A 103,418-nucleotide genomic window follows, 5' to 3' on the forward strand; every position below is an offset into this window, starting at 1 on the left:
CATGAGATAATTTTTCTCATAGTAACTCTACAACTGATTCAGCATAATAGATTCAAACACTTTGGCAAATATTGTAATTTAGCTATTAGGCCTATAGCTGGATGATTACTCTCTATGTTCACTTTGGAACATAGAAACAGTCCTTGTAGTCTTTAGTATGTCTGGAAAACTCCCGACATCAGATAACAGTTGATTAGATGGTCCAAAACGGGGGGTATAGTACCGATTACAACTTGTAATAAATTGATGGACATATAAAAATGTCCTCGCTTGCTGATGGCTAAAACTTACTTATTATATTTACAACATCAGAACTATTTACAAAGCACCATTCAAAAGAATAGTTTGTTGCGGAAGGTACCATAAAATATAATTCTGCGGAGACATTACTATCACGTATGCCAGAGACAATGTTATCGGTAGAACTTATAAACTAGTCACTGAAATCATCGGCATTAGCAGTCATTTAGTAATTATTTGGTGACTCCGCTTAAGTCTATTGCGATTTATTAAATCCCAGGCAGCCATACAGGGATTATTTGAACAATCCACAAAACAAGCTTAGGCTATCTGTTTGGTTTCTTTAATTTTAAACTTATATTCTCTACGCATATTTCGAAGCAGAATAATGAATTGTTGGTGAGATTTTACATAGTCTTATAAAAACAAGATGACAGATCTCATGTTAGCTAATTTATGTGTAAAAAAGTTTTTGCCATAATCCTAGAACTGACGGGTAATGCTTTATTAGGTCACTTTCTAACAATTCTTAGCTTTCCTGGAAAATACTTATCAAAGAATTGCTTAAAATAATTGAAGAAAAATGTAAACACCATGAGGCAGTTGGCACAGTGCTAAATAGCCATAAAAACTCTGGCACTTATCCTCATTAATTGGCCTGACATATACCTTTTGGAAATTACAGTTGCACTCATAAACGGTTCAGTAATCTCAGTTTCAAATAAGATTATGCTTGCTGTAACCTCATAGTTTCAACTATCCATATTAGTCAAAAAGGAATCCAAGAAGGAATGACCCCCTTGTAGGATTTGTCACTGAGTAATATAAATTAAAACTCTTTAGCAGATTGGTAAAGTCTGTGGTGTGCTTATTTTAGTTCAACAGATTTGAATTGTGATCAGATCCAATTACAGCCGTCATACCCAATGTAATGAGGTAAGTAAGGCAAAACTCGAGCAAATAAAACGATCTTTCCAAACAACCATTAGGAGATCTATACATAGATACTACGACTAATGAATGTGTCTTGCTCACAACACCCGCAAACTCCGCACGATGCTCTTCACTGAATTGGCGTAAGTTCAAGGGTTCGCAATCGTAAGAGCTATTTATGTATACTGCCACCCCTCCTCTGGAACTGTTTCGGTAAGAAAAACTTGCACGTTTAAGGTGAGATAAAAAGTTGAAGTACAAAATTTCATCTTCAACTAACAATTGTTCAAATTTGCAGATTGCATCTATTTTGTTATGAACTAGTATCCATTGTTTAGGGCATCTATCCACAATGATAAAGGCCCACATATTGTAAATATCGTGATACGTAAGTGATTATTCTCCGTCAAAAACGTTTTGCTCACGAAGCTACATATTTAATTTTCTTTATATAATCTGTCACTTGCATCGGTCCTTTCAGAACTACTAACTCTACTTCTTTCATTGACTGTGATAGTTTGGGTTTTAAGATGTTGCATTTTATTGATATAGTTTACTAGTATGTTGCAAGATATGGTAGGAAGGATAGCCTGTCCGTTCTTAATTTTCCTCATACAGCTCTAACTTTTACATGGTCTAGAAGAAAGAACAACCAGAACATAGTATTTGACGTAAATGCATCGCCTTTTCGTCGAAACAATAAATGTTTTTATAACTATGTTTTAGAGTGAAGATTTTTGTTATAAATTTGTGTTTCACAACTGATAAGATGAATAGCTGCCACTATAACAGTAGCTAGTCATCTGCTTGCCGCGCGCTTGAGGCCTTGCTCTTAAGGTGGGGTTAAAGGTTAAAAGGTGGGGCGGGTGGACGACGCGAACTGTTTTGGAGTCCTCAGTTATCGAGTGCCCAACTTCAACAGCAGGAAAAAATGTTTGTTTCATTTGCCCTATTCACGCACTGCGACGCGTGCATTCTTTCCTCTGTTGAGGATGATGAGGTCTTATAATACAATACTCTTGGGTGGGTCCGACATTGACATTCACCATGACAGCTTGAATGTTTTAAAAAAAAAAAAGATTAAGCCATTGTTGTCATGAGATCCGTAGGTCAACGTTCCCCATAGGTTTCACCCCGGGCTGTTTTGTTCTCTATGTGGGTTGGTGTTTAGTTATTTATTTATTACTATTATATTTTATTTATTGCATAGTTATTATATTATATTTATTACATTGTTATTATAGTATATTTATGATATTACACTAGTTACTGTAAGAGAAGTAAAGTAAAGCCAAAAGTGAAGAATTGTGCTATGGACTTGAGCTATAACTCAAGCCACTGATGTCTGTTTTGTAATTTTTCGTGAACTGCTATAATATTATTAGGGTAAATCCTGTTTTATAGCATGTAAATAAAATAAAACTGTCTTATAAAAAGAGACGTCTCAAATCCATAAATGTTTCACTTCAGAAAACTAGTTTTAAATTTTAGCCACATTTTAAAATCGTAGCATTAGGTGCGCGGCCGGCAGCTGAATAGTGTTGCTCTCTAAAAGGGAATCGCTATTTTCTGGAGAAATTGAATGAGTAATTTCTGAATACTGTGTGTATCACGTAATAAGTAATTTAATGGAAATACTAGGTTTGAAAAGATAGCATAGATCCATTTAATAATTTGAATATTTAAGAATAGTTGGTCAAATGGTGTGACTAATTTTAATAAGAATTGTAGTGATGTATTTGATTCCATCTACCGGACTAACCGGTTGGTTTTAGAGCACATTAATGTTTTGATATTAGAATGTAATGACGTTCAGGTTCAGCTGAAGTTTCTTTACTTTCCACTTTCTAGCCTTGTCACTGCCTGTATCATTTCCAAGCCTAGTACCAATTACCAATATTGTCTAGATGAAGTGTTAAAGATTTGACGTTTAAAGTGTAGTGTCAAGACTGTGAGGAATTTATACAAAATTTTATGTATTAACATTATTATCACCTAAACATTGGATTACAGTCGTTTGATAGTAATGTCACTTTCCAGAAATCTATTTCTATATACATTATATGCTTGTTACTGGATTACGTTTTAGTCAAGGTAAAATATATTCATTGTTAACAAAGCAGTATTTTAATGAAATATTAAAAGTGATTGATGTCTGTGAAATGTAGACATACATCAATAAAATTTCAGTGCAAATAGAATAGATATTTATTAATTTTGTTTTAATAATTGACCTCAAGTGCCTTTCTTATAGGTTATGTTGATGATTCAGGCTATAAACTTTAACCCTTGATTCGTCTTATCAGAAATTCTAAAGTTTGTGTTATATTTTTAGGTTTTGTAGTCCCGCTTTGTAAATTTGAAAACATTGGGTTCAGGCGTAATTGATGTTATACATTGAAATATATTGTTTTTTGTGCTTATAATCATTGGAGCAAAATACTAGTCAATGTTGGAAAACATTGATTTATAACACATTTTGATCTAGACATATTATTTGAATAAAAATTGGTGTTACTTATAAAAGTATACACCTTCTTGTTTTTGAAATATTTAAATGCTTTTATTAAAAACAATAAGATGCCTAGACTAATTTTGAGAAATTTTGTGAAAACTAAAATATTTGGAATTGTGTGATTTTTATGACATCTCTAATAATTTGTAGGCTATTTCTGATAATGTTTACATTAGCCAAGTTAGCTATAAAGATAAAAAAAAAACTTATCAAATTCTTAAAATAGTATGATTTCATTTCCAGAAAGAATTATTAGGCGGTTGTATATTAGCATAATAATAGATAATTGTTTAAAATTTCTGTAATATCCCAAATAGTCCATCAATCTAGGGGACTGAGGAGAATCAGGGTTTCTGGGTGGGAGGGATAACAAGCTAAGGAGGTATTGGTAGAGGGAATAATTGGGATACACAAATACAAGTAATTTTAGGGGTCAGAGTAGAGCTACTAAGTTCATATAAGGATAATTTAAGACTCTTCCCTCTTTTTCGTCATTTTCCCTACAGTTTCTAGCACTACATGGTGAAGTTTGATTGTCATTTTGGGCTCTCAGTCTTGTTTACCGATATCTTATGTGTGCATATTGTTATTAATGATTTTTTTCCCATTTTGTGATCAGTCTGATTTTGCTGATTATTGCATTTCATGATAAAGAAGTTGTTCTTTGTGTTTTGCCATTGCCATAAGTCATTTTGTATTCGAGTTGTGTACTGTGTGTTTGATAGTAAGCTAGAACAATGGATTTGTAAAATACCTATGGACAATATGTGTTGTGGGTGCTCTATTAAAGTTTCTGTATTGTGTTTTTAATTTGAAATGTTACCAGGGTTTTAAGCTGAGATGAATATTCTCATAGAAAAAATGCGGTAATTCTAAGCAATATATGGGTCAACCTCGATTTTTCTCATATTACAATATAATGTTCCAATAGTCAATTAGAAAAGGAAATGACTAGAATTTCTTGCCGGAAAGCAGTTATAGGGAGCAGGCAACTCATATTACAATATAATGTTCCAATAGTCAATTAGAAAAGGAAATGACTAGAATTTCTTGCTGGAAAGCAGTTATAGAGAGCAGGCAACCGCGAGAATTACCTATTAGTGATCAGGGGCACTGACGTGATCTGGGCTTCAAATTTGAAACTACTCGAGTTAATTTTTTTTCTAAAAGAGCAAGCAGCGCGAAGCGCTGCGCAGCGGGCAAGCATCGTGCGTGATCTTCTTCTATACTGAATTGATTCAGGCCAAAGGAATTACACAGATTCCTTTACCAGATTTTTACGGAGATTTTGTATTGGGAGGATTATATTGGTTTACTTTGCTTTCCAGCATGTAATTATGTGTTTTAAAATTGTTTTACATACATTACCTACATTATATTGTAATATGTAATAACAATTTATCAGACATTTTTAATAAAAAAAAGATCACGCACGATGCCTGCCCGCTGCGCAGCGCTTCGCGCTGCTTGCTCTTTTAGAAAAAAAATTAACTCGAGTAGTTCCAAATTTGAAGCCCATATCACGTCAGTGCCCCTGATCACTAATAGGTAACTCTAAGCAATATATGACCGTCTGGCGGTTGCCTGCTCCCTATAACTGCTTTCCGGCAAGAAATTCTAGTCATTTCCTTTTCTAATTGACTATTGGAACATTATATTGTAATATGAGAAAAATCGAGGTTGACCCATATATTGCTTAGAATTACCAAAAATGCTACAAGCTCTTCAGACTTTTTAGCAAAAATTTGTGTCTTGTAGCACTTATTAATAGTATTGATATTCCGCGAACCTTACAATAATACGTATCAAAAAACAGTCTGCAGTTTTAATTTACTGTAAAAATATACAAAAAACCAATTTTTCTCAGTTTAAAATACAAAATAAAATTAAGTAGGCCTAGTATGATTATTTTTTATGAAACAAGTCACTTTTAACATCAGTTTATCTTTACAAAACTAATTAGGGGCCCTGCTAACATCATTCAAACTGTAACCTTCTTCTTTTTTTTTTTGTAAACACCAATGTTTAATCCTCATTGAAACGGACCTTTTTATTAGTGCCTTCAACAGACATCATTAACAAATTGCTTAGATTGGTTACGCTTAACCTATCACAAATGTCTGACATTTCAAAATAAAATCTGACTATAACATAATCTCAAATCTCCAATGATAGTTACAGAAGCCAAGACAAAATGTTTAGAAGTGTCAGCCACGGCGCTGTAGTATCAGTATCAGAACCGCTGTTGTAGCAAGAAGCATGGGCATTTGTTGGATACTCCTTTCCCATAAAAAAGTACAGATAACCTTTTTGAACGTTGACCACAAACTAACTAGTTGATCGAAAATCATGGGAGTTAAATCAAAATGTTGCTTGTTTTTTTCTGTGTGTAGAAATAAATCAAATAGTTTACAAACATTAAATTTAGGTTTTATGTCAGTAAGAACCAAAAATGGTACCTGTTTTGGCCCTTTTCAATTAGACTACAATTTTGAACATTTATAACGAGGAAAACTTGTAATCCTGTTTAAGAGCAAAGTTTTAAACAAGATATGTATAATAGTACTAACTTAGAGATTGTAATTTATAATTTTTGAATTGTATGGATAAAAGTTGGTGTCGAACTAGTTGTTTTTAAATCATTTTAACTTTTATTCCCAGCCGGGTTCAGTTAAAAAGATCGGCATTGTTTACATTATTGAGTGTATAGTAATTATTTTTTTTTAAAGACAATTTAAGTTTGTAAACAAAATTAAAACTATATTTTTTAATACCACTTTAACTTAATTAAACAGATTTTGTTCATTTACCCCGGCTGGCGCCTGCTGTAATGCTGGGTTTACCAACCAGACAGTTTGTCGACCGGGCGCGACAGTGCCTGTCTTCTTCTTCTTCGATAGGTGGCCTACTGCCATGCACTTAAGCCTCAAGGGCCTTTTGCGCACCCCGGAAGAACACCATGAGGCCTACCAGTGCCTGTCTAATCTAAATACTTATACAGCCGCATGTGAAACTGACTCACTCACTGATATATAGATACAAATTCTAACATACTTCTAGAAGTGCTGGAAACTTGAAATTTGGCATGCAGGTACCTTTTGCAATATGACCCGGAGGAAAAGTCTGAAAACCGGACTTTTTTACTTCTAAACCCCTCAAAAAAATTCGAGAAAATTTGCACATTTTTCACCCTTGCAGGCCTTTTTTGTAAGCCCGATAGCGGGCGAACCGTTGGAGCTAGCTCGGATCTGACGAAAAATCGTTAGTCAGGAATGAAGTGAACTACAAGAAAGGTCCAGTGACTTTTTGCTCTATCTTCCATGGTTAAGCGACAAAACGCGGGAATGTTTGACATTCCAGAGATTTTTTCGCTTAAAATAATTTTTCGAGCCCGATAGCAAGGGAACGGTAGGTCGTAGCTCAAATCTGATTGACCCATCAAATTAGCAAATTGCGCGATCTACAGAAAAGGTCTAGCAACTTTTTGCTCTACCTCCAGTGGTTCGGCCGAAAATCGTGATTATGTGCAATTTTTTTGTTATTTTTACGTGAAACTTTTGTTTTTGGGGTCGATAGCGGCGAAACCATTGGTCTGAGGTCAAAATAAGACGAACGTTTGATTTAGGAAATGAGATGATCTACAAAAAAGGTCCAGTTATTTTTTACTCTATCTCCATTGGTTTGGCTTCAAAACGCAATTAAGTGAAATTATTTTGAAATTTTCGCCTAAAAATTTACCTTTCGGGCTCGATAGCGGTTAAACTATTGGTCGTAGCTCAAAACAAATTTTCAACGTGATTTAGCAAATGACGTGATCTACAAAAAAGGTTCAGTAACATTTTGCCCTATCCTCAACGGTTTGGCCGCATAACGCGTTTCAAAGTATTGATTTTTTAAGTTTTACGTGATATTTTATTTTATGGCCTTTATTGTGGACGAACCCTTAACTATAGTACATAATAAAAATTTGATTTTAATACAAAATCAGGCATTCTACAAAAAAGGTCCAGTGAGCTTTTGCGTTATCTCCATCGGTTTGGCTAATAAATGTCAATACTTTGTAATTTTGATGTGAAAATTTTGTTACTGGAGTCTATAGCGGTTGACTTGATTGTGCTAGCTTAAATATAAAAACACTTTTTAATAGCTATTAGTAGGATCTACAAAAAAGGTTCAGTAGCCTTTTGTTCTATATCTTACCGTGAGCCTGTTATATACTCTCAAAGGCAAAATATTTCTTGTGAATTGGCTATTTCAGGGGGTTTTGATTTTTCTGACTAAAATTTGTGCAATTCGTTATGAGTTTCAGATTGACTTTGTATTACTAAGTAAACGAGTGACTACTAAACGCGTACTAGAGTACATCATTAATTTGCAGAGCGTTAGCAAAGTTCAGTAGTAATTAGGGACAGAGTGAATTTTATTTATGCTCACCCAAATTTATAAGACCCTCCAAAATAGGCCCACGTGTGTCTTAACCCCCGGTAACATTACCGCCCCACCCCTCGATTTTAATTATGTTCACAGACACAACACACTCAAAAAGAGGCCTACATGTGTCTTATCACCCGATAACATTAACCTCCTCCCTGGAATTTCCTGGTATGACTAGATGAATGAATGAATGAATGAATGAATGAATGAAATCGTTTTTTTATTCCCAACCACAAGTATATACATGGTGCATACCTAAAGAAAGAAAAGAAAAAAAAAAAAAAATAGCATATTGTTGATTAATTTTTTAAATTAATAATCTTAAAATAAGTGTAACTAATTATAACTAAAAACACCTTGATATAATAAAAAAAAAGGAAATAGTCTACATGGGCAAGAGCCTGTGCGTAGACTAAGTTGCAGTGTGAGCTAAGGTAATAATATGGGAAATGATAATGAAGAAGTTAAAAGAAAGTTTAACTAACATATTACGATTAAAAAAAAGAAAGAAACAATAAAAAAATAAATAAAATAACAATGATAAACATAGTTTATTATAATTTAGAAAAATTAAGTCTGGTTTCAGCTTGGAACTATCTAATATGTAATATATAACTATCTCATTCTAATTATGTCTGAAAGAACTTGTGCCTATTAATAGTATTTGATTGGTGGTGGTATGTGGGGGAGGGTACAGTAAGTGAGTCGGTGAAGTGTATTGTATTGTGTTATGTTATGTTGTGAGGTCAACGGTCAGGCCGGCCCAGAGAGATAACAGCCTCGGTGTCCTCCGAACTCAGCCCAATAAGCCACTCTGTCACTTGCTTTTTGAAAATAAAGAGAGAGGGTAAATTGAGCAAATCAACGTTCTGGTATTTTTGACACATATTACGATAAATAATTTGAGATAAGTAAAAGCAGTTTGTTTTTGGAAAAGGTTTTTTAACATATTGCGGAACAACTATACCAACATTCTCAGAGAAGCGGGTGTTATGAGGATGTGATACTCTTTCGAAAATGTTTTCTGAGTGTTTATACATATAAAACTAAAATACATTTTACAAACAACTGACGAATTGTTAGGACACACCAATTTCTGAGAAAAGATTATCAGTTGGATATCTCCGATGTTTTTTAAAGGCTACTTTAAGAATAGATTTTTGAATTACACAAAGCGGTTGTAAAATTGTTTTATAAGCTCCTCCAAATGCAATAATACCAAACGATAACAAAGACTGAATATAAGCATGATAGGCCATTTTAATTTCTTTTTCTTCTAATATTGCACTAAGCTGATTAAAAGCAAAGATATATTTCCGTAATTTATTTTTTAAGAATTGTACATGGTTCAGTCCACTTCATATTTGAATCAAATAAAATACCTAGGTATTTATACGAATACACTTTGTTTATTTCATTGCAAAAGCACGCGTTATTAAAGGGACTTCCACAGACATGAATTTTTAAATTATCGAGTTGGTAATCAGTTGTTTTACGTAACGAGATAGGCATGAATTTGGTTTTTGATATATTTAAGGATAAATATTTTGGTCAAGCCAATTTTTTAGTAAGAAAAGGTCTGATTCTGCCTTGTTTTTTACCTCCTTCCACGTTGAACCAGTAATGAAAATAAGAGTGTCGTCTGCAAATAAAGTTAATTTACCATTGGTTTGAAGCTTTGAAATATTATTAAAATAAATTAAGAAAAGAACAGGGCCAAGATTCGAACCCTGGACTACGCCGTAGTCCACTGGCAGAACATCGCTTGACACCTCGCCTAGCGAGACAATCTGTAGCCTATCTGTGAGATAGCTACGGAACCACGCGAGGGCGCCACCCCGCACCCCGATGAACTCAAGCTTTCGTAACAAAACAGTTCCTGTCAACTGAATCAAAAAGCTTTTTTTTTTAAATCTAAAAAAATTAGCATACTACGTTTATTATTCGATATTGCCTCATTTATACCTTTTGTTAATGTGAAATAAAGCATCAGATATGTCTTTGTCATTTCTAAACCCCCATATTGAGAATTGCAAATAATTTGAAACTGTTGGAGATAGAAAACCAGTTGGTCTTTGACAATTGTTTTTCTATGATCTTAGCTACAACACTTAACAAAGAAATTGGACGGTAATTATTCATGTCTGTGAAGTCATTGGATTTATGCAGTGGAATAATTTTTGCTAATTTTAAATTATCCGGAAAAACACCCGAAGTCAAGCTCAGGTTTACAATGTGCAAGAGAGGTGCGCAGATTAAATGTATGTTATCCTTAAGAACGAAGGTCGAGATACCATCATGACCAGGTGCCGACCCTCCGCGAAGACCCATTGCGTAACGTACTATGTCGAGTTGAGTGACAGTATTGAAAGTAAAGTTAGAGTCAAGTGAATAGTCTGCGTCATCGATGACCGGAGCCCCTCCAGAGTTGAGTGAGGCCTGCTAAACCTAGAGCCCACAGACGTGAAAAAGGAATTAAAATCATTAGAAATTTGCAATTTTTAAATTCAAGTCCTGTTTGAGGAGCCAGGTAGGTATTTCTCGAAAGGGAACGATTCTTTGTGGTTATGTCTACCAGACAGCTCGTTAATAATTTCCCAAAACGATTTTGGATTTCTGCTCGACTCATTTAATTTCCCCCTATAATAATCTTTTTTGCTTTTTTTGACGTCTTGGTTCAATGTATGTCGCAAGGATCGAAATGTATTTATCAGTAATAAATTGAATGGTTGTTTTTTTTAGTTTTTTTTACTTAATTTGTCTCTCTTACGAATGATGAGTTTAATTAATTCCGAATTTATCCAAGGCTTTATTTTTTTTAATCTTGACGAAACAATGATTGCTTGTTTTTCTAGAGGCTTCAATACAGCTGCTCAATGTAGTAGTAAAATAAGCTGAAGACTGATTAACATCATAATTATCAAGAATCGGGCTCCAGTCGGTTTGTGAGATATGTCTAGTTAAAAGTGCGTGGTCAATGTAGGTGCGACTACGGTTCTCTGTAATAGTGTCAGTATTTATGTTATCAGTAGTAGAGATAGTCAGTGCAGTACTGTAGTGGTCCGTGACATATGAATGAACAACAGCGGCTTTAACACCTCTCATATCGTGAAAACGAACAAAAATGTGGTCAATTGCAGATAAACTCCTGATCAAATTAAACCCCCTAAACAAGTTAAAAATACTAACTTAGTGTTGGTTTCTTATTATATTTACACTCAACAATTCACACTAGCTACCCAGTGCAGACTTTTCTCCCAAGCTCCATATCGAGAAAACCAGAAATCATAGCTAAAATCCGAGGCCAGAACCGAAAGATAAAATTAAATTTCCGACAAGAAAGGTCTAGTCACTTTTTCTCGTATCTGTAATGGACTTAACCTGTCTCAGAATTCCGCTTATCCCCGCATTTAGCCAACTGCCCAATTAGCCCCAGCGAGCCGAAGGCGAGTATTTTATATATATATATATATATATGTAATTAAATGTGATGAGAAAATGGTAATTCTGAGCAATTACTTGGTCAACCCCAAACTTTTTCATATTTTACTACGATAATCTAGAGATGTATGTGAAATTAAAAAAACATAATTTAGGCCCCGGGAAAGTTAACGTAAATGAAAAATAATACTGAAATGAGCAGAATTTTGATCCAAATGAACAATGTTTTTCTTAAATTTCGAGCTACAAATTATAATTAGTTGTTATCAAGTTGAGACGAGTGCCTCCGGCCATCAGCGCGGGCTTCGGCAATGAAAGAAAAAATCCATCGAGATAGTACCTATCAGTAAAATATCAAATTCTAGAGGGCAAACTTTGGCGCGTTGCAAAACGCCGTGTTCGTACAAAAAACGTTTCAACTTTTCCTGATCTTCATTTGCAACCGTGAAACTAAGTAACGTGTTCTCACACCCGTCACATAAAAAAGGATTATCGGAGGAACCACTAGCCATAACGGTACTGTCACAACTGGCCTTCCACGTGTCTCCCGCAAGCCACTGTTTTCGCGTGGACTTTGAACCTTCTTATCGCTCGGCAACCTGTAGGACGGCCTTGCGGGGCTTCAATTATATGTTTCTTGCTTTCTGAGAACATCCTTATGACCGTAGTAAAATATAAAAAAGTTTGGCGTTGACCAAGTAATTGCTCAGAATTACCGAGAAAATATATGATCTTAGTATTATTGAAAAACAATCTTTGTATCGAAAACTGTATCAAAATTCTATATACTTTTCGCGGTTTGTTGCTTTTTCCTGATTTTCGGCGCAAATGCACGAGAGCTTTTCTCAACAGCCTCAAATTTTTTCGGCTTGTTTTGGAAAATGTGAAAAATGCGTTTGCAGATTAAATCCTGAATATTACATTCCTTGTCTTTGTGGAACAAATGAGGCGGCTATTGTTTTCTAACTTAGGATACACTGTTTTTTTGTTTTAATATGACAGGTTTAATATGGTTAAATTAGTTTGTAATATTTAGTGAACATTAGTGATCAGCCTTGTTTTATATTTTATATTTTACTGATCAGTACTATCTTGAGGGATGTTTTCATTCATTACTATCAGCATGGGGCAGCACCAAAGGCGGTGCCGTAGCCTGTGCTGATGGCCAGAGGTATTACTGTGTCATTTACGAGATTTATTACTATACCAGTTTCAGTCTTTCCGAAAAGTAATTGTTATCTGTTGTATTTTTAATTTAATTTTTAAGCATTTTTAATTTTAAAAATAAATACTGAGAAGTATCTAAAGTAAACAATTATTGAGTAGTCTATAAGGCTTGTAGTTATTGCTTGTATTTAAGAAAGTAGAATCATCTGCATATAGACTTGAACCAAAACCATAAGATGAAAACTTCAGTATACGATTATTGATGTGTACACATTCAAAAGCCCTGCTCAAGTCACAAAAGTGACCCAAGCAAAGGCCTTATTCTCCAGTGTTTGTATGACATCTCATACTAATTGATCTAAAGCTGGAAAAGTAGATTTGTTTGTTCTAAAACCAAATTACATTGGCTTCAAGAGATTGGTTGTTTCAATATAGTTATAAATTTGCTCATAAACTAGTCTTTAAGTAATTGTCCTATAACTGGAACTATAGACATTGAACGGTAACTCTCAGGCATATTTATGGAGCCCCTCTTAAACACTAGACAAGCTCTTGAGGTTTTAAGTTCATTAAGGAAATAACCATTCTTTAAACAGTGGTTAAAGCAAAAGGCGAGAGGGACAACAATGCCAGGAACTATTTTCTTTAGCATATTATTTGACGTACTATATATGTCACTGCTGTCTGAGTTATTTAGGGTTTTAGCTGATTTATCAGAAATCAGAAACTCTTTATTACTACATCTTTGAGAAATGTATAGCGTCAATTTACAATAATTTTATGTCTGTAATATTTACAACAATAATGTATGCACAAGAGTACATATAGATGTTTATAAAGTTAAAATGCAAGGTTTCTTTCTTTTTAAATCTTCCTAGTGCAGGTATTCTTTCAGTGTGTAGAAGGGTCTTGAAATCAGCCATTCAGTCAGTGATTTCTTTAGTTTCTTTCCTGTGAGAACCTTCATTTCTGCCGGTAGTAGGTTGAACAGCTTCTGGCCTGCATATGATGGTTTCTTTTGGTACAGCGTGAGATGGTGTGCCGGTAGATGGTAGTCTGCAGCATGTCTGGTGCGGTAGTCATGGAGGTCGGCTGCTCGAGGTAAGTTTTTCCCATCAACATGTAATATAACTTCCTGGATATAGAGGGATATCACGGTCATAATTCTGGCCTATAAAAGATCCTCTGCAGGTGTCTCTTGGGCCCAGACAATTTAGTATCCTCATCGTTTGCTTCTGAAGACGCAGAATTCTTTGTAGGTTCCCTTGAGATATTCCTCCCCAGATAGTTATGCCATATCGTATTTGTGTGATTCAAATACGGCAAAGTATGTTGATTTTGTTGTTGCAGTGATGCTGATGGCTTTTATTCGTTTTAAGATGTAAAGGCTTGTATTCAATTTCTTACACAGGACGTCAACATGATATGTCCATGACATATTTTCGTCAATAGTCACTCCTAGAAATTTGGTCTGTGGTTTTACTTCACCTTCTGGAATAGTTGGGACGGTTTCGTTTTCTGCCAAGTGCTAACTGGTTTGTCTTTGATGTATTTAACTACTAGTCATTTGTGTGGTAGTATTGGTAAGCCATAATCAGTTATAAATATGAGCTCACTGCCAATTGACCAGCAGAATTCCCTGAAGACAGAAGGGTGGTGTCATCTGCATACATAAGTGTATTACAGAGTCCATTCAGGTGTTTTGGCATGTTGTTTGTGAACAAGATAAACATCACAGAGCCAAGGATAGATCCTTGAGGTACACCTTTGGTTATAGCAAGCAAGTGGCTTGGATCCTATAGTATGAGTTAGTCCTCTTTCTGTATGTTTGACTTCGATCAATTGGCTGCATTCTTCAAGGTAGCTCCTAAACCAGTTTAGAGCAGGAACTCTGATACCCAGATTGTCAAGTTTGTGTAAAATTAAGTTATGGCCAAGGCAATCAAATGCCTTACTAAAATCAAGCATAATGCCTGTAGTAGGCATTCTCCTTTCTCAAGGTGGTCAATTATAAACTTGGCAAGTTAAATTATTGCAGTAATAGTTGATCGTCCTTTTAAGAAGCCATGTTGTCTTGTCATCAGTAACTTATGTTGTTCACAATGGTCCATCAATCTCTTAAGTACAACTCGTTCAATAACTTTGGAGAAGGTTGAGATGAGCGAGATTGGTCTGTAGTTACTGGCTTGCTTTGGACTTCCGCTTTTGAACTTAGGATATACTTTGGCTAGTTTTAAGGCCATTGGGAATTTTCCTGATTTTAGTGACATATTGGTTATGAAAATCAGGTGTGATATAAGAGTTTCACAGCATTGTTGTAATAACTTGGATGAGACTACTCCTGATGAGGTTTTGGGCTTGAAGCTCTTGATTATACTTTGAATTTCTTCTGTGTCAGAGTCTGGCAGATGTGTGAGAAGGCTTTTCATAGGCTGTACTTGTATGTTGTTGGCTATTTTTATGTGATATGTGTTGTTGGCAAGTGTCTTGTCTGCTATGTTGGTGAAGAAATGGTTGAAGTGTTCTGCCACTTTTCATGGGTTGCTTATTTCCCTGTTATTCACTTCCACATTTAGCTGAGTTTTCTGCTTGTATATTGTTTTGTCTTTCAGAATTTATTATCTGTCACACAACCTTACATTTATTATTAGATTTGTTGATGTAATATGCTGACGCCTGTTGCCTTAGCATTTTCAGTCGGAGATCATAGTCCTTTTTGGCTTTGACTGTGTTTGCCTCATCTTGATCAGTGCCTGTAAGCTGATGTTTATTCATACATTTAAGATATTCTGCCTTAAGATCAAGTGTTCCTTAGTCTATAAATGTCTTTTGTTTTGACTTTGGCTTTGATTTTGTCCTCACCATGGGACAAGTAGCATCTGTGCCCATTGTCAGTGTTGCTAAGAAGGTATTATATGCATCATCAACATTTTGGGATTCATAAAAGTCGTTCCAATCTTCATTGTCAAGTAGTGCCTTCAATGTATTAATGTTTTCTTTCTTGAATTGTTGTTGAATAGAACTCGTAGAGGGAATGTCATGAATTTTAAACTGTGCTGTGGTCAATTGGGCTGTGTGATCTGATATGCCTGCTTCAATTACTAATGTTTTTAAATTGACATTTTTTTAAATTTGTGCATACACAATTAATGGAAGTACTGGACTGGGGATTTACCCTTGTGGGAGGAAGAGTCAGTCTGGACAGGTTGTGTGGCTCCTTAATGTTTCATTTAGAATACGGTTGTTCCGGTCATGTTGTTTTAAAATATCCACATTTACATCGCCCATCATAATTAGGGATGATTTTCTGCTCTTGTATCTTCCAGTACATTGTATATTATATCCAGAGCATCAATAAGATTTTCACTAAGTGGTCTGTAGATGCCTACAACATAAAGGTCTTCTTTACCTTGAGAAATTTTTACCATTGCCATTTCGCAGGTTAGTTCCATGCAGTGGTACGCGATGTCTATTTTCTCAATTTTCCCTCCATATTCTTCTGTCACTTAATGGCCACTCCTCCTTTTCTGTGTACCGTCCAGCTAAAATCAGTCTTAAGTACATATCCTGGGATTCTTGTGTTTAGTAATAATTCATGCTGTAGGCCATGTTCTGTCGGCATGACTATGTTTTGCTGTATATCCTCAAGAAGATGGATAATGCGGTTTTTCTTGTTTTGCATCTCCTGGAAATTTTGTTGAAGAATTTTACTACTTTTTTAGGTTTTTGTCCCAATTTATTGCTGTTTGTTGGAATATTCTTGATTTGTAGCACTTCTTTGTGTACTGGGTTTGCTCTAAAAAATTACTGCTTGGAGGGGTTAGAGTAGAAATTTCTAAGTCAGCCCTGATTTCAGCCATATTTAGTGGTAAGTTCAATTGTGGAATTTCCTGTTGTGCATTTACCAGGGAGCTAGAAGCAGCTGTGTTTTTTCAGTGTTGTTAATATGTTTGTAGAAGAAGTTTTTAGGGTTAAAAAATGTTGTTTTAGCTCAACGTTATTTTTTTATATCTTACGGAAATGTAATAGATATTTCCTTTATTTTAACCAAGTCCTGGTTATACCACTTATTTATTATTTTCTTTAGTTTACTGGAGGTAACCCTTTGTCGAATATTGAAATATTATTATATTATAATAAAGCATTGTCAATGACAGACGGAAATTTACTGAAAAGGTAATAGATCACTATTAAGGATCTCATTTTTTGATAGTATATGGCATCCCAGTCATATGATGCCAATGTCATACTAAGATTGTTAAGGGAATGTTTAGGAAATACTATTTTTAAACCACTAGCATTATTGAACTGAGTATGTTAGACATTGTAATTTGAAATTTTCTACAGATCCACCAGGATGCCATTGTGATCTGAGAAAGGGTAATCAAAAATTGGGCAAGAGGGATATCTCTAACAACTTTTAACAACAATTTAAATTCCCACCTATCAATATCATATATTTGCACCACTTATGAAGGTGATTAATAGATTGTCGAGAGATTGGAGGAAATTTTAGGATCACCTGAAGGTGAGTGGAGTGGTATATCGAAATGACTGTAATATTCAACTCATCTATGAAGGGTTTTTTTTTATTTGTTCTCTATGAAAAGAAGTTTATAAACTGCACTTAGTCCTGTAAGGACCTTAGCGCTGCTTCCAGAGTGACAGGATATTCAATAAGTCATGTCCTCCCGGAAGAAGGAGAGGCCAGCTCTGAACCAGTCTCTAGTCAAAGCAAGCAGGGGCTGGCACACCCTTGTTGAGGCTAGCAACAACCTCTGGTACTTAGGGAACGAACCCCACCAACTCCAACAGTCATCTCCTGCAGAAGACTAGACCTATCGAATTACCCTTGAACCCCAGAATCTCAATATTTGTGGTTAGTGATGTGCCGCTCCTGGACATCCATAAGGTTGCCCAGATTTAAGTGACACATCAGTTTTTGCTGTGCCCAATGGTAGGTTCAACTGAAAGGTGTAAACCAGTCAGAAGTGATCCCAGCTGGGTTATCTATGAAGGTTGCAGATGCTTCAAAGTGAAACTCATAGCAGAAACGGGTTATATCACAGGTTCCTGAGTCAAGCTAGTTGTGAACAAGCAGGAGTGAGCCCCCCTGATGTGATCGTTTCTGCTAAACACACCAGCACAATGATAACCTGACGGAAAGGACAGAGATGCCCCCCCCCCCCCCCGTAATTAAGCCAGTGTTCTGTGATAAAAACTACTTTAGTGCTATTTAAAGTCATGCAGAAGACTTTTCAAAATAGTTATTTCATTCATATTTTTACTTATAAGGCCTTGTATATTAATAAAAAGCATTTTCAAGTTGTTATTATTCTCTAGATTTTTTGTTTTTGGACTTTTCTTTTGAGGAGATAAAGACATATTTCAACATATGCTTGCAAAACTCCTAAAAACGTGTAGGACTAGAGGTAAATAGTTACTACTGTAAAAAAGTAGATGTTAAATACATTAATTTCTAATGAGAAATACAAATATTATGTAGTTGCTAATAGCTAATAGCCTTACTGCTAATCTATACATAATGTAACTTACACATAAATTGTCATTACGGTTCTTCACTACATTAGTAGCAGTGGACAGGTAAAAGGTAGGCCTGGTAACTTTAAATTTGTTTCATTTTGCTAATAAATAAATTTATTTTATGACTATGTATGTAAACATGTTATATAACAGTGTTCAATAGATAATTCTCTACAATCACTGTATCAACTTAATTTTGTTGTCATTGGCTTTCCCAAATGCGCTTCATCAGCAACACTGCTCATTCTTAGGAACTTATTCATCAAATCTTTAATAGCTTGTCTGGATGGATTTGACCTAAAATTTCTGAAAAAAAACCATTTGGACTAGTCCGTAATCTTTCACCACAGTAGACTTGACAGTGGCTGTTTTTTCAGTACTTTGGTATTATCTGGAAATTTTGGAAGAGACTTTTTTACTAGGGACTTAAAAAACTACATTATTAAAACAACAGACTTTATTTGGCTTAATATGAAAATTACATGGCGGTTCTTGTTTTTTTGCCTCCCAAAAGGAAGTGATGTCAGCGAAAAGGAGGCTACTCTGTCTCTACCTACTATTTGTTATTAGGCTAACATTTAAGCCCACACTGATGGCTAGAGGCATTCCGATTGGTACTCTCCCGACCTCAGATTACGTCCCGGATACTCCAACTTATCCAACGTCAGATGACGTTGAACGATCTGAAAAAAAGAAAAACATCCCTTGAGATAGTACCTGAATTCAAGCTCAGATCACATGAGCGCTTGTAAACTTTTTATATTTATAATACATACATGCATGTATTTACCAACTTATATAACATAATAATAAATAGTAGATATGTTTTTCTTGCCGATATCACTTCCTTATGGGAGGCAGAAACAAGAACCGTGCATTATAATGACATGTAATTTTCACAGTAAGTTGAATAAAGTCTGTTCTTTCTAATAATGTAGTTTTTTAGGTTCCCAGTGAGAAAAACTCTTTCAAAAATAGTGGCCTCCGGATAATCCCAAAGCACTGTTTTTTCTTCTTTAATACTATCTAAAAATAATACATATTCATTAGCAATTTCAAGGACACATCAAGAAACTTTTGATTTCCCCTTTATAATAATTAATAATCATCTATATCTTTAATAGTAGATAAATATTTTTCAAACATAGAATAACTGCAAATCACCAATCATCTATATAGACAAATATTTGAGAAACATGCATAAATTCAATAAATAGGCACATAACAGTTATATATATAAGCCAACACATGATCATTCGTCTTTATTTGCCCTAACTTGTAAAGATTTACCTAAGCCTGCATCTTGATTTTATCTTTATTTATTACAGAATGGTATATGCTTTTGAGTAGTACAATCAGTGAAATGCTGCCATGGATTCACCACCTCCTAGTGAGTATAGAATTATTTTTTCTGGAAATTATTTTTAACTTAACTGTTAACTTTGATTCTCTTTTCACATAAAATTTGTCTTTAAAAAATTGTTAGTTTTGTGCATTAATATACTTCATGTACTAGTAGTTTCTTTTTGTTATAATACTGAAAAAATATTTATCTCTGTTTTGACAGTAAGCTTTATAAGTTTTGACAATAAGAAAACTTGGTTGATTTTGTATTACTGACCATTACATGTTGCATTGCATACAACCAATGCCTCTCAACTGACTACTTTGTTTTGCTCCCAGCTTGTGCAAGCATACATTTAAAGTGGTCATGCTCGTTTATTTGTTGACATATTGCGTTGAAAAAGTATTGGAATTGTAATAAAAATTATAAAATAGTTGGTATCTCAAGACACATACACACAGGGTCAACCAACAATTAATTATGTCAAGCAAAAACCCAGAGATAGAGCACTCCTTAAGTACTCAAATAACTTAAAACATGTTATCTGATTTTTTTAGTGGTTCGAGTTTTTTTACTACACTCTTGATTGTAGCTATGTTCTTGCCTATTGCCACAAAAAAAAAAATAGATAAGATAATATCTTGAATCAGGGGTGCCCAGCCCCCCCAAGGGCAATGGCGCATGCCCCCCCCAATCCAAGTGTAATGCCCCCCCCCCCCAAAGTACCCCAATACCCAACCCTTTAGTTTTTACATTAGTCAGTGTATGACAATAAAATTCACATCTTACATTCTAATCTTCCAAAGGACATCATTTACCTTTGGTCTTGTGAGGAATTCTTTCTGTTTTCATTATTGTAAAAAATATATACCACTGTTTATTATCTTTTTTAGAATAGAAATAAAGTATCTTTTTGAATTTTGATATAATTTTTGACACTAGCAGTGCACCCGTTCTTTGTACGGGAGGACTAAAAAGTAGTAAACAATTATTATAGTTTTTAATATTTATATGTTTATCAAAGTACTAGATTACATCAGGAATAGCTACATGACAAATATTTTAATAGGATATTAAAAGGTCAGTAAGGGAGGCTTTGCCTTTTAAATGTTAAGGTTACTTATAAAAAGTTGAATAATAATATCATTGATAATTCTTTATTGCAAAAGAATATTGCATAGCAACTTTGGTAAACATTCATACAATTTTGGAACGTTTATAAAAAGTTAGATTCCAGCCAAAAAACCAAAAAAGGATTGAAAAAGAATTGAAGAACTGAAGGTTAAGGTTATCAAAGGTTAAGGCAATGAAATAATAGCACTTCAATCTTCAATGTATATGTCATTTTAAACACTTTTATTTATAAGTAATTATACTGTAGTTCCAATAGCAATTATAGTCACTAATCTAGTATGTTGCTGTCATGAAAACAATGAGATACAATTTACAGCTGATCATACAATACAATCCAAATAGTACAACATATTATAATCCAAATAGTGTTGTAAATTTTATTTCATAAAACGGCATGTATTAAAAAGTTTAATAAATGTATTAATTTAATTTTGTTTCTATTATGGTGGAGGCATCATGTTTAACAATAACCAGAGTTTTCACAAGTGAATGGAATAAACATAGCTGTATTATTACAGCTAACACAAAAAAAAAATATTAATTAGCTGTAAATTAATATATAATGTTGGCAAGTTTAGGTATTCTAAATTATTATAAATTGGAACAGGTTGTTACTGATGTTGTGTTGTAGGTTGTATTTACTTTTACATTACAAGAGTAAATAACAAAAATCTAACAAAATGTATCATTAAATGGTTTGATTTTTGGAATAAAGATATCATCTGAACAAGTACATTTTGTAAATTCTATCTACTAATACCAATAACAATAACAACTTTTACAAAAAAGAAAAAAGTAATAAAACATTACAATAGTTACTTGATTACTGTGTGGTAAATAGGGTGTAAATTTGAAAGGTTGAAATTGGCTTCATTTGATACTTTTCTTAAATTTTTGACAAAAGAAGTTTTTTTCTTTGCACACTTGAAAGTGCAAACCTGTTGATGATTTCTTCATTTGAGATCTGTTTTAGAATTTCTTTCTCGCAAGAAAGAATGAGCAAGCTTGAAAGCCAACTATCCCCCATGGTGCTTCTTAGACGATTCTTAACTATCTTCAACCGACTCATAGTTCTCTCAGCAGAACAACTTGTGACTGGCAGAGACAACAGTATCCTATAAAGTATACTGAGATGAGGGAATCCTGATAGATTCAATAGGCACCTGTATGGTCTAATAAATCCTCTTTTCACCCAGTCGTCAACATTTTTCTTTTTCTTGAACTTGTCAGTCACTGTAACGTCCTCCTGTTCTTCATCTTCATCATGGTCAGAACTTAAACTATCCTCGGGGTTAGCAGTACTGGTTCTCTCTGATTTCTTCTTCTCAGACATGACATCAGAAATATCTATGTCCAAGTGAGTAGCTTTGTAAACATCAATGAAGATGTCTAGTTCATCTACAATTAATTCCTTGTCTAGATTGTAGTATTCACAAAGATTCTCAATTGAAGATGGATTACATTTTAGGCCTTTTTTCTTATCATCTACCATCTTCAAAATTCCATCATGAGAAAAATATCCCATCTGCGACACCATAGCCAGAGAACTTTCTGGAAATCTGTCATTTAGCTGGTTGTAGAGAGAGTCTAGAACGTTGAAATAAATATCAACCTTTACTTTCTTAATAGGGTCTTCTATGCATTCCTCAATTGCCAACTCGTCCATGAATCTTTTCCTTTTTCTGATTCGTTGTCTGGTGGGTAAAGAAATGTTGTGTTCTTCAGCAAAGGAAGTAATGCCACTTTCAATCTTTTCCCACGCCGAATCTTGGCGCATGAACGCCAGTTTTTCCTGTGTTTCTTTAATAACTTTTGGGACTATACTGTAATCAATGGTAGGTGACTGAAAACAAATTGTTATGGGAGACAATATTTTGAACAAAGAAGATGCTATGTATATTGTGCTTATATTTTCAAAATCTGTCATTTGCTTTAGGAGGCCTATTGCTTTGGCTTTGGTGTTGTTGTCAGAATTCTTGTCAGTCGACAAATCTTGCAATGTATCTCTTATTGTTTCAAAACAACTCACAATGGTTTGAAGGGCGTCAGTTTTACTCGACCAACGAGTAGTCTGTACTCTTTTTAAGCGTCTCTTGCTTCTTTTTTCCCCCTTTTCTAGATTTTCGAGCAAAAGGTGGTGTCTCCTGTGGCCTGACATGAAAACATACAAATCTTCCAAGAATGAAAACAAATTCCTCATTTGACAGCATATATCAAGGGACTGCTCTACAACAAGGGCGAACCTGTGAGAGCAGCACCATACATAAAAAGCTTTAGGGTTTTCTTTTGTGACTAGTGATTTGAGACCTTTGAACTGCCCTCTCATGTTCCCTGCACCGTCCATACTCTGGCCCACTATACCTTTGGGATCAAGGTTTAGGGCTGTTAAGCATTTCTTTAGCTCTCTAAACAACATTTCCCCGGATGTATCCCCACTTGTAAAAACCTTGACCAAGCGCTCTTTTGGTTTTACGTTTGATATTGTAGTTTGTTGTGTATCATCCATGTGCTCAATGTAGCGAACTATGATAGTGGTACATTCTTTTTTACTCACATCCTGGGTAGAGTCTAGTATAATCGAATAAATGTTGGTTAAATTCACACTTGTTACAATTTTATTAACTACCACGTCACTCATTGTATTGATAAGATCAAAAATATTCCTGTAACTCAAGAAATTAGATCCCAGTCTTACATTCTCAGCCCTTGCTCTATCAATTTTTTCAAGGTAAACTCTCGCATCTGGGCTATATTTTCCTATAAGTCTAAATAACCCTAACAGCTTTCCTTCTAAAACATCGTTTTTGCGAAAGGCAATCATTTCCTCACTCAAGTAACTACAACAATCAATGACAACTGACAGGACTTCTCGGTTTTGGTCAACTGCTCTGTTACATTGTTGAGCAAGGCTCGAATCTATTCTCTTTTGTGAGATCCATTGAATTCTGGCAACCTCTGCAGATATATGATTTTTGGAAGTCTCGTGGAGTAAAAAATCTCTTTCTCCTCTATGCTCTGTCCACCCTCTGTAGCCGGTTGTTCCCCATACAGACCGTTCAGTTGGAAGTGCAAATAGTGTGCAAGGCAAACAAAATACAGCGTCCTTTTTTTTACTGTACACTAGCCACTTCCTAGGTTTCACACTGTTATTGGGCAATATACAATTTTTCCACAGAGGATTAAATTTTCTTCCACCCGTTGAAGGAAATTCTATTGATGATAAGTCTTGATTTTCCAAATTTAGAGCCACATTTATGTCTTCAGGAGAGAGCTTGAGGTTAGCATATGAAGCTGGATCACTGTGATCTTCATTAGATGAAATATCCGAGTCTGGTTCATCTACATCACTTGTTCCAAAATTGTCAGGTTCCTGTTCTTCCAGTTCTTGGTTTGATCTACAAATATATACAAAATTTGTTTAGTCTGTGAGAAGTTATTAAGCCCTAAGCTAATAGGTTTTAAAATTCTCAAAATCAAATCAAATCAAAACATCCTTTAATAACATGTTCATTGAGAACAGAAATGGTGTCAATTATACATAGTCATAATTCAAATCACATAGAGATACAAATTATACATTTGTAAATGAGTCAGTGAAATGTTTTAACAGATAAAGCGTTCTTTGGAATCGTTTTAGTCATGTTGAAGGAACTCGTTGATGGAGTAAAATGGACGTTCGGCCAACCAGCTGTGAAGTCTTGATTTCAGCTTGCTTCCACTTCCTGTTCTTATGTCCCTTGGTAGACGGTTGAAGAATTTAGCACCTTTATATGTGGTTTTTTTCTCATATTGAGTGAGGCGATGTGCTGGGAGGTTGTAGAGGTTGGCATTACGTGTGCAGTAGGTGTGTAGATCCGATCCTCTCAAGAGATCTTCTCCATCCACGTACATCACAACTTCTTTGATGTAGAGTCCAACAATCGTTAAGATATTTAATGATTTAAATGCTTCCCTGCAGCTGTCAAGTCGTTGCAGTCCGGCTAAAGTTCTGACTGCCTTTTTTTGAATGACCAGGATTTTCTCGATGTTTTCTGCAGAAGCTGCACCCCAGACGGCAAGGCCATACCTTAAGTGTGTTTCGAAGAGTGCAAAATATGCAGTTCTTGCTGTTGCTAGGTCACTAATGGCCTTAATTTGTTTAATTGCATAGACACTAGTGTTTAATTTTTTACAAAGATTTTCTATGTGTGGGGTCCAGCATAACATGTTGTCTAGAGTTATGCCTAGAAATTTCACTTGGCTTTCCAAGGTGACGCCTGGTATCTGTGGTACATCTTCGTTTCGGTGCCCATTGGTAGGCCTATTGCCTATAACTTCCAACATATGCCTGAAGAAAATTAACCCTTCTATGCACGCCAATTCTATGCTCTACCCGTCGATAGATAAACAACCAAGAAGCTTCTGAACTCTAACGGGACTTTGGCGAACTACAACAATATTTAGACAGTGAAGAACGTCAAGAATGTTGTACACGGTTATATTTGTATTCAGTATTTGGGTCAAACTATTTGGGTACATAACTATTAGGCCTATGTTATAACCTAACCTAACTCCACAGAGTGCTGAACAGTACCAAAATACCTATAACAGTGAATACGGCAGAACCAAATCAGACTTTGGTTTGACTCCTCAGAATACAAGCTTGGGTAAGTTAGGCTATACCATACATTTTACAAGATATTATGTTTTTAGGTAGGTTGGATACATAAAGGCTTAGTATTCGTGTTAATCGTGTTTGCCTCTATAAAACAATATAACAGCCTGCGCCCTGCGCCTAGGCCTAGACATATTAAAATTTTGACTAAGTAAAAACAGTTTTTGCCCCTTAGGTTTACATTAGTTAGTTATTACAAAGTTAGGCCTACCTTTGTGTTTCTAGTTCAGAGTCTGTGACTTCTAGTAGTGGTAGAGTAATTGCATCAGTCTCGATCTCGCTGGTAGATTTATCTTGGAAACTTTCTGATGTTGGCTCAAAAACTTCTTCATCTTGGTCTTGAGTAGGCCTACTCGTCAAAGTATGAGGGATGTCATCCAGGGATGTAGATTGGCTTGGGCTTGGGTCTGGAACGTATTTTTGCCATGGGCCGTTGTCGACTTTTATTTCAACCACTTTATAATTGATTTTTAAATTGTTCTTAAACTTGTAACTATGTTTCTTCTTACAGTGATCCAACCATTTGTCTTTGCGATGGATCGTGTTGCACATCACTTCTAGGCATTTAAATTTGTACAACGTTTTTGCTCTCTTAGGCATCTTTAGTTTTAGTTATGAACAAATCACAAATCTACAACATAACATAAGACATACCATACGCATAACAAATACACGCACATTCAACCTTCATTAACGTCCGTATCCGAGCTTCTTCAAACGAGACAGTTTTGTTCTGTTGCAATAGGTACTCAAACTCAAAACTCACGACTCACATTCACATCAGTACATCACTAACGGCTGTGATGTGACTGTGACAGACAGCAGACGGCAGACAAGACAGTGTTGCCAGTTGAGCCACTGCCAACCTAATCGCCCTAAACAAATAAAATATTTCTCTTAAGGATTTACACGGAGATCCTGGAGTTAGTTTAAACGGCGGAATAATATTTAGCTATGGCAATTTCGATCTTGAATCTTGATGATATGGTTAAATGATTAATCAGTACTTTTAACTTAACTGTTGAGTATAATTCTCATTTCTCTGGTTATCGTCATGGTTTAAAATGTTAACATAAAAAAAAATCATGCCCCCCCAAAAAATTTTGATGGCGCAAATTGCGCCATGCCCCCCCCTTCTGGGCACCCCTGTCTTGAATTGTTTCTTGAAACTACCTGACTGGAAAATATATGTGACAGATATAAATTTGTCACCATACATCTATCTATGGTGTTTTGAAAAATCATTCAATGTACATTTTTGTCAGCTATTTACCCAAAAATATTGCAGTGCTATCGTAATCACATCATACCTCAAATTCCTCTCAAAAGGCATAGAGCCAAAAATCAAGTTTTATTGTAAGAAAATCAGTTAAAATGTAAGCAATGATTCATGTGCTTTAGGTGTCAATTAAAAGTATTAGTTCTGTGTGATAACACAGTATAATAGATGTGAACTATAAAAAATAAAAGTAAACTAATTTAACTATAATAATACAGATTTTGTTTGAACAATACTATGAACGTTAACATTTAAAACCCTGGTGTTACAGTCAATACTACAAATAGTTGGAAAAGAAATACTCATACAATGGTAAAACTCTTTAGTTTTAGCAGTGTGTTTTTTATCTGGTAGTCTGACTAACTACAGTATTACCAAACTGTGTCTACAGGATAGCACTGCAATATTTTTTTGTTACATAGCTGACAAAATGTACATGTAGTTTAAATTGTGACTGAGAAAAATAATAAAATTTTATTTTTAATTTGGTTTAAAAGATTTTAAAATTATTGAAGATTTTACGTTTTCTTACACTCAGTGATTTTCAAAACTCTATGGATAGTCGTATGGTGATAGATGGTAGTCAGATACATTTACCTGATGGATATAAATTTGAAAAAATTCAAGATATTATCTTATATATCTACATGGCTATATTCAAGAATGTGGCTACAGTCAAGAGTTTGGAAAAAAAGCTCAAACAAATTAAAAACTTAAAAAAATATGATGTTTTAAGCTATGCCCTTAGGGGTGCTCTATCTCTGGGCTTTTGCTTGACACTAATTTTTGGGGACCCTGTATATATCAGTGAGACTAGATTAATCTACTAAGTAATCTAGTATTTTTGGCTAGGTAATGATTTATCAGAGATTATGTTTAAAAACAGTATTAAATACCTGTATTCTGTCTACTTTATTATTGTATCCTCTACACAGTACTATGATTACCTAAAAAGTATCTTAAGCTTTACAGTAGCCCAACTGTAATGAAACGGTGAATTAGAAATTAACTGATGTACAAATTATTCACCTTTGATTGCAAGCTCTTTTATCACTCAAAGTAATATCTGTTGAGATAAGCTTTAGAAGAGCTGAAAGATCCATACAAAGAAATTTTGTTTACTATTTCATGATTTAATCATTTTAAGTGATTAAAAGTTTTATTGGACATATCCTGAATATCTGGTTCTCAGATACGACTTTATGTAACTGATGTCTATCTATATGGTCTTTGTATATTTTTGAAGTAGGTAAGATGTACCATAAGGATCAACATAGCTGATTTTATTAGACTTAATGAAACAACATTTCTAATACTTATTAATTAACAGGATTTTTTGTTTACCAGGCCTTTCGAGTTTTGAGGTAAGGTTTTACTTGTTGCTATTTTCGCTGCTATGGAGATATTACTGTTACCTTGAATGGCAGTGCTTATTATTAAATATGAAAAATTTTCAGCAATCTTAAAATATGAAATTTACTTGCTTTCACTTTCTTTAAAAAGCTCTATGCAAGCATCTCAACAATTCCAAAGTTTTAAACTGTATGTAGAATCTTACTATGGACTAAATACGATTACATGAATATCTGCATTGCTGATGTAACGCTTTGGTTGCGTATATTCTTCAGTTACATTAGCTTTTCAATATCTGTGATCTTCTTGTAACACTCAGTTTAAAAAATTGCTCTTTAACCCTTTTAAGTGCCAAGCACTTTTGAGGGGATAGCACTGTCAGTGTCAAGCATTTACGATAGGTCACCTCTCTTAGTGCCAAGCACTCTTTGGTAGTGTTTGTGTAGTGTTCAGCCAAATAAATCATAACTTTAAAGAAGAACAAACATAAAGAGATACTTTTTCTTTTATTATGTAGGGGGAAAGTAGGGTAAAAATTGTAATCTTTATTTGAATCATAAAGCATGTTAAAATAAAAAAAAATACAAACTTAAATTTAATTTTACAATTTTTCAAAACTTTGGAATGCAAAAATTGTAATTTTACTATATTAATTTATTTGTATGCATCTTTTTTGTTGCTCCTTTTATACATAGAAACAAACATATCAAATTTCAAAAAGTAAAAATCTTTATAACTTAGTTTTGATTTTGTACGTTTGGTATTTGTGTAGTGTTTCACAAAGTAATTCACAACTGTTTCAAAAATAAACGTAATGGGGTGATTTTAGTTTTATTGTGTTGGGAGGAAAGTAGGCTATGACTTATAATATTTGTTTGGATAATGTGTTGACATTTTAAAATTAAATAAATTATACAGACAAAAATTTACGTGTTGATAATTTTTTTTTATCTTGATACATTTTTCCTGCTGCCTATGTAAGCATAACTTACCAAGATTCAAAAAAGTAAGTATCTGCAATACTGATAATGACTTTTCTTATATATTAGTGCAAAATATTGAACTTCTGCTCTCGCATACAAGTTGTCTCTCATATCTGGCAAATAGCTTTCACCAGCTGTAACAAATCAAGTCAAGACAGATAATGTATTGTGTATATGATTTATTATGTATAAAAGGACACTAAGAACAATGTCATATGTCAACATTTAGTAACAGAATAATTAATATTCATAAAGCTGATCTAGTCGGCCCTTGGCGTTTTTCGGTTTAAGTAATAAAACTTAATAATCCAAATTTGTTAACATAGAATCTTCCTTCTCCAAACTAAAACACTTAAAAGATGAATTTCCAGTTCAGTAGCCTAAAAATGTAAAGATCAGCACAATGACCAAAACACAAGTCATCTACGACTTGAAGCTTATTCACTTCCACCCACCAATAAGTGCATGATCTTAATAGCACAAAGTGCAATCTTAACCTCAGTGATGCAGACTTTTTATAATCCATTAAAATACATTTCTACTTCAACCTTTGAGATTGTTATTGAGGTTTTACTGTCAACTCTTTTCAAAATTAATCCCCACCGACCATCTAGCTCCTGTTAGTTTTCTAGTAAAGCTTCCTTGTTAACAACAAGACTACAAGAAGGATACAAGTAGATGAGTCAGTCAACTACTTTTTGTTTTGAATTTGCATAAAAAACATTTAACAGGATTAATTTTTATTTTAATGTAGTATGGGACTGTCTAAATCCTGGACAAAATTACATTGTTTGGCTATGATAGCTGGAAATTAATATTTTGTTATATTCTTTTAGGATTTTAAATAAAGTAAGAACTTAGTAAAGTTAATTAGGCTTACATGTACCCGCCTGGATATCCTGAATGGATTGTGGTTATTGTTGCACTTATTTCATAAAGTTACAACATGCTGGCATAGGTTGGCTTTGCAAATTTACAAATTGTTCAATTCACTTGTTATTGTTTTGTCTTGTGGCAGTGCAATACTGACACACATATAATTTTGACATGGTACACATTAGATCCAATATATAATCTGACAAAACAAAACTTTAGGTTTGTGCTGCACAGAGAGGTAAAAATTTATAATAACAACCCCCTACATTCAGCATCTTCAGGCAAGTAAAACATTTGAACTTAAGTTATTTTCATTATATATGGTAGCTCTTCCTAATCCTTTATGGATAAACTCTTGGATTTAATAGTTAACTGTATTACATATTAATTAGTTAGATTACAGGTGAAGGCAGCAACAATTTTGTCTGGAAGTCATGGTGTAGTGTGTAATCGTTAAATTGTGTGTAGGACATAGGTATGCCATGCGTTAGAGTTTTGGAAATTATTTCTAAAATTGTGCATTAGTGTAATATTTTATTTTAACACCAAAGTTCATCAATTGATTCTTAAAACAATTACTGCAAAGCATAATTTTAATTGTCTACATTGTATATAAATAAATAAATAATTAAAATTTAATATTAATACAAATGAAGATGAAACTAACAGGATTTGTTTAAGTAGATAATTTAGATGAGGTTTGCCACTCTTTTATTTAGCCATTATGTTTTTTCTGTAAATTTTTTATTTACATTACAATGTTAATTTATTATATTCTTCAAAGTAATGTGCGATACAATAGGTGATGCTAAAATAAATGCTAAGTTATAAACTCTGTAATTTTCTCACATTATTTGGAAAAAATCAAAACAATAATTAAAAATGTGCAAACAATAGTTATTATTTATTTATATTTTATTTGTTATTGTTTTATTCACATTATATTATATTTATAGGGCAAATAGGAGTAAACTTGTATACTATTTAGTCCTTTTCAGATTTGATGTAACATAATTTTAAATATTATAAAAATGTGTTTCCAAAAAAAGAAGAGTACAGAGCAACCTGTTGTGAAATTAAAGAACGTATTAAAACTAAGAATTCGTAGATACATCTCAGCCCTCTAGAAGATGGTTGATGGGGTAGTAGCTGTTATTGTGTGATAATTATTGGTAATATGACTTTCCTAACAAAAATAGATTTCCATTATACATGTCAATAGCACATATAACAAAAATATTTATAAATTACGAAAACCCACTTAGATTTTCTTAATTTGAATTTATTTGTCACAGGCCATATTGGTTAACATTTTCTTTTTTGTTCTTCAAATATAGTTCTTCCTTGATAAGTAAAAAATAGGTTGGTAACTTTATAAGCTCCTGATTTTAGCAACTGCTTCTAAGGATTTTTAGGAAAAAATGAAAGTCTAGTAATAAAAACGTACAGCCTTCTTTGGTCAAGAAGCTTTATTGGGAAGTGGTTGAAAACACATTTTGAGCAAAAAAAGAATGTTATTCTGGTCTAATGCTTTAAAAAGTCTGTGAAGAAACCAATTGTAGAATCAACCTTTGATTATTTTGATTGGCTTGGGTGGTAATACGATGATTGTATTTATATAATTGTAGCAGACTTATATAACACTTGTTCTCATTGTTTGTCTGCAAACAAAGAAAAACACTTTATTTCAAGATTTGTTGCTATTTATTGGACTTAGTGAGAGGTTAAGATATATGTATGAAGGTATATTTAGAAGCTGCATGTTGCAAGTGGATATTTAGTTTTTAATTAGTTAGAGCTCCAATTGTCCTTTTTTGTATAACGAGCAACATTTGAAAATTTGAGATTGCCGTCCCTTCCCAAACTATTAAGCCATATCTCAAGTTGGTCTCAAACAAAGAGTAGCTGTCCTGGATACTTCAGTGCTGCTAATTTGTGTTATTCATTTTACTGCATAAATGCTACTGTTGAGTTTATGATAAAGTTGATTAATATGAGGTTCCCAAGATAAGTTTTTGGTCTGGGTATTTTCCTGATTCTATTGTAGTTATTTCTGAGAGGCCTAGGTAATGGTTTTGAGTAATAATGAAAATTAACTGTTAGATTTTTTATTCATCTAAAACCAAATCATTGAGGTATCAGTACTGTTTAGCCATGTTGAAAGCAATAAGGGACTCAATCTATAATTGTTTGCTGGAATAAGGGCTGTACCATCAGCAAATATCACCATTTCACAGTGGTTCTGAAGGTACTTAGGGAAGTTATTAGTTAAAAGTATATACAAGACTGGTCCGAAAACAGCCTTTCGGCACTTCTTCTCCTCATGGGTAGTTGTTCAGATTTTACTTCTATCACAGTTATTTGTAGTATGAGTAAGTTCTACTATCTGTTTTCTGTCACTTAAATAACTTGAAGAGACCTCTCCTGTTGATGTTTTCTGTTTTAACGTGTCTATAATGTTTTCAATTTCTTGTTCATTCGCTTCATGAAAAATTTGTTTTGTGGTTTAAGGTATTTGGTTTAGTTCTATTGTTTGTGTTAGCCGTTCTTCATCTCCATTGTTGAGGTGTCCTACCAGCTATTGTAGAAAAAAAGTTATTCAAATAAATTGGCAGTGTCTGTTGAAGAGTTTAAGATTTCATCTTTTATTTTCAAGCACTATAGTTGAATTTTCTCTGTTATTTTCCTTCTTTAATCATTTATAAATTTCCATATGGCTTTTGATTTGTCAGATCTTTTAATATAAGATGAATTGCATTGTTTTCTCAATGCTTTAAATTTTAAATCATAGGACTTTTTCCTTTGAGCTGTTTCTTTTTTGTCATCAGGATGGCCAGTGATGTGTTCTCTGTTTAATGCCTCTAAATATGAGTTTTTTAAAGGGTGACTTTCATCATCCAACATATGTTTGGTGTGATTTCTTTTATGTTTTACTATCTGGAGAGGACATGCTATGTTCATTGCAGATTGAACAATCCCACTAAATGCTTTGTTGGCATTTTCCACATTCTCTGTGAGTATGACTTGCGACCAATCCTGTGCGTGTAGGTTGTGCCTCAGCTCTTCCATGGTTCTTGTGTTAAACAACTTTCCGTATATTTGAATTTGTGGCTTTTCATGTTGTGTTGTGAAAATAAAACATAGCTAGATAGTGTGGTCTGAAAAGCCTGTTTTTAGCACTGGTTGATATTTTGGGTTTTGTGATATTTGTGCATATAAAGTCTATAGAAGTCTGGCTGTGGTTTGTTATTCTTGTTGGTGGTATATGTATAGAGCCTGTTTAATACATACCCATGAAGTATTTAATCAAGGTTTCTTTTGTGACTGTTGTCAACCAAGTTATCAAGATTGATGTCCCTCATCACAAGAATAAAGTATTTAGTATGTATAATTTGTTCAGTTCATATGATACAATATCAATTATGTATAATAATGCGGAATAAAATGCATATTAAACAGTACAACTAGCTGATTTCATCAGTGGCTAACCGGTATTTCCATGTGGCCCTATGTATCTTTGTAATTGATGTATTCTTGGACTGCTAAAGATAAAAATTTACTGTTTTAAAGACCATAAATTTGTCAAATGTTGCATCTTTCTTGGTATTTCTTCTTGTATTAACTGTCTTTACAATTTGATAATGTATGATGCTTGTATGCCTTAACTTGTATGCCTCTATATTATCATAAGTACAGAGTATATTTATCTTGTTTAGCTATAATATTGGCATTTCTAACTATAACTTACATTTAGGCATGATTTCCTAATTTACACTGGAGACATATTGTTGTAAAGAAACAGACTGATTGTTAGCATTATGTATATTACATTAAAGATAATGTCAAGTCTACCTGTATATTTATATGTAGCAGGAACTATGAACATGGTATAATCTGAATATAGTTTGCATCATAAACATTTTCAAATATATTTATGTACCAATGCTATGTTTCATAGAAATAATTTTATGATATTAGTTTTATGTTTTTTTTTTTCTACTCAAAAACATTTAAATAGTGAAAATAATATTAAAATGACTATTCTTGACATTGGCTTTAAAAAAAGCTACAAATCAAATTATAATTTAATTCAAAATTTGTATTCACTTTGTATATGAAACGTACATTGAATATTGTCATAACCATATATGGTATATTCTTAAAACTAAACTTGCGTAGTATAAATATTATAAAATGCAGAAAATGTATTATGTTCTTTGAAGTATTCTTTGACTGAACTACTCAACCTGAGATTGAGAATTATTCTGATTGCTCTCTTTTACTTTCAGAATAACGTATAAATTATTGATTCATGTGGGTCCATAAAGAGGGATTACAAACAATATTACTGGATGTATATATGAAAAATAGACTATCTTTAAAGTCTCAAAATTAAGCAAGATTAATGAGAGCGTATGATTGTATACTTCATCCCAGATGATTTTTTTGAAAGATTTTGATCTAGGTGGGAATTTTAGTTTAAATTATTGTCAGTTGTCAATTCTAAAAGTTTTAGACCATGGGATTAATGGGACTACTAATCAAAAATAATAATTGTTTATGACTATTTTTGGATTGTTTAGTACTTTAGTTTTATGGGTTTTGAAAACTATTATAGTTTGTCTTGTCAGGATTGAGCAAAAATTATGATTATGAGAGGAAAAATATAACAACTATAAATCATGCCTAGCAAATATCTCCACTTCCTCTCCAGATAGAGCTGAAGGTTTGAGGTTATCATCATCAGCATACAGGCAGAGATAGCTAGGATTTCCAAATTGAGGTAATTCAATTCAGTTAGCAAATAAACAAAATTGGTTTCAAGATGGATCTTTGTGGCACACTATATGTAACTAGTTTTTAAGAAGAGTGATATGGAATTCTGAATCGTTTGTTAAAATATACTTTTCAAACTGTACCTTTTAAGGTTTTTTTTATTTTTTAACTTAATTTATTTTGGTTATATTTCCAGCAAAACCAAAACCAGAGATACCTCCAAAACCAACCCCATTGAGATCAAAGGAGCTGATAACAGCTGAAAGGTCAGTGTTACAAACACATAAAATTAAAGTCAATCACTTGGTTGTACAAAATGTACCACTTGTCCATATCATATATACATATCAAATTTGCTTATAAAGTAGAAGATATATGTTTCACCTAAACACGTTATGATTCATGAACTCTTTTATTTTTCTGTGAACAATACTGGTACATAATTCATTTGTAAGAAAAGTAAACTTGAAATTTTAACTTTTTGTTGTGTATAAATTTAGGCTTAACATGCGTTATTCTACCCATCCTCATGGGCCACTGGCCTGTGCGAGGATTTTTATAAAACAGAATAAGGAAGAGAGTTGATACAGTACAAGGTTTTGATCAGTTCTACAGTTACAGACAGGATTTGAACCAGCGCTCTCTCTAATTGAGATCCAAAGTATGACTTCTCAGACTGCTTGTCTATCTGCACAATTTACTAAACTAGTAAAGATACCTTCTATATTAATATTCTGTTAGTATATATGTTAAGGCTCACTAAGCCTAAAATTCAGATACCTCAATTACAAAGTTAGAGTTTAACCATCCGGTGCCATATAAAAGTTTAAAATGGTCAACTTGAAAACAACTTATATTTCAGTATTTTAATCACCTAGCAATGGGGTGAAGAGAAAAAAAAACTATTTTTAGCAGTGAAAAACAGTGAAAAGCAGGACAAGTCTGCGTAGTTGAATTTGTCAACCAAAGTGGTAATTCTATAGAAAACATATTATTAAGATAACTATGGTAAGTGACTAAGTGTGAAAAATAGGAATACTATAAATATATATTAATCATAATTATGTATACTTTTGTAGGTTCTTCAAGGAAAATCCCATTGTCTCCAGACAGAAGCCTCCATTGGCACCAAAACCTGTATTTTCAACTAAAGGAGTCAGTCCAGTAATACAGCAAAAGTTACAAGGGAGAATTTCAAATAGCTCTGTGAATATAGTGAACCGTGTGTGCTTGAGTGACCAAGTTTCATCAGACTCACAATGTTCTGAGGTTCTTTCAGAGACTAAGACAGTCCAGTACCAGGAAATTGTTGCATCTTTGAAGGGACAACATGAATCAGAAGCCAATAGTGAACTCACATTAGTCACTCGTAATACTTCAGTCATATCATCAGTAGGCACTTCACAGTGTGATGCTGAGCGGATCATCAAAGACACTTGGGCTTCTTTACAAGAGAAGTCCATCATTTCTAGCACGAACATTGTTAGTGCCAATCAGAACAATAAAAGTGATTTAATATTAAGTAAACTTATAAAAAATAGCTCATCTTTATATCCCAGTGATTTTAATGATACGTTACCATTTAAAGTGAGTGATAATGTAAATAATTTTGATGTAAACAATGAGTCTAATAATTTCTCTACAGGAGTTGAAAACTTGCACATGCCAAGTTTAGAATTTAGTCCTCCGACTCCAGATGATGAAACCCTAGTCAGCAAGGAAAACTCTTCAGACCTATTGAAGTTACCAGTTAACAATGAGAGCTGTTTGAATGAATCTAGTCTACATTCCAATTTATCTTTTTTACACCCTTCAAACAAATCTAGATACTTGGACACCTCGAGTGAATTAAAAGGCTCTAATATTGAAACATCAACACCTAATAGTATCACAGCAAGTATAAGTGTCGGTGATGTAACTCTAAGATCCAAGAAATCTTCTGATCCTACAAGAGGAGTGTCATGGAGTGAAGATGATGTAAGCCGTAACCGCACTAACTCAGAGGGAAATGAGAGTTTTGATGGATCAAATACTACAGTTAGACGAAGGATATCATCGTTTTTTGGATCTTTTGGTAAAGGAGGAAAGACTAAAGAAAAGAGAGAAAGTTCTTTATTTTATTATAATCCGGGTGACGATTCCTCACAGATGGAGAGTTCAGATAGTGGAAGGACTTCTGTGACGTCTCTAAGCGAAACACTGAACTCAGCAAGCAACAATACTAACATTGTTGATTCTCCAAGTGATTTCAAGCAAACTTTGAATGTCAGCAATGATTGCTTTGAGGGGAGTAGCAATAGAAGCTCTATTTCTGATGAGAGTTTTGATGCAGAAAATTTCCAAAAATCAGGTACTGTGAATAAAGATGATTACTCTACATCAACAGATCCGGCTGAAAGAAAGAAAAGGAAATGTTTCTTGATAGTTAATGAGTTAATGACCTCAGAAAGGGTTTTCATAGATGTTTTAAAACTGTTATGTCATGATTTCAAAAATGCAGTGGATGAAGCAAGTAATCAGCAAAGAAGTCCAGTTATTCCTCCTAGTGATTTCAATAAAATAATAAATAACTTGCCTCAGTTGTTAAGCCTTAATGAAGATTTACTAAAGGATATTGAGAGTAGAATCGAGTGTTGGAATGAATTACCTAAAGTATCTGATGTTATTGTCAAAAAAGGTCCATTTTTAAAATTATACTCTTCTTATATTCAAAATTTTGAGGCACAAACAGATTTTCTTGACGAATGTTGTGAAAAATATCGCAAGTTTGCACAAGTGGTTAAAGACTTTGAGAAATCAGATCGGTGCAAAAAGTTGGCATTGAAGCATTACATGTTGAAACCTATTCAGCGTATCCCACAGTACAAACTCTTATTGGATGAATACTTGGAACATCTAGATCCTACCTCTTTGGATTACGTAGACACAAAAGCTGCCCTTAACATTGTCTGTGATGTGGCAAATCATGCTAATCAGAGTATTAAGCAAGGAGTAAGTATATATGTTATTTATGTATATTACATATTGTGTAGAAGCATAGTTGGTTACTCAAAATGCACTACGAAAATTAATCTAAAGGTGTAACTCTTAAACTAAAACTTTTAAAATATTTATCGTATAGCCTATTATTAACTACTGTAATGTTGTTACCAATCCTATTGCTCTTTATAACAACACTTCAAAACATGACTGACATTAATTTGTAACTATTTGAATGGCCATATTACAGTTGAAAATTACCTTACAAGAAGTTAATTGGATTATTTAAAATATAAAGGTAATTAAATTGTTCTATACATAATATTTTAAGAAGCAATGATAAACTTCTAAAAGTTTTCTATTTGGTTAGCAGTGATTACAATGGACTATAGGCTGGGTTAGCCAACCCTAAGTAACTGATGAGTAGCACATTCGATAATCCAATATTCTGTGGTCCAACATATTCTATAATCTAACAACACCTTGGCAGTAACAAGATAGAGAGTTTGCGTATTATATGAAGGACTGGGAGTGCTGGTGATTACTCATCTTTCCTGTCAAAATCAAATTATTTATTGTTAAACACCTTTTCAGTACTGGCATCTGTCATATTTTTTGTTAAAGATATTTACAGTTATTTTTCTTAAACTATCCTTTTTGCACTAAATACTAATGCAAATAATGAAGTTTTAACACATAAATCCATTTTCTGTAATATGGAAAAACAATACATATTGCAGTTAATGTAATTACTTACTGTTGTTAGTAATTACATACTTAATTAAGAACTTAATGTAAACATGTCCCTATGGAGTATAAACAGTTTTCCATTACTTGGTTTTATAAAGGGTGTAAAAAAGCTCCGCACAGGCTTCATAATTCCCGAAAAAAAGGTGAAGCAATAAAACTTGGTTCATTGCTTACCAAGTTATGCTGCTTATCATTACTGCACGTATAAATCTACTTTTTGAAATTTTTTGTCATGTTAGGAGGATGGCCCACAAGGAGTCAGAAGGAAAGTTAAACTTAGTAATTGAATACTGGATTTAAGAAATAGTTTTTAAGATACTTATTGATTCTTCACATCCAATGGAGTATGGTCTACAAGGAGTTTGGCAAATGAAGTTAAAGTGAGCATAACTCAATTTGTACATTCAATGATACTCAATGATACTCAATGATACTCATTTTATTACCGGTAAAGATTACATTACATTGTCACATTGAAAAACACAATATTGTACATTTCAGTTTTAAAAGCAATGTAATCCTCCAGTTCGTCCAGATCTTTAAAAGAAGTGATATATTAAATAAACATATCAATTAAAACAAATCAATTAATTATTTAAAAACTAATTACAATACAGATAAAGAATTTCCCAAAATCAACAAACAATTATCTAATTTTATAACTAATCCCAAAAAAAACTCATCCACTTCATAAAGTGGGTGTTCCAAAAGGAAAAATCCAATTTGTCTTTTGAAAATACTAAATGGCAGTGATCTTAACCCATTTTGGCAGTGTGTTCCATAATTTTGGTCCAAGAGACAATGTTGCTAATGAATATTGTTTGGAAATCTCAGTTTTTTGGTTACAATATTGTATTGTACCCCTTGTGTTATATTGGTGAATGTTTTTATATGTTAGCTTGTTTGACGTAGCCATATAAAGCAAAAGTTTATACACAATTAAACAAGGGACTGTCATAATATGAAGTTCTTGAAATTTTTTGTTTACATGAATCCTTATAGCCAATACCAGAAATAATAACGTACTGCTTTTTTTTGTATTAATAAAATTTTATTAATGTTCTTCTTAAATGTATTTCCCCATATTTCAATACCATAAACTAACTGAGAGTAAAAAAAATGCATAATATACCATTTTAAGAGCTTTTTCGTTGCAAAATTCAGACAGTTTTCTCATCATAAATATTGCTTTAGATAACTTTAAACAAAGAGTAGTTATATGGTCATTCCAATTTAAATTTTTGTCGATAATCAATCCGAGAAATTTTTGTAGAATCAAACTTTGGTATTACTAAATTGTCAACTGCTATTTGAATTTCAAAGGAAGATTTTTTTATTTGAAGTAAAATTGAGAGCTGTTGATTTATTTGCATTTTACTGTTAAAAAGTTTTCATTAAAGTATTGCACTATATTATTAATTTGTATATTTGCTATGATTTCTAAATCCTCCAAATTTTTGTGTTTATATAGTATAGATGTGTCATCTGCATATAAAATTGTCTGGTTAGGATTACTTTACATTTCCAGGTGTCATTAATATATATTAAAAATAGCAATGGACCAAGAACGGAACCCTGAGGCACACCCCACTTAATGTCTGATCTTTTAGATGTGACTTCACCCTGATCATTTTTTATGGTGACAAACTGTTTCCGACAGACCAAGTAAGATTTCAGTAAATCATGAGGTGTCCCTCTTATTCCGTAGTTTTTCTAATTTATCAAGCAAAATATTTATATTTACACAGTCAAAAGCTTTTTGCAAATCCAGAAACACACCACAAATAAAATCACCATTTATCATTCCTTCCATTATTTCATTAAGAAATTTGATTATGGCTGACAAAGTGGATTTTCCCCCTCATGAATCCATGCTGATTTACACAAAAAGTATGCTCTTAGCTTCTAAAAAATCAATTAACCTATTACAAAATAGCTTTCTCAAAAAACTTTTAGAAATAACAGGCAGAAGTGCAACTGGTCTATAGTTAATAATTTCTGAGCAGTTTCCCTTGTTTTTAAAAATAGGCACAATTTTAGAAATTTTTAAACTGTCTGGGAAAATTCCTGTTTCAAAACTTGTATTAATTATAGATGATAAAGGTCCTGCTATAACTTCTGAAATATTCTTTAATAAATCAGTACTTATGCAGTCCCAACCAACTGCAAAACTATTCTTCAAGTTCTTTATTATTTTAAGAATCTCTTTTTTCAGAGGTTGGGTGAAGAAACATGCTGCTTTCAATTCTTTTTACCCTTAAAAGAGTAATTCAGATTATTAAAATTAATAGCCAATTGTTCAGGGATGCCCTTAAAATATTCATTAAACTGATTGGCAATAACATTAGGATCAGTTATCAAATTAGCATTGCTTCTTAGTGAGATGTTAGCTCTATTTTTTGTATTTCTTCCTAAATCTCTATTTATGATTTTCCATGTATCAGCATTTATGTTTTTTTGAATTCAAAATTTTATTTGTCATATATTCTTGTTTTGTTTTTCTTAGCAGACTTTCATATTTTTGCTTTTTGCATTTTTAAAAGATTCTTAATTCCAAATTTATTACGATTTTGAACCCAGAGTGATTCAAGGAAAATTAAAACATTTTTTGTCTCCGTAATTTCTTTAGTTATCCATGGAGTTTTATCTTTAATCTGTTTCTTAATATTTTTATTTTTTATTGGGCAACAAATATCAATATTATAATTTAATATTTCAACAAAATTAGAATATTGCTTATTGACATCACAACTTGATGTCAATATATCCCAGTTTTCTTTTTGAAGAAAATAATTTAGTATGCGTACATTTTCTGCATTGAAAGACCTTGCTTTTGTTGGTATTCGCTTTAAGAAATATTCTGTTGCATCGTTAATAGGAATATTAAGTGTGATACCAAAGTGATCTGATAATCCTGTAATTATGTACTTTTGAAGTTACTTTTTTTAAGCCCAACTTTTTATTGATTACTATATTATCCAAAACTGACTGTGTATTCTGAGTTACTCTGGTTTGGTTGGTTTATCAGATATCTAAAATTGAATTCATTAAGAAAAGTCATTAGTTTAAATTTATTGTTAGAGTGCACTAAAATATCAATATTAAAATCTCCCATCAGAATACAGTTAGAACTAGAATCAAGTGAGTCAACTATTTTGGTTAATTTACATATAAAACTATCAATATCAGAATTGGGCGGCCTGTAGATACAAATAATTATGTAATTCTCATTGTTTATTTTAGTTTTAATTCCTGTAGCTTCCAGTAATCCTTCACATGAAGTTATATCAAGTTTTTTCAAATGAAACAAAACGTTTTGTGAAAATTGCAGCTCCACCACCTTTAATTGAGGTTCTAGAGAAAGAATTAGCCAATGTATACATCCCATTATTAAAATTTGATGCATTCAAGAATGTTATCGCTCGTCCAATGTTCAGTTACCAGTAAAATATCAGGATTTAGCTGGTCAATTAAAATTTCAAAATGGTTCAATTTTGGTTGTAAGCTCCTTGCATTCTGATGGAAAATCTTAAAGTCTGTTATACATTTGTCTCTGCCTGTAATACTTGCAAGTACATTATTTTAAACTAACAATATTTGATGTGAAGAGTCAATAACTATCTTAAAAAATCTTTACATAAATAAAGAGTTCTTTTATTTGTCTAGCCAAAAAGTAGAAACGTCTAATGCTACATCATAAAAACTTGAGTACTACTTCAAGAATCAATAATTTTTATTGTTTTTAAACACATTGTGTAATTGACAAAGTTAGATTTACAATTAACCGTTTTCTTAATATAAATCTCTGTCTAAAGGACAGTTGTCAAATTCTCAGTAGTTATCTATAAGGTAATAACAGGTAACAATGAAGTTATAAAAGTTAAATAAACATATAAATAATCTATACTAAATAATAATTAAATAAGTATATAAATAATCTATTTTAAAACTGTGATAACAATAACACATACATACACTTAATACACAAACAGAAATAAATAAAATAAAAAAAAAACAATATATCAATATAGTTAAAAATGTATAGTGCTAGTATCACAGGCTAAAAAACTATCGACAGAATCAAATACATTCTCTTTTAACCACCTATCCACTACTATTTTAAATCTTTTTATAGGGACAGACCATGCTATTTCCGGTAATTTGTTAAATAGATTAATTTTCATATATGTGTGGCTGCGTTTACTCTTTTCAAATTTGACAGTAGGTAAATCTAGTATATGTTTTTTTATGGTAATATAACTATGAATTTCCTATCTAGTTCAAACATTACATAACGACTTTTTAACATTCACTAAACAACAATAAACATACAAATTTGAAATTTTCATTATTTTTAGCTACTTAAAAATTGGTACACGTTTCTCTTTCAGGTACATTCTTAATAGCTCTCAATGCCCTTTTCTGCCATTTGAAATCCCCACAGTGTTATTCCATATTTTAAATGTGAGTGAAAAAAAAGCACAAGTTGAAACTAGTACGTCTAAGGTAATACATTTTCTTAATTTACGTAATAGATAGACAACTCTTGACAATTTCTTACATAATTGTTCGATATGATGTTTCTAACCCAGTCTACTATCCAAGTGTATTCCTAATAACTTAACAGGTTTAACATCTTTATAAATTGTATAATTTAAAGAAAATATTATTTTTTCAGTTTTTTTTTCATTAACAAATAATAATGTTGGCTTCGAACCATTGTAGAGCCTTTCTCAAAGCCAAGTCCTCCTCTCTTACCAGTTCATCTAAGCTTCTACTATAATTCAGGCATACAACACTGATGTACAAGGAACATTGGCAGGAAAATCAATTACAGCAATCAACAATTAAAAAGGCCCCAGAACAGAACCTTGTGGTACTCCTGGACTTGTGGACTTATCTTTGTCCTGAACAACCATTTGTTTTCTATTAGTTGAATTTGATTTAAATAATTCTAGTTCATTGCCCCTAATGCCATAAGTAAACAGTTTTGTAATGAGCAAATTGTGACATATGCAATCAAATGCTGTACTCAAGTCTACCAACACTGCAGAAGACATAAATTGCTTTTCAAAATTTATCAAAATACTATCAACTATACTCTCTACAGTCTTGACAGTGTTTCTGCCAGACATAAATCCAAACTGTACATCACATATATGTAATTTTGAGTAAAGAAAGCATTAAGCTGCTGTTTGATACACGATTCAAAAATCTTACTGAAAATAGGAACTAAGGATATAGGTCTGTAGGTGGATGGATTTAATTTATCACCTGTTTTATAGACTGGAGTTACTTTTTTTACCTTACGTGCTTTTGGGTATAACCCCTGATCTAACATCATATTAAATAAATATTTTAGTGGTTCAACAATTAAATCAATTATACTTTTAATAGCATAATTAGAAAACCCATAGTAATCTTGGCTTTTAGAGGAACTAAGGCTAGCTACATATTTCATTACATCAGTTTTTTCAATTACATTCAACTTAAAAATTATATTATTACAACTAATATTGCGATCTAAAAAAATAGTTATTTACCAGTTCTAAGGCATAATTATCAGACACGTCCTTATTTATTTTATTTCAATCTTATTCTCTATCAACATCAATAAAATGATCATTAAAAACCTTAGACTCTATTAACCCTTTGAGTGCCGCGCCGTTTTGCTATATGGTATGCATAAAATGCCGAGCCGAAATGCCTGATGTTGCAAGGGTCTGGTTAAAAATTCATATAAAAATTATTTATTGGTATAACGTCCTGGGTTTTTGTTTGTTTTGTAGATATATATATTTTTTTTATAAATATAAAACATTCATTAGTTATTTAACGTTTTTATACCAATAAAAAGCAAAAACATTAACAAAAAGTTTATGAGCAAAAACATTTTGTTTTTTATTTTGACACAACGTAGTGTTATTGAAATATTTAATTTTTCTCATTTTCAGTTATTCTATCTTATACTCTATTTAATTCTTTACAAAAATTGATATAAAAACTTTTTTTAAACTTATAAATAAAGTTTTTGGAAAATAAATATGAAAATATGAACCGCTACAAAACTAGTAAGTTTCTCGTTTACAGACAGTGTTTCAAGACTTGGATAGTTTTTCCTTTGTTTATCTAGACATGTTTATAAATTGTTTACTGTTTTATAAATAACAACATAATCCAAGAAATGTTCTTCATCTCATTTTTATTTTATTTTTTAATGCTGTTACAAATATATTTACCAACTGCCTAATACCCACGGTCGTTGTTCTACTTATACACAGACTAGAACAACATACACAAACGAAATAATATGAAGATATTAACACTACAAACCCATTTACAATTAAACACTTTCAATATTTACAATCATTTGTGAAATAAACACCAGCGCATACAAAATATGTGACGGCTCGTCCGTGTAGCTGTCGATTCTAAACTCGACTGGCACGCTCTCTTTACAACCGCTATAAAAATCAGAATTTACCCAGAATGTAACAAAACCTTCATCAAAAGTTACGTTGAAGCCTTTGGAATGCGTATGTATAGTCATTGAACCAATTTAGATAAATACTATATAAAATATAAGTGTTACTGCAGAAGTCGCAAATAGCGATTCTGGCATTTCTTGCATATAATGCAGGATCGCAAATAGCGATGCTCCAGCACTCAAAGGGTTAAAATATCCTGATTTCCTTTTATTTTGTTTGACTCAGCTTTAACAATATTCCAAGCATCCTTACATTTATTGACAGAATTTTTGATATAGTTATTATGCTATTTTCTTAGCATGAGTTATTCTCCTCCTATATAATTATTTAGCCTGTAAATAATCATTTCTATATTCAATTTCATTTCTTGTATTTATATTGTTCTTAAACCTATCATATAAAGTAATTACATATTCTTTAAGTCTTTTCAGCTTACCATTTTATATTCAATCTATTAGAACGTCTTAATTTTAGTTCCTTAACTTTGCAGCTTTCTTCAAAAGAATTTGTCAATATTAAATTTAAAGAGTCCTATGCATCTTTTATATTACAGGGTGTACATAAAGTCCTGCACGGGTATAATATTTTCTGAACGATAACAGATAAATAAACAAGATTTGGTACATCAATACTACACCTAAAAACCTACTTTTTGAAGGAACTATCAGTTTTCTGTAATATCATGGGGACGTCCCGCAAGGAGTCAGAAGGAAATCTTAAATAGGAGCATAGGTCAATATGGACATCATTTTAAAGGGCTTATCTAGCAGAGTTTAATGCCGCAAACCGCACTCAAAAAGATTGATCCAGTACAAAATGGCGGCTGTTCAAAGATTTTACTTGGTTACATTTTATTAGTAGCCATAACCCCAGTAAAGCAAAACTGCAACCAAACAAATACTGCAGCTAACTACTACATTATGCTTGTCAGTTGTACAGAAGTGAATTATGACATTAGTTATCCTCAAGGGTTACAAATTTGGTCCTAATATATTGATAACGGGGAAAACCTGATAACAGTAACAATTAACTACTAATAAAATGTAACCAAGTAAAATCTTTGAACAGCTGCCATTTTGTACTGGATCAATCTTTTTGAGTGTGGTTTGCGGCATTAAACTCTGCTAGATAAGCCCTTTAAAATGATGTCCATATTGACCTATGCTCCTATTTAAGATTTCCTTCTGACTCCTTGCGGGACGTCCCCATGATATTACAGAAAACTGATAGTTCCTTCAAAAAGTAGATTTTTAGGTGTAGTATTGATGTACCAAATCTTGTTTATTTATCTGTTATCGTTCAGAAAATATTATACCCGTGCAGGACTTTATGTACACCCTTATATGGAAACTTACTAAGCTGCATCCAGTTTATTTGTGATATATTTTCTCTCCAATTAAAAATTGCTCTAGTACTTACATCTCTAATACTTTTAGTGATCTTACATCTATCATCAATTACAAATGTTGTATGAAACCTAACAAATACTCCTGCATGATCGGATATGTGAGGTTCTATTACACGGCAGTCCAGGTGATCTCTAGCAACTTTTGTAATTATGTTATCTAAACATGAATAACATCTTGTTGGCTCTTCAGTGAGCCAATACGTGTTAAATACCAGAAATAAAAAATAAAGGGTGTCTCCTGTATTTTGTCTTATATTTATGTTAAAATCTGCAGTAATTGCATAATGAAAGTTATTGTATTTTTCATTTAAATAGAATGAAAAAGTTTCTAATTTATCTAAAAATGCAGATGTATTGAAATTTTGTGTACAATATAATGTGGCAATTATTAAATTAATTTTAGGCAGGGTAATAGCTGTAATTTCAAAATCACTATCAGAACAAAATTCATTTAAATTTATATCATTGAATTCAATGCATTTCTTTATAAATATAACAGTACCACCACCTCTATTTTTAATTTTTTCCTACAGTAAATACTTGAAATTATATAGTTCTGTGGTATATATAAAGAACATTCTTCCTCATAGAGCCAATGCTCATTTAGTGTCAAAATATCACATTTAATACTAATTAAAAATACATCTAATAAATCTAATTCATTTGTAATACACTGGACATTTAAATTAAATATACTAAGAGGTTTTGTTGATTTCTCTATTTCTGTCCGCCGGGGATCTGGAGTGGGTACTATCCCGATAGAGAATCAGTGCCTGGAGGGGAAGGTTTCTCACCACTCAGACTCTGAGGCTGCTGTCGCTCTTTCAGGGTGGTGACTGCCTCAGCTTTGAGTTTGGCAAGCCACCTCTTTCCTCTAATGTTGAAGGAAAGAACTTGTTCTTCTTATACTTGCTATTTAAACAAATATAATTTTTTTACACAATTTCTTTTTTCATAGCTGTGTACATTTGAATAATGCTTAATTTTGTGTGCATTTTCCTTAAGAAATGTCACTGCATTAATAAAAAAACCGTTGGAATTGTATGCTTTAAAAACTGTTCACTATGCCTGGCTCCAAACATGATTCGCAAAGCTCTTTTCTGCAGCACAAATATGCATGAGTGAGTGATGCCCCTATATAATAGTAAAGAAAGAATGATGGCTATAAACATGGGCATAATATAAAGTCATTAAAATATCAATTTTTATTCTCCCACTTAATCCCTGAAGCATAAAAATTTCCATGGAAACTTTATTTCTAACTAGTCAGTTAGAACCATGTAGTCACATAGTTATCCTAGTTCAAATTGGACTATAAACCACTTTTTGAAAATAATTACTATATAGAACAGAAAATATAGCTGCAGAACAAAACCATTTGTTTGCTTTACACTAGTTTTCCACATTTTTTTTTTTATTTTGTAAAATATCTAATTCACATACATTTTTGACATAAAAATGATTTTAATTCAAAGCAATATCATCTGCAAGAAGGTAGGAGGAAGTGTTTGGGCAATTAAGGTTTGATGACAGATGATTTATATAAGTTATGAATAAAAGAGGTCCCAAAACCGATCCCTGAGGAACACTGTTTTTTACCAAGGACTGAGTCAAGAACTCTTCATTAAAAATACAGATTTTTTCTTGTTTTGAAGGTGAGACGAAACAAAATGTACATGTTAACATGTTATTTTGTCACATCCATAAAACTTCAGCTCAGAAACTAAAATGCTACGATTTACTAATCGTATGTAGATATCAACTGGTTTTTCTTCTCAAGAGATGAATAGTAGTCCTTATGAAGACTAACCATAGCATCACAAGTACTTATGTCTGGTATAAAACTAAATTGTAGTGATGAGAGTCTGCAGTGTGTTTATAAAAAAGGACCCACTCTTCACGAATGAAGTTATTGGTAAAAGTTGGTTTAGTTATAGTTTAGTTTATTTGTGTTACTTTCCCTAGTTTTGTGAGTTTCTATTTTATAGTTTTTCAAAATGTCATAATTTTTTGGCATTTCTCCATATTTTCTTTTATTTTATAGGTTTTTTTGATTAAAATTAGTTTGTAAAGTAGGTATATTTTCTAAATTTACACATTACTATATTAAATTTGATATATAATGTCTTCAAATAAATATCTTTTAAACATATTTGATATTGTTTTATGGTTTAAACAATATCCCCAAGGTTATTTTTAATTTTGTAAAATCATTTAAAACAGCCAGTTTAAGGAGCAAATCAATTTTATGTCTCAGGTTCAGTGCGTTAAAATTTCCATTGACTCCTCATGGGATATCCTCTTGAGTGAGTGAAGAAAGTGAAAATTTGCCATATAAATGATTTTTCATTTATTGTTCTATGTCTCACTGGTAGTTCACAGGAAAGGTTTAATATTATATTTCACTGACTATAACCACCAATTGTAGTTCTGTTGGCATAGTTAAAATTTATATATTGGGCGTACGCTTTGTTAAAATAACACTTATCCACACATTTATGTGCTAAATGCTGTTTATTTTGCTGTATCAAATCATCGCTTTTATTTATACATAAATGTAACCCATTTTCAGGATCATTTGAGTAAGTTACTCTCCATCCAGTCTCAACTTGGAGATTATGAAATTATAAAACCTGGTCGTCATTTTGTAAAAGAAGGAGAACTGTACAAACTGTGTAGGAAAGATATGCAACAAAGATTTTTTATCTTGGTAAGTCCTTCAATTTAATAACAAATAGAAAACAAATAAATGCTACATGTGTTTATTTCAAAGAGAGTAAGTCTTGTATAGTAATAAGAAAATAAATGCTTAGGTAAAGTTGTTGATACAGTGAAAGTGTTTAGCAATAAGATAAATGGTGGTCCAGCAAAGTTTAATGTAATTAATTTAATTTTCTGTTCTTAGTGTCCAACTGGATCAATGTTAACCAACTACCATAAAAATACTAGATTTTAGCATATTTATAACTAAATTTTTTGTATGAAGTTGTCTTTATGGGCCAAAGTACATTGTGTCCATAAAATATGTAGTTCCCCTTTATAATTTTAGGAAAATAAAGCTTGTAAAAATGTAAAGCCTTTCTTTAATTAGGCCTTTAGGTTATAAAGATATATATCAAATTACAACTTATTACAACAAGCCGTTCTCTAACTTAAAATACTTAAGTTAAAAAAAAATGGAATGGCGGCTATTCGTGTAATTATTGAGTTTTCTAAAGTTTTAATATGATATTTTGGTTTGCCTTTGATCCAGGAATAATACTTGAAAATAATGGTAGAGAGTTCTGGGACATTCTGTATGTTTATATATATATATATATATATATATATATATACAAACACACACACACACACACACACACACACACACACACACACACACACACACACAGTGTTCACAAAAAGGTGTCACAACCTTCTGTGAGTGATAGTATTCATCATTTAAAACAAAAAATTGTATATAAACATAGGTCAAGAAATGTTCCGTTAAGCCGCTAACCGCCATTTTGTATTTTTTATACAAAAATTGTTATTTCTAAAATTAGTTAAGCTAAAGAAACAAAATTTGGCACATAGGTTTGAATGGATAATAGGAATATAAAAAATTGTATTATTTTCTTTTATATCAACAAAATGCTGTCTGTTGAAAATTTTTAATGTAAAATAACAAAAGAACAAGTATAATCATACAAAATTTACTAGATGCCAACTATTTGAACCCTTTAATTTCAATTCCAACGGTACCTGTTTCAACAAAATCTGTCAATGTATAAGCAACCACTTTAAAGCTAGATTTGCACAATCCGAGAGCAGCAAAAATGTTGTCTTTTGACAGGTATCAGCTGTTTTAAATCACTTATACAAAATTTACAAGATACCAACTATTATGAAACATTTATAAAAATTCCAACAGTACTTTTTCCAACGAAATCCGTCAACGCATAAGCGCGCACGGCCACTTTAAAGATACTCTTGCACAAACCAGGAGCAACAAACAACTGATACCTTTCAACTGTACATGTTTGGCGCTTCTTCGAAATTGTACCATTAGAATTGTTTAAAAAGTTGTAAAATAGTTTGTGTCTTGTAAATTTTGTATAACTGATGTAAAACAAGTGATGTCTATCAAAAAAAGATGTTTGCTGAATACTGTAAGTTTAAAGTTGCCTAATTTGTGTTGGTGTTGCAAATGCTAGTTATGATTGCAACTCAACTGACTGTGGAAACTACCCCAAAATTTAAGTGCCCCCTGTTCCTGTAAATTTTAGCTTCTTGGTTGGCTAGGCACAAATATAAAATGGTCAGTTATTCAGTTTATAAGCTTTTGAAACTTTATTAAGAAGTTTACGAGATATTTTCCTTAACATACAACTCATTTCTGCACTAGAAATTGCTCTTTCTATCATTTACTACTAAAAATCACCGATACTACTTACAAGTGGCAGGAGTGTAATAAGTCTTCACTAATGAACAAACCAGACCTAAAGTTGATGATTGTGTCTGTGTTCACCTAGAAGTAGAAATCCAAGCCAAACATGCTCTATGTGCACACAAAATTATTCTTGTTATTCCTTGGAACATACAAGGCCTATCCAGGAAGAAGATTGTGTTCCGATATAAACATGATATAAACACACAAAAAAACAAAGTACAAAATAAATTGTATTGTATACATTTGAAAGTCACACTAAAATACTAATTTTCAACATAGCCACCATACAAATATTTAGCACTTATCATAGCGGTAAACTAGTTTTGAAATTCCAGTAGTGTAGAATTTTGTTTCCTAAGACATCAACCAGATAGTCCACCCTCCCTCGTGCAATTCCATGTTGTCATCAAAGCACTGCTTTGCAAGCCAGGTTTACCTTGATTTCTAGATGTATTCCGAAATTATCCTTACCTATGGGATGCTTTGTCTGCAGACTACATTTACAAAAATCCTAAAGATGTCAAAACATAATAATTCACACTAATAGATGATACGTTGTATGCACACACACAACGTTTTCAAGTCATCAACAGCAAATGTACTAGTGGCTATTTACTTATAATGTGACCCCTACAGATCCACTGGCTGATGGTTATATTTACAAATGGCTGGTTAGTAGCAGCTGCTATACAGTCTAGTGTGACTGCGGCTTAAGGCGGATGTGGAAACATCTCCCATTTAAAAGCATCCAGGACTTCTCGAGTCCAATTTACTGTATTGATTTTAGGTACCTATCTTGTACAAAATTTATGGTAACCTTAATTTATTCTGCGTAACAATTTCATGTAACAAACTCCTTAAAATTTGATGAAAACTAAATGATAGTTCTGATATTGCGAATCAGCGGTCTTCTTTAATCTTCTTTTCGACTTTACAGACAATTTCATCGGTCACAATGCTTGGTTGTCAACTTCGTTCGTCATCATGCAAATTAGTTCGGCCATTTTTAAACCTAATGCACCACTGACACACTCCACCTTCAGTAATCACATTGTTTGCATAAACTTCACAGAGTTGGCGATAAATATCAATTGGTTTATTGTGCTTAGCCAACAAAACCGTAATACCGACCGCACTTCACAACATGTGGGATTTTCAATTGCGTCACACATTTTAACTGCTATTGTAAAAGAACAAGGAGCAAAAGTAACCTCTCTCTAGCACAGCTGGATAGCCACTGAACAGCCTTGATATTAAAATGGCTGTGGTAGTCCCGCCCCTAGTGGGTACAGAGTGAAACGTAATCTACTTTCTGGATAGTCCTCATAGATGCTGCAAAACTAATATGCATATTTTTTAATTAGCAATAAGTCAATGCATAAAAAACTAATTTTATCACTTTAATCACTGATATAATATTATATATTATAAATTAATGTAACAGTAAGACGTAAAGTACATTTTACAGAATAGTGAGTATTAATTTTGTAACTGGTTCTAGTTAATAGATGATCTGTAACAGTTTTAAAACTTCCAAACATTTGAATGCTAAGCAGAAACATGTCTATACTTGTCTGTTTTATTGTGTGAAAAATAAATGTTAATTGTTAAAAATTGCAGCTGAGTGATTGTTTACTGTACACATCATACTATGGATCAATGACTGGACTGAAAGTGAAATGCAAGTTACCCCTGGCAGGCATGAAAGTCTCCATATCTCAGAACAATGATTGTCCTACAGAGTTTAGTGTCATAACAAGTACAAGGAGTTTCACTCTTAGAGCCAAGTAAGTGTAACTTTTAGACAATAGACAATACTCTTTATTACATATTCATGGAGAATAGTACAGGTGTGAGAAAAATAAAAAACTAAAGTACTGTGTAACTGGTTGTTCCGTTTCTGTGTAGTAGGGTCATTCTTGAAGCCATGTCATCAGTTTGTTCTTGAAATGTTGAGGTGTTTCATTTCTCAGATACTCGGGTAAGTGATTGAAGTACATCACTCCTTTGTAGGGCTTTATCTCAAAAAGACTCAGGTGATGGGGTGGGAGGGTTTTGAAGCATATCTGGTGTTGTACAGGGTGTATATCCTGATGTCTTAGTTGTTGTGTGTATATTGCATGTGGTATAGTTTCACGATTGTAGAGTGAGACTGTAATGTTTTTGGATAATTTTGTTTTGGTCACCAAACCATAAATTGATGTTCCAAATCTGGTTGACTGATAAGTAAGTAATCATTGACACAATCTAACTGGTTAGGTTTTACAAAATTGTCTCTAAATGCAACATTGGCACTCATCTGTTTACAATCACAGAAGTAGGCGGATATGCAGTAGTCAAAGCTAACCGTTTTGTCGTAACTGAATTTATTTATCAAGTCATTCATGTCAGCCTTGATTACACTGATGGGTTCATTAACTGTTTTGTTACTTGATTCATCTTGAATATGTGAGTTACCAGTAGAATCTGAGTTGGATGTTACATTTCTAAACTCATAATTTTGCGCTTCAAGACCTTGCTGTCCTTTCCGGGAAAAGCTCTCACAAAATGCCCGTAATAAGATAACTGGGTGTAATTCTCTCTTTGCCACTGAGATGAAGGCCATGTCTGGTAACATGAAAGTGTATAAGATCAGTAGATTCTGTACAAGACACCAATTCTCTGATGTAATTGTTAAGAAGGTCAATAATATTATATACTGGGCTGTATATCTTGGTAATATCTTTTTGGAATTTTTGTTATTATTATAGGCTTTTCTCTGCTTACATCAATAAGATCATTCTCTATAAGAAGGCCATGTCTGGTAACATGAAAGTGTATAAGATCAGTAGATTCTGTACAAGACACCAATTCTCTGATTTAATTGTTAAGAAGGTCAATAATATTATATACTGGGCTGTATATCTTGGTAATATCTTTTTGGAATTTTTGTTATTATTATAGGCTTTTCTCTGCTTACATCAATAAGATCATTCTCTAATAATGTATTTATGGAGAAGACATCATTCAGCAGAACATCATTTGTTCCTCCCGAGAGAACTATAAAGCTGGGTGCCCACTACGACTGGACCAACCCGGATTTTGTAGTATGTCAAGATACACATAATCAAATGGACACCCGCCCACTGCGACTGGCCAGATCTGGGCGGACTCGGCTCACGTGCCACCGGCACGTTTGCCCCAAGAGTCGACCGAGGCCGGGCCGGGCTGGGCTGGTCCAGGCCGGTCGCAGTGGGTGTGGGTGCCCATTTGATTGCATGCATTTCGACATCTTGAGAAAGGCCGGAAGGGTGGTGATGTTATGGTGGGTTGGGGAGATAACCCTACCTGGTATCCTTTACCTACCCAGATATTTTTGCCACTCTCCGAAAGAACCTACAACAGTGCTGATCGTTGTATTTGGTGTTTTGAGAAAAATTGCTAGTTCTGTGTATTTAGATGAAAAACTTATTGAAACAGTGTGCCTTTACATACATTTATACAATCCAGCACATAAAAGTTATCACGACTTAGCAATGAAAGAAAACTTGTGGGAGGAGATGGCAAATTTCACCAAATGCCACTGGCAATTTCCAATATTTATTCAAATTTTTAACCCTAGAACTGGTGATCTATTTTTCCAGTGCTGGTACATATATCCAGGCTGATTCATTCATTTTTCTTTAACCTACTTGGAGGTATGTTTGTTTAACTAAAATTATACGGCTTGCAGTTATAAAGTTTATTTCTCCATCATAAAAATTATAGTCATGGAAAGAATTGCATATTGACTGATACCCCCCTTATAATGATTCTTCCCTTTGTTTTTTCTTCAGATTTGTAAATATTCTATTTCACAATATCAAGACAACACAATATTGGTTACATTATGTGTGTATATTAATTATTTTGATCATCAAGAATGATTGAATTATATTCTACATCACTGTTAATATAACATACAGGATATATAAAGTTGTTTTGAGTTTGTCACTGATGCGATCTGTAGTAAAATATAATTAATATTACTGTCATTCATATTTGCAGTACACTACTACTCTTTAAATGCTAAATTGTTTAAAAACTTTACTGATGGTTTAGATATCATGGCATTAATGTAAAAAGGGCTGACTGGGCTGGGGCGGTCGTAGTGGGTGGGTACATCTTGCAATACGCGGAGGCAGACCGGAAAAGCCAGAGTGAGCCATGCTGGGCCGGGCCGGGTCGGTCGCAGTGGGCAAAGGTAGGTCGGAGTGAGCCGGGCCGGGCTGGGCCTGGCCGGTCGCAGTGGGTGCCATGCTTACATAATCGTCTGTTGATAATAATGCTGTTTCTGTTACTTGAAAAAGGAGAGCATTTGGCATTACGGATCCCACAGCCTTAATTTCATCTTGATTTGCCCTGTCAATACCCTGGGCAACATCACGTCCTTGGCTATTTTGTTATTTTTTTTACTCTGTTTTGGTTTTTTGTTTCATGTAAGTTATATATTTTATTTTCTTTAGTCTGATATGAGTCGTGATACTGTTGACATGTTAGGTTTTTTCACTTACTGCCATTGTTATTTTTATGTTTTCTAGGCACCGATACAGACCACTTATTTTCCACATGATTTTCTACATAATTTGTATTTTGTGGTACGTGCTGTCAGTTTGTTAACCTCTGAAACAAGTTCCTGGTTCGTTATAAACTAGCTTATATATCAAAACAACATGGCTGACTGCCAACATTCCCTGTGAAAGTGCTCTCAAGAAACAGTAAATTAGTGATGGTTTTAGGTTCAAACAACAAATAACCTCCGACCAGCACCCTACCTGGAGTATCGTGAGTCTATTCACCAAAAAATTTGACACTTAAAACTCAAAGAAAGTGAAATATTTTACTTTTTCATTTACTTACCAGTAACTGACCTATATATTGAAGTGAACAAACTTTATTTTCGACAATACATAGAATGACAATAATATGTTAAATAAACAGAACCACTTTTAATCAAATATTCTAGGAGCATAAGGAAAGAATTTTCTTTTCTAATATACTAACACTAATGAAAATCACCAAATCTGGTGTGACGTCACAGCCAACTCATCCACTGCTGCTAAATACGTCACTCCAACACTACACCAGTTGAACAACAGGTGGCAGACAGACAACTAGAGCAAGTGTGTCAGGCAGCCGGGAGCACTAACCTCCAGCGCTGACACAGCGTCTTCTGATAACTAACCTCAGACTTCTGCTTGCAATTTTATTGCCAGACCTAGTAATATACTGGACTACAGTATGTTACAATTTTGACATGGTCATTGACTACCTTAAATCAATCTAACTTATACTGTGCAATTTCACACACCTAGACCTCAAGTTTTATGACATAAAGAAACAGCCAAACTTTACAAAACTGATTTAATTTTTATATTTGGACCTCAATTATTGACATAAAGAACCAGCCAAACTTTAAAAACTGTTTTTGATTTTGATATCAGAACCTCAATATTTTTGACATAAAGAACCAGCCAAACTTTCAGAAACTGAACATCTCTTCATTTTCAATTTTTTATTTTAAAATCTGCTATACAACTACACATCTGCCAACATAAATATAAATATATAGACCAATCTTAGAATTTTGATATATTCCATTCTCTCTAATATGGCAGTAAAATTCAATAAAGGCGACAAGGTGTTTGCTAAGGTAAGAGGCTTTCCTTACTGGCCTGCCATAATTGACAATGTATCTTTCACAGAAAACCAACAAGCAAAATATGAAGTAATTTTCTTTGGGACCCAAGAGACAGCCACTGTAAATGATAAAGATGCTTGTTTGTATTCTGAATACAAACACATACATGGAAGACCAAAGCTTGACAATTTCAGAAATAAAAAACTCAATCAAGCCCTGAAGGAAGCAGAGACAAATGAATCAGCTGAAGCAAGTGACATGGAAGAACAAGATGAAGATATTGTCTTTAATAAAAGTGATACACTAAACACATCTGTAAAACGTCTTGAAGAAAGCTTAACAGAAGAAAATCTATTAAAAGGCTCAGAAAATGATGAAGAAAAACTAAAATTGGCTGCCAAAATTGGAACAGCATTATTGGAGGAAAACAATTTACTGAAGAGACAAAAATTTGAACTAGAAATGAAACTAACGTTTGCTGAGGAAAAGGCAGAGGGACTTGAAAGAGAAAAAGAAATATGTGCTCTAAAAATTGAAGAACTTTTATACCAGCTACAAGAAATACATAATAATTCGGAGAAGGAAAAACAGATACGTACAGAAATGCAACAGATATTTGAGGAAAATGACAGAAAACAAAATCAAATAATCAATGAATATATACATGAAATTGACACCTTGGAGAAAAGCATCAATGTTTTACAAAGAAACCTAAAAGAACATATAACAACAGACAACAAATCTACAAGCTATACAAACTCGGGAACTCAAACTGACCAAAACATGAGTACTCCTACTCATATGCATGAAAACACAACCGTTTTTACTGAGCTAGCGGAAGTGAAGTCAAAACAACATCTTCTGGAGGAAGACATTAAAACCTTAAAAGCTGAAGTAGCAAAAGGTAAGTTACTCTGTGAAGAAGCTCCAATGACCCCATTGGCAAAAAAACAAACTGCCTCAAAAAACCCATCCTCACAAACCCATGCTCAGACCCAACTACAGACACATAATACACCCTTATCTCAGAAAGTAAATATATCCCCATTCAGAACAAACAGGAAAAACAAGTTTAGTGTTTCTCTACAAGTGGCTAAAAGTAAATACAAACAAAATTTAAAGAAAAGCCTAAATACTCCTCTTGTAGAAATCAGTGAAACAATTAAAGAGTTTGGCACTTTCCGAGTTCAAAACAGCCCACCATTTACAGCAAAATTACTCAAAAAGAATCAAACATATGAAGATCTTTTAAATAAACACTGGAAGAAGTTACTGGAAGAGGATCTAGTGGTTTTTCTCCTGAAAATGACCACTCTTTTTTAGGAGTAAAACTAAAGAAAATAAAACACCTATAGTAAGAGCTACAAGGATCTTCCACCAGAATGTAGATCGGATAGGTAAGAAAGTGGACCGACTTAATCATCTTTTAAACATGACTCACCCTGATATTCTAGTCTTAACTGAGCATGGACTTGATCCAACCACAATAAAAAGTACTAAACTTATGGACTACAACCTTGTAACGGCATATGGGAGGGATTACCACCAAAAGGGTGGAGTTGCAATTTACAAGAGTGAGAAACTTGATAACCATGTAGAAAGTCTTGACATAGAAGGATACAGTGAAGAACTTATCTGTGAGATGGCTGGGATAAAACTTCTTTCCGATAAAGATTTACCTCTTCTTATTCTTGGAATTTATCGTCCGCCCAGCACTCTTATACTTGATGCTCTGGCAATGATCGGGAATGCGCTTGACACAATTCTTTGTGGTGACATTAGTGTTGTAGTTATTGTTGGTGACCTAAATGCTAACAGCTTGGACCCAACAAATAACAATACAATAATGTTGCAAGAATTTTTGACATCATACGACATCCATAAGCTTGAACTGCCACCCACAAGAGTAACCCCAACCTCAATTTCTTCCATTGATGTAGTCTGCATCAATACTAATATGGACAGAGTCAAAGTTGATGTGGTGAATACTTGCATATCTGACCATACTGGGCAGCTAACTACCATTTCAATTGCTTCCAAAATTAAAAAGCTGTCAACTTCAATTCGCAGACATTTTAATACAAGAAATCTGACAAACCTCAAACAAATACTGGATGCTCAAACTTGGGAAATTGTATTTCAAGCTGTTCATGCCCAAACTGCATATAAATACTTTAGCGACATATTAGCAGATGCTTTAAATATAGCCTGTCCTCCTGTATCATCACGCAACAGACCTTTAAGAACTCCTAAACCAGAGAGGCACAATCTTGAAGCTGAAGAATTAAGAAAACAGTTTATTGAAGCTCAAGAACTGTATGTTTTAAATGGGAATGAGGCTGATCGGCTTGAGATGATACAACGAAAGAAGACCTATGACTTGAAACTTCGCAGCTTAAGAAGGCAAGCTAATGAGTGCTTTGTAGCTCAATCAACGAACAAAACCAAAGTTATATGGAAAGTTGTGAACAGTGAGATTGTGTCAAGAAAAGATATTGGTGAAATTAAGTGGAAGATAAATACTGAAGGAGGGACAACTGAAGAGCCTAGAAAAGTGGCTGAGCTCTTTAATGAATATTTTACAAGTATAGCTGAAGAGACCTTAAAAGTGAATTGTCTTCATCAGTCTTCCTCTTATGCTCTACATCTAGCTCAACCTGACCACCCTCTTTCAACGTTTCAGCTTACTACTGGGGAAGAAATTCTCAAGATAATCAACTCAATGAAGACCTCATCTGCTGGAATTGATGACATCACTTCACAACTTTTCAAATTCGGTGCTTCTGAATTAACTCATCCTCTAACAGACGTTGTAAATAAATCTCTATCTCAAGGAATTTTCCCAGAAGAGCTCAAAATTTCCAAAACATATCCACTACACAAACAAGGAAAGAAACATGAAATGAAAAACTTCAGGCCAATTTCCTTATTGCCTACAGCCTCAAAAGTTATTGAGAAAGTTGTGTTAATACGACTTTTTCATCACCTACAACTGAATAATCTTTTACCTGCTGGACAGCATGGCTTTATACCAGATAAATCAACATTGACTGCTCTTACAGAACTTGTAGAAAAAATTATTGACTGCATCGAAGCTGGAAACACGGTTAATAGCACATTTTTGGATCTTAGCAAAGCATTTGACTGCCTTGACCACAGTTTAATTTTAACAAAACTTGACAGGCTAGGAATCAAAGACACTGCACTTCAATGGTTTCATAGCTATCTAAGTGAACGAAGACAAATAGTAGAACTGAAACAGACTATTAATGGAAGAACAGTAAATATAAAATCTGCTTCACGAGAAGTAAAAAGAGGAGTCCCCCGAGGGTCTGTGTTGGGACCAGTCTTGTTCGTTCTGTTCACTTGCGACCTCTCCACATTCATGGAACCTTACAGTCAGACAATCATGTATGCTGATGACACTGTGCTGCTATCCAACAACAAAACAGCTGAGGCTTTGGAAATAGCCTCATACATATCTGTCAGCATGGCTCATGATTACTGTATAGCAAACGACTTGGTCTTTAACGAAGAGAAGACAACACAGATGATTTTGGGTAAGCACAAGAACAAAGTCTCTGGAACACCCAAGATTGCAACTGTTGAACAAACGAAGCACCTTGGAATGATTCTTGACGACAAACTTTCATGGGACAGCCACATTGATTCTCTTTGCTTAAAACTCAACACCGCTTTGTATGTACTGAGAAGAACCACGGCAGTGAGTACAGAATTGACTACAAAGACAGTCTATCACTCGCTCTTTGAGTCTCATGTTAGATATGGAGTGATTCTATGGGGCAGCTCGTCCTCAAAGAACCTTCAGCGGATCCTACTCATTCAAAAGCGAGCAGTAAGAATCATGGCTTCCCTCCAACATCATGATAGTTGTAGAGAGTTATTTAAAACACTAAGAATATTGACAGTTGTGGCTATTTATATAATTGAAGTCATTGTACATGCCTCCAAACAAGGACTTACTAGAAATGGTGATCTTCATGGCCTGCAAACAAGACATGCTCAAGACTTCAGCCTGGCAATACACAGGACATCTCTATTTTCCAAAAAACCATCATGTGCAGGAGCGAAACTCTATAATCTACTCCCACCTAAGCTGAAAGAAGACAATCCTGAAATTCTAAAACGAAGACTGAAGACCTGGTTGCTGAGAGAATCAATCTACAGCCTGGAAGAATTTGTGACATGCTGTAGAACATCCCAAGGAGGGACATAACCTTATGTATTACTTAGATTTAATTTTTTTGATTTGTTTTATCGATTGTTGACCCTTATTCTACACTTGATGTTCACGAATAAAGCCTACTGATTGATTGATTGATTGATTACCATAGCCATCTTGTAGAATTTTATTGTAATATTTAGGAATGATCAATTCCTGGATGCAGAGCATGCTTAGTCAAAATAAATAATTATTCAGAGGGATGTATTAAGACTTGTTTTAAAACTTCTGTGTTCTGATTCAACGTTTCACCAATTAAGACAGAAGCAATATCGTCAGTTTCTAAGATAGATTTTTATTTTTCCAGATACCTTCTATGTTTAAAATCCAGATCACTTCCTGAATCAAAATGATAAAAGTTCTTTTGAGTTTTATCAAGTAATAAAAGGCCTCCAATGGGAACCAAAACCACCAATATTTTGAATTTCTGGTAAATTATTCACTGAAAAGAAAATAGTCTTTGTTTTGCAAACATATGGGGATGAATATCTATATATTCTTTAAAAGTTTTTATTGCTATTGTTAATACAGGATTTAGAAAATGAATTCTATTGTTTTTAAATATATTATTCAACAGATCATAATAGATCTGCACAACATTATCTGTTATCCACTTGGACTCTAGCACAGATACACAAATGTTTTCTTTTACTTCACCACACTGTATAGCCATAGGATTGGGTTAAGTATTATTATTTTCATTGTTAATTTTATCTGAATCTTTACTAGGCTTTGTACGAGCGATGAGTTAGGAACAGGTTTTGTATTTGTTAAGTTCTCTGTTTTAGAAGTGGTTTTTAGATGGAGATAAGGACATTTTTGTGCTATCATTGGGTATTATTATTTTTTTTTTTTTGTAAATTGTATAGCACAGTTAACAGCTTTGTCAATTTTATCCAAAGCCTGGTTGAATTTTTCATTATTTTCTCATTAAGTTCCATATTTATTTTTCAACTCCTCATATAGATAAATGCTAGTTTTATTGCACTTTGAAGTCTCATTTGTTCCAAAAAAAGTTACATAAAAATATCTATATTTATTATTGTTTTTTATTCATTTTTATCTATTTGAGCTGGCCAAGTAGGGAGAGAAAGAGAGAGAGAGATAATATCTTTATTTCAAAATCACCAAGATTTGAAATGGTGTTATAACGATCAATAAAAATACAGTCATGAATACAAAAATTAAATTAAATTAGTCATTCCAGTGTTTCCAAGTTGAGGAACAAATTTATGGTGTAGAATGGTCTGTCCAGGAGACAGTTCAGCAGTCTATGTTTCAGCACCTTCAGGTAGTTACTCTTGATGTCTTTTGGCAGTTGATTGAAAAACTTGGCACCAGCATAAGAAGGTTTCTTCTCAAACAGCTTCTTTGTGTGAGGTGGGAGGCTGAAGTTCTCTGCATCTCTTGTGTTGTAGGTATGTTGATCGCCATTTCACTTAAGGTTTTTGGAGGTGGGTTAGACTGTGGCTTTTAGTACATATAAATTTATAACTGTCATTAGTCTCCATTTCTTGAAACCTCTCTGCAGCTTTCCCGCCCATTTAAGTTGGCTATTATTCTTGCTGCTTTCTTCTGTAGTATTAGAACACGTTCTCAATTCTTATTTGTTGAGGCACCCCAAACATAATTTCATACCTAATACTGCTTTCAAAAAGGGCATAATACGCTGTTCTAGTTGCTTTTACAGTACTGATTGCTTTTGTTCTTCTAATTGCAAACAAAGCACTGCTTGACTTGTGTATTAATGTGACTTTGCCAAGAAAGATCTTCATCAATGACAATTTCCAGATACTTAAATTCTGTCACAGACTGCAGTCCAGGAATTACAGATACATCCCCCTTCTTCCTACCTTATGACACTTGTTTGGTTTTCTGTTCATTGAAAACAAGGTCACTGTTGTTGCAGTACTCAAGGGCTACATTGACGTCAATGTAAGCATTAATTTCTAACAGTTTCAAGCATTTATTTGCAGAGAGAAATACTGTGTCATTTGCATACATTATAGCATGACCGAATTCATTAATGAAAGCTGGAAGGTCATTTGTAAATATTGCAAATAAAATTGGCCCCAGAATAGTCCCCTGAGGTACACCCTTTGTCACTTGTAGGAGGTCAGAACTTGCGTTACTTGTCATCCCTCTATCAGATTGTTTTATTTCAACCAGTTGACTTCGTCCAATCAAGTAACTATTGATCCATTTCAATACTGTGCCTTGAATACCGAGTGACTCCAGTTTGGCTAATATAAGGTCATGGCTGAGACAATCGGAGGTCTTACTAAGGTATTTGAAGATGCTTGTCCTCCTCCAAGTTGTCTAGGATATATTCCACTAATTCAAAAATTGCTGTAGTGGTTGAATTTCCCTTTCTAAAACCATGCTGGCTCTCTTTTATAAGATTATTTGTTTCTATATGTTACAAGAGAGAAACCAGCACTAGTTTCTCAATGATTGTAGAAATGCATGACAACAAAGAAATTGGCCTGTAATTGTTTAGGTAGTATTTTTACCTATTTTATGAAGAGGAATTACTTTGGTAATTTTCATTTATGATGGAATTTGCCTTTTTTTAATGAAATATTTGCAATGTACAGAAGGGAGATAACAAGTTCATTTTTAAAATGTTTTATCAATTTAGAAGGAATCCCATCTAGACCAGTTAAGGCTTTGGCTTTAATAGAACCTATAATTTTTGTTATATCTTTTGATGTAAACCAAGGAAAAGAATCTAGAACCATCGTGATATTTGATGGTTGAATATTCCTCATGTGTGCGAAAGTCTGAGTGCTTTCTAAAGTTTCTTGTCATTGGAAAAAAAGTTATTGAATAATGTAGCAATTTGAATAGGTTGCTTTATCTTTTCTTGTCTTACTTTAATAGAAGATATCTCTGTACAATGCTTGTTGGTTGATTTTCTCTCACCATTTATCACATCCCATATTGCTGTGGTTTTGTTGTCAGACTTATTTACAAGATCTGTATTTACTTCACATCAGTAAGTGTTTTTAACTTCTGATCATATAGTTTTTGAAGTGAAAAAACTTTCTGCTTGTCATCTTTGCCTGATAAAATATGTCTCATAAGAAAATTAGTTTTTAAATCTGTAGCTTCTTTGTTATAGAAAGGTTTTGTCTTGCAGTTGAAATTATTTTGGGTCTTTTTAAATGGGCATATATTATGATTAATTATCATAATCAAGGTGTTAACAAAGTTATTGTATGCTTCATCTGCATTTCTAGATTGCAGCACTTTCTCCCAGTTTTGATCTGTCTACTCTTGCCTTATTCTTTCTATATTCTTGTGCTTGAAGTTTCGACGAATTGAATGATATATAATTTCCTGATAAGTTACATGTATCATTCACATGCAAGGCACAGCACTGGCCTGTGCGATCTGATAGTCCTGTATTGAGAATCTCCACTGAAACTCCAGCTGTATCAATGTTTGAACAAAAATATCAATTGATGTTGCACTATCAGCAGTAATTCTGATTGGTGGCAGTTTAATTGTTGAAACATCTAGATTCCTAGAATTTCTGAAAGGCTCTACTATCTCTTGAGTCAATCAGGTTGTTTATGTTAATGTCTCCAGTTATTAATATGTCAGAATTAGGGTCCATGTCAGTTGAGGGTTAATCTTATCTAACACATCAGTTATTATGCTTATTGCCTGATCAATAGCAGCAGTTGGTGGTCTATAAATGTCTAACACACATAGATTATCTTTTTTGTTAAGTGTTATTTTTACTGCAAGTAAAAAAACACACTAAAATAGAGTAAATATAGATAAATATATCTCTCTATATAGAGTAGTATAGGTAAATATATAGAGTTTTTATTGCCCACTACTTCAACTGTTTTTCTTTGGCTTATTTGTTATCTATTAAAAATATCATCCAAAGACCTTTCAGTCCTTTTTCACATGTGTATATTATAATACGATGCAAATAAGCATTACTAGAAAATTGCAAAAGAACCTGTATTAGATTTCTTTCATTTAGGCACTGTTGTTTAAGACAATCAACTGTTTTATCCAAGTCAACAGAAAATAAGATAACAAATTTGAAACTGTAACCTGCCAGGTCCAAAAATTTAAAAATCCTTTATTTTCAGTAATTTTTTTTATGGAGTGACAAATTCTAATATAAAGTTTGCCGGAATATATAGCTGTGACAAAACTGTTGTAAGACAAGTCTTTATTATCAGTTCTCTTGTTTACTTCTTTTAGGGTTTTTGTAAAGAAAGGTAAATAAACAATTCAAGCTGTCAGTTGATTTTTTTGTATTTTAGGTGATACAGTGCGTACGTTCTAGATGAGAATTGTTTTACTAACATCACAGACTAAGCAGAACAGTAAAATGAGGAGTTATGCAATTCACTAAAATTAAAAACAGTTCTGTAATATTACATGATCTGCATTCATGGAGGTTTCGGTACTCCATAAAATTACAGGATTCACACTCAAAGTGTTAAATTTTACTATTTACGAGGGGTATCCAAAAAGTAAGTTTCCCTGTTCTGTAAAAAGACGCGTACGTAACACAGCGTGCAGCTGTGGGCGGGGATATGTAGCGCGGTTCGGTTGGCAACAGGTGCGCCGGTCACTGGCCCATTGTCACGCTTCTCAGTCAGTTGCTGCCCAAACATCATGGAGACTCCACTGCGTTCTGCCGCCAGTTGCGAAGTCCGTAGTGTTATTCGTTTCTTGACCGCCAAAAACGAAACTGCCGTTGAAATTCATCGTCAGTTGTGTCAAGTGTATGGTGAACATGTTATGTCCGTTCAGATGGTCCGTCGTTGGCGTGCAATGTTTTTGGAAGGAAGAGAAAATGTTCATGACGATGAGCGTAGTGGCCGACCGGCCAATTCTCGGCAACCTGACGTCATTAATGCTGTACGAGCAGTTATTGACAATGATAAGCGAGTGACTCTCGATGAAATTATGGATAAACTGCCGTCAAGTGTTGAAGTTAGCCGGTCATCTGTGCACAATATCATGACAGAAGATCTTCAGCTTGCAAAAGTGTGTGCAAGATGGGTGCCTCGCTTATTGAGCAATGCCCATAAACAACAACGAATGGCTGCTGCCCAGTCTTTCTTGCGATTGTTTGACGATGAAGATGAAAACCTTTTCAGTAGAATAGTCACTGGTGATGAAACATGGATTCACCACTCAACTCCAGAGACCAAACGCCAGAGTATGGTGTGGCAAAAAAAAGGAGAGGCAGCTCCTCAAAAAGCCAAAGTTTTTGAGTCGGCAGGAAAGGTAATGGCTACAGTTTTTTGGGACTGCCGTGGAGTGTTATTGATTGACTATCTTCCTCGTGGCGAAACCATAAATGCAGAAAGGTATTGTGAAGTTCTCACCAGACTTCGGCGGGCAATACAGAATAAACGGCGCGGACTTTTGTCGCGCACGGTTCTGTTTATTCAAGATAACGCCCGACCACACGCTGCTCGTGCAACAATGGAACTTTTGAGGAAATTTAAGTGGGATGTTTTTGGTCATCCTCCATACTCACCAGATCTTGCGCCTAGCGATTTTCATCTGTTTCCGGAGCTGAAAAGACACCTTGGCGGTCGGCGATTTGCCAACAGCGATGACCTTCAAAATGAGGTGGATACTTGGCTTAAAAATTTGGCGGGTGAATTTTGTGATGCTGGAATAAAAAAACTACTTCCTAGATACCAAGAGTGCTTAGAAAGGGATGGTAACTATGTAGAAAAATAAGGTATGATGTAAAAAGTTGAATAAATGTGTTTCAGTTATTTTTTGAGTCTTTTTAACTTTTTCATAATTAATGGAAACTTACTTTTTGGATACCCCTCGTAGTTTATCAGATGAGATCTTCCATTAAGACTTTGGTTGTTGTTTAGTTGTTTAAGATACTCTAGCCTTACTAGATAAGGATCTATAAAGCCTATAATGGTAGTTGTAAGCCCTGGAATTAATAATTGATTTTTTGTCCTTTTAATTAGTATGTAAAATTGAGTCTGAAGTTCCCTTCTTATGACATTTTTTGAAACATCTTTTGTAACTTCTAATAGTAGATCTAATCTCTAGGGGTCTTTTGGGCATTGATAATCTGTGTGGAAAACAAAATATAGAAGATGTGATTACAGGAATAAGGAAGAGTTTACTGAATGGGTGAATACTCTAAAGGCTGCAATTAAAGACTACAACTCTCGTCAGATGACTTTCCTCCATAAACACAATGTTCCCATGAGTGCCTCTGCTGAACCTCTTAAGATTGGTAGAGAGGTATGTATTAAAAATGAGTGTGCCAACATATCATTAAATTTATAGAAAAATAATTTCGTGAAATGTATAGTAAAGTAGAATGCAGTCTAAAACCTCATTCAAATATGAACTAAAACACAATAAATATGGGTTATGATAAAATAGGTTTTTAATTGGTCAAGTTTTCATGCCTTAATTTTAATGAGTCTGTGTCATTAAATTAAAAATGTAACTAAGGAGTACTATCTGACGCCTAATTACTAGGAATTACAAAAATTTACATACTACACATTCTCAATTTTTCGATCTGAGAATATCTTTTTTTGCAAGAATTGATTGGTACTATAACTGAAAAACTTTATTTTTAAGTATATAAAATATCCAAACGTAGTATCAATCTTGGAGAATGCCTGCTCTAAGATTTGGGATGTTTTGACGATGAAGTTCATGGCTTATTTTTATGCCAATAAGAATTGTATTTTTATAGGTTGGTATTTGATATCCTGTCATAGATGAAAGTAAGTATCAATATAGAAAGTATCAATTATGAAGTATCAATTTATTTGGCTTTTAAGTTTGTTAGATCAATTAGGCCTTTAAGGCTTTTAAAACATTAAAAAAAATACGTATTTCTCAGTGTCTCTTAATGTTAAATTTCAGTAGACATTAATATTCTTTTTGTGTTTTATGCATATTTACTGTGATTACCACAATAATTTGACCAGAAGTCCTTCTGTTTCATCTAGATCAGAATCATTTTGCTCTGACTGTTTAGTTATTTTGGCTGTTTACATAACAAAGTAGTACATGTACAACCTGATCATGGTTGACGGGTGATGATTGTATTAGTGTTTAAAATATAGGTGGCTGATGTACGATTTCTGTACTCACTATGAATGAGAGGCTAGTCATATCTCGATACTTAGCAGGTCTCAGAAGTGATACTCATTTCTTGCCTTTGGATCTATGATTGATGAGGCATACCTTTGTAGTTTTTGTTAGTCTTAACTCAACAGGTATTTTTGTTTATTCTCTTTGTTATTTTATTTTAATCATAAGTTCAATCACTAATAAAAAAAATGTTTATTTTATTTCATTCATAAGTCGAGTCAGTAATCAAAAGATCCTATTTTCTGTGATTCTTATGATGGTTATGAACATTGAAATGCCTCATATTCGTGTAGCTCAAATATGAGTGCTTTAAAGTCAACATTTACATGTACAGAAAGTGTTCTGTCATCCTACATCCATTCATAAACTTGCCGTTGAAACTGGATTATCTGTTGGTTCCGTTCATGAAGCGCTGAAAATTAGGGTTTTCAACAACATTAGGAATCACTTCAATTTGAGATAATTCGTCAACAACTCTGTTACCAGACCTTTTCTTGTTATTAACTGAACCACTTTCAGTAAATTTTGTAACTAAATCTATGATGTACCTAGGTGACACATTTCTTCAAGGATGTTGTGTTGAATTTGTTAGCAGTTCTATTCGCACACTTATTCTCGGTGACAAAGATACAACTAATCTCCACTTTTTCTTGAAGGCTGTAAACCATTTTCCTTGTGAAGCAAGACGTACAACACACACCACTGTCACTAAACAAATGAAACTGCATTCCCAAATGTTTGGTGTGTTGAAACATGACCAGAGATAGCTGCTTATGACCAGTCTATAACAATACTGTAGATAAAAAAGATAAAGAATGATAATACACTTTCTTGTCATGTTTACTTACAAATACTGATAGCGAAATTAGTAATTATGTTAATATTAGACAAAACCTTTGGTTTTTTGGCAATATCATTGCATTCAGTAAGTAATGGTGTTGTGTTATTAGCAGTAGTATAGTAGTTTCTAGACTAATAATTGTAATGTAAGAAATTACATTATTGGTTGCTGATACCAAAAGGCTTGGCCGATTTCAATATTTTTTACCAAAATACAGAATTTTTTATGAGCTTCAATTTAAAGTGTCACAAGGTAATAGTCGCCATTTCAAAATTTTGGCTTTGGATACGGGGACTTGGCATGGGGGTGAGTACCCCATTTTGAAAAATGTTTTTCCCCCCCAATTAGTACTATACACTCCCGTTTATAGAATTTTGATACTTGGGCTATAAGTCTTAATACGAGTTTAAGTTTTCAAATGAATACATATATGTTTAAACTTTAAACATGTTATAATATACCATTTTGTGTCTGAAAAATATTTACTGGTTAGATTTTTGTAGTAAACATTTACCACAAAATATAAGTAATTTTATATTTAAAATAACAGTGGCTGCACAAATTTTTTTAACTAAACAAAAATAAAAATGAAGGTTACATTCTAATACTGCTATTTACATAAATTCAAATGAGATGTACAGTAATACCTGGTCCTATGTTAGAAACAACCCATTATAAATAGTAACTACAGATTAGCAAGGATGTTTTGGTTATCCAAATCTGTTATCAAAATTGTAGGATTAAATGTCAGTTAAGTATCAATTTTAGCATGACTCTTAGTAGATTTGTAGTTTCTTGCCAGAAGTTGTATTGATAAAAAAATATATTAACATTGGGAAAAACTAAATAACTCTTTAACTCCTATTGGGCCAGTAAGAAAGCTAACGTATTAATTTCACAACAAAATTACTTAGAAATTATTAATCCATAACGTCTTATGTCCACTTAGTAAAATTTGTGGGAAATCAGTTAATTACGTTTTATTAATTAATAATACAGTCATAATAGTTTTTGTCTTGCTCTTTATACATTCTATTACTTGGTGCTGTATCTGGCACTGAAAGAGCTAACCTTATTGGCAACTAGAATATTAGTTAATATGTGCTTTTTGTTTACTAAAACAAAAAGTAGAGATCACAGTAGAGATTCCGTAGAGATCACAAAGTTGGTTAAAAATTGATTATGGTTTTTGTTTGAAAAAAACATAAATCACCTTATTAGTAGCAGGATTTTCTATTGCAGCACACATTTTAAGAAGTCATAGAGTGTAAAGTAGAAGGAGCACTGTTAGCACGCTGGATGTGTTCTGAGTATAGGACTATTTTTTATAAGATGGCAACTCAAGCACTGCCCACTGCCATGAAGAGTCATAACTTCTGCTACTTTCTGAACAGCCTTCACACTCAAAGTTTATAAGTAATTGCTGTGTTTGGTATGTAAAATTAATATACATTTATTTGTTATTAACATAATAAGCACAGACTATGGAGTGTAGATTACTATATACAGACATACGTTACTACATACATATATAACTACCAATACTACATTAGTAGGATTGGTAATAATGTGACATTTGTATTATGCCCGTATTTTGTTTTTAGGCACCCGTATGGATCCAAGATAAAAGGGTGACTATGTGTCAAATATGTACGGCTGAATTCACAATGACATTTCGTAGGCATCACTGTCGAGCTTGTGGTAAGGTATGTCACTGATCTCTCATTTAAATTTGTCAATGAGTTAAACTTACTTGGCTAGGTTGAAGATGGTCTCTAATTAATGCATTTTCAGTGTAGTATGCTCATTAAGAGAATGATTTGGTATTTAATCATTCATTGGTCATCAGGAGGGAATTTTTCTTTTTCCATCGTCCTCACCAAAGCTTGTAAGCAATATTATATTTCTTAAACATGACGTGCAACGCACCATAACATTTTCTCTCGGGAGGGTTTAAAAAGCCAACAAATGGATCATAGTTTAAAACATTTGTACCAATTCTTCATTTTACAACACATTGTAGTTTTTGAAGATCAGTAAAAAAGATGGTCATACAAACTAACCCTTTTATTGTGAACACAAGGAAGCTAATTGGCACAGTATTTTACTAGTAAGCTGAATAATAATTTTGTATGGTTTGAACTGCTAACTGTTGTAAATAATTGTAGAAATTGAATATAAATATACCTCATATTCAAATTAGCATAAAAAGCCACACTAATAACTTTTTTATTTATTTAAAAAGTAATATTTGGTGTAAAAACTCCATTAACTGGAGGCAAACATGAAAGCTTTTCTTGAAAAATATAGTAATAATCACCTCATAGCAACACTGGATCATCTATCCAACAATACTTGGACTGGAATAGCCATCCCAACATTTTAAATTTGTAATGAAATGTAGTTTATTTTCATACAATACATTTTCAAGAATGTCTTCATAACCAATATGAAATCACTGATTTACGTTATATGAAAATTAGACTTAATAGGTAAAGCAGTCTGGATATGTAACATTGACTATCACTAATACTTAATTCACATGTTATTTTAATGATTGGACTTACAAATTTAAAAAAGGTAAGTATGAAAAATATGGTATGAATGAATTTGTCTGAATTCAATGAAGAAAACAAAATATATGAGGTAAACCAATCAGTAATGTTTGGGCAAATATAAAGATTGTAAAATAAAGTAAAACAGATTAAAATACTTTATTCTTGTAGCAATGAGAACTTCAGATTCAAATGCATTGTAGTAAGAATATCTTTCTAGTTGGGGTAAAGGAGAGAGAGGAGATAACTTATTTGGGCCCTCCCATATCAAGTGGCAGTAAGAGCCTCAGCCTTGTTTAGGCCAAGCTGAAACGTGTTATTTATGCAAACTTTAAGATTAGTATGGAATGCAATTAAATAAATAATGAAATTGGTGTGTTAGGCAGAGTTTGTTTTTATATCAATTTTAATGTTAACAACCAGTACAATTTCAACATTTTAAGCATATAAGATATTGTGTACATAACTTAATGGATGAAAGAAGGAATAAAAATATTAATAAATGAGAATTAAAAGATATTTTGTGAAAAGTGAATAGATAGATAGGATGAACTGAATTGGAAAATGTTTAGACTTGTTCATTCAGACTGTTGAAAAATTGACTTTTGATTTATACTAAGGGGTTGTAGTTTTAAAGACCCCTCCCAAGCAACAATATCTAAAGACAATAACATTTGCACATTGATTAAATTCTTTACTTAAATCCTTTGTCATGTTCAAAATGTCACACAATTGTGTATTTTCTAATTTTTCATTTAAAATATACAGATACACCAGAGAATCGAAGGATCCTACAGTATGTACGAGACTTTTTAAGTCTACATACCATTTTTTTCCTGAGTTATTTGCGACTTAGGTACCTTTTTGACCTCAAAATTAGTAGAGTTCTTCTTTGAACCAAGTTAGATTCTAGGACATTTTTATCAAAAGTTATCACACAGACTGTAAAAGTTGTCACTTGAATGAAAAACTATTTTAAGAAGGACCTGTCAAATTGTTAATAATAATCTGCTTAGATTACCCTTAAGTATTTGTATTATGCAACTTTATCTATGCTCTCACATCTACAGTTCTTATCAAAATTTGTATTACTTATTAATTTTAAATAATTCAAACAGTACTCTATGCCATTCCTCATTGAAAAGGATCTCTTTTTTGATCTGTTGGAAGAACCTTATCTAAAAGAAATAATGACAAAAATGTTTAAAAAACCAGTTTGAATTTAAATTGTCTTGTAAGTTTATTATTTATAGTATTTGAAAATTAGATCTATGGTAAGGTTTAATATTAATTATCATAACTATTCATAGACTTTTGAAATAAAGTTTTTTTTACTAAATCGTTTAATGGTAGAAAATTGTGAAAAACAAAAATATGTTTTCAAAATTTCAACCTGAGACCAACTTCAGTAGCTTGGTTCCATTAGGGAAATGTTCTAAAAGTAATGAATCAACACAGTCAAAGGTTCTAAACAATATACTGTGTTTGTTAACTTGATAGTTGTGTTATCTATGTGTCAAACATGTCAATTTGTCACTGACTCATTCAAGATCTACACACCATTCATCACCACCATTGATTATTCAAGATTTAATCTTCTTCATGAAATTAGACAATAACCTAACAAATCACCATTAACTTGCAGTAAAAACCACTTTATTTCTTGTGATCTTGAAGAGGTTAAGATGCATTCAAACTGTTTATGAAATAGCTTTTGTTGTTTAGCATTTAGCAGTGTAGCTAAAAAAGTGTAATTGGTCATTATTGTTATTTACTTAGTTTATTTACAACCCTTAGAAAGATTTTACTTTCATCTTAGAAATATAATCTTCCTTTAAAAATATGTAATTGAAAAATCATGTTATTTTTAAAGGTGGTGTGTAGTGCCTGCTCAGACTACAAAGCACCAATGAAGTATCTTCACTTCAATTCTGACAGAGTTTGCACAGAATGCTATAAATATCTACTGACTGGTGAGATTTACTTTCATTTAAATTGTCTTTATATTTCAAAATCATTACTCTTTAAACTTCATACAAAATCCTGTTAAAACAAGCATTAATAAACATTTGAGGGGTAGGATTGTTTTCGTCTCATCAAGACTTTTTAATGTTGTGTGACTTACATTTGTATTGATGATTTTCTACCAATCTTCCTGATATCACAAAAAAGTGGTTTTTTAGATACTACATTAACCCATTGCGGATCAACGACGTGAGGGTGACGCGGAGCGAGGCGTGGACCAAAAGCACAATGACGTGACCCTCACGCGGATGACGTGGTACGGATGACTCATTTGTTTTGAACGCTTATCGCTGTTAAAGCCTCGGAGATATTTATAGTCAGTTTTCCTGGACTGGCTTCCTATCTTATCTCTGATACTCGTCCACAAATACTCCCCTCGTTATCGGTCAATAACGTTATTATTTGCGACAAATTGTTTGTCTGAGGCGTACAGTCGTGGCGTTCTATTTTCCTTTGCCTCGTGTGCGTGTACGTAAATAAAATGGGTGACAATTTACGATCATCTGAATTAGATAGACTATTATTAGAAAGTGGAAGTGATGAAAGTGATATCGATAGTGTTATTGAGGATGGAGACGGTTCTATCACGCGTATTTGTCCACGTTTTCATAATTACGCGGATACTAATGTTGACAGTGACGAGCGGGCTAGTGACCATGATTCAGATGTTCAGACTATTTCAGACATTGTTCCTGGGACACCACCGGATGTGGAAACTCTATTTCAACATCATTTCAATATCAATAAAAACGCTCAAAGTAGTGCTTCCGAGGATATTTATGAATATACTTGAATTTACTTCTAGTATAATATACTTGTCTAATATGATCTGTATAATGTTTATATAACATAAATAACAACATAAACAAACAAAACATGTATAATTAGCGAGCGCGCTAAGCAGGCAGGTAGGCATGCAAACACTGCGGGTGCTGCGTTGCAATACGGATTAATTCGTACTCAAAGGCCCGCGCGCGCCGTTTTCACGATCCGCAATGGGTTAATGTGGTAAGTTTTTTTTTTCAATGGATAAAAACCATCAAGTCAAATTTTCATCAAAATTCTGATCAGAACACTAAGATATCTTTTCTGAAGATAGAAAAAAAATAGAAAAATCTTTTGATTATTCTTCAAGGAGTTGCATTCATTTACCGGGGTGTATGAAAAAATGATAGAACTACAGTAACAACTAAAAAATCATGTACATTCTTTATTGGAATTATATTATCCATCCAATACGTTATGCAACGATTCCAACACTCTACCTACTTTTCCAAGTATTCACTAAAGTACTTCTTTATGAGCCTGGATTAATATACCTGAAGAGCATGATTCACTCACACAGTGATAGAAAATGGTCCCTTTACACATGTGGGAAAAGTTGGAATTTACAAGACGTCAGAGCAGTTAAATATGGTGTATGAGACATGATGTCAGTGGCTAGATCCTTTATAGTGTCTTATGTTACTTTTGCTTGATGAGCAAGGACACTATCCCGATACTAAATTCATCAAACTCATTGCAGTCTATGTCTTCAATTGATCCATCTGAAATATGCATTAATTTAGCAATTTTTCCTGTAGTCAATCGACCATCTTCCCGCAACATGATATCAATAGCATTGATGTTTATTTTGTTTTCGATTTTGATGGCCTGCCTGTGACAGGTCAAATTACGACATTTGAATATTCCCGGGGAATTGGCAGACTGTGACGTCAGTGAATCGGCAGACTGTGACGTCAGTGAATCACATGTTGTCGGAATTGAGATTTATTTAATTAATAACGGAGAAATATATTAAACTTTATACGGGAACAAATTTAATTAATTAAAATGAGTTATACATAACCAAAATTCGTGTTTTACAAAAGTACTAAATAAAATTACGCAGAAAAGCCAATTGTGGGATAAAATGACTTGCTTATTGATGACGTCAGAAAGCACATGTTGCTAAAAATTTAAATAAAAAAGCTTTAGAAAAATAATAAAAGAAAATAGAAAGACTTAAATTGATCAATTATAGTGAACGTGATAAATTTCGACAATTATAAGAAAAGAATCAAATTATATTTAATCATGAAGACGCTGATTTGAACGGGAGAGGGGATGAACATTGTGTGAACCGGTATGCGTAGTTTAATACGGAGAATCCTTCTTCTCTGTCTGGACTTGAAGCAGTAAGGACGTCTACTCGTATAGATGAAATTTGAAACTGTACAATAGTGCATTGAAGTTGTAATAAGGGATGGGATGTTGTGTTAGTGAACAAAAATCAAAGCAAAGTGAGTAGAATTAGACAGTATAATATAAAATAAATTGACGTCAAAGTCATTTGCTTTGTCTTTCATTGAGTATCCCATCTACAAAGAAATGTGGTAAGTAAGATAATAAGCTTTAAATTAAAGAATATTACTTTCAAAACTTATTTGATTCAAAGTGATTGGTAAGAACAGTGAATATTTTGTGAACTTTATTATGATATAAACAATCATATTGATCAGAACTTTCAAAAGAGTAGTATTAAGTTTGAACCATTATTCAACCTACTTAAAAAACCTGAGATAATATAGACCGAGTGCTAGTGATATATAACGTGTAGCCTACTTTCATTAATACAAACTACACTTTCAACAACACCACAGACATTGAAGTTTGATCGTTATTTAAATATCAACTTGGAACAATATGAGTTAGCCAACACGAAGCAAGTCGCACAACCAATGAGGGGCAGCACACTTTGAATAACGATTGTGAGAAAATTGGGACAACAAACGGGGGCCTGGAACGTAGCAAAATCGTACAGCCAACTGGGGACTGGACCGTAGCAGAAGGGCGACCAAAGTGGATCGTAGCAGAATAGGCACAGCAAAGTGGGGACCGTAGCATGCCTACCTAGACATGAGTCATATTTAAGGCTTTCCAGTTTCTCCAATAACGTTTTGTACCATTCAAAAACACGTGTCCGGGATAAAAATTTGTTCATATATGCTTTCTGAATCATCTCCAGGGTGTTAGTAGTGATTTTTTCAGAAGAACACAAAATTTGATTGCTGCTTGCTGATGTAGCTTTAAATTGTATAAGGAGCTTGTTGTACTGTAAATTGTATTACTCAAAAGTTCCCACTTCTCGATTGAATACTTCCACACAGACGTTGCATTGTCGTGTGTGTGTTGATATTTAGCTTACAATGGATTAAAGACAGTGCACTATTTTGTTGTATGTATGCACTGTTTGGTATGTTATTCAAAGGCTTTCAATTCAAATGACCACAACCTGTTATTAGCCAAATTAAAACATGAGGTTTTTCTTAGTCTGTTACTTCTTGTATGAGATCTTACCTTGTTGGTAGATGGTAGTGTATCCGTACTGAGGATGCCATATCTGATTGGAAAATTGTTCTTCGTTGTGTACCACAAGGATCTATATTTGGACCGTGACTATTTGCTTAATATGCGAGCGACATAAGTACTGCACTGACTTTTACTAGATTTCACTCATATGCTGACGACTTTAAAAAATACACGCTCAGTGTAAGGAAAGTGAATTGAACATAACTGTTGATAGTATAAATGAAGACATTAAACAATTAATAAAATGGACATAAACTCATGGAGTTAAACTTAACTCGGAAAAAACAAAACCTATAATAATTGGACACTCTTGACTTCTGAACACAATTGACAATGTACAGAAAATAACAATGAACGGAATATCAATAACGTAGTGCAGTAGTGTTAGAAGTAAGGGACTACTAACTCTACGATGGAGTCGTCTAAGTATTTAGCAGGTACTTTATAAAAGTCTTTTGCATTGTACTCATTAAAGAAAATGCAACATTTTTTATCATTCCATATTAAACTGTTACATGTGAAAACACTTATATTTCCATACTTTAACTATTACAACTCCATAATTAATTACATACCTGTGGTTGGTTTTGAGCAACAAACACCAGAAAATCCAAAGTTTTAATCAAATTGTTTTAATTTGTGAAAATATATCTATATCACCATAATACTATATTCGCATATCAGTTTTAAAATTTAATGATATGAGAAGCATTCAAATTTTGAATGTGTTATATTCCATTCTTATAAGTGTGGGTTTCCACAATATTTTGTCAACGATTTCAAATTTATTTCTAACAATGGAATCATAAAAATACCCGCACTGGATTTTCTATACTATAGATTCCAAGTCATAGAATCAATATTTAATAAATCCTTCATTGTTAGCGCATGAAGAGCTTGGAATTCTCTTCCAGGTAGTATTAAAGAACTGAAAAACTGGGCACAGTTCAATTCAGCTTTGAAAATACTCTTCTTAGATTGGATGACCACGGCTGCTGAGATCGATGGTGTGGACACGGGTGTAAGCGGGTGAAATGAATGACTGAGTGAATGAGTTGAAAATATATTTTGTTTGTATTGTAGTATATAGTTTAGTTTTTTAGGATTCTAAACTATGACACTATGCAAAGTAATATTAGTTTTAGTTTTATTTTAATCTTTAAATGATTTTAAAACAGTAGCCAAATTTAAGTTGATTTTATTTGGTAACTGGAGTTATGTATTTGTTTAGTAGTTGGTTTTTTTTTAGGTTAAACGTAAGAAAGGACTATGTGGTTCTAATTTCACCTCTGTAATCGTGTACAGATAAAGAAATTGACTTTTATTATATCACAGCATGATTGAAGGCCAGGTACCTCTCGAGGACAATTACCAAATATCAGATTGTGCATATTTGAACAGAATATAATTAGGCCCATTATTTTTTTAATACAACCGAAATTAAGAGCTTCACATAATCAGGCTAAAATAAGAATGGTTGAAGGTAAAATGTGAAATCTATACAGTGTATACATAATGTAAACAAACATGTATATAAATAAACATGACTGGAGGAAATGATGTGTTTTATGTATAAGATCATTTAAAAATTTCTTTCAAGGAATGTTAAAAAATACTAAAAGTTATTAAATTTATAATTTATTAAAACACATGAAGAATAAATATACACTTCCTGAAGATATAAATATACATCTTGTAAATGTTACTGTGCAAAAATGTAACTGAACTAGTTATTGTACAAAACAGTGTTTACATTTGTAATTCAACTAATTTTATTTGGGTCTGGTTACAAAATTATTTAAATTTCCTACTTAGAGCACCTGCAATTCCTCGAGGAGAGATAAAAAAATAGTTTCTTTTTTGGTCTCCAAAGAAGTTACCAAAGGGCTACGACTTTAAAATTTTAAAAATATATCCCAACCAAAAACTAATTGCCCTATCTTTTGAATCGAGGAGGCCCATCCACTGCAATGGTAATTTTTAGACAAGTCATCTCCTTCCCCAATATTTACATATTTTGTTTAGTTACATCCCGCTACTGAATTCATGTTGCCAATCTATAAGTGATAATCTTGATTTAGAGTCTCCTGGATATATAAATATAAGGGTATATAAATATTATATCTAGTACACTTGTTTGATGTTTAATAATAACTGTACAAATTTCAGAAATTGAAGAGTCAGCATCTGAAATGATGGAAATTGTCAAGAAAGAGCTGGGCATCTCTCAGGAAGAAGACTTGACATTGAAAATGATAGAAATACGTTCTTCATTTAAAAAGTTTGGGCAGAGTACTGGGAAAAAGGTTAAAAAGTACATTCCTCAGCGACTTAAAGAGGTTGGTTTATTTGTATGCTTACATACATTTTAATTGTTTGATTAATCAAACGATGCAGGGTTAAAAAAAATGTAAACATACAAATGTAACTCAAACATTTGAATTTTCTGCAAAAGAATTATAAAAATGAAGTATGCGTGTTATCTACCTAATGATTTCTAATGATCAGTATTTTATTTTTGTCAGAGAACAATCTAATTGATTTTCAGGAGGTACTAAAAAGTTCCTGGCATAATAATGTGCCGGATACAGCTTGGAAAATGTTTATTTCTTTGTTGGGTGAATGTCATACACTTGTCCTGAGTGTCAGTGATCAGTTGCATCACCTGGATATGTTGTGTCATCTATCACTTTAAATCTTTTTCACAAGCAGTTCTGCTTGTTGAGTCTTGGCTGAGTTTCACACGCTGACCTTTCATGCATCTCTTCATTTGTGGAAACAAAACTTATTGTGGGTATTATGTATCTTTGAAAATTTTGAAACATAACTTTCTATCACTAAATCTTGAATAAATTTCATATACTGCTGTTAAATAAAAGACATAACATGACATGGTGTAATAAACCGTTCCACAAGCAAACTATTGTGTTGCAAAAACTCAAAAACATCACTTACTGAATGATTAATCTCTCTTAGAAACAGAATATTTTTTGATCTTGGATTTTGATACAGAACGATTGTGGTACAAGCAAAGGTACAACTCACTGTGAACATAAGAGTTTGACACCAAAGAACAGACTTAGGAAACTAACCACTAATTTTGAGAGTTCATAATTATATGGCTGTGAAAAGTAAGAGAAATCTTGGTTGATGAAAAGAAAATAGTATATGGCTATATTTCAAGTAGCAAATAATTAGAATTGGATCTATAATCTAGGATGTATCAAAAAATTTGAAATCAAATTAAAAGATTCTTTATTTGGGGTTACTATGAAAAACACTATCAAAATTAAATTTAGAATGAAATGGTTAGATTCAGCCTATTCCTCTATATTACAAACAAAAATATAATACAGAAAATAAATCTGTAAAATTTGTTACCCAAAATTTTGACTGAATTGATAACAGTCCATTTATATTAGCATCTGAATTCTGCTGAAATGGAGAGCACATCAGCAGAAACAATAAGTGGAAGACTTCATGGTCTAGCAGAGATAGATGGTTTTTTTTCATCAATCATGAGGTTGCCACTTAACCTTCGATGGAAGAACTATTCCCAATCAGTATTCATCAAATTATTCACATTATTAATCATTGTAATGTCTGCAAATGTTCTTGAAGCCCAGTATTGTAAACTAATTTAGAATAACTGACGAGCACATGAAGTACAATGTGTGGTAAAGCTGCAGATTGAGATTAGACTGAAGTGCATAGCTACTCCACGCTTGCAAGTAGTTTCATGATCCTCCACTGATGTAATTTACACTTCGATTCCGATAGATTATTTGCAGTTTGTGAGTTTCTCTTACATTTTCTAATAGGGGTTGTAACTTTCCTGCAGAATTGTGACCAGGCTGACCAGGTTTAGCTAGAGTACGATTGTCGACTATCTGGAAAAACTGGAGGATTGCTTCAGACCGATTTCTACTAAACATATCTCAAAACCAAGGGCTAGCCTGTGACTTCATGGTTGACTATAACTATTTATTGTCAATTGTTTGTTGAGGCCCATATTTAGAATGACTGCTGGGAAAGACCTTATTTCTGAGAGTGAAACAGATTGCAATTTATGTACTCTAGCTCCAGGAGACAAATTTGGATGGCTCTGCATGTATGCTGTTGTGTATCGATTAGTTTCAGCAACAAAGGTTTGCAGCAAACCTAATGCAAAATATAAATTGAAGTACTGGTCCGGCTTTATATCATTTGGTGGACAGTATTTGGACCAGGAATTCCAGAAAAAACAAAGGATGTGGTATTACCTGAGTCCTCAATATCATTTATTATTTTCCAATCATTAAGGCCTACATCAGGAATTCCTTGGTTGCCATTTCATTAGTGGGTAGTGTTATTAGGCCTAGGTCTGACCAAATTATTTTGACCTAAACCAGAGTCAACAGGCACAACATTTGGAGGCCTACCTCTCTTTGTACCACTAGGCCTACCTGCAGACATGGAAGGCAAGTCTAGGTTGTCACAAGAATAATTAGCATTATTATCAGAAAGTACAAAATTCGGGTCTTTGTCCGTGTCATCTACTGGATCACAAATGAGTTCTTCACCACCAGAATCTGAATCGGCACTGGAATCCTCTGATTGTGAAATGTTGTCAACAAAATCGTCACTTAGTTTGTCTTCCAAAACATTCAATCCAGCTTCAAGTAATCCACAAAACAGTATATTTTCACTCACTGGTGACCTATTTCGCTTTACAGTAGTACCTCTCATATCCGACCATGTCGGGGCCGAGCCATAGTCGGAACGTCCAAAAGTTTGGATATCGGGAGGAGCAAAAAAAGACTTTCTCAGGTAGAAAAAACTAAACGTATACAGTGTACTATAATAAGCAAACAACTTTATTGTACTTGTAAATATCAGCATTCGTATGTTGCTGCCAAAATTTCAAACATTTACAGTTTTTAAATTGAATGATATCGAGAATAAAATTTAAGCATATGTATAGTACCTTATTTAAAGAATTCAGTAATAGATTTTTGTTCAATTTTGTCAATCTGACCTTGCAAAAGTGTCCCTCCATTTTTTGCCACGATACGTCCATCGGGGGTTGCATTTGGATGTTGCTCGATGTATTTCAGCGCAACATCGAAGGTGTCTTTAGCAGCAGAATGACTCATTACGTTGTCACTTGTGGTTTCCTCTTCATCCAGGTCAATTTCTTGTTCCTCGTGTAAAATGGGTAAAACCCAGTGTGTAAACAATGGTATGATCAGCAACGCAGTCTCGACAGTGCCAAGTAATCCAACTGCTGCATGGCTGAAATAAAACACAAATACCACCAAAGTAAACACTCCATACAGTATTAAAGTGAGCATATAAAGGAACTAACAGACTATCATTGGATCAAATATCATGGCGATCTGATTACTATAACAAATTAGAAAGAAATATTCGTGATGTCATTCTGTGTCACAGAGACGTTGGAATGGGTTAACATATTTATGTTTTGATCTCAGGTAATTAGGAGATTTTTGTACCTATTGCAGAGTTTCACGGAGGATATTGAGGACATACAAATACAATGATTGCAATTTTTAAAATTTGCTCTCTTTGTCAATACAGTCTTGTGTTTTGGCAAAGTCGCATAAAATTGGTAATCTCCTTAAAATAAATGTGGCTTAAAGAGATCACAACTACAGTTCTGAGACAAGGATTTGAATTAGTTCAATGTAGAGCGTGCTTTTGATGTTAGTTTTGTATAATTTAAAATCAAATTATTGTTTGATTGTATTTTTATATAGATATTTTTAAATGTATGTAACAGAAAACCTATTTTATAAAGTTTTCTATAATAGGTGACAGCCAACGATTCTGACTCTCAGATGAGTGGTTGGCTTCTGAGACGTTCCAAAGGTCGATGGAAACGGCTCTGGTTTGTCCTCAAGGAGCAAGTTTTGTATGCTTATAGAGCTTCAGAGGACGTAGTGGCTTCTCAAAGCATCCCAGTTCTGGGATATGAAGTGGAAAAAGTACCAGAGGTAACCTATATTACATTATTATTTTGGATTTCTCAGTTTTAATCTTAATGGTTTTGTTTCCAAAAGGTTTTTGTTTACTCTAAGATTGTGTCAAGAACATTAATCCTATTAAAAATGTAAACAAACTGGCTGATTGTAATTTTATGCTTTTCAATTAAGCTGATTTTCATGTAAGATTTTCATAAACTAAAACCTAATGAACTAAGGAAGAGCAGAGGGAGAACATCTGGACTGCTGATTTGGATCTGCATAGTCAGATACTTTTGAATCCATTTTTGAATTTGTACATAATAAAGAATTTCGGTTAAATTATCTTCAGTCAGCCGATAGGTATTCATTGTTAACTAAATATTCCTATTATTGTAGTTACTTATCCAAATTTTAAAGACTGTGAGCATAAATAAAAATGTATTTCTTTCGATACAGTTGATTCTAAAAGTTTTACAATATTGGTTAAAAATAGTTTAACTAATACTCTTGCTATTTTAGTGTGTAATGTTTTCAAGTTTATGTATAGTTACATTTAAATAATAATGTGGTATTTTAATATATATATATATATATATATATATATATATATATATATATATATATATATATATATATATAATACGTTCATTGGCTTAATGGATGAATATTATTAATGAATGAGTAATTCAGATCATTAAAGAACATTTTTTATGTAAAATTATACAATTTGTATGTTACATTTGGAGCCTCTGGCAGTCTTATAGATTGGAGCTTTATTCCTTTGTGAGAGTCTTAGACTCAACAGGGATCTTGAGTGAAACCTCTCTGCGTATAAGTATGTGATATTCTGTAGTTTTTTGTAAATAATCAACCAACAACACACATTTTGCTAGAGAAACATTAATGACATTTAAGTGGTTACAGTAAAATATTTTTAAAGAACTCGAAATTTCAATTATAAACTTTAATTTTAATCTTTCAAACATGCTAACAATAGAAACTAAATTCATTATCAGTTATTAGGACTTCATTTTTTTTCAAATGTTCTAAATTGGCTTTATGTAATAATATTTCATATATTTATATGATTTTTGAGAGAAATTAATAAAGTTTAAGATTTACCAATTTATTGTGCATTTATTAATTGATTCCTCATGTTTTACCAAACCAGCCACGAGATAGAAACATTTCTGTGAAATCAGTTTTACATCAGTAGTCAATTATAAACAACAAATTACACCACATAAGCACTGCTACATAAATTCCGCTCTGATAGTGGTACTGTTTCAATTGGAATCCTTTTAACTAAAAATTCTAAGTTTAAATGAAAGATGAAGGATTGTGATTTAATAAAATGTACTTCATGATACTCTGTTCGAACTTTACCTCTTCCCATTATTGAAATTAACCATTACACTTGTTATGCTTATTACTGTAGAATTAGTGCGATTTTGTTGTTTAACATTTTTGTTAAGCATCTTCTTCTCTATCATATATTCCCTTGTACTTGTTGCTCTTTGTGTGGGAGTGCGATAGATTTATTGTCCACCATTGCACCACCAGATATCTGTAGAAACAGATGTTTTCTTGATAATATTAAAAATATGGAACCTTTTTTAAAACTAATATTTATTAGTGTACAATGGTACCCTGTTGTAAGTAGTGCTGTACTTAACGAGGCTCATGTTCATGTAAGAATTTCGGAAACACTTTTTTAATCTTAACCCACAAGTGCTTTCTTTTACAAAATCATTTTGTACCTGAGTGAACAGGTTTTATATAAAATTAATCTATTTTCACGTATTGAAGCTGTTAGAGTGTTGATGGAAAATACGTTACAAAAATTAAAGTTATAACTTTAAGGATAGCTGTTTGAAGTTTAAAAACGTCTCTTTCCAATTTTAAACTTTAATATGGATTTGATGTGTACATATTAAATGGATTGTTAGTATACCTCTGTTTTTCAAATGTTAATAACAGAGTTACTTGTTTAGCAGTGGCGATTTATCATCATACTAGGTATTGAATGTTTTATTAATCTTGACCTGTTGGGGCTCCTGACTTCGCTGGATGGTTTTTAATTACAAAGACAAATTAGGTAGATTACACAGTTTTATACGATGATGGTGTATTTATGATGTCATTTAACAATTGGAAGAGATAGCTGTAGGTATATTCAAAGGAATAAAGTTAATAAATAAAAGGAATAAATAAGGCTATGCTAGCAATCAAAAGCGTTATGTATGTGCGTTTTTATTTTCAGAGTGAGTACGAGGATATGAGCGGAGAGTCCAAGTTTCTGTTCAGACTTGTGCATCCCGGGCAACCACCTCTTATGTTTGCGACAGACACCCACTCCGCTGAGAGGTAATGTTTAAGTAATTTATGTCTATACAGGGTGTCTAGTGGTCATGGAAGTCCTGGAAAAGTTACAAATTTTCGTGAGGGGTCAAGTCCCATAAAAGTTACGGATTATGATTTTGAGTCATCAAAATTTTCTGTTTCAAATATAAGTTTTTATGGCATAATGATAAGAACTAGTGATGTGTTGAAACGGAATCTGGAATTCGCCGCATCTTCAATTCAATAATTGAATCTGTGGAGACTTGTATCATTCATAATTATCGGTTGATCGGCAGGACACAAATTGCGGATTACTAAAACATTTTGTATATGAAACCTGTAGACAGATAACCTAATTAAAAAATTGTCTTTGTGTAGTAAATTATATTTTGCTTACAGTTATGTATGTATGTTCTTGCATCACCGTGAATCTACTGCGTGTATTTGAAATGGCAGTTAAAATTGTTGTATTGTGTACACAAAACTTTGTTGATACATAACCCAATTAACAAATTATCTTAGTTTTGCAAATAATATTTTGCTTGCAATTAGTATCTTCTATATTAATGTTTGTGCATATAGGTACTACTGAAAAATACCGGACCCCTTTTAGACCTTTGTTTACAATTATACTCGTTGGGCCATAAAAATTTAATTTTTGGACAGAATTAACCATTTTTGTAGAGTTGTTTAGAAAAAATGTTTCAACAATATGATATATAATCATATAACTTTTAATTAAGTTTAAAATAAGGTAAACACAGAAGATTTACTTAACAATTGTTTTTCCTATTTGACTTCAAAAACATTTTTTTTAAACATTTCCAAGCCCAAAATGTTTTATTTCAATACAAAAAGCACTAAAATGGAACACACACACAAAGTTTCACACAGTTTGAGTTAAAATTTCCATAGTTACAAAACTTTAAAAAGAAAGTATGCTGTTCAGTTTTCATACTTTCTTAATTTGGGCAGTTGACTTCTATAAAATAGTAGAGAAAACCACTCTTTCAAAGCCATGATATAAAAAACTATAAAAACGTTATATCCTGGGTAGTCCTTATTTACGTGTATGACAAACAACTTTATACAAGATTGTCTACGTTGAATTGTTTACAGTTTTAACACTTGTGGTACGGTAAATATAGTGGACAGACTCCTTTTTTTACAAGTAATGTATCGGTAGGTACTCTTTTTCCTTTTGCCTTCAACTGTCTGCAGCGTAGGTCGAGTAGTAAATCAAATTAAAGGTCTTTATTAGTAGAGTACAATGTCGCAAATTCAATCTCAAAGGGTTTGCTCTTTAAACAATATCACTGGTTTAAAGTTTGAAACATTTACAATATAGGTCCTGTTCTAGATGATTTAATATTCTTGTCTTGGCTCAAGTTTTGAAAGCTAAACTTAGTAAATGAATACTGGACTTAAGAAACAGTTTTTAAGGTAGTAGACATACAATGGAGAATGGTCTACAAGGAGTTTTTACTGTAAGCTTAGCTCAAGATGTACATAATTGTAAAGGGGCTGTTAGCAGAGATGAATGCTAAAGGGAAAAACCTGGTATCAGTTATTATAATAGAAAATTCTTATTTTTAGGTTGGGCTTTGGATTTCACTTGATTTACATCTTGCATTACCCTTTAAAAAATGTACATCTTGAGCTATGCTTATGTTAAATATTTTTTATCGAACTCCTTGTAGACCATCCTTCTTTGGATGTGAAGAGTCACTAACTACCTTAAAAACTATATCATAAGTCCAGTCTTCATTTAATAAGTTTAACTTTCACAACTTGAGCCAAGATAAGAATATTAAACCATCTAGAACATGACGTACATTGTAAATGTTTCAAACTTTAAGCCAGCATAATGTTTTAAAGAGTGAACCCTTTGAGGTTGTATTTGCGGCATTGTACTCTACTAATAAAGACCTTTAATTTGATGTACTACTTGACCTATGCTCTCATTTAAGATTTCCTTCTGACTCCATGCGGGCCATCCCACATGTAGTATTTGTTAAAATTCATGACAAAAATATTGTACAGACCTGTAATTTTTCATTTTAAACCCCTTTAATTGTCAGTTGAAAAATTTACGAAATATATATATATGCATTTTATAAAGTGTGTGTGTGTGTACATGCATGTGTGCGTGGGCATTCATGCTGTGTATTTTATGATTAAAATAATTTGGAATTTACTTGTGCCTTGTGGTGATATTTACAATAAAAATTTAGTGATAAATATTTAATACACTAAAAATGAGATCGTTAATTTTAAGATTCAAAGTTAGTAGATTGTTGATAAGAAAATTATCGTAAGAATGATTTTTCAGTTTGGGTATTGATTAGACATAGCTAATGACTGTTTTTGTACAATTATAAATTTGGTTGTGTAATCACATGACAGGGTTTTAACTTATAATTTTTGGCAATGGTCCACCCTTTGTCAAAAAAATGAACACAATCAATTCATAGCATTCGGTATAGTTGTTTATTTTAATATCTTAATCCTATGTATGCAGTTTTCAGTAAATAAGAACAGTTGTATGTTAATAGTAAAAATAAAAACTAACAATAATTAATTAAATGGAATATGTCAATGAATTCTCAAAGCTTTTAATTCACATATATAAAAAAGTATGGAATAGGGTAATGTACAATAATGTTTATATTTTTACTTTCTATAGAAGTACTATTGCTTGTAGTAACATTTTTGATCTAGTGACAATCTTATCCTATTTACTTCAGTTCATATAAATTGTCAATATAATAAAATTATTGAGGCCTCTTCTTCTCCCAGTCCATCTTTTTCTCCAAAGAGAGACAAGCCCATATAAATAATATTACTAACTAAAAATAATCAGAAATAATAGATTAATAAAGTAGTGGCTGACTTATGTGGACAATCTATGTGTTTTTGCATCCACTTTGCAATTTTGGGAATCTGGATTGCAACTTCTTTTAATATTCATTTATTTTTCAGGTGGATGTTTTCTCTTCAAGAAGCAACACTTTTAAAGTAGTCAAGAGCTTGAAGTATTCTATGTCAATAATTAGTTATAAAAGTATTTTAGCCTTGAAGGTATTCTAAGTCATTAAATGAAGTCATTGTTAATTTATTTAAAACTGTTGATATTATATGGCAAGAGGTATATGAAAATAGATAATTTAAATCATAGGTTTAATGTTGTTGGTTATGTATGATTAGTCAGAGATTTAAAGTGTTTTAAAGGATTTCCAAACAAATTTAGATTAAAATAGTACTATCATATTTTAGGTCTTATTATTAAACAAGTTTGGATTGTATACTACAATTTGAATTTTATAAACTTTTTACATAATTTATCAACGTTGGTGTGATTTAACAAAAACAGTGAAAACATCATGTTTTATGCATGTATGAGTTCTATATCAATAAGTATAAAGTTAAAAAGAAGATTGGAACTTCTCAGCTAATTTATTGTCCATTTTGAATCCGAGGAAATAGATCAAGTGTTAGTTTTAAATTTTCAACAGTTATAAAACAATGTATAGAATAGGTAATGTACACTAAATTTTTACGTTTTGTACAACAGCACATTTCTAAGTATAATACTACTTCTACTTTTTCAATGCATAATATCTATTAAGGTGTATATACTCTCTTAAAAGCCATTTGTAAACTAGTAAAGATAAGTGATATGTACAACTTTAATCATCACCTGAAAAGTATTTTTATTCGTAAATTTCTAGGCAATTAAAAAACTTTATTTGTGTTGTCCCCTGATTTGTATATTGTGTATCTCTATGATTACACATGTTCCCATTGTTAACAGAGAAGTTCATAATGAATCCGAGTAGTCTTTTATGTGAATTGATGCCACTTATCAACAACAAATATAGCTTTTCCAAAACCAATGGCGCAGTGTAGCGGGTACGGCGGTTATCGCAAGATAACCAGATCAAGCAACGTCGAGCGTGGCCGCTGCTTGGATAGTTGACCGCTGAGCGATCCTGTCCTTGCAAGCGGCCCTCCTGCCCGGCCATTGGTGGTGGTTCGGAAGTCACCTTTAAGCCGTTGGTCCCCAGGTTAAGTGTTAGAGAGGGCTTCTTAGCCCTAACTTCGCCTGGTAAAATAAGACATTCTTTACTTTTTTTTTTTTTTTACTTTTCTTAAGGTTTTGTTCACATATGTAATAGAAGTTCTGTTAATAGTCAACCAATCAGCAACTGGATATTAATTAAACCTAGATGTGATTTAAACGATAGTTTGATGCTAGTACAAAGTACTAAACAATATCCCGATTACTTGAGCCATAAGTGTTGCAGTAAATAAGTTTATTTTAAATATAAAAGAGTAACTCATGCTACTTGTAAATGAATCACAAAATTGTCACCACACAAGACATATCTGCTGAAAAGACAAATTCAATCTTTTAGGAGAAAATGAAATTTAAAAACCAAATAGTTAATTGATAACCAAGTTTTATTTAGCTTTTTAATTTGTTGGGGTCTTAACTAGTATAACTGTTTGCAAATATTTGTGCATATGTGGAACGTACTGATAGAGTATAGATGAAATATAATGTATTGAAAATATAAAAATGTTGACATATTTGAACAAATTAAATAGATTATTGCAAACTAAGATGATTTTTTGTATAAATGGTAATAGCTGCCTTTTCAACTGGATAGCCATTGAAAAAACATTAGGATGAATTAACTCAAGAGGAAAAGAAGCTTCTCTAACGGAGTCTGATTGATAATTGGACCTTTCTGTGTTAACAGTACTGGTTACAAATACATTTACAACTACAGTGTTTGTATCAAATTATTTCTTCCAGCTGTGTACGGTTAACATATATACAGCTGTTGTACCACCCTGGTGGGGAGGAGTTGGGAGTTCTAGTGAAGGTGAGATTGGCCCATTATGAAAAATGAAATCAGAAAGAGAATGACAATTGTAAAAGTCGCACCATCCCAGATAAATAACTCAGCTTTTTAAGTCGAAGGCTCCGGAAATTAACATCATAATTATTATGATGATATTCTTACCAGACATAATTATGACAAGAAAGGTGGAAACCAACAGTCCCTTTCATTAACTCACCCTTTGTGGCTTTCCATTGTTTATATCCCTATGGCGTAAAAGCAGCTCATCTAGCTATTTACATATCTAATAAGACCTGCACCAGAATGTGGGTTGAGTACCACGTTCTTTAACACCTTGACTGCGGCTTTATAAGTGATCATTAGTGTCTCAATCTGATTTTGCACTGTAAGACATCTGCTGCAGTCAACATGTTAGGCAAAGAGATGACAAATAAAGAAAAACCTTTGAGACAGTAACCCAGGACTGATACAAGCTAAGGATCTGCTATGGCCAGAGGTAAGTTGAGAGGTTTTTATCAGATTTAATAGAAACAAACTACGAGTTTTTATGGGCTTTCTTTCAGGTCATTACAAGCTGAACACCTGAGGAAGCCTGATTTGTGAGTAGATTGTACCTGTAGATTCTGTCAAAGCAGAGAGGATACACTTTATTGTGTATCTGATAGTAGAATGTGATGTACTAGAAAGAAAGAGTAAAATCCTAAACTGGCATAAGATTAGAGTATAAGGGTTACTCAGTATTGACCCAGTTTAATTTGTACCATAAGTATGAATAAACATTTTATCGGGTAATATTGACATGGCTGATTGAATCAGATCAAAATATTCTTTATTCATCAGTATCACAAGAATACAGGTACATTGAATGGTGTCTAGTCTTAAAATAACAATGTGCTTCCTGAAGAAATAGTTGAAATGTGATTTGTTCAGACAAAATATCAGTCATTTAAATGGCAATAACACATTCTACTAAAATTAAAAATAAAACCTATTGGCAGAAATGGTTTGCATCACTACAGTTTTTCACTAAAGTAATGGAAAAATGCCAGCCAGTTTGGTGCTTTCACCAGAAATATTTGAAATTGGAGTAAGAGAAATTTTCCTTTCAGGAAACTTGAATATAATATGTAAAAATTCTTGGAACGTTATGACTCAACCTTACGATATGTACAAAAAAATTTTCAAAATACTTGCCAAACAGAGATACAGTGCAATGCATATCTTTGTTTTACCACCGGTTTGCTATTATTGCAACCTTTTAATTAAAATTACAATACTTCTGATCTATGTAATATTTTCCTTTTCATTTTATAAAGGATGTTGATCATCAATAACATATCCAAGGAAAAACTTTATCGCCCCTTCAAAATTATATAACTTAATATGGGTAAATGTATATTTTATTAGTGTTAGAATTCAGTTATTTAATCATACAAGGCTTTGTAAAAATATGGTTTCGTGTATAAACTATTTCTGTGGTTCATTTTCAAAAGACTCTTCGAGCGAAAAACGGGAAATAAGGAATCTAAAACTGTGTCACATGATTTAAGTACAGGCCTTAATTTATCTTATACAGGAAGTTTGCAATAGTTTTACAAGAAATAAGTGTACAGTATAATTGTGCTTACAAGTACTAAACTATATATGGGTTTTAATTAAATACAATCGTGTAGTGGCTAAAATATTTTCATATAAAATGAATAGGTATTACTTTTTAAACACTATTGTATTTAATTATTTATGTTGTTATCGAAGTACAATATAGTTTGAATATAATTTTTGAACTATTAAACTTTATTCCTTAGTAATTTTAAATATGACACCTGCATAATATTCAGGCAGAAATTATAAAACATGCTCATATGGTGCTTGGATAATAGCGAATAATGATTGGCATTGTTTTTATAATCAAACAATGAATATTTATTTTGTAGGTTATATTTTGTTATAATTGTTTTTATCATTTATAGTCATTAAAACTGTTTTGTAGTGGTTAAACATAGTTTTTAAGGTTTTACTATTTGTTGAATAAGATTTTAATGTTAATATTTATTTTAAATTTACCTATTACAACAAATTCATGACAAAATAAAGGATAGTATATTTTTAGTAGATTTAATTTTTATTCATATAACGTACTTGTTTTGTGTGCAATATAACTAACTATATATTATAAAGTGGAATAATTATGGCTGGATTTAAAGGTAGGCTGAGGCACAAGAGCGCACATACCCACAAAATTGTATGAGTATAAAGTATATAGTTTAACTTTGTACATTGTAAAACAATCACTTAATATCTCTGTAACATGCAAATAACAAATCTATTAATATTGAATTGATGAAAGTTATTTTTAGTTTTGTCGGTTTGCAAATTAATGAAAATAATTTTTTGAAAATATTTATTTTTGTTGACTACATCTATATTTGCACAGTAATTGAAGTAATCTAAAATTAAGTATTTTACTGTGTAATGATAATTACACTCTGCTACATTATCATAATTGACATAGCAGTAATTGTATACTAGTTAAAATGTGTGAAATAGAAATACAACATAATGACAATAAAAAATATACAATCAAGTCTATTGTACAAATTAATTATATTATCCAAAGTTACAGTTGAAATAAAGGCATAATGAGTTTAGCTACAGGCATACTAGTAATGTTATACTAATCCAACAATTATAAAATTCTAATACAAGATAACAAGTTGTAACAAGATAATACTTCACCACGGTTGCTTATTAAAACAAAAATATTAATTAAATATAACTTTGTAATCTATTTAAAACCATGGTTGAAGTCACATTTCAAAAGTAGATAACTTCACGTAACAGTCAATAATAGCAGAGCATTAGTTTACAAACAAACTAATTGTGTACATAGCAGCTTATTGTCACGAGAGTATTTCCACTTAGAGTGACAATTGAGCCACTCAGAGTGCACCCGGACTGTCAAAACAATGACAAGTTTGAGTTGGGACTGTCATCAATGTTATGATGAGTCACGCTGCACATTGAAAAACACAAAACACACACAAAAAACAAAGAAGCACTTTCACACATTCTGATGAACTTTTATAGAACTAACATTAATATAATGCATTGTTTTGATACCATTATGTATTCTGCTTAGAGCTTAGAATGTTTAGAGTTAGATTTTATTAGAGAGATATTCCACTTACAGAGTACGAAGGGTTTAAGCAAACCCCTTAACAATACACATAAGAAATTATTAATCAGTTTTAAATTATAAATGATCAACGATACTTGAACTTTACACATCCATCTTTCAGTATTTTAAGATTTCAAACATAACAATACATAGTACCACTTAAAAGACCTAAGATCAAATATATGGTACTTTACCTTGTCAGCAAGAACAGTTTTGAACTGTTGACAAGGTAAGAAACCATAATATTTGTCTATGACCACAGTTTCAAGACTATTACATAGATTTATATACCTATAAAGATTGAAATTTATTATTTGTCCTCTCGTATTTGAAGACAATGTAGGACAAAGTTTTACTATAAAGAGGTATTGAAGCCTTTAAGGCCAAATACAGGAACTAAACAATCAGTGGTAAAATTTTAAGCATATTAGGCAGTACACCCCTCTTTTTAGTTATCATTGATGACATGAAAACTAATGTTTTACTGACTTCTTTGTGGAAATTGTCTTGAGACTGAATACTTTACAATCTTATCACAAATTTAATGATTATCAAAATCCAATGCACCATTTACAAATAACTTTTACACATTCCCTGGTTATTTATGGAATTTTTCTAATGGTGGTTATTTGGTAAATTTGTTTGATGAGCTGGGTTACATCATGATGCCATAAGAAAATAACTTAGCTTCATTTATTACAATCAGTTCTGAAGTTGTTTAGACTAGTACACAAGCATTCAGGATTGACAAAACTATAATATAAATTACTATGGGAATTTAACATTTTAATACATTTTCTTGAATACATTTAACCCTCTATCTGTTTGACGACTAGTGACTAGTCGCCAAAAAATGTTTCTCCAATGTTGAACAACTACTCACTAGTCGACTCTGCAGTCATATATTTAATCAAACTTTTGCTATTGAAAATAAAACTTAAGTAGGATAAATATTACACTAAATTAATTGTGATGTTTCACTGATTCATTTGGTATGTAGTTTATTGAATAATAATGCATAATAAGTATGCACCAAAATTATAAAGTTGCAATACAAAATGTTGGTTTGCCGTGTTTGGTTGCAACATAAGTATATCTTCAAGTCATAAGTAAATTATGTCTTTATTTTATGATTAAATTTTAAAATTTTGAGAGGACTATAGCCCCCATATTGATGCACCGGCATTACTCATTGTGTATTCTAAACTTTTACTTGTGAATTATAATCTTGTACCTATAAACTACCTTGGTCAATGATTTGTTTGTGATTCATTTATTGTACAATAGCTTACAGTAGGGATCACCAAATAGTGCAGTTGAGGGAGGAGCTTATTTGGCGCGTGACCTTGGAGCAGCCAATGAGTACCGAGCGACGTTGCCAAACTTACGCCCGCTGAAAGCACAGCGTTCCGTGCTGTGCGGCAGTTGACATGTTGTGCCTATTCATTTTATTGGTCACCGCCAACTGCACTCTTTTGTGGCTCCTACTGTAGTGACATTCACAGGTTTTTAGGCTGAATTGTGACACAAAAATCGTTATACCTAGACCTATGCCTAGATTACAAATAATGTTTATTTCATTATTATTTTATTTATTGAACACTATGAGTAAACTAGTAAATATGTCAGGTAAACTTAAGACAATTATTATTAGACAATGAGTTTGTATTATAATAAATTTACTTCATTTTAAGCATTTTCTGATGGTATATTATATGTTTCTTACAACTTTTATTTCTTGTCAAAACACTTCTTAGGGTTTGTAACACAAATTTTTAGACATAAAAGTGTTAATATATATATATATATATATATAATTTCAATAAATATTGAATCGCAAAAAGTACTTGCTCCGCGGAGACTCGAACCCGGATCTCTCACTTGCCGGGTGAATGTGCTACCATTATACCACAGAACCCTTACTTTTTACGATTCAATTATTTTGTATTTGGCCGTTTCTTTCACATATGTGTTTAAATAACCATACTAACATATGATTGGAAGACCAAATACCTGTCAAATGACTTATATTTACATTCATTAAATTTGTATAAGTGGCAATAACCTAATATAATTTCAATAAATATTGAATCGCAAAAAGTACTTGCTCCGCCGTGACTCGAACCCGGATCTCTCACTTGCCAGGTGAATGTGCTACCATATATATATTTATTTATTTTCAAAACTTTTATGTTCTAAAACATAAAAAAGGTTTGAAAATATAATAAGCATACAGAAAATGTCCAAAAATGTTAGAATTGAATATGTCATTTTTTGTAAAAACACAAAATTGTACTATTTACCAAAAACAATTTACAAATTTTGGGGAAAGTGGAATTTTTTTATGTTTTGCTTAAAAATCTTTTATTAAGACATTTTGTATATTTTGTAAAGCAATAACAAAATTAGTTCTATTTTTTTATAAGGCTTTACTTTTGAATATTTTGTTTTACTTTACGTTTTTTCACGTATAATAAATAACAAGAAGCTAAATTTAAATTTTAAAAATTATCCAACTACATACAAATGTTCCTTGTTTCGTATTGAAAAATTAAATATATAATAGTGTACTTTACTTCAATAATAAATATTCTACATAGGTATAAATGATGTGCACAACTAGCAAAATAGTGCCTGCCATTTTAGGAATTTCAACTGCAGATGCAGGGTTAAGTGATTTTAACGATAGAAGGGTTGTGAAGGAAACAGGATTTTTCCAAACAATTGATGTCAATTGTTTTTTTTTCTCTCATCCACTGTTAACCATGCTGGACACAAAAATTAAAATGAGTTGTAACTTTGTGTGATCCTGATGTGTATGAAAATGATTCTTCCATACCTTATGTATACTTGGACTCTAGTGTATATTCAGCCAAGGTGTCTGCACTTTCTAAATTCAGCCAATAATCATTTGGTACATAACTGCAAAATGTGTTGTACTACAAGAATTGAAAATGTCAATAATGTGTCCATCACTAGTAAAATGGCAACTGTAGTAAGTGGACTTTTTAAAACAGTTTTCCCCTTATGTTCAGGGTTAGTAAATATTATATGTATTCATTAAATATTCATTTGCTAATATCAGATTGAAACTAATTATGTGTTGTTTTTATGTTTATTTTTTATACTTCCACAATTAATTTTATTGAATACAAATTAAACTAATTCAATAGTCCTAAATCTACGTGTACTTGGGATATTATATGGTTGAGTTTCAGTGTTTAACAATTTCAAAAGAGAAACAGAATATTTTGCCTAAAATAAAGATTGCAAGCCACTAACCACCTCTTTCAATGTTACGGGGCCTTCAGAAATATATTTAATTATTCTATATGACCTTCTCTTAAATTGGAAACAATGTTTAGCTTGATTCTCTCAAAACGCTAATTCTCTAAAAAATAACTTTTACAGAATGTTAAAATTTTTAAGATTGTTAAAAACCATTTCCTAGCCAAGTATCTTGTAACACCTTTTACTGCTTTATTTATGTGAAACATTTTATGCATTGTGGCACTGACAGTGAAGTAGTGATTTTATTATAATTTCTTCCAACTTATGCTCTAATTTTACGTAATTAATGGAACTACAAGCAACTTGCTAATGCTAACATTTTATTCAGGATTATATCACAGTATGTATGTTTTAATTACACATAGGTAGATTAGTCTTATTTAATAAGTTTGAGGTTAAATTGAACAGTTTATAAAACTTTAAATATTACTATAAAAATACCAGGCAAAAACTGTTAAACCATTATTTAAAATATTCATCAAATCTTACAGTATCAAAATGATTGTACAAGAGTCACTTTTAAGGCATAATTATTAAAAATATAACCATTTTATCAACACACTCCAAGCATCACAACACATCACTTACATAACTTACATAACCTGTAAGATTATAAATTGAGAATATTCTACAATTGTAATTTTTATAATGCAAGACATAAAATCTGTTATTTTTCTATGAAAATGCAAATTAGTGTTTTATTTAAAAGTTAAATCTTATAAGTATAATCAAATTTGTAGTATCTCATCTCATAGAGCAGTAAATAGGCTTTACAAGAATGTATTACTTATAACAGTTCTTTTTTAATGGAACTGTTAAAATTAAACAATTGTGAATATGTGTTCTCCCTCAATATAGTGATTGAGTTACAGAGAGGGAAAGATTTGCTGGACGAGGGGGTAAGTTGGGGAAGTTCAAGTGCCTAAAATCTAGGGATCTTTTCATGGCTAGTGTAAGATTGTAATAACAGAGAGCTAAGCTGTGTAAACAATTTTTGAAAATTATGAATACATATTTGTTCAATTTCCTTTTGAATCTATTTATTTTTATTTTGCCCTAAATGTAACTTAGGTTGAATCTGTGTTTGTGTTAAAGTAAACAGGTTATTCAGTCACAAGACCTTTTATACTTTTTGAAATGTATACTTATTTAAACAACATAACCCTATACATTTGGATGTAGATTTACAGTTTTATTCTTGTCAGATTAAATTATATCTGATGGAGGATATCTATTATATCTCTTAATTTTTCTCTCAAGCATTTTCCTGTCTAGACTAAAGCATAAGTTATTTTGTTATACTCCATGATATGTTATTTTAAAAATTTAAATTTTAGGAATTTTTACTTTAGTATTCAATTTCTCAAGGAGTGAGTTTTATTCTATACCTCAATCAGAACTGATACAATATCTCCTCAGAACCGCTGAAAGGATACTAGGAAGAACCAATTAGTCAATAGCTGAGTTCACAAAGAGTGGGTTCTTGAATCAGGTAATTCCTTATACTAATAATTGTAAAAAAATGTATATTGTATCAAACCCTTGAACTTCAAAATCAACCAGTTCCCTTCTGACACCATACATTTCCCCTAGAGTTACTTTCATTGCTGGAAGCTTGTGAAATCACTTCTTTTTACTGTTCACTGTTTTCTCACCTTTTGTTCATTCAAAACAATATTTTCAAATGTGAAATATTTCAGTTGTAGTTTAGCTTTAGAGAATAAATTTCAGGACTCTCAAAAAGAAATATGACGTAAGTTAGAGGGCCAAAATAGAATGTGATGTTTATTAGAAATGATATTCTCCAGAGTGTTGTTAAAGTAGAATTCCCAAAAATGAGTTTCTAGCCTTTTGCTTCAAAAGGCATCTTGAAACAGGCATAAATCTTTAGATCCTTTTTATTGGGTTTGCATTTTGGAGACTAACTCATTAACAAACCCTTGACATAAAAATAGTTTTACCACTGTATTCACCCTGCTGCAATATTACCAAGCTTTTTTACATTTCAGATTACTTCGAGAAATCTGAGGTATTCGTATACAATTTAAACATGTGAGACCAGTTTGAGGTCAGTACATTGAGAACTGTCATTGTGACAAACTTCTCTTTCCCTTTTAAACGTGATAATGACAGTTCCAGTACGTACTGGCCTTGAACTAGTGTCGTTGCAAAGGGAAGGAATCAGGCTACATGGCAGTGTATCCAAAATACCTCCGGTCATGAGAGCCTCAGTACACTTTCTAAATATGCCTTGTACATCACCAGTGGTCAGGAAAGTCACAGGATTGTTCATCGTTCACCCATCCAATTATTGGCAAAGCTTGTTATTGCATTACTTGGTAGCTTCTGTACTCACTAAACAAAGTAAGATTTGAATTAACATAAAAGATGGATAGTGACTGACTAATATTGACATTTTCTCTCTTATTTGTTAAAACCGATCCATAAGGGAGTGTTTTAAACTTCAATGAACCGATTCAGGAATAGACTAATTAAGATTAACAGTACTATTATTTTGTTATTTCTTTTATTTATTGTTAAAGTTTTATAATTTATTAGTTATTTATTTTTATAATTAAATCATTTATGTATAAAACAAACAAAATGGACTTAATCTGTTTTGTTTATTATATAAACATATGTGTTAAATATATGGAATTGTATTAAAATCTTAAAAGTTTATAGCTTATGTATATATACAAAACTGCATAAACATAGCCACAGTATAGGTGTAATTAGGTATAATTTAAGTTTATAGCTTAAAACATGTGTATAAGATTTGTAATAAACAATAGAGTTAAATCATCTGTGTTGTGAAGGAATTAACACTAAAATTCTAAACTCACTGCAACAAGTGTGTACTTTTTTACAACTTTCAGAGACCTTCAGAAATATTCTTCCTCAAAATTCAGTCAGTAAATTATAAATTTAGTGAATTACCTCATAAACCTGACAAATATATTCAAGCCTGGAACTGTTTTAGTAAAAACTTATGTAAGATCGTTATTACAAAATTTGTGTTTTTTTTTTAATTAAAAAAATTTCCTCAAATTATGTTTTATACAAAATTTAAAATATAATAACTTATTTATTCACATAGTAATTGACATGATGGCTGGCTGGTATTAGTTTATTAAAACAAATAAATCAATACTTTATACTTTTTTAAAGCTTTCCATTACAAGTTTTGGAGTTATGTTACATCCAATATTATATCCAACTTTTGTTTCCCTCCTAACAGTTCTGGGAGGAGAACCAAAGTTCCCTACTCTTAGCAGAACATCTTAGTTATCTCTTATTCCAGATTAAAGTTAATTCAGAAGCTGGTCTATTTATCAATTTTTGTAACTTAATGAAAAGTAACATAGTTAAGAGACAAATCTGGTTCTTACACTGCCACTGCAAAGTATAAGTATTTGTACCTTGTGAAATGATTAAATTACTATTCATACTTTGTAATATAAATGATAAAGTTATTATGTACCAGTGTCAGTTTTACTTTGACTACATTTATAATATTTTCATCCCTCGTATTTATAACAAATTAGTGTTTTTTTCCATTTTAGCTATATGTACAAGGGTTGTCCTGATATTAAAGCAAGAAAAGTAACAATGTCTGCAAATAAATTAAAATAAAATGTATTAAAACAAAATTTTACCCTTAATAAAATTAAACCTATTCAGATGTCTTTTATTTTGTTCAGTATTTGCCGTAACAAGATTGCTTATGTTTGCGTCATACTTTGGTTAATGCTTTTCATCATTTCCACCAAAATGTTTAGCCAAGTAAACAATATTAACAATTACCTAACTGAAATATACAGTAAAACTTTTCAATTTTGTAACAACACCAAAGTTCTTATCCACTGGAGAAAAAGCTGTTATGAGTATGGTAAAAAAAATATAATTCTTAATTTTCATGCTGTCTCTTTCATATACAGCCTGTAATGATGGAAGATGTTCTCGTTTAATGATGAGGTGTATTTTTATCATTCAAAATCCTTACAGTTCTTTCTTGATGCCACACACTTCATCCAGCACAGTTTCCACTGCTTGAAGCAGTTTTTTTTTGCCCCTTGAAAAGTTGCTGTGTTGCATTTTGTTGTATCTCCACCGACATTTGATTTTCAGGAACAGAAAAAGGTCACAAGGAGCAATATCAGATGAGTAGGGATGATGTTGGTGCTCTGTAATTTGATGTTTAACCAAAAAAGCTGGACAAGTTGTGAGTCGGAACGTTATCATGATGGCGTATCCAATTCTCATTTATGCATTTGTGGCTTTTACAATGAATGGCATCCTGTAACCAACATACTTTTCACATATATGATATGTCGATGATACTTGTACTCTTATTAATTTTTCTGAAAACCTGGCACATAATATTATTCCAAAGAAGACTCACCTATTCAGGTACTTTGATATTGAAGAAACATTTTACCTTGATTAATTTACGTCTAAAAGCAAATATTGCCATTTTTTGCAGAGGATCTTTTATTTTTTCTTATCTTGCACAGGCAATATTTTGTGCTACAGAGCTCAAACTTGACGCCACAATAGAGAATTTCGACTAGGTCTTAAGCCAGGGAGGGGCACTAGGGAGCCATGTTGATTGATATACTCCAGATGGTTTATTGCACAACTCTATTTTTTCTGGACAACCCTTTTATATCAAATACTGCTGTGAAATAAGCACCCTTCATATGTTCTATTGGTTTATGATATCCTTATCAAGATAAATTCTATCATGTTTGGCACGTTATGCAATTTTTTAATTCTTGTTTTAAAATGTAATAATGTGTTGAATGCTGTTAGAGCTTTTTACTAATGTGCCTTATACCACCATTTTTGCCCTGTTGGGATTGGATTATAGGGATTTTGTTAATAAATTCTAATCTTTTTATAGTTACTCATGTATTACATTATTTTGTATTTATTATGTGGAAGAGACATTAAAAGGCGTAATATTGTTACATAACTTTGTCCTTCTTGTAAGTCTTCAATGTATTTTTCAAAATAAACTATACAAATCAAATTTTGTGTTTTATTTTTGAATTAAAATGTATTCCTTATATCTCAACAGCTATATTTAACATTGTAATTATTTTTAGTGATGATTAAACATAAATTAAATGTAAAAACTGGTTATTGAGGAACACTATAAAATCCTTTGCTAGACTAATATGACATACACTCTTGCTAATTTGGAATAAAAATGAACTGTAGATCTGTATTAAAGTGTAGAACTGTATTTCTAATGATGTTGTGCATTAAAATTAAAATTCTTTCCTACCATTTATTACGATTTATTCCTCGTATGTTTAATATCAAGATACATTGTATGATTATAAAACATCAGTTATGAAGTTCTGCAACTTGTAAGATATTTTGATGGGTCCAATAAATACTACCTTTGACCTTGAATATCTTGTAAAATAGTGAAAATCTATGTCATATCATCTTAAACCCCTTTCAAATTATAACAGTTAATTTATGTATCTCAAATGTTAGTATTACAATAAAATAACTAGCATAGATACTTTACTCATATTATTACAGTAGAGTCTCAATAATTCGAGCCCCAGTAATCCAAGATTCTGTGTAATCCGAGGCACCTTAGAGTAAAAAAAATTGTAGATTGTTTATTTCAATCTGTAAAGTAGTTCATGACAACATCGTAGTGTGCTCAATTGTGCACCTGATGAGACAATGAGAATACCTCTTCATCTAGATTGCACTATGTTTTGTAGCCTGAAATGGAGTGCCTGAAATTTGTTACGGCACGCTGTATAAAAGTCAGCAGTGAGTTTTTCAGTGCGTTATTGATTTGTTGAGATGTGAAGATCAATGGACGACATCTGTCTCAATTGTAGATTGTTTATTTAAATCTGCAAAGTAGTTCATGCCAATCCTGAAATAGAGTGCCTGAAATTTGTTTGCGCTGCTTAAGTCAGCAGTGAGTTGTTCAGTGCGTTATTGATTTTTTGAGAAGTGAAGGTCAGTGGACATCTGTCTCCACGAATGATTCAAGAGTTATTAAAATAGATCAATGTCGCTCTTCCTGCCACTGTAACCGGTTTGAGTTCTTTCATTATTGTTTTATGATTGTCAGGTGTCGAATTCAGTTGAATAGTGTGTGTGTTATCTTTTCGTATTTGTGGTGTCGCTAAGTGTGTGGGTGTATGGATTACTTTTTGTGTAATTTTTGTGAATCTTAGTGCTAATTTAGTGCAATTGAGTGAAAAAGCAAAGAGAAAGTTTGATTCTATCAAAGAAAAACACAGCGTTGAAGAGAATTGATCAAGGAGAATTTGCTGAAGAAAATAGCAGCTGATTATGGTGTAGGCAAGACAACAGTAGGTGATTGGCACAGAAACCGAAGCAAAATTGAATAGTTTTCTTCTGTTAAAAGTGGTGACATAACTGCATCCAACAGAAAATCGATAACAAAATCTTAGTATGAAAAAGCAAGTGAAGTTCTTTTCTCTGGTTAAGTCAACAATGTCAAAAAGAAAGCCCTATTTCGGGCCCAATCCTTCAGGAAAAAGCTTTGTTTTTCCTAAATGAGTTAAAAGAAGGTGAAGGTTTCAGGCAACTTGAAATATGTAGAAAAAAATTTTCTGCAGATTCTGAAGTTGTGCGAGAGTTTTGTGAAAAGTTTCAGCAGATAATCAAAGACGAAATCAGATTTACAATTGTGACGAAACTGGACTGAATTTTAAGATGTTACCCTCCAAGACCCTTGCCTCTAAAGAAGAACCGGGACTTTAAAAAATTAAAAGAGAGTGTTACAGTGTTAGCTGCTGCAAATGCTAGTGGTGACCACAAATTAAAGCTGATGGTCATTGGTAAATCTGCAAAACCACAGGCTTTAAAAAATTTCTCAAAGTCTGCTTTGTCCACAACTTATAGAAATAAAAAATCTGCATGGATGGACAAAGTAATTTTTAAGAAATGCTTCTTTGAAGACTTTGTGCCAGAAAAAAAAAATATTTCAAGAAACAAATTTAATTTGCATTTGAAAGCAATTTTAATGCTAGACAACGCTGGGTGCCTACACCCACTCACTCACCATTTACTCACTTGTGAGGGAATTCACACTCTGTTTTTGCCGCCAAACGTCACTAGCCTCATTCAGCCTATGGATAAAGGAAGCTGTGAAAAAAAGTATCAATGTTCTTTGTTGCAGTGTATGGTGCAACAGAAAGTGAAGACGCAATTTCTTAAGAA

General features: G+C 32.6%; 2 protein-coding genes across 2 annotated transcripts; one reads left to right on the forward strand and one right to left on the reverse strand.

Annotated features, from left to right (window-relative positions):
* Positions 1-3,031: 3,031 nt before the first annotated feature.
* On the forward strand, positions 3,032-88,613 carry LOC124369038 (FYVE, RhoGEF and PH domain-containing protein 6-like). Its single transcript, XM_046826719.1, has 13 exons — positions 3,032-3,267; positions 19,603-19,664; positions 34,871-34,940; positions 35,754-37,665; positions 48,872-49,009; positions 52,352-52,518; positions 66,759-66,897; positions 70,213-70,314; positions 73,037-73,136; positions 78,709-78,878; positions 82,353-82,535; positions 84,769-84,872; positions 87,831-88,613. Exons 2-13 carry the CDS (start codon positions 19,646-19,648, stop codon positions 87,868-87,870), a joined length of 3,144 nt encoding a protein of 1,047 aa, XP_046682675.1. The 5' UTR covers positions 3,032-3,267; positions 19,603-19,645; the 3' UTR covers positions 87,871-88,613.
* LOC124369039 lies at positions 21,302-26,493 on the reverse strand. The gene is made up of 2 exons (XM_046826720.1): positions 25,619-26,493; positions 21,302-24,148 (listed from the first exon to the last, which is right to left on the reverse strand). Exons 1-2 carry the CDS (start codon positions 26,005-26,007, stop codon positions 21,640-21,642), a joined length of 2,898 nt encoding a protein of 965 aa, XP_046682676.1. The 5' UTR covers positions 26,008-26,493; the 3' UTR covers positions 21,302-21,639.
* Positions 88,614-103,418: the final 14,805 nt, after the last annotated feature.

Source organism: Homalodisca vitripennis, chromosome X, assembly GCF_021130785.1.
Source record: "Homalodisca vitripennis isolate AUS2020 chromosome X, UT_GWSS_2.1, whole genome shotgun sequence".
Classification (NCBI taxonomy): Eukaryota; Metazoa; Arthropoda; class Insecta; order Hemiptera; family Cicadellidae; genus Homalodisca; species Homalodisca vitripennis.

Bases quoted from the DNA above. Each gene is read 5' to 3' on its own strand.
- LOC124369038 (XM_046826719.1), top strand. The intron at 73,137-78,708 runs GTGAGATTTACT...TACAAATTTCAG, and splicing joins CTATAAATATCTACTGACTG to AAATTGAAGAGTCAGCATCT. The intron at 84,873-87,830 runs GTAATGTTTAAG...TTTATTTTTCAG, and splicing joins GACACCCACTCCGCTGAGAG to GTGGATGTTTTCTCTTCAAG.
- LOC124369039 (XM_046826720.1), bottom strand. From the start codon at position 26,007: ATGCCTAAGAGAGCAAAAACGTTGTACAAATTTAAATGCCTAGAAGTG. The intron at 24,149-25,618 runs GTAGGCCTAACT...ATATATTTGTAG, and splicing joins TCTGAACTAGAAACACAAAG to ATCAAACCAAGAACTGGAAG.